The 144,179-nt window shown below is 41.4% G+C and overlaps 2 protein-coding genes across 3 annotated transcripts; one reads left to right on the top strand and one right to left on the bottom strand.

Annotated features, from left to right (window-relative positions):
• Positions 1 to 15,140: 15,140 nt before the first annotated feature.
• On the bottom strand, positions 15,141 to 19,352 carry LOC140714882 (fatty acid-binding protein 1, liver-like). The gene is made up of 4 exons (XM_073026558.1): positions 19,240 to 19,352; positions 18,275 to 18,447; positions 16,459 to 16,551; positions 15,141 to 15,212 (listed from the first exon to the last, which is right to left on the bottom strand). The coding sequence occupies exons 1-4, from the start codon at positions 19,304 to 19,306 to the stop codon at positions 15,162 to 15,164; spliced, it is 384 nt and encodes a 127-aa protein (XP_072882659.1). The 5' UTR covers positions 19,307 to 19,352; the 3' UTR covers positions 15,141 to 15,161.
• A 21,777-nt stretch (positions 19,353 to 41,129) lies between these two features.
• Positions 41,130 to 105,295, top strand: engase (endo-beta-N-acetylglucosaminidase). 2 transcript variants are annotated; one of them, XM_073026067.1, is made up of 14 exons: positions 41,130 to 41,259; positions 44,698 to 44,765; positions 47,098 to 47,302; positions 50,458 to 50,606; positions 51,394 to 51,548; positions 58,784 to 58,932; positions 61,383 to 61,548; positions 65,414 to 65,517; positions 65,976 to 66,084; positions 73,752 to 73,939; positions 80,225 to 80,373; positions 87,227 to 87,320; positions 93,243 to 93,357; positions 104,606 to 105,295. In XM_073026067.1, the coding sequence occupies exons 1-14, from the start codon at positions 41,144 to 41,146 to the stop codon at positions 104,999 to 105,001; spliced, it is 2,163 nt and encodes a 720-aa protein (XP_072882168.1). In that variant the 5' UTR covers positions 41,130 to 41,143; the 3' UTR covers positions 105,002 to 105,295. The 2 variants fall into 2 exon arrangements, with proteins under 2 accessions (XP_072882168.1, XP_072882169.1); XM_073026068.1 differs by lacking the exon at positions 41,130 to 41,259 and adding an exon at positions 42,867 to 42,988.
• The last annotated feature ends 38,884 nt before the right edge of the window (positions 105,296 to 144,179 follow it).

Raw genomic sequence — 144,179 nt, 5'->3', positions numbered from 1 at the left:
TGTGTTGTAATGGTAGTGACATCATCTAGTGGTCATCTTTAAGAACTACTTTACTTTATTGTCACCAAACAATTGATACTAGAGTGTACAACCATCACAGCGATATTTGATTCTGCGCTTTGCGCTCCCTGAAGTACAGATCGAAGTAAATATAATAAAAATTTAAGTTATAGATCATAATTAGAGGTTCCGGTGATGTCATCGTCCAGAATGGCAGCTTAAGTCAATAGCTCCTCTGGAAAAATGCATATTTTGCCCCGTTAACCCATCAAATATAGGATTTTTCAAAAGTATTTGAACTGATAAGAGGGGCAAGAATGGAAATAAAAAAGGCAACACTGTGGACGAGAGGGGTACAGCGAACGGCTCTCCTACCCGACCGCATGCTAGCGAGACTGACGATGGGCCTTGTTCAGGCTAAGTGACAAATATGATAAAAATTTTGAAAGAGATACAGGAGTTCCAAAAAGATATAAAACAGCAGCTACGTGATATTAAGTCAGAGCTTGCCAACGTCAATCAAAAAAATAGCGGTGGCAGAGACTTGAATTGAGAAGGTGGAAGATCGCATGCAGAACGTGGAACAGATGCTAAGTAAGATGATAAAAATATTAAATCAACAAGAAAATAAACTGCTTGACGTGGAGGGAAGATCACGGCGGAAAAATATTAGGATATACAATGTTCCCAAAGGAACGGAGGGTCTGTCTATGATGGAGTTTGTATGAAAGTTGCTGTGGGACGCGCTGGAGCTTCCCTCGACAATGGAGCTGGAAATTGAAAGGGCGCATCTTGCAATCGTTCCACGGCCTACCCGAGACAGAAACGTAAAGAATACTCTGAAGTAAAGCGAATACTAAAGCAAGAAAGGATTAGATTTCAAACTCCGTACCCTGCTAAACTTCCAGTGTTTTATCAAGATGGGATCCAACTGTATCAGACAGTGGAAGAGGCGACTACAGACATGAAGGCCAGAGGGTTGCCTGTCAGCATGATTAAACCGAGGGAAAGCCTGGCAGAGGAATTATCCCACTCTGCTTGGGAAATAATACGAGAATCAAGAAAGCAGGAGGCGGGAGGAGGGCGAGAGAAATACATCAGGATGAGACTGGGAGTTTTCCAAAGACAGCCCTCACCCCCTCCAGAAGAGCCATAATGTTTGGCTAACTTTAAAAATGTTGAGAAGCTAAACGGAAGCAAAAATAGACGGTGATATACCTATCTCGAGAAATACTTATTATAATGTGGATTTTATATGTGTGTGTGTGTGTGAGTGAGTGTATATATATGTACATGTGTACATATATATATGTGTACATATATATATATATATATATATATATATATGAGGAGTACACAGCAAAATCTTTTCTGTGTAATGGATTTGTTCACTGACTTTTATGGATACTGCAATGGGGGCCCTCAACTCACAGGTAGGAGGGGTTATCCCCCACAGGTAGACATTTCCTCTAGCTCAACGCAGGGTCATCTACTAGAGACCTCAGCCTTGGAATCACACGTTCATTGCCTTTTTTGTTATTATTTGCATTTCTTGGTTCTTACTTGTTCAGGGAGTAGATCGATTAAGTTTTATTCTAATTTCAATGATACATTGACAGATAAATACAGATGGCTAAGGACAAAGTAAAATTCATTTCTTTTAATGTCAATGGGCTATTAAATCCAATCAAACGTAATTGAATTCTCTCCAAAATGATAAAAGAACAAGCCCATGTAGAATATTTACAGGAAACTCACTTAAGTGATAATGAGCACAGAAAACTAAAGAGAATGGGCTTCACTAATCTGTTTTTCTCCTCATATAAATCAGGACATAGGAAAGGAATTGCTATTCTTATCTCAAGTAAACTAAATTTTGAAAAAGTGTTCGAAATGGGAGATAAGGAGGGCAGATATATTCTGGTAAGGGAGAATATAGATGGAAATTCAGTTACTGTATTGAAAATATATGTACCCCCGGGAAGTGATATTGGTTTCTTTCAGAAAATTACTGATATTATGGTAGTGCAGACAAAATGTCTCCTGATATGTGGGGGAGACTTAAATTTACAATTACAACCAAAGTTAGACTCTTCCAAAAGAAAAACCTATGAAACAAAATCCTTGCGTAAGAAAGTTAATACACTTTTTGAGGATGTTGGTTTAATTGATATATTCTCCCCGACAGAAGGGATTACACTCATTATTCTGCTTCCCATTTTGTAGATACAAGAATAGACTATTTCATAACATTTGGAAAAGATAAAGACAAAATAAACACCTGTGGAATTGGGACAAGATGTAAGTGACCATGCACCTATATATTTATCTGTTGATTTTGACCTACAACCAAAGAATACTATTTGGAAACTAAATTCAAGTCTACTCAATGATCCGTACTTTAAGGAACAAATTAAAAAAGAAATTGGTCTCTACTTAGAATTCAATGATAATGGAGAGGTTTCACCTCTCATTCTATGGGATACTCTGAAGGCTGTCTTAAGAGGGAAAATTATAGCGATATCTTCATATAAGAAAAAAATAAGGAATAAAACATTAGAGGAATTACAAAATAGGCTGAAGGAACTAGAGAAAAATGCAAATTGAATTTGGCACAGGATACATTACAGGAAATTTAAAAAATTAGGAATGAAATTAATAGTTTGGCTATGCAAGAAATCAAGAAAAATTTAATGTTTCTGAAACAGACATTATGAAAGTGGATCTAAGTCTATGAAAATATTGGTGTGGAAACTGAAAAAAAAAAGATAGCAGAAAATACAATTCATAGAATTAGGGATCCAAGAACAAAAATCATAAAAAATAAGCTAAGTGAAATTCAAGAAGCTTTTGAAGTGTTTTACAAAACTCTATATTCCAAAGTTCCAGGGGGAAGCATAACCCTAATTGACACCTTCCTGAATTCTCTAGAGTTACCCACTTTAAGCCAAGAACAAAATAGAAGGATGACTGCTGACATAACTGAAGTTGAATTAAAAGCTGCAATTAGTAGGCTTAAATTAAGCAAGTCACCAGGATCAGATGGGCATACAGCAGAGTGGTACAAAGAATTTAAAAATGAGTTAATTCCTCTTTTACTCCCCACACTGAACTGTGCTCTAAAAAAGGCACAAATGCCACCCAGTTGGAAGGAAGCGATAATCTCAGCTATATCGAAAGAAAGCAAGGATAAAATGGAATGCGGGTCATTTAGACCAATATCCGTTCTTAATGTAGATTATAGATTATTTACCTCCATCATGGCCAAACGATTAGAGGAGTTTCTACCCATACTGATATGTAACGATCAGACAGGTTTTATACGACAACGCCAAACACAAGACAATATACGAAGGACACTTCACATTATGGATCATATACAAAAAAATGAAATCGAAGCAATAGTGATAAGCATGGATGCTGAAAAAGCATTTCATTTGGTTAATTGGAATTTTCTTTACAGAGTTTTACATAGATTTGGTTTCCAAGACACAATTATTAAAACTATACAGACACTATATGACAACCCTACTGCTAGGATTAAAATCAATGGATATTTATCAAATAGTCTTACCCTGGAAAGGAGTTCGAGACAGGGTTGTGCATGGTCACTGCTACTCTTCACATTATATCTGGAACCATTAGCTCAATACATCAGACAAAATGAAGATATCAGGGGAATTACTATTAAAGGGACAGAGCATAAATTGGCTTATTACGCAGATGACATTTTGATCTATCTAGGGCAAACAACATACTCTTTACCTAAATTGATGCAATCCTTTGAACAATATGGTCAATTATCAGGATACAAGATCAACATAGATAAAACCCAATTACTTTCATATAACTATAGCCCACCAAGAGAAATTGGAAGTAGATATTCCTGGGCATGGCAAGCAGAGTCTTCAAATATTTGGGCATAACTATGCCAAAAGATTTGGCAAAGTTATCAGAATGCAATTATCAGCCTTTATATAAAAAATTAAGGAAGATATGGCAAGATGGAACCTGATTCCTTTTTTTAGTCTCAGTTCAAGGACTGAGTCTATTAAAATGAATATACTGCCCAGGCTGTTATATCTCTTTCAGACCCTACCAATAGAGATTAATCAAAATCAATTCAATGAATGGAACAAGATGTTATCAAGGTATATTTGGCAAGGTAAAAGGCCTAGAGTTCATCTCAAAACTTTGCAATTAGCAAAGGAAAAGGGGGGGGGGGGTCGGGGCCTACCTTCTCTTAGAGATTATTATTTTGCAGCGCAGTTGAGAGCTGTGATATGTTGGTGCAACCCATCATATGATGCTCAATGGAAAAACATTGAGGAGCGGGTACTTCTCATCCCCATACAAGCAATTTTGGCTGATAACAACCTGCAAAGGTACATGAATACTATTGATAACCCATGGGTGTAATTGACTCTTAAAATATGGAAAACTACTATAAAAGAATATAATCTAGAGGGAGATATTGCAATTCTTAAATGGTGTGCATATGACTCAGATTTTACACCGAACAAACTGGATGTTAGATTTAAGGACTGGACAGCTAAAGGAATAACAGTTCTTTGCAACATAATGAAAGAAGGAACACTGTTCAGTTTTGAAATGCTTAAAGAGAAAAACTTATTAGAAAAACAAGATTTTTATCGGTATTTAGAGATGTGACAATACGTTAATAAGATGCTTAAAAATGTAACCAAGGCAAGTACATGCTTGATAAAAAACACAAAATGCTGGCAGAACTCAGCGGGCCAGACAGCATCTATGGGAGGAGGTAATAACGATGTTTCCGGTCGAAACCCTTCATCAGGAGTCCCTTGTCCATTCATCCCCCCCATCCCTCCCCACGGACCTCCCTCCGGGCCCTCATCCCTGCAAACGGAAGAAGTGCTACACTTGCCCCCACACTTCTTCCCTCACCACCATCCCAGGCCCCAGACAGTCCTTTCAGGTGAGGCACCACTTCACCTGCGAGTCAACTGGGGTGATATACTGTATCCGGTGCTCCCGATGCCGCCATTTATACAATGGGGAGACCCGCTGCAGACTGGGAGACCATTTCACCGAACACCGGCGCTCGGCCACACGCAGGTCGATGGAGCAATATCTTATCTCCCGCCTAGGTAGCTTCCTTCCTGCCAGCATGAACATCCAACTCACTGACCTCCATTGATACCCCTGCCCCCTATCCTTACCCCCATCCCTATCTATTATTTTAGTCTGGTTCTCTTTCTCTCTCTTTTCCCCCCCTCACTATAATCTCTCCCCCCCGCCCTACCTTTCTTTCTCTTTTATTTCCCATAATTCTCCACCTTCCCCCTAGCCCATTTCCCTCCAGCCTATCACTTCCCAGCTCTCTACTTCATCCCTCCCCCCACTTCTTATCCCCCCTGAACCATCCCATGTTACTTCACTCCTGATGAAGGGTTTCAGCCTGAAACATCGTTATTACCTCCTCCCATAGATGCTGTCTGGCCTGCTGAGTTCTGCCAGCATTTTGTATTTTTTATTTATTTCCAGCATCTGCAGATTCACTCGTGTTACATGCTTGATAAAGCTATTTAGAAAAACATATAATTCAGATAACGGTAGTAGAATCATTTCAAGCATGTATAAGGGTTTGTCAAATTTTAAAACACATTCGACTCCATACGTTAAAACAAAATGGGAGAAGGAAGGAGGGATAATTATATCTGAGGAAGAATGGACAACAATATGGAGATATCAATGGAAGTGTACCAGTTCACAGAAATGGAGGGAGTTCGGATGGAAAAACATGATAAGATACTTTATTACACCCTCTCAGAAATCCCATTATGATAGTAACCTCCCTATTTGCTGGAGAAATTGTGGAAATCAAAATGCAAATTATTATCATATTTTTTGGGACTGCCCTGTTATCAAAGACTATTGGAGGGGGATACACAATGCCCTACAAGACATCTTTAAATGTGAAATACCCTTAGAGAGTAAGACCATATATTTTGGGTATATACCTCAAGAATGGTTGAAAAGAGATAAATATTTAATGAATATACTGTAGGTGGCTCGTAAAAAGACTCCTACTAGGAAGTGGTTATCACAGGCGAGCCCAACTTTAAATGCATGGATGGAAATTACAATGGACATTTACAAAATGGAGAAGATAACAGCATCTGTTAATCATAAGCTGGAACAATTTGATTCATACTGGGAAAAATGGTTTAACTACATAATGCCTCATAGGCCTGATTTTATTCTCACAAATCAATGAATATGTTGTAAAAAAAAGATCACTCCCTACTTTGTACGTAGTTTTTTCCTTTTGCTTCTTTTTTCTTTCCACTCTTTTCTACAAGTGTATACCTCAGATAAATACTAAGTGGAGATTTGTGACATATATGATTATATGATATATTTGTACAATGTCTGAAATACATCTTATGGAAATGTTTGTTTGATGATGAACTTCAATAAAAAATTACAAAAATAAATCATAATTAGAAAATAGAAAAGGAAAAGTAAGGTGGTGCAAGTCAGCTCCGGATATTTGGAAGGTATGGCCCAGATCTGGGTCAGGATCCATTCAGCAGTCTTCTCACAGTTGGAAAGAAGCTGTTCCCAAATCTGGCCGCAGGAATCTTCAAGCTCCTGCACCTTCTCCTGGAGGGAAGAGGGACAAAAGGTGTGTTGGCTGGGTGGGTCGTGTCCTTGATTATCCTGGCAGCACTGCTCTGACAGCGTGCGGTGTAAAGTGAGTCCAAGGATGGAAGATAGTTCCACTCAAGTCAAGTGCAGTGCAGAAACTTTAGGGATTGTAACGATCAGTCCTATTAGTCAAACAAAAAAATATTGATGCCTTGTTATGAGTTAACAACATTCTATTTATATCCAGATGCAGGTCTGAACTGTTGTAGTTAGGGCTCATAAACACAAGAGATCCTGCAGATGCTGGAAATTCAGAGCAACACGCATGAAATGATGGAGGAGCTCAGCAGGTCAGGCAGCATCTATGGAAAAGAATTAACAGCTGACATTTCAGGCCGAGACCTTTCACCAAGACTGAAAGGGATGAGAATAAGAGGGGAAGGGTGATAGGTGATGTTAGAAGGGTGACAGAGGAGGAACAAAGTAAAAATCTGGGAGGTGATAAGTGGAAAAGGCAAAGGGCTGGAGACGAATGAATCTGGTAGGAGAGGAGAGTGGTGAATCTGGGCGAGCACGTGGTTGAAGAGTCAGTGGGCAGCAGAGAACACGGGGCGAGCAATAGGGGAGAGTGTCGCTGAACTCCTGTGAAAGAGAAGATTAAACTTCTTCAGGGTAGGCATACCTCCAAGAGGTATCATGCAAGATATTACTGCAGGAATTACTGCATCTCCCTATTTCCACAAATGACAGCTTTGCTCCTAAAGGTACTTCGAGGAGAGCCTGTTACAGATGAAGCTCTATTCTGGCTCCGGGTGTATGAATCTTGTGCATGGTGTTGCTGGAAGAATGGAGTGAGTGTGCCCATGTCTACAAGCTGAGTCAGATGGAGACTATAACTGAGATGCTTTCATGACAAGATGGAGGAAGATAATTGTTTGTTCAAGTAAAATGAAAAGTTGACAGTTTTAAGAGCAGAAATCTAACGGAGGAACACAGAATACAGAACAAGAGCAGCTATGCACCATCAACACTTTGTTTTTGCCTCACATAAGTGACAGAATGTTTTCCAATGCAAATCGTGTCAATTAATCAATCTTTGGACAGTATTTTGTAATAAAAACAGAGATTCAGAATTACTTCCACACTTGAAATGCCTGGTGTGGTGAACTACATATACCTGTCTGGACACGCCCCCCCCCCCCCCCCCCCCGCTGACTGCTCCTGTGGCTCCTCCCACAGACCCCAGTATAAAGGCGATTGGAGGCACTGCTCCTCCCTCAGTCTCCCGGATGTTGTGCAGTGGTCACTCGCTGCTTGTGCTTTCTTCCAGCCAATAAAAGCCTATATCTTGCCTCACGTCTCCGAGAGTTATTGATGGTGCATCAAGTTTATTGGCTGGAAGTTTTAAAACATGAAGAGTATTTTACATCCGGAAAAATTAGACTTGGACCCTCAAGCTCCAGAAGCAGCTCTTGCCTTTGAACTCTGGCTTGCATGCTTCCAATCATACTTGGAAGTGATTCCCATGACTGAGCCTGCCACAATGCACAAAATCCTCCTTTCCAGAGTCAGTCCGAAAGTATTCTCCCTCATCAGGGACCTGCCGACCTACCAAGGGGCACTGGACGCCCTCAAAAGACAGTACCTGTGGCCGGTGAACACCGTCTACGCAAGATATCGCTTAGCGATGCGGCGGCAGCGAACCGGTGAGTTGAGCGCTGAGTTTCTCTGAGCCCTACAGACACTCGTGCGGGCCTGCGACTGCAGGGGACTGACGGCGGAACAGCATGCGGAGCTCCTGGTACGAGACGCCTTCGTTACGGGGATCAGGTCAGTGTACGTGCACCAGCGGCTGCTGGAAAACGCCGATCTTACCTTACGCTTGGCGATCGAGGTGGCCGACACGCTGGAGGCTGCTCTGCACAACGCTGACGAGGTCCAGCCGCGCAATCCTCCGCCGGTTCCGTGGACGCTGCAGACCCCGCCACCCGCGAGTGAATCGACCTTGGCTGCTGCCAGTCGCGAGTCCATGAACTCCCCGAAACCGACCACAGCTGCTGCCAGTCGCAAGTCCGCACAGTGTTACTTCTGTGGACTCGAAAAACACCCCCGAAAACGCTGCCTGGCCCGAGAAGCTACCTGCTCCAGCTGCGGGAAGAAGGGCCATTTCGCCAAGGCCTGTAAGTCTGAACCACGAGCGGGGTCGAGCAGCGCCGCGTGCGAGGCGTGGGGGCGGCCATCTTTGTTGGCGCCACCTTGCCCCGACCCCGACTCACGGGTGCTTACCGGGCACCAAGACGGCGATTCAACTCTGGCCTCCGTAACCCTCAACCAAAGCGCCCCACACCAGCTTGCGAGGTCAATGATGGACATCCTGGTGGAGGGGCACAGGACTAGCTGCCTGTTTGACACGGGCAGCACTGAGAATTTTATTCACCCGGACACGGTGCAACGCTGCGGACTCATGACATGGCCGGTAAGCCAGAGGGTCACCATGGCTTCTGGGTCGCATTCCATAGACATCCGGGGGGGGGGGGGGTGGTTGTGTAGCGACATTGGTGGTGCAGGGCACAGAATATCGGGACTTTGCGTTACTGGTCATGCCTCAACTGTGCGTGCCTGTGCTATTGGGGCTGGACTTCCAGAGCCACCTCAAAAGTGTGACTATGGCATATGACGGGCCCCTCCCACCACTCACTGTCAGGAATCCTCAGTTTTGTGGGACTTCGTCATATACCCCGCTACTGACCACACACACACACCGACCCGCACATCCCACCCAGCACCATGCCGACAGCTGCGCTACTGACACCACTTGCAGCCTCTCCACCCTCAAGATCCCTCCCCCACCGCTGTTCGCCAACCTGACCCCCGACTGTAAACCTGTGGCAACTAAAAGCAGGAGGTACAGCACGGGGGACAGGGCCTTCATTAAGTTGGAGGTTCAGCGGCTGCTCAGGGAGGGGATCATTGAGCCAAGCACAAGTCCTTGGAGGGCCCAGGTGGTTGTTGTTCGGACCGGGCAGAAAAATAGGATGGTCATGGACTATAGTCAAACCATCAATAGGTTCACGCAGCTTGACGCGTACCCCCCACCCCGCATCGCGGATATGGTCAACCAGATAGCTCAGTACAAGGTGTACTTGACCATAGATCTGAAATCTGCTAACCACCAGCTCCCCATCCGCCCGGAGGACTGCCCCTACACTGCCTTTGAGGCGGGCAGCAGGCTCTATCACTTCCTGCGCGTCCCCTTCGGTGTCACGAATGGTGTCTCTGTCTTCCAGAGGGAAATGGACTGGATGGTGGACCAGTGCCAACTGAAGGCCACATTTCCCTATCTGGATAACATCACCATCTGTGGTCACGACTGGCCGGATCACAACACCAACCTCCAACGATTTTTCCAAGTGGCCGAAGCTTTGAACCTCACTTATAACAAGGACAAGTGTGTGTTCAGAACCACCCGACTCGCTATCCTTGGGTATGTCGTGGAAAACGGGGTCATTGGTCCTGATCCCGACCGTATGCGCCCCCTGTTAGAACTCCCTTTTCCCACCACCCAAGGTTCACCTTGCTGACCGACCAGCGCTCGGTTGCATTCATGTTCAGCAACCAACAGCGGGGCAAAATCAAAAATGATAAAATTTTGCAGTGAAGAATGGAACTCTCCACCTACAACTATGATATCCTGTACCGGCCTGGAAGGCTCAATGAGCCCCCTGATGCCCCATCCCGGGGAGCGTGTGCCAGCGCGCAGCTCGACCAGCTATACCATGCAGATCTTTGCCACCCGGGGGTCACCCGATTTTACCATTTTGTGAAAGCCTGGAACCTGCCTTACTCCCTTGAGGACATCAGGACGATGACCAGGGACTGCCAAGTCTGCGCTGAGTGCAAACCGCACTTCTACCGTCCTGACAAGGCGCAGCTTATCAAGGCCACCCGCCCCTTTGAGCGACTGAGTGTTGACTTTAAGGGCTCCCTTCCCTCCACCGACCGCAATGTTTACTTTCTCAACATTATCGATGAGTACTCGCGGTTCCCCTTTGCCATCCCCTGCCCTGACACCACTGCCACGGCCGTCATAAAAGCCCTGCGCCAGCTCTTCACTCTGTTCGGATATCCCTGCTATATCCACAGTGATAGAGGGTCCTCCTTTATGAGTGATGAGCTGTGCCAATACCTGCTGGCTAGGAGCATTGCTACTAGTAGGACCACGAGCTATAAGTCCCGGGGAAATGGACAGGTGGAGAGGGAGAATGCCACAGTGTGGAAGGCCACACTTTTAGCCCTTAAGTCAAAGGGGTTGCCGGTCTCTCAATGGCAGGAGGTCCTCCCCGAGGCACTCCACTCTATCCGCTCTCTGTTATGTACGTCCACCAATGCCACCCCTCATGAGCGCCTCTTTTCTTTTCCTAGGAAGTCTGCCACTGGGACCACCCTACCAGCTTGGCTGACATCCCCAGGGCCAGTGCTGCTCTGGAAACATGCGAGGAGCAATAAATACTCCCCGCTGGTCGAGAGGGTTCACCTACTATATGCCAACCCCCAGTATGCCTACGTGGTCTTACCTGATGGGCGGGAGGACACGGTCTCCGTCCACGACCTGGTGCCCGCAGGAGGAGCAGACCACTACCCCGAACACTCCATGGTAACTATGAACCCTGTACCCGAGGCGACACCGCGCACACCAAGCCCTACACAGACTCCTCACGACACTCCCATACCAGACGCCTCGTACATGCATGAGGGATCACTGACACCTCCAGTTAGGCCAGAACTAGCACAACCACCATCTCCGGTGCAATCACCACCGGCACCTGTGCAATCACAGCCGGTGCTACGTAGATCGCAGCGACAGATTGGACCACCTGATAGACTTAACTTGTAAATATACTTGTAAGAAACTTCGCCCCATGGGGACTCTCTTTTAAAACAAAGGGTGGGGTGAATGTGGTGAACTACGTATACCTGTCTGGACACGCCCCCCCCCCCCCCCCCCCCCACCGCTGACTGCTCCTGTGGCTCCTCCCACAAACCCCGGTATAAAGGCGATCGGAGGCACTGCTCCTCCCTCAGTCTCCAGGATGTTGTGTAGTGGGCTCTTGCTGCTTGTGCTTTCTTCCAGCCAATAAAAGCCGATATCTCGCCTCACGTCTCCGAGAGTTATTGATGGTGCATCACCTGGTTAATGTGGCTTTGTATGGGATACCATATTGGTTTCATTCGCAGCTGAGCTGGGTCTTATTTACTCCAATGTAGGTCATCAGAGTGAAGGTGTGACATAACTTTAAGGTGTTGGGAAGAAAGTATAGTCAGAATCAGGTTTATTATCACTGGCATGTATTGTAAAATTTGTTAACAGCAGCAGCAGTTCAATGCAATGCATAATATAGAAGAAGGAAAAAAAAAGTAAATCAGTTACAGTATACATATATTGAACAGATTAAAAATGGTGCAAAAAATCAGAAATAATATATATTAAAAAAGTGAGGTAGTGTTCATGGGTTCAATGTGCATTTAGCAATTGGATGGCAGAGGGGAAGAAGCTGTTCCTGAATCGCTGAGTGTGTGCCTTCAAGCTTCTGTACCTCCTACCTGATGGTAACAGAGAGAAAAGGGCATGTCCTGGGTGCTGCTCTCGTCTCCATCTGAGATTCTACCATCAATGGTTGCATTGTCAGCAAATTTATAGATGGCATTTGAGCTATGCCTAGCCACACAGTCATGTGTATATGGAGAGTAGAGCAGTGGGCTAAGCATCCACCCCTGAGGTGCACCATTGTTGATTGTCAGCAAGGAGGATATGTTATCACCAATCCGCACAGACTGTGGTCTTCTGGTTAAGAAGTCGAGGATCCAATTGCAGAGGGAGGTACAGAGGCCCAGGTTCTGTAACTTTGCAATCAGGATTGTGGGAATGTCAGGATGTCAGAGATGGTTTTTTCACACAGAGAATGGCAGGCGCATGGAACGCACTGCCAAGGGTGGTGGTGCAGGCAGATGCATTAGGAATATTTAAGAGACTCTTAGATAGGCACAGGGATGATAGAAAAATGGAGGGTTACGAGAGAGGAAAGGATTATATTGATCTTGGAGTAGGTTAAAAGTTTGGCACAACATCGTGGGCTGAATGTCTTGTACTGTTGTATGTTCTGTGTTTTCAGCCCATTATTGAATAGCGGAGCAGACTCGATGGGCTAAATGGCCTGCTTCTGCTCCTATATCTTATGGTCTTATGTGTGGGAGATCCTGCTGAGCTAAAAATGTGTGTTGCTTACAAAGATGCACAATAAAAGTGAATACTAAAGTGCATATTCCAGCTAATTTCCAGGGAATCGTTAAAATATTGGCACCTTTGGGAATTGCTGCCTTCTATAATGAGGCTGAATTAGCTTAGTTTTGCACCCATGCAGAGGGGTGGGTGGTGCTGGTAGGCTAATGCACGCTGTGTCATTGAAGGTGAATGTAGAGGGGAATGATCAGGGATCATTGACAAGGACCAGCTCCTGTTTTTGTGATCCATGGCTGTACTGTAAAGGGTTAATCTTTGTGCTCGTCAAACGCCTCACCACCGTGGCCTTGAACGTACCAGAACTGGCTGCAGGAGCTTTGGTTACAACCGTGGGATATAATACAACCAGGAGAATGCATGACTATGGGAGCATAAGCACGGGAACGTGAATATTAGGTGCTTGCAGGGGTGAGAGTCGTGAAGAATGGCAACAAGTAATGATTGGCCGAGGTTCGGTGGTTTGAGCAGTGCATTGTTTCATATCAATGGAGAGGATATAAAATTAGAGTGGTTGGGGGCTTGGGATTAGTTCATCAAGGCCACACTGATGGGCTGATCGTGAACACCACAATGAATCAAATGGGAGGGGTGCTGCAGTGAGAGGGGCCCATGCACATGTAGATAAGTGTTTTAATACTTGTTATTCTGTCCTAATAAACAAAGTTCTGAAGTTCTAAGTAGGTAATTCAAGATTTTATCTTTCTGCCTAACTGAGCCAATTCCAAGAACCTATTATTGTAATGAAAGAACCTCTTTTCTGAAATATTTTGTGTGCTACAAATATTTTAGCATTGGCGTCAACAATGCTCAGCCCACTGTCTACCATGAAAGTTAAAAAAATGCAGATGCTGGCAATCTGGCAAAGATAAATTGAGCAGTTTAAGCAACATCTGAGGAAAGAAAAAAAAAGAATTAACACAAGGAAGAGGAAGAGGTAAAAGACAGGAGCTTTACCTCAAGTGACATCACTTCACCATCCCAGACCCAAACATTCCTTCCACTGGAAAACAATTCTTTCCATCTAATGTATTGCAACCAGTTCTCAGAACTGGTTCTCCTTTTCACTGGAAAGATGCCGATTAGGAGAATGCTCTGTGTACTACCTACGCTCAGTTTGTGAGGGCAACCCTGGGCTTCCTACTGCCTGTCACTTTAATTCTTTACCCCACTCTCACTCTGACTGATCTATCAGTAACCTTTGCAGTTTTACAACAGGACCCTAAGTAAGCCCAAGGGTTTAATTTAATCTTTCATTTGGGCATCTTGTAACCTGAAGGAAAGCATTTAATCTTTAAATTGGAGATCTTATAACCTTCTGGACTCAATATCAAATTCTGGTACTGACAACTCACTCTTTCTGTTTACCTCACAACAGGCCAGCTTTGCATTATTCTCTGAGGGTTTCTCTGTATACCTGCATGGTCTGATTGCCTGGCTGTTTTCTCCAGCTCAGAACTTTCAGATGTCCTTTAGTTGACATTCTCTCTCTAACAATCCATATAAACTTTTTAAGCAGATGTTTCCCTCAACATGTTATCACCAGAGCAATCCTCCATGACCTTGCTCAACACGTTGATGTCGTGCGGAGGCTTGCGTGCTTCAAGGACTCAATCAGCCGATGCCAGCTCACACTACCCATGTTGGAACGGCTGTGGATGAGCTACCAGATGAAGATTGATCCAACCCTGGCTCCTGAGCAAACAGACTCACGCCTGCTCCTCGCTGACCACACTTCATCATGACTCAAGCCAGCTTTCCACTTGTGTGCACCTGTGGCACTTGACAAAAGAACAATTAGAAGTGAGAAGAGAAAATCACCAACCATATGAAACCATAAAACCAGAGGAATGCTGGCTTCAACCTGATATATAGATTCCTTTGTCATTTCCATCGCTCTTCCACCACCCTCTTGCCCTGAATTGTTAATTCTGTTTCATTTCCCACAGCTGCTGTCTGACTGTTTACGGTATTTTTTTGCCCAGCTCTTCACTGTTTTCTTTCACACAAATCCAGAGATAAAAGCCGTCAATTATGAGTTCAAACCATTACATTTACATCCAGATGAAGATTTGAACAGTTATAGCTAGGAATCATTTCGTTATTACTGCAGCAAAATCAACATCTCCCTAGTTTCGACAAATGACAATATAAAACAACTTTCTCCAAACATTTGCATTTTATTTGAATTGACTCAGACAAGACAAGTATGTTAATTTCAAGACAATCCATTTTATATTCTTTTACTGATTCTTGTGTAGGTGATATTTCCAACCGTGATTTTCTGAAAGAACAAAATAGTGAAGTTTATCCAAATTTATTCAGATTTGTTTCAAAGTATTCTTTATGAAGACCTAATACAAGTTCAAGTCTTAATGATAAATATATTATAACTTCCATTAAAAGTAATTATATGCGATTAAGTTTCTCCATAAATATATTTTGACACATAATTTCCATTGTACTTTCCAATGTAGTCCTTTGGAAACTGGGCTCTCAACTTAATATTAGCCAGAGCTCAAACAGACAAGTGTTGGAGTCTGGAGCAACACACAATATGCTGGAGGGTCTCAATGGGCCAACCAGCATCTATGGAGAGAAATGGATGGTTGATATTTTGGGTTCAGACCCTTCATGTGGACCACAGATGCTGCCTGATTTACTGAGTTCCTCCAGCGAATTATGTGTTGAGACAGACCCTGAAGGATTATCTTGGCTTTTTGTAGATACTATAGGAGTAGCTTCTTCCCCCTGCCATGAGCCAATGAATACTACTTTGTCATTTTTTTGCACTATTTATTTATTTTGCAATTTATAGTAATTTTGTGTCTCTGCATTGAACCTCTGTCATCAAACAACAATTTTCATGACATAAATGTCAGTGATACTAAACCAAACTCTGATTCTGACTGTTGCAGCTTCATAGCTACACAGCATGGACAAAGACACTTTGGCCCATCTCATCCGTGTTGACTCAGACGCCAATCAATGCTTATCCCATCTACCTATGTTTGGCCTATAATCCTTTTAAATCTTTCCTGTCCAAAAGTTTTTTTAAATGTTGTAATAGTGCCTGCCTCCACTGCTCCTCTGGCAGTTCGTTCCCTATACCCATGTCATTCTTCATGAAAAAGTTTTCCCTCTGGTGCCTTCTAAATCTTTCCCCTCTTGCCTTAAATCCATGCCCTTTAATTTTAGACTTACTTCTCTGGAAAAAAGATTGTGATTACCTATGCCCCGTATGATCTTATAAACTGCTTTGCAGTAATTCTCAGCCTCCTCTCACTCCAGGGAATCTATTCAAATCCATCCTTATAACTCAGAAAGAAAGCACTTCAGCTTAATGTCTAAAACACAGGTATACAAAGCCTGGTGTATGAATGTATGAATTAAAACCACGCAGAAATGAATTCAGCTTTCTAAAGAACATGACAGCAACTCAGCAATTACTTAGTTGGCATTTGAAATTTCTACTCAGATTGCAGGGGCAGAAATCCACGTAAGTCAATAAAGAATAAAGAGGCACTTACATCAATTAGTTTGTCCTCATTCACTTCTGTAACCAATGTTACTGCATCTAATTTGACAACAATCTTGTTTGGACCATCAAAATTTGCTACGGACTGAAGAAAAATAATATTAGAGTTTAACAATTGCAAAAGACTTCCATTGTAATTTGAATTTATGGATAAATCATTTTAGCCCTTCTTAAGATCTGGCCAGTCAAGAGATATTGCGATTTTGTGATTGCATCAGCAGGTTGTCGATAGAACAAAAGGTCCTGAAGCAGGTCGGTACAGCTCAGCTGATAGAGATCTATGAATTGGCCCTGAGCGGAGGCCTGGTGAAAGCTCTTGGATGGATATCCAGTCATAGATGCCCACTAGTTGGCCTTGCTAGAAGTCCACACAAAGACCCAGAGGAGAAATCAATATATAGACCCTGAGTGAAGAGATTCAGGGTAGACTGGCAGCTATGCTTACTTGTACTTTAGATAGGCCTTGCTATGATAATTATTTTATTTTGAATCTATTCATGGGTTGGACTGAGCTGTTGAGGCATGAATTAAATGCAGACATCTGGCTGACTGACTCTAACTATCTCTAGAGAGGCTCACTGGCTCTTCAGGTCCACAGCTGACAACACAAAAGTTGCTTGTTTCTTATGATATAAAGACCTCAATCTTTCTAATCTACTGATGAGATTAATTGGTGTGAGATACTTTGGGGGCCATTTGTCACATTAATAGCTAGAAGATCTATCCTATTGAACTGGAAAGAAATTAATCCTCCAACTACATTTCAATGGTTTTCCCAAACTATTTCTTGTTTGAGTTTAGAAAAAATTAGAAGTGTCATTTTTGACCCCTCGGTCAAATTTGAAGAAACCTGGAGACCATTTATCCAATATTTTCATATGAGTTAAACTGACCTTTCCCAAACCTTTTTCTTATCATCTTTAATTATTTGGATAGTGGTGCGGAGTTATTGACACTACTGTGTATACTTGATATGATACAATAGCCCATGTTGGTTAGGTTAGTTTTTTTTGTTTTTTTGGGGTTTTTTTTTCTTATTTTTCCAGTTTTTGTAACCTACTATGAGCTTGGGAGGCTATTATATGTGGATTATTAATTGTTTGTATTTGTATTCTAGCCTATCAATTATGTACTCTCGAGCTCTCTGTACTTGATGTTTTTCTTCTTTTGCTTGTTTGAAAATTAATAAAAGGGTTTAAAAGAAGATACTTTGGGGCCCAGAGCTGTCATTCTATCAACACAAGAAATCATTATTGATGTTAAGAAGTAGAAAGTGGACCTACCAAGTTGAAGTTTGCAATGTTGGTGTCCTACAGAAAAATATCCTAAGGTGACTGAAAATCCAAACAACGATGCATAAGATGGGAAGACATCCTCATTAGCTTTCTCTCTTCTTCCCCATCGCCACAAACATAATTTTGTGTATTTATTCACAAAATTCTGTTGTGTTTTAAGATGGAATGTGTGCAAATGAAAATTAAGGAAAATAAACAAGATAAAGAGGCACTGTCTTGAGGCTACCTCTCAGCACCAACTGACAGATACGAATTAACTCAAGTTGTATGCAGAATACTGGAGTCGTATTGTCCTAAGGCAGAAAGTCATAGTTAAAAGATGCATAAAGAGATCACGAAAGCAGCAGGTTGATAAGAGGTTGATTTGATGCCCTAATGTGAAGTTGCTCTTTATGGATGGGTTTGCCATTTTGTATCATATTGTGCACTGAGAAATTCTTTGATCTGCCTAACTTTGGTGACCAGAAACAATTACTTCTAATCCTGCGTGAACAGCGAGGCTGCAAACCGTACCTTCACCTTATTGCCTGCGATTGTTACAAACTCAGATTCTTGTCCGATGGTAAATACATTGTTAACCACATCATCTCCAGTTGTGACTTTGCAATCAAAGTGATTTTCGTTTTGACTGATCTCAGTGATACTTTTCACGGCTTTGTATTTTTGAATCATTTGATCTGGGACTTCTGAGAAAAACATAAAACGAGAAAATTTGAGTATTTGGATCCAACCTTTTGTCATCTTTTTAACTAAACCATTAGATTCAGAGAAATATGAAGTAAATGCATTTTGTTCTCAGGAATGTCAGTGTGCCTTAGTGTTTGTTTCATAACATCGCAGTGGCTTCCTAATTCCTCCGGGTATAAAGTGTGAATGTGTTCAAAGGCAGCAGCGGTTTTCAATAAATACTATCTCTTCCGCTTATTCTTGAGTAAGGTGGTAATCCATTTTTAAAAGTGGCTCAGAGAAAAGAATTAATGGTACTAGTTGTAAACACTTGAAGTAAAGAGATTTATTTAAAAACTTACTGTTTAATTTAAAACAAGGTTGAATTAAACAATATTCATGCAGTTAGTTTATAGCACTGGCTTTTAAAATACTGTGTAGGTCAATAACCGTATTCAGTTCCTTCCTGTGAATACTTAACATTAGCAAATAGATTTTTACACAGTTCAGAGTGCTTCCTGCTCACTGATGAGGAGGAGAACTTTAGAATTACAAACACTTATATTTAAAAAGACAACATTTTATTCTCAATTATATAGAATCGATAAATTATTTATTATTATCTTAGATGAAGCAGTTGAAATGTTCTGTTTATGGCATGAATGATATTCTGAACAATATCTTCTAATTGATAAAATAATTCTCCTGTTAAGTTTTGGATCAAATAGCAGCTCAAATCAGTTTTGATTAAGAAAAGCACACTTTATTTTATTGAAATTCTGTTCAGCTTAGGAGCTGTATATTGAACTTACCGATGGCTTTCATGAATTGCTCAAAGTTCTCTCTGCTCTGAAGCTCATATTTTCCTGAGAAGGACATTTTGGCAGCTCCTTTTGCGGTGGATGTAAAATGTGATAGCTTTCTACTTTGCTTTATAGTCCTAACCATATCTAGAGATCTATTAATAAATGTTTGGGAAGTTTAATGTTTAACACTGATAATATGCAATATCACCAATATGTATTCCTTTTTAAACTTTGATTCTACACCATGCAATCTGGCTGGTAAGAGGAAAGGTTGTGAATATAATCTAAAACTCTGCCAGATTTTACATACCATATCGCAGTGGGGAAAAGTTGATTAGTTAAGAGATTACCATCCTTCTTCCTTGTCACCATCTTTCTACAACACAGCTTAGATCACAAAATCAATGAGTGTCCAACAGCATTCAAAATCCTCTACCTATTCCATGATACACACACTAAACTTCCAACAAACCACCAGCATCAATTTAAAAGTACCACATTGTCCCTGATGCATTCACGATTTCATTAAATCTGATTTATCACTGAATCATGGAAACGTTGAGCACAATAAAATGGATTGTTTGATCTAGTGTCTGTGTTAGGCAGAAAAGGAGGAAGTTCATTAATTTCAACATCGTGTTAGTGATTGTAAGGGCTGAAATGTAGGATAAATCTTAATGATTAAAGGGAAATTTGAATTTTATGTGCAACATGTATTTTTGTAACGTAATTGAGGCCTTTGATAGAGATAAGTGGTATGTTAGCCATTAATACAAGAAGATTTGAGTGCAGTGTAAAAACATCTTATGGCAATTATATGAAGCTTTGTTGAAACAGCACCTGGAGTATCTTATACAGTTTTAGTTTCCCTACCTAAAAAGAGAACGTGCTTGACATAGAGGATATGCTATGAAGATATGCAGTGTGAGCTGCCTTAACAAGTATTGTCCAGTAGCACTCACATCCACAGTGACGAAATGCTTTGAGGAGCTGGTCATGGCTAAAATCAACTCTTGCCTCATTGAAGACCTGGACCCACTGCAATTTGCCTATTGCCACAATAGGTCTACGGCAGACTTGATCTCATTGGCTCTCCATGTGGCCTTGGATCACTTGGACAATACAAAGATCTATGTCAGGATGCTGTTTATTGACTGTAGCTCAGCGCCTAACACCATTATTCCTATAGTCCTGATTGAAAAGCTGCAGATCCTGGGCTTCTGTACCACCCTCTGCAATTGGATCCTTCACTTCCTAACCAAAAGGCCACAATCTGTGCAGATCTCCACCTTGCTAACAATCAACACTGGTGCACCTCGGGGGCGTGTACTTAGCCCACTGCTCTACTCTCTGTATACACATGACTGCGTGGCCTAGCGCAGCTCAAATGCCATCTATAAATTTGCTTGCGATTCAACCACTGTTGCCAGGACCTCAGATGCTGACGAGAGGGCGTACAGAAGCGAGATATACCAGCTAGTTGAGTGGTGTTGCAGCAATAAACTTGCACTCAACGTCAGTAAGACCCAAGAGCTGATTGTGGACTTCAGAAGTGGTAACATGAGGGAACACATACCAATACTCAGAGGGATCAGAGGTGGAGAGAGTGAACAATTTCAAGTTCCTGGGTGTTAATATCTCTGATGTCCTAACCTAGTCCCAACATATCGGTGCAGCTATAAAGAAGGCAAGACAGCGGATATATTTCATTAGGGGTTTGAGGAAATTTGGTTTGTCACGTAAAACACTGGAACATTTCTATAGATGTACCACAGAGAGCATTCTGACTGGCTGCATCCCCATCTGGCATGGTGGGGCTCTTGAACAGGATCAAAGTAAGCTGCAGAGCGTTGTTAAATTAGTCGGCTCCATCATGGGTATTAGCCTCCATAGTATCCAATATATCTTCAAGCAGCAGTGCCTCAAAAAGGTAGCATGCTTCACTAAAGACCCCTATCATCCAGGACGTGCCCTCTTCTCATTGTTAACATCAGAAATGAGGTATCTGAAGACACATACTCAGCGATTCAGGAACAGCTTCTTCCCCTCTGCCAACCAATTTCTAAATGGACATTGAACCTATGAACACCACCTCACTACTGCTGTTTTATCATTACTTATTTAATTTAACTATTTAATACTGTTATGCCTGCAGCCCCCTCCTTTGTGAGAATCACAAGATCACTATTGGGTTGGGTCAGGGGACCCAGGAAATGAGAGAGAGACGTGCAAAATGCTGCATTCCCCGGCGATGTAAAACTACGAGACATGGCCATTGTCTCCTGGAGACAATGTTTGTGGATTGGGGACTATGCTACGTGCACGCCCTCGGGCAAAGGGGGGCTGGTTGAGAGAGAGATTGCATCACCCCCAACCTGATTGACATCTATGACCCTGCGAGTCAGGATAAAAGAGGGGCTGTAGGAACAGCCCCTCAGACGCACCAGAAGAAACGCTAGTGATCCCGTAATAGCGGGAAGCCATTTGAAGGAGGCCACGTGCGTTCAGTTCCATTGCCTGGGACTGGTGGCTGGTACCACGGAAAACGGCTTTTAACTAACAACGGGGAAACCAACTCCCCCGACTCAACGGATTGGCATCATAAAAGACCTGGGCAAGTTTAAAACCGTCTCTCTTAAACCCAAAGAACTGCAGCTTGAATGACAGTGACTTTTATATTTCCATCGGACAATACATTAATCCCTAGACAACGATAGAGCTATTTCTTATTGATCATTATTACATCCGCGCTTTTAGATTTAGTACTGACGACGTATATTATCTGTATGTTTGCATTAATCTTATTTTTGTGCCCCTTTATCAATAAATACTTTAAAAAATAGTACCATCAGACTTCAACGGACCTCTCTATCTTTGCTGGTAAGTGACCCAGTTATGGGGTACGTAACAATACCCACATAGATATTTTTTTCTATATTTATCACGTATTGCATTGTACTGCTACTGCATAGTTAACAAATTTCACGACATATGCTGGTGATATTAAACCTGAATCCGATTCTGATTTGCTACACTGGTTCCAGAGGTTTGTTATGAGAAGATATTGAGTAGAATGGTCCTGTATTCTCTGGATTTTGAAGGAGTGAGAGCAGATCTCTTTGAAATATACACAATTCTTACAAGGCTTGACAGGCTAGACCAAAGTAAGATGTTTCCCCTGGCTGAGCTGTCTAGACTAACACTTCAATCAGAGGTCAGAGTCTGAGAATAACGGGTAAGCCATTTAGAACTAAAGTGAGGAGAAATTGCTTCTTGTAGGCAGTATGGAACTTTGGAATTCTGTGTTGGAGTTGTCTGCGGAAACTCGATTATTAAGTGCAGTCCAAAGAGAGATTGATGGAGTTCTTGTCGTAAAGCTATCAAAGGATATGGGAATGGTGCAGGAAAGTGGTAATTAGGTAGAAATTGGCTTCAGTGTTGATGAATGGAGGAACAGGCTTGATGTTTCCAAATATTCTACTATTCCTATTTCCTATGTTCTGCCCAGTCCAACATTTGCTTTGTGTTTTGTTAAAGATCATGATTTTCCTCAGACAAGCAAAGACAACGATAATGAACTGAAGGAAATGTTCAATTTCATTACCGATGTCTGTTTATATTGATGGGTGGCTCCTGAGGTATGGAAAGTAGAACTGCAAAGATGAAAGTGTGCATCATCAGCATATTGCACTTTGATTGGTTTGGGAGTGGAGAAATTACTAAGCATGTTGGATTGATTAGCTTCATTCCAGCCTGAAGCTTGTTTGAGGTAAGGTGAGAAATCTTAGCTAGAAAGATTGAAAAAAATATTGTGATAACGGTACAGCCTTGCTTGACTGAGATATAGCCCACTGGTTTAGATCACAGAGAGCATATAGCAGCTGTGTTAATGAGGACAGTCAAATTTAAGAAGGATATTTTAAAACTCCTCTTATGAATGCTGAGCTGTAGTCAATAAAGACCATCCAGGTATATGCACCTTTGCTGTCCAGATGTTTCAGGATCGAGTGCAGAGCCAATGAGATGGCATTTACTGTGGACCTGTTGATTCGGTAGGCAAAAGGGAACAGATCTAAGTTGTCTCTCAGGCAGGAGCTGATATGATTCATCACCAACCTCTCAAAGCACTTCTTCACTGTGAATGTAAGTGCTACTTGGTGGTAGTCACTGAGGCAGGTCACCATGCTCTTCTTGGGCACCGGTGTAATTGAAGCCTGCTTGAAGCAGGTGGATACCGCACACAGCCAAAATGAAAGGTTCAAGATCTCAATGAACACACACGCCAGTTGGTCAGCACAGGTGTTTTAGTACGTGGCCAGGTATCCAGTCCAGTCTGGATGCTTTCCATGGATTCACGTTCCTGAAGGCAGCCCACATGTCACCTTCAGAGGCTGAGATCATAGGATCATTGGGGGATGTGGGGGTTCGAGATGGTTCCTCCATGCACTGACAGTCAAAGTAAGCATAGAAGGCATTGAGCTTATCTGGAGGCAAAGCCCTCCTGCCTCCCATGTCACTTGATTTAACTTGAAGATGACAATGTTCAAGCCCTGCCAGAGCACTTGAGCATCCCTCGTTGATTCAAGCTTGGATGGGAATTTCCACGGCGCTTGAAATGGTTTTCTGGAGATCATACCTGAACCTCTTGTAGTTTTCTTGGTCTTCAGACTTTGAATGCATCAGATCTGACCCTCTGCAGGCTTTGGATCTCATGGTACATCCAGGGCTTCTGATTGGGGTAGACTCTAAATGTCTTAGTGAGGACACACTCATCTGCAACTGTTTTAATAAAGCCTGTTACAATGTTGACTCCATATTTCTCTCCATAAATGCTGCCTGACCTGCTGAGTTCCTCCAGCATTATGGGTGTGTTACTTGAATTTTAATATTTGTAGCAAAAAGGCCTCAAATTTACAGCATGCATGTGTCTGAGCTCCATAGAGTTAAATTCTAAGTTGTGCTAAATTGAACTTGGAGTTCAGTCTTTTCACACATTTATTCCTTCAAATTTGCCTGTTTGATTTCCAGCAATTTGACTATCCCTGATATTTCTAGATTCCTTTCCAACATTTGGGAAATCAGCTTATGGCTTCCTTTGGAATTATGTCACTGTTTTCTCCAACAGCAGCTGCTGGAGACTGGATGGAAATCAGAAACAAGTAAAACCACAGAAATATGGCGATTACATGATCACAGCAGCAGAGTGATTCAATATGCATTGGACTTCATTTCAGATCAGTTTCAGACCATTGTTGGTGTTTAATATTGTAAGAGGTCTCTTCCCCATCAGTATCTTCATCCAACACAAACCGGGTTCAGACCTGTATGCGTAAGTAACTAATGCTAGCTGGCTATATTTTTTGGTATGGTGTGATTGAGTAAAAAATATCTGTCATGTTATGATCAGTGCAACTGGAAAGCAAAGGCTTCTCAATTCAAGACTGAAATCAATCAATAGTTGGCTTGACTTGAATGCATATTCCAATGCAGAAATATGCAGAAACACACTGTTAAAACAACAGGGTGCAGGAGGAAATATTTTTGCTTGGATTGAATTATTTCTAAAACTTGGCAACTCAGAATGCTTACAGGAGTTTGGTTCTGGAACAGGAAATTGGAGAATCAGTCAGAAGTCTCCACTTGATCAACAACATTTGCACCAGAAACTTTCTAAGATAAGGCATCCTGTTCAATTAACACCATAAACACTCACTCCTTTATCGCTCCAGTGTACAGTGGCTGAATGAACTAGCTACAAAATACACTGCAGCAACACTTCTTTGACCACCTTGAGAGCAATCCTGTTCAAAAATTCATGTTACAAATGGTTTCATGAAAGATATGATGGCTGAAGAAACATTTTACACAGGCGCCATCTTGACCAGAAGCATCATGGCGGAAGATCACTCAGAAGATGCCAATGGTGCGTGAACATAGAAACATAGAAAATAGGTGCAGGAGTAGGCCATTCAGCCCTTCGAGCCTACACCGCCATTCAGTATGATCTTGGCTGATCATTCAACTCAGAACCCTGTACCTGCTTTCTCTCCATACCCCCTGATCCCTTTAGCCACAAGGGCCATATCTAACTTCCTCTTAAATATAGCCAATAAACCGGCCTCAACTATTTCCTGTGGCAGAGAATTCCACAGATTCACCACTCTGTGTGTGAAGAAGTTTCTCCTCATCTCGGTCCTAAAAGGCTTCCCCTTTATCCTTAAACTGTGACCCCTCGTTCTGGACTTCCCCAACATCGGAAACAACCTTCCTGCATCTAGCCTGTCCAATCCCTTTAGAATTTTATATGTTTCAATAAGATCCCTGTTCAATCTTCTAAATTCCAGTGAGTATAAGCCTAGTCGATCCAGTCTTTCTTCAAATGAAAGTCCTGCCATCCCAGGAATCAATCTGGTGAACCTTCTCTGTACTCCCTCTATGGCAAGAATGTCTTTCCTCAGATTAGGGGACCAAAACTGCACACAATATTCTAGGTGTGGTCTCACCAAGGCCTTGTACAACTGCAGTAGAACTTCCCTGCTCCTGTACTCAAATCCTTTTGCTATGAATGCCAACATACCATTTGCCTTTTTCACCGCCTGCTGTACCTGCATGCCCACCTTCAGTGACTGGTGTGCAATGATACCCAGGTCTCGTTGCATCTCCCCTTTTCCTAATTGGCCACCGTTCAGATAATAATCTGTTTTCCTGTTCTTGCAACCAAAGTGAATAACCTCACATTTATCCACATTAAATTGCATCTGCCATGAATTTGCCCATTCACCTAAACTATCCAAGTCACCCTGCATTCTCTTAGCATCCTCCTCACAGTTAACACCGCCGCCCAGCTTCGTGTCATCCGCAAACATGGAGATGCTGCATTTAATTCCCTCATCTAAATCGTTAATATATATTGTAAACAACTGAGGGTCCCAGAACTGAGCCTTGCGGTACCCCACTAGTCACTGCCTGCCATTCTGAAAAGGTCCCGTTTACTCCCACTCTTTGCTTCCTGTCTGCCAACCAATTCTCTATCCACATCAATACCATACCCCCAATACCATGTGCTTTAAATTTGCACACTAATCTCCTGTGTGGGACCTTGTCAAAAGCCTTTTGAAAATATAAATATACCACATCCACTGGCTCTCCCCTATCCACTCTACTAGTTACATCTTCAAAAAATTCTATAAGATTCGTCAGACATGATTTTCCTTTCACAACTTTGTCCGATGATTTCACCTCTTTCCAAATGTGCTGTTATCACATCTTTGATAACCGACTCTAGCATTTCCCCCACCACCACATTACAGTTAATTTTTGCTTGCTGTCGCTCCACACAAGCTGTAGTCCAGTCACACACGTCCTTTCTGAGGACGGGCCAAACGAACTTCAGTGCAATCTGTTTCTGTGAGGCCTTCTGGCCCGGAGGTGAGAGGCCAAAAACAGTACGTCTCCAGTTTGAGGGCATGATGGGGTGAGGGCGAGCGGTTGAGACGTCGTACAGGGAAGAAACTCCAGCTTCCCCGAAATTAGTGTCAGCCAACTGCATGCCCGTTGAATATCCTTTGTGAACCCAGGTATGTAGGCCAGGTGGTGTTGCTGCCGTGCAGACCAGGAGTCTGGTTCTTTGGCCTTCGCATGCATGAGGGGGTTGTGGCCAATGAACGCTGCGAAATGTTGACCTTCTAGAAGAAAACAAAAATGACAGACAGCCAGATAGAGACTAAGGAGCACACAGTCAAAGGTGCTGTACTTCCTTTTTGGGAGGAAAGAGCTGCCGGCTGAAGAAGGCAAGCCTCCGACCAACTGATCCCTCTGCCATTGGCGGCCTCCAGTGAGCTTTCATCGCTCTTTGCCTTCTCATCAACAGGTGATGCTGGCAGGACACTCACTTGACCACCCGTGTCACACAGGAAGCATCACCCTGACAGGGGGTCTGTAATGAACAGTAGATGACCCTGACGGCTGGAACCCATGGTGTCACAGACCTCTGGTGACCTGACGTGCTGGCGAAGCTGCAAGGGTGTTGTCACTTCCTAGCATTTGTACCAAAACGAGCGAAGTTAAAAAAAAAATCCTGGCATAGTCTGTTTCGCAGATGTGAGTGGCCTTACATTCGGGGCCTTGCTGACTTGTGCTTATTGAGGCAGAGAAGGGAGGAGGAATGATCCACTGCTGCCCAGCTGTGTATTGACTATCAGCTATTTTAGCAGCTCCATATAGTCCCTTCACGGGTGTATTAGTGAGGGTTATGTGAACTTGATCATGCATATGCTGCACAAAGGGTTCTTTAAAAATAAAATAAGGGTGGTGATTTCCCAGGAGAGACAGCATGTGGTCCATTAGCTCCAATGCCCTAACATCGCTGAGACTGGGTAAGGAGAGCAACTGTTTGGCCCACTCAGACTCTGTTAGTCCTATAGACTGTAATAGGTGACCTTTCAGTGATTGGTATTTATTGTGTTCAGGAGGGTGTTCAAACAGACTCACCACTCTTGCAGCTGTGGAATTGCTGAGTGACTCTACCTCATAGTAGAATTTTGGCATGGTCGGTGGTGATTCCTTGCAGTGTGAATTAAGCCTTGGCTTGTACAAACCAAGTGACGGCATTTTGCTCCCAAAACTCTGGCAGTTTCAAAGCGATTGACTGCATTGGCTGACATACTCAATAACTGGATTCATCCTAGAGCATCCAGGTCACCAATGAAGGTTTTTGCAAATAAAATGAAGAGAGGCGTTTCATGTTTAATGAAACTAGTAACACGTTTTATAGAACTCCAAAACCTAAACACAAAAGTGCGTTAAGAACTCTTTATGTATTAACATCATCATGACAGACCGGCCTCTTTAAGTAAAGCCCCCACTCAGTGTTGGTGGTTGTGAATTATGTACATTTCTCCCCATTACTTTACCCTGCAATATCACTCCTGAATCTTCTAACCTCTGTGACTAATCTATTTAATCTCAGATTGGGCAATCCCCTTATTCAGAAATCAATCTTGTAAATAATTGTTACACCCCTCTGAGACAAATATATCTTTTATTAGGCAAAGATACCATAATTAAACATATGGAGATAGATAACGAAGGATAGAAAGCGATTACTCAGTCTATTAAAAATATATTAAGTTACAGCAAAGTAGAATGAAGTGGAGGGAGAAATATAGAAACAATTCTATATAAAAATAGAATTGTAATCGTGGGTGTTTTTAATTAACATTGAATAAGGTAACAAGGCAGGGTGTAAAAAAGTGATTTTTATACCATATGCAGAACTCCTTTCTGACCCATTACGTAAGAAGCCCAGAAAGAAAATAGTTGGAACAAGTATGAAAGAAATAGCATAGCAGGTAAAAGAATTGGAAGTGGGAGCCCATGTAAGGAGTAAGAACTGCAACATAATAGTCCATGTCTTGGGTCTGATCTCCCACTCCGGAATTGCGATGAACTGTCCACTCATGACCTCACTTAACCTGTCTGATTGTGTAGAGCTTTGCTCAGTGGGCCTTCATTTCCCATGGTCCACTTGTGTGCCATGGTGAGCCGCAGGGATTTAGGCAGTGCACCAAGGATGGCACTCTGCTAGGACATCCCTGATCACCAGGGTTTCCTGGCTATAAAAACTTTAAGTTTGTTGCAAACAAGTACAAACATTGAATGTGTTATTCTGGATTTTCAGCATCTGCAGAAACTCTCGTGTTTTTAAGTTAGTTGTACAGGGCTTTGAATGTCTGTGGCATTCAAAGAGAATTAGAACCTATTAAAATCAAAGTAAATAACAAAAATTTGACACTACCTAAACACTTATTAATAGCAACATCAAAGTACAGCAACTTACAGGAAGTAGCATATTTCCCCATTGCCTTAGAAATCTTGTTTTTGTGTTCCCATTGAGATCAATGGGGCTGGACAATAGGTTTTGCCCAGTCTTGAACATGGCAGGTATGAAAGTGAGTTGTTGATTAAATTAGTGCAGAGAAAGAAATAAGTATTCAAATTTGTGCCTGAATTAAGTGCCATGCTGATTCTTTCTTATGTATTTCATGTCAAAACTCCCATTAGTTGTTTAATGCTCAACTGCTCCTATCCTCACCACTGAGTGTCACCATCCTTTAGTCTTGCATCCTTTTACTCCAATTCCCAAAAAGATCATTGTCACCTCATCCCTTACACTCAACTCCTGATCTCCTCCATTTATCTGGGTGCCCCCACCAATCCGTTCATCCTCTGATCACTTTTGTTTTGCTGTTGTCTTTGTCCCATCTCCATCAGCATGCCTTTCCCAGTCACCCGTCCTCCTCCCTCACTTCCCTGATCGCGCTATCCACTTCCGATCTGATAACACATTTCTCCACTCATCCATGTTGAAACCACGTTTTTCTCTTGTTAACACCCAATCATCCTCCTTTTCAGAGTCGACTTTCCAACCACTCATTGGATCTAATTGGCATCCCTTTCCCAAATAATCCTTTTCAAGCACCACATGTCTCTGTCTCCCCTCTTGTGCTCACTTTTGGCATCCTCCATCCTTTTCTGGTTGATCTACCGCTTCGAGCACCCACAATGTCTTCATAACAGCCAAAGCAGTGGCTGGAATTTGAACTTTATCTTTGATGGTAATGAAATCTCATTGAGAAAATGAGGAGGAGAAAGGAACAATGAAATTAAGCTCAAGGAATTAAGTTAACAGCCTTGAAGACTCATTGATTCAACTAATTTCTTTTGATTGTGATGAGGACAGTTGCCTGAGAAGGAAGATGAAAACATTGTCTGCAGCGTTGGGGTTTACCTTGTTTGTGTTACGATCCGGACTCCTTGTTTCCCTTGAATTCCCTGTTTTCTCGTGTACCTCAGGCTTGGTAATCAAAGGCAATTTACTCTTGACCGAATTGGGCAGTTTTTAAGTCTCTGGCTTCAGCCGTTCGGGGCGAGAGCGTTATGCAGCGTTAACGAAGTCACTGAAGCTATTGCGAGCCAAAGTCATCTAGCCGGAGCCAACTAAATTTCTTGCCGGAGCGAGCCAAGTCTCCTCCCGAAGCAAGTGCCAGCAAGCCGCCTTCCCTTGCCTGAGCGGGTCTGGCAAGGTTAACCCGCCAGGGTGAGTCAGGAGCTCACCGCTGCTTGGAGAAAACTTGTGCCCAGTTATAGTACCGTCTATCACTGTGTGGTCTCTGTATCCATGTCCTGTGTTTAAAAGGGGTCCCAGCCCTATACCTTAGAAGGGTCCTGACCCTGCGTCAAGAAGAGTCGCGACTCCGTCCTGTGTCTAAGGAGGATTCCCAGCTCAGTGTTTTATGTCCTGTGTCTGAGTCTGTCCCGTGAATAAGAAGAGTCCCGGCTCCATGCCCTGCATCTAAGGAGGAGACCCGGCTCAGTGTTCTATGTCCTATGTTTGAGTATCAAGTCCAAGCTCCGAGGTCCGTGTTCCGAGTCCTGGCGCCGATCCTCGAGCTCCAAGTCCTAGCCCAGACCCTGAGTCCTGGCCTAGTCCAGGGCCTGAGTCCTTGTCCATTACGCCTATTTCCGTTTCCACTTTGCTTTCCTTGATTTCTCTCTGTTCTATCCTTGCGTCATGACTCTCCTTGTAACTAGTAATAAACTCTATTTAGTTGACCCCACAAAACAGTGTTTTGTGTCCTGCGTTTGGGTCCTCCCCCAGCACCCTTGCCCCCACATTGTGACATGAACATGAATAGTTTTCCATCATTACAACAGCAATATTGGGGCAAAGACGTCACTTATGGAACCGCCTGTTCATATAAAACAGCTATGAACTTGTAATTCATGTTTGATATGGGAAAAGGCAACTTAGACTATCAAAGGGTTTTGGAAATGCTTCTCTTACATTGGCACATTGATGGAAGAGAAATGGAGGGTTATGGGCTGTGTAGGAGGGAGGGATTAGATTAATTGTGGAGTAGGTTATTAAGGTCAGCACAACATTATAGGCTGCAGGGCCTGTACTGTGCTATTCTATGCTCTATGTTCAAAAATGAAAGTCAACGATGCATTAAGAGCTCCAAGTTCATTTTGACGGATACAGTAACAGGCGATCAAAGATCAATACTTATCTCCCATCAAAGAAACTGCAGATTGATCAGTGTTAAATTTAAAGCCACACCTTAATAAACTCTTGTGCCGATGATCTCAGATGAGGAAGTCACATCCCAAGTGCACTGTCCACGTTTGCTGTTCATTTAAAGGACTGTGATTAAAGACTCTGTAATGGGCATGTAAACTAAGTGAGCAAGAGGGTAGCAAATTTTGGGGCTGGGAGACGGTCACCAGCTCCAAAGCTTCCGTGCGAGCCATTCCCTCCCACATGCCCGTCGGCTCAACTCTACACCCCAGGAGTACTACACAGCAAATGGCAACCACCACACCTTTGGGATGTAGCAGGAAAACCCCAGCACACGGAGGATGCCCACATGGTTACAGGGAGAATGTATAAGGTCCGTGCAGGGAATTCAGGAGGCTAGGATTCAATCTGAGATGCTAGTGTCGTGTTTTGTAACTTCTAAACATTAAACTAATTCCAAGGAAGCCAGAACAGTCAGGGTATGTGGGTCTGGCTTTGGCTTTATTGTAAGCGAGGCATGTGCATATCACGTGGCAGTGTGATGACGTATGCTATTTATGTGTCTTGCATATAGCTCATAATAAATTATTTAAACAAACAATAATACTATATCTATACATATATATTTATTTATTCAAGGTTACTCAGATATTATTGAAATACCCAACAGATGGATCCATTAAGCTCTGAGGCTATCTGCTGTGTCACTATACCACCATTAAACATGCCTTAGAGGCAAAGGAAGTTAAAGCACAGAAGCAGGCCATTGAGCTCTTTGTGGCCAAAAACTGGAATTGCGTAGGCCATTCAACGCTCTGACTCTTGCTATCCTGAATCTTGGTTCCTGGGTATCAACATTTCTGAAGGTCCATCCTGGGCCCAGCATATTGATGGGATTATGGAGAAGGCACACCTGTGGCTACATTTCATTCGTAGTTTGAGGAGATTTACTGTGACACCGAAGACTCGAGCAAATTTCTACAGATGCACTGTTCTAGCTGGTCGCGTCACTGTCTAGTAGGGAGGTCGCAAAGCACAGGGTTAGTAAAGGCTGCAGAGAGTTGTAAAACTCAGCCAGCTCCATCAAGGGCGCATGTCTCCCCACCACATCGAGAAAATATTCAAAAGGCGATGCCTCCTCGAAAGGGCGGCATCCATCATTAATGACCCCCACCTTTCAGGACATGCCCTCTTCTCATTGCTACCATCAGGCAGGAGGTGCAGGAGTCTGAGGACACCCTCTCAACATTTTAGGAGTAGCTTCTTCTCCTCCACCATCAGATTTCTGAACGGCCCATGAACCAAAGAACAGTACTTCACTATTTTGTTCTTTTTGCACTACATTATTATTTTTAAAATATTTCTTACTGTAACGTATAGTAATTTTTATGTATTGTGTTGTTCTCCTGCTGCAAAACACCAAATTTCATGACATACAGTATGTCAGTGATAATAAACCTGATTCTGATTCTGACTCAGATTGGTAACCCTGTAGATTATGCATTTTCATCTACTCATCCAAACACCCTTCAAATATCTCTACCTCCTTCTGTGGGACCTGGATTGGCTGGGATCCCAAGAAATTGCTGCAGTAGAGGGTAAGATTTTAATTGGAAAGGCAGCCAATTCACTGTTAACAATTCAAGTTTATCTCAGATTAACATCAAAGAAAGGAGATCCTCTGTCCTCTCCATCGCAGGAGGAGATGATCATATCTTGAAACTAATCATCTACATTATGAAATGAACCAAAGGTCAAATTGATAGAGTTACTTGTCAGCTCATGACAAAATCATTTCATAATCATTACAAGGTTCACGAAAATGTTCAATTGAATTGAGTTCCTACATTGAACAGCTGACAGAGATTTAGATTGTTTCAGGATAGTATGTAGAATTTTAAAGTATAACTGTAAAATGACTAAAAATCACCATTTTGACCAAATTGAATACAGAATGAAGCCAATTGTAAATCCTGCAGAACATATCCTCATTCGAAGTGACTTCTCCACAGATGTTGACTGCTGTTTGTTTTTGGCAATTGATCTCCAATAGGACAGAAAAAGTGCAATTTATTGAATGTGCATCATATACTCATTGGCTACTTTATTAGGTAGCCCATCTACTTTGAGGTTCGACGTGTAGTGCATTCAGGGTGCCTCTTCGCACTTGTCTGTCGTAGCCTGTGGTTATTTGAGTTACTGTCACCTTCCTGTCAGCTTGAACCAGTCTGCCCATTCTCCTCTGACCTCTTTCATTAACAAAGCCTTTTTATTCACAGAACTGTTGATCACTGGATTTGTTTCTGTTTCTCGCCCCATCCTCTGTAAATCAGTTGTGCATGAAAATCACAGGAGATAGACAGTTTGTGAGATATTAAATCACCCCATCTGGCACCAACAATCACTTCACGGACAAAGTCATTTAGATCATATTTTTTCCCCATTATGATGTTTGGTCCGAACAAAAGGTGAACCTCTTGACCGTGTCTGCATGCTTTTATGAATTGAGTTGCTGCCACATGATTGGCTGATTAGTTATTTCCATTAACAAGCAGGTGTACAGCTGCACCTAATAAAGTGACCACTGAGTGTATTTCATAAATGTTATAAATTGTCATTCTTGTTAACACCTTTTTCCTGATGAGTTATTTCAGAGATGAGTCTTATTGACATTCAGTATCTTACTGGGTACAACAAGCATGATTTGCCCTTGTGTAAAACAAAAACAACAAATTGAAATAAAAAGTTAGAACATAACTTCAGCAATTGCAGAAGTAAATCAGTATTCCAGTATGTAGGGAAGGAACTAATTTATTCAGATGAAAATTAATTTCCCACAACAAAGCTTTATATTCAGCTGCATAAAACATAAATATTTTGCTTTCAGTATGCCAATCTAGAAAATTAAAATAGAAGTTTGCAGTTTAATGCTGTTGGATAGATTTATCGTTCTCCTGTTTTGTTGGATGGATTTATAGCTCTGCTGTGACATATTAAGGAACTAGAGTTGCAGCTCGATAACTGTCGGATCATACGGGAGACTGAGGAAGTCATAGATTGGAGCTACAGGGAGGGAGTCACTCCCCAGTTTGCAGGTGGCAGGTAACTGGGTGACTGTCAGGAGAAGGAAGGGAAATGGACATCCAGTCTGGAGCACCCCTGTGGCCATTCCCCTCAATAATAAATATAATGTTTTATATACTGTTGAGGGGCACGGCCCACCGGTGGGGAGCCACAGTGACTGCGTCTCTGGCACCGAGTATGGCACAGAAAAGAAGAGAGGTGAAGAGGGATTGCAGCTGTGAAAGGATGTGCCATAGTGAGAGGAAAAGAGACAAGATTCTGTGGACACAATCTGAAAGTATGTTGCTTCCCAGGTGCCACGGTCAGGCACGTCTTGGATCGGGTCCATGGCATTCTAAGTGGGAGAGCGGGCAGCCAGAAGTTTGGGTACATATTGGCATCAATGACACAGGTAGGAAAGGCAAAGAGGTCCTGAAGAGAGACTTAGGGAGTTAGGTAGGAAGCTGAAAAGCAGGACTGCCAGGGCAGTAATCTCTGGATTGCTGCCTGTGCCACGCGCCAGTGAGGGTAAGAATAGGAGTGTTTGGCAGATGTATGCATGGCTGAAGAACTGGTGCAGGGGGCAGGGGTTCAGATTTCTGGATCATTGGGATCTCTTCTGGGGAAGGTATGACCTGCACAAAAAGGATGGGGTACACATGAACCCGAAGGGATCCAATATTCTTGCGGGCTAATTTGGCAAGGAGATGGGAAACGGAGTGATAGGCTGAGGACGGGGCAGTTGGTTTAAAGGAGAGGCAGTGAGACTGCTGGCAACGGCAGGCTGATGATAGGTAACATTGCACACAACAGGTTGAGTTTCAGTGTAAAAGGAGGACAAAATCAAAAAGGTTGATGAATACTAGACTGAATGTGTTATACTTGAATGTGTGCAGTATATGAATAAGGTAGATATACTTGTAGCACAGTTACAGATGGGCAGGAATGACATTGTGGGCATCACTGAGTCATGGCTGACGGAAGATTATAGCTGGGAGTTTAACATCCAAGAATACACTTTGTATCAAAAGCACGGGCAGGTAGGCAGAGGGGATGGAGTGGCTCTGTTGGTAAAAAAAAAGACATAAATTCTTAAGAAGAGGTGACATGTGATTGGAAGATGCAGAATCCTTGTAGATAGAGCTAAGAAATTGCAAGGGTAAGAAGGCCCTGCTGGGCATTATATACAGGAAATAGAAAAAGCATGTCAAAAGGGCAATGTTATGATAATCATGGGGGATTTCAATATGTAGGTTGATTGGGAAAAATCAGGTTGGTGCTGGATCTCAAGGGCGGGAGGGATTTGTAGAATGCCTACAAGATGGCTTTTTAGAACAACTCGTGGCTGAATCCATTAGGGGATCGGCTATTCTGGATTGGGTATTGTACAATGAACTGGAGCCAGTTAGAGAGCTTAAGATAAAGGAACCCTTATGGGATAGTGATAATAACATGATAGAAGTCACCCTGCAGTTTGAGAGGGAGAAGCTAAAGTCAGACGTATCAGTATTATCGTGGAGTAATGGCAATTACAGCGGCATGAGAGAGCAGCTGGCCAAAATTGATTGGATGGGGATACTAGCAGGGATAACGGCAGAGCAGCAATGGTTGGAATTTCTGGAAAAAATTCGAGAGGCTCAGGATATCTACCTCATAAAGAAGAAGAAGTATTCTGAAGGCAGGGTGATGCAACCATGGTTGACAATAAGTCAAAGCAAATACTCGGTTTTTTTCCCCCGGGTGATCACATGGGTTTGGGCAGGATGAATAATAAAATAAAATGGGCAGCATGGTGCCCTGTTGGTTGGCACTGTTGCCTTGTGGGATTCGGTGAAAACTAGAGTTAAGATTGGATCAGCCATGATCTTGTTGAATGGCGGAGCAGGCTTGAGGGGCCGATTGGCCTACTCCTGCTCCTATCTCTTATGTTCTTATGTAAAGCCAACATAAAAGCCAAAGAGAGGGCATATAATGAAGCAAAAATCAGTGGAAACTAGAGGATTGGGATGCTTTTAAAAACCGATAGAAGGCAACTAAAAAGTCATAAAATGGGGACAGATGTAAGCTAGCCAATACTATTAAAGAAGGTACCAAAAGTTATATAAGGAGTAAAAGAGAGGTGAGAGTAGATATGGTATGCTGAAAAATGATGTTGGAGTACTGGGGGACAAGGAAATGGCAGATGAACTGAATAAATATTTTGCATTAGTCTTCACTGTGGAAGACACGAGCAGTATGGTGGAAGTTTGGAAGTGTCAGCCGTGCAGAAATGAGTGAAGCCACCATTATTAGGGAGAAGGTGCTTGGGAAACTGAAAGGTCTGAAGGTAGATATATCACCTGGACCACATGACCTACATCCCAGGGCTCTGAAAGAGATGGCTGAAGAAATTGAGGAGGCATTAGTAATGATCTTTCAAGAATCAATGGATTTTGGCATGGTTCCAAAGGACTGGAAAATTGCAAATGTCACTCCACTTTTCAAGAGGGGAGAAGCAGAAGAAAGGAAATTGTAGGCCAGTTCTCCAACCTCAATGCTTGGGAAGATGTTGAAGTTGATTATTAAGGACATGGTTTCAGGGTACTTGGAGGTGCATGATAAAATAGGGCTTAGTCAGCATGGTTTCCTTAAAGAAAAATCTTGCCTGACAAATCTATTGGAATTCTTTGAAGAAGTGACAAGCAGGATCGACAAAGGAGAATTGGTGCATGGTACATACTTGGATTTTCAGAAGGCCTTTGACAAGGATACATAAGGCTATTTAAGACTGAAAAGGTACTAGCATGGATAGAGCATTAGCTGATTGGCAGAAGCAAATAGTGGGAATAAATGGAGCCTTTTCTGCTTGGCTGCTGGTGACTAGTGGTATTCTGCAAGGGTCTGTGTTGGGACTGTATCTTTACATTAGATGTCAATAATTTTGGATTACAGAATAGATGGATTTATGCCCAAGTTTGCAGACAATACAAAGTTAGGTAGAGGGGCAGGTAGTGTTGACAAAGCAGGGAGACTGCAGAAGGACTTGCAGGGATTAGGAGAACGGGCAAAGAAGTGGCAGATGGAATACAATGTCAGAAAGTGTAGGTTCATGCACTTTGGTAGAAGAAATAAAAGCATAGACTATCTTCTAAACGGAGAGAAAGTTCAAAAACCTGAGGTGTAAAGGGACTTGGGAGCCCTCGCACAGGATTTCCTAAAGGTTAGTTTGCAGGTTGAGTCTGTGGTGAGGAAGGCAAATGCCATATTTGCTTTCATTCTGAGAGGACTAGAATATAAAAGCAAGGATGTAATGTTGAGGCTTTGTAAGGCATTCACTTGGAGTATTATGAACACTTTTGGGTCCCTTATCGAAGAAAAGATGTGCTGACATTTGGGAGGGTTCAGAGGAGCTTCACAAGACTGATTCTGGGAATGAAAGGGTTATCGTATGAGAACCGATTGATGGCTCTGGCCCTGTACTCATTGGAATTCAGAAGAATGAAAGAGGGATCTCATTGTAACCTATCGAATATTGAAAGGCCTCAACAGAGTGGATGTGGGAATATGTTTCCTATGGTGCAGCAATCTAGGACCAGAGGGCACAACCTCAGAATAGAGGGGAGTCTATTTAGAATGGAGACGAGGATGAATTTCTTTAGCCAGAGAGTGGTAAATCTGTGGAATTTGTTGCCGCAGCTGGCTGTGGAGGCCAAGTCCTTGGGTATATTTAAGGCAGCAATTGACAGGTTCTTGATTAGTCAGGGCATGAAGAGTTATGGGCAGAAGGCAGGAGATTGCGGATGACAGTGAAATGGATCAGCCATGATGAAATGGCGGAGCAGACTTGCAGGGCCAAATGGCCTAATTTTGCTCCTGTATGTTAGGGTCTTACGTTTTTTTGAGTTAGTCATTCGTAAGGGCCAAGGAGCTGCTTTAGATACTGTGACTGCAATACAGTTGACTTAACTTTCTCTAGCAAGAGAGTAAAACGTAAATCTGATACTATCTGTTAAACCGAATTGGGACTATGAAGATAAAGATGTTGGGTGAGGTTGATTGAGTTTAACGTTGATGTCATCTGAGTGTTTCAAAACAACACTCACCATTAGACCCACTCCTTCAACAACCCACGGAAACAGATTTCATGCAAGAGTTTGTCTTACAGATATGTATTTGCATTTTAAAAAATGTAAAAAAAATCAAGCCCTTTGTGCCATTTGCTGCATGCTCCATGGATTTTGAATTGTGATGCATGTCTAGATCAGTGTTTGATCTGCTCTACAGCAACACAAAGGCAAAAGCCCTGAATGGGGATGGAGGGAAGCAAGATAAGAGTGGAAGGATGCATTAACTGGATTGTGTTGAAACAGGACACAGCCTGTGCTCAGCACACTCCTGCCTCTCCAATCTGGATGTGGAATGCAAATATTACTGGGGCTCTCTGTTCCACTGAGTCCTTTGCGAAGATCTGGACAGAGACTAGCCTGGGGCTGGTGCAGTGCAAAGATCTTGTATGAAGTGCCCCAGACTGGTTTTGACAAAGGGTGAGGCAGAGCTTCGAATTCTCTCAATGTTATTTTATTATTCTTCAAAAATCTCTGATACTCTGGGACATTTTAAAAACATGCAATTAATTATTTCAAAAACTACCAGAGAAAGTTCAAAATACAAGTAAACAATCAATTAGAAAGATTGGGACAGACCTTCAATTAACTCTGAGAACACTCGCTGCCTGGCCTTGGATAACGCAATTTGTTCCTTCATGGTCATGGGCACAGCCTTCCACTGGGTGGCCAGCTGCCGTTGCATTGGCACGGCCCACGTGCAGTGTACCGTCCAACAATCCTGCCACTGTGAAAGACCACTTCATAGTTCGGCACACGTGACAGGTGGTGAAATCCTGTCCCTGTTGGACCTCTGCTTATTTTCTGATCCCTAGGGTCCTTCTGGGAGTCAGGAATGAAGAGCCTTAACTCCAAGATTTCAGTTTATTTTAGAGTGCAAACAAACATGCAAATACTAAGCAAACTAAATAATGAGCTGAGAAACGATGTTAAGAGTTGAATGAATGCGGAAACAATGGAATAAAGAAGAAGCCACGATGGCGCCTCTGAAAAATCCATCAGTTTTATAGATAAGTATCCTAGATAGGGAATAAACTAGCTAATAGTTAAACCAGTTACATCATGTGGGCTATGTGCTAATAATTAGCCAATGAAAAATCAGAAAGATGATAAGACATTAGTTTAGCTGCTATACTTCTTTCAGCCAGTGAGTGTGAAAAATACAAGTTTGTTAAAAAGCACAAACCTTATAAAAAGTATTATTAAAAGTGTTGGTTTCCTACACCCAAATCCTCTGGTTCACTGTCTCACACTACAATTGAATATTTGAAAGTGTTTTGACTTTGATGGGTACATAAAACTTTAAAAAAAAACACCTGGGAACTATTAAAAATAAAAGTAATATTTTAAAAATATATTAAATTTGGCACAAGCTCAGAGGGAAGACTCTCCTCGTCTGAGAGTTAAGTTGCGAAACTTGAGGAAGTCTGTGTTGATCTGAAAGACTCCACTGGCACTATGCATGACAACACAGTGGAAGATGTGTTTAAAAGTTGCTTTGCAGGTAAAGTCTCTTTGTTTTGAGTGTCAACCACCGTAGCAGCATAGGCATGGAACTAGAGCCATCTAAATGTTGCTTTGCAGGTATGGACTTGTTTAAAAGGAGTAGCCATTAAGGCAAGACCTAAGAATAACAAGACTTCCAGGTCTATCTGCTAGTTCTAGACTCAGTGAGTGGGCAATGTCCAGGACGGCTCGCCTTGGAACAGATGAATAGTGGGTCCACTCAGGACCATTGTCCCATCCAAGATGATTATACCGATGTCATAATGCTGATTTTGCAATGCATTGTATGCCTGTGGAAGGGCCTATGGGGAGAAATTGTTGCCCTGATTACCTGTATTGAATGAGTGTGAGGATATTGGCTGCTTATTATGTTCAGTCTATACATTCATTTCAGCCGGCTTCAGTAAAACAAAATCTGCGAGGTGAATGCAACCGGTGGGAGATACGAAGAACTACTGTCGGCTGGAGATAAATTTCTCTTGTTACATTTTACTTATGCGATATTTAGAACAACAGGCTGTAGTTGCAAACAAATTCAGTAAATATCTCTCTGCAGAACATTTTGATGGCTGAAATTAGAACCAAATGAAAAAGTTGTGGTAAATAACACTGATCCATTTCAAGGGAAGCATTTTGGCAAATGGCAATGACATTAAGGACAGATAGGTGAGGGTGGATTAAGATAAGAAGAGACTTAAATCCAATTCAAACATATACAGTAGACAGAGGTAGGTAGTGTGAATGGTCTGGTATATTCTATTCATAGAAGCAGGAGTCATATTTTCATTTATCATGAAATGTTAACTATGATTGTCTCTCCATAGATTCTGTCTGACAGAATTTCTATATTTTCTGTTTCTATTTCATTTTCATTAGCAGTTTGCATTGCTGTGAATTTGGGTAAATCTATGTACTTTGCATTAAAGCATGGCTTTCTACCTCTGTCAGCAACGCAATTTAGTGTTTTAACCATTTTATTAATTTTCCCAAGAGACTGTGTACTGCAGTATCAACGAGTTTGAAAATGAACTAAAAGTAAATGATCAGCAAAGTATTCTTAACTATCTTTGACAGTTTTTGAGCAACGCGTTTCGAGGTGGTTTGGTGCAGTTTGTCCCCAAAGAGCTCCGGTGAGATACCCGGAAGAGTTGCTGAGAAGATGGAAAGCGACCGTGGGGGAAAGGAGATAGCTTCTGCTAAGAGAGCCGCTGAACGCGAGGTGGCTGCTGGTGCCGTGACTGGGGACGGCAGCAGGAAGACCCTGAAGAGCAGCGAGTGAGTAAAGGACCAAAGCTGCAGGCACCGACTTGACGGTTGGCGCTTGAGTATGGGCGGTGCAGGAGGGGAGGAGTGGAAGGTGTGGTAAAGAGGTGGGTTTGTGATAGGGCGGTAGGTCTGGGAGGGGAGGGGAAGGGGATGGGCAGCGGTACAGTTACAGATGGGTATGGGTGATACGGAAGGAGGAATGGAGAAGGTGTAAGAGAAGGGTGCATGGTACCCGAAGAGGGAGGAGGGAGAAAGTGATGCGGGGGGGGGGGGGGGTGAAGGGTAAGGTAGAAAAGAGTGTTGTATGGCACCGATGGGGGTGGTACAGTGACAGAAAAAGTATGGGTGATATGGGGTGAAGGAATAGGGGGAGGAGAAGAGGGGTGGTTCACCTACAGGAGGGGTGGGAGAGAGCAGTGAGGGTAGGAGGGTGAGTGGTGCTGAAGGTGGGAAGGAGGAAGGGTGAAAGTGTAGGAGTGGGTAAAGCAGGGGTTGAGTAGTGTAGGAGACCCGGAGGGATGAATGATACAGTAAATGGTTCCTTTTGATGACTTACACTGTTTATCTTGAGTGTCTTAATAAAACATAAAACCTATAGCAATTGTGCCACAAGACTACTATTGGCTCCCAGTATGTTTCGCCAACCATGCAACCCTTTGAAACCTGTTTTTACTCAACGTTTTCATTCAGTGTCCATGAAGTTAATTTCCTGTCCAGTCAGTTGATTGGCACTAACCCTGAAGCCAGTCTAATTAAGATCGGTTAATTCAGCAGAGAACTGAATTTGAAATCTTGTCACCTTTTATTAATAAATCACTTAAGATTTAATTTAGTGTGAAATTTTGCGGCCCTGATGTTGTCATGTAACAAATGATTATTTTGCACCTCAGTGCATAACTTTGTGCAGCTTAAATTTTGAATAACCAGAATGATGATTGCTTGATATCACACCATTGATACAATTAAAAAGGGATAGCCACTGAGGAAAACATCTGGTCATGAAATTAAAGCATTTTGTTCAAAATTCACTTCTTTAAAAAAAGAAAGATGTAACATCTGAGTCCTCTCAGTGATTTTGTGTTTCTCTCATACATCTAAAATATAAGATGTAACGCTCCCCAACTCTTCCTGCGCTAAATCGATGACCGCATTCGTGCTGCTTCATGTACCCATGCTGAGCTGGTTAATTTTATCAACTTTGCCTTCAGCTTCCACCTTGTCCTTATGTTTACTTAGTCCATTTTTGATACATCTCTCCCCTTTCTCGATCTCTCAGACTCCATTTCTGGAGGCAAATTGTTTACCGATATCTTTTATAAACCTACTGACTCTCACAGCTATCCTGACTATTCTACTTCCCACCTTGTCACCTGTAAAAATGTCATTCCCTTTACTGATTTCCCCTGTCTCCACCTTATTTGTTCCCAGGGTGAGGCTTTCCTTTCCAAGCATCAGGGATCTCTTCCTTCTCCAAAGAACAGGGTTTGCCTTCCTCCGCTCCCTGGACATCCATGTTAACCCCACCTTTCATCCGCCTTAAGAGGGATAGAGTTCCTCTTGTTCTTGCCTAAAACCCTATGATCACTCCACAGGCGGGCTCTGTCGTGGGCAAAGTACTGGAGAGTTTAACATCGGTAGCTGAGCGAAGGGCGCTGAGTAGGCTACGGTCAATTATGGATAACTCTGAACATCCTCTACATAGCACCATCCAGAGACAGAGAAGCCGTTTCAGCAACAGGTTACTATCGATGCAATGCTCCTCAGACAGGATGAAGAGGTCAATACTCCCCAATGCCATTAGGCTTTACAATTCTACCGCCAGGACTTAAGAACTTTTTAAAAGCCATTATGCTTTTTGAGATAGTGATTTAGATGCATATCATATTTTTTTTTACTGAGTTAAGTATTGTATGTAAGTAGTTTTGCTACAACAAGTGTATGGGACATTGGAAAAAAAGTTGAATTTCCCCATGGGGATGAATAAAGTATCTATCTATCTATCTAGCACATCGCTCTCCAAAATTTCTGCCATTTTCGAAGGCGTCCTACCACTGAACACATCTTTACATCCCCCCCCCCCCCACACACACTCTCCGCTTTCCAGAGGGATTGCTCCTTCTGTGGTTCCCTTGTCCATTTTCCCCTCCCTACTAACATCCCTCCTGGCATTTATCCCTGAAATGTTCAGGCTCCAAACAGTTAACACCTCACCTGTCAGTCTGTCGGGGTCATCTGTTGTACTGAGTGCTTCTAATATGGCCCCTTCGACATCAGTGAGATTCATTGTAGATTGGGGGACCGCTTTGCTGAGCAGCTTCATTCCATCTGCCACAAGCTGGATTTCCTGAAGGTCACCAGTTTTAATTTCAATCCCCATTCCCATTTTAACGTGTTGGTCCATAGTCTCCTGTACGACCACGAAGAGGCCACTCTCAGGTTGGGGAAGCGGCAACTCATTCCGTCTGTGTGGCCGTAACTCGATTTCTTTAACTTCCAGTAATTTTTTTGCCCCATCCCCCCTTCCCCGTTCTTCCATTTCCCACTCTGGCTCCCCTCTTACCTCTCCTCTTCTCCTCACCTGTCTGTCACCTGCCCCCGGTGCCTCTGCTCCTTCCTATCTGCCAGGGTCCACTCTCCTCCTATCAGATATCTTCTCCTTCAGCCCTTCACCTTTTCCACCAATCACCTCCCAGCTTCTCACTTCACCTCTCCCCCACCTGCCACACTTCCCCCCTCACTAGGCTTCACGTCACCTTTTAGCTTCAGCGCTTTACTCTCTGGAGAGAAGGACGATGAGAGGAGTCATGATAGAGATAGACAAGATATTAAGAGGAATAAATAGAGTGGACAGCCAGCGCCTCTTCCCCAGGGCATGACTGCTCAATACAAGAGGATATGGCTTTAAGGTAAGGGGTGGGAAGTTCAAGGGGGATATTAGAGGAAGGTTTTTTACTCAGAGTGGTTGGTGCGTGGAATGCACTGCCTGAGTCAGTGGTGGAGGAAGATACACTAGTGAAATTTAAGAGACTACTAGACAGGTATATGGAGGAATTTAAGGTGGGGTGGGGGATATATGGGACGCAGGGTTTAAGGGTCGGCACAACATTGTGGGCCGAAGGGCCTGTACTGTGCTGTACTATTCTATGTTCTCCTCCGCCCACCTTTTTCTGGCTCCCTCCCTTCCTTTCCAGTCCTGATAAAGGGTCTTGGCCTGAAATGTAGACTGTTTATTCCTTTCCTTAGATGCTGTCTAATCTGCTGACTTCCTCCAGCATTTTGTATGTGTTACTCCAGTTAATTATGTTCCTGGTATAGTCAAATGGCATATCCAATAAATTAGCTTTTCTGTTTATTCACGTGCCACGTGTAACGCGTAAACACAGATTTTGGTATATTGTGAAAGATCATAGACTTGCAATTTGTCATGCCTGCATGTCTGTCTTGCAGAGTTGCTCTTAGTCCAGTGCAGCATCAAGTTGAACACGTGATTCAGTATGAAGCTCCTCCACTTCCCAGTGAGTATCTGTAACTTCAACAGAATGGCGGTAAAGCACAGTAATTTTGCATGAATGACATAATTGCACTAAAACATTGACAAGAGATTGTATTTGTAACCTGTTTTTGATCATATAAAATCCACTTGAGAAACAGTGCTTATTTAGAGTATTACCTGAAGTAAAGAAACCTTCATTCCTTTCCTGTTTGTTGCAACCATATTACCTGATAAACTGTTAAATATTCAGGTGCAGTGAACATACTGTCTGAATTGAACTGCTGTAAGAACATCTGTATGCTTCAGTTATATCGGTACTATCAAGTACCTTGTAAGAATTTTTGATCTTCTAAATAAACTATGGATTATGGATCCAATTATGGATAGCTCTGAACATCCTCTACATACCACCATCCAGAGACAGAGAAGCAGTTTCAGCGACAGGTTACTATCGATGCAATGCTCCTCAGACAGGATGAAGAGATCAATACTCCCCAATGCCATTAGGCTTTACAATTCTACCGCTAGGACTTAAGAACTTTTTAAAAGCTATTATTAATGCTTTTTGAGATAGTGATTTAGATGCATATCATATTTTTTACTGAGTTAAGTATTGTATGTAATTAGTTTTGCTACAACAAGTGTATGGGACATTGGAAAAAAAGTTGAATTTCCCCATGGGGATGAATAAAGTATCTATCTATCTATCTATCTATCTAAACGTATCTGATCTGTTGAATGTTTATGTACAGTATGTTTAGTGTTTGGAGTGAGCTCTTAAAATAGTGGCTAAAACGTAGGATCTGTATCTTTGTTTCCTTCTCCCTCTGTCAGTGACTCTGTCTCAAAGTCAAATTACAAATTGTGGACAACAGTGGAAATGTGACTCAAATCTCAGGCTCCACGCAGGAGTTATGTGCAAGGAAGAAATAACCTGCTAGCGATTTTAACATTAATGAAGTAATCTTATGATGAGGTTTAGTGAATTGTTTTGAATAATTATGATGCTAGGCATCAGAACCAATGATTTAGAATAGATAGCTTCTTTGAATTGTATCTTAATATTATGTAAGTAATAACTAGTTGTATCTGTTACTTGAGTGAAGAACCAGATTGAAATAGTTGAATAATTTGATTTGTAATGGGTGATAGTTTGAAATTCTCTTAAATTAGTTAAATATTTTCCTGATTATTAGATAATCTATACTTTGTCCCTTCTTTTTACCAATCTGAAGGGGCCTGGGTCCATTCTTCATATCACTCCCAATGCACGGCCTCTTGTCATCTTTTACCTTCATCTCCAAGTTCGTGAAGAGGTACGTCTAGCTGTAACGCATTACAGCTTTACTACCCCTCTGAAACGCAGAACAATCTGCGTTTCACCACGTCAGACCCACGTGACCACAGGAAGCACATGCAAACTCCACAAGGACAGTGGCCGAGCTCAGAATTGAACCTGCGTCTGTGGCGCTGTGTGACATCAGTACCAGCTATGCCTGCTCTGTGCAGTGGATGTGATTTGCTTAGAAAACTTGGCTGAAGGTAAGCAGGAGAGATGAGGACTAACCAATCAGGAGGGACAGATGACGGGGGTATAAATACCACTGGACTAGACGCCCAGGCATCATGCCTGGTGAAGATGGCAGAGTTTTGTCATTGAAACATTGATTTTAATCGGTACCTGTACCTGGCTGGATGCCCAAGAAGAATGTATTCATCATATATGCTGGGAAAGCACGAGATCCTTTTTCAGAAGAGATTCTGTATTTGGGGGAAATCCAGAGTAACACATACAAAATGCTGGAGGACCACCATTGGAGGAAATGCTGGAAGTCAGGCAGCATCTATGGAGAGGAATAAAGGGTTGATATTTTGGGCTGATACCCTTCATCAGGACTGGAATGTAACCCTTACACCAGCTGCTGTGTCCTGGTGGCATTTGGGACAAGTCTCTCCAATCAGAGGAGCAGAAACAGGAATATCTTGAAGAAATCTGACCTGTGATAGGAATCCACGTGTTGTGAATTTCTGAGCTACTTGCACCTGGAATATTGTTGTCTGATTTTGTTTAACTACAAGGGCTGGAAGGTTGAGAAAATACATTTTTTTTCTAGGCTGAATATATTCAGCTCGTTTCATGAAGTAAGATTGTATTCAATCAAGAAAAGAAACTTTAATATTGTATGGGCAATGCCTAAAGCCTGGTTCAAAGACATTGTGATTGCAGGTCACCTCATCCTGGTCTTGATGTATTGCTATGAATTTTAATAAATCATTCTAGTGTTTAAGGTGTACTGCCATGTTTAAATTAGAGATAAGGCTCCTAATTGTTTTGAATTCTTTGTTACGTGTAGGCTTTTGCTACGACCCTGACACCACTGCACCAGTCAGCTTTTACATTTCGTCCTTCGAGCAGCTGAAATTGTGGCAGCCCTCTGCTCAAGACGATGAATTCAACAGAGCCGTTATCCCCTTGGCTCCGCGACAGCCTCCCCTGCAGTGTAATCGGCCAAGGACGCTGGTCTGTCATGATATGGCTGGTGGATACCTGAGTGACAGGTGCGTCTGTAAACATACCATGTCCGGCCATTGGCCTGAGAGTGAGGCAAAACACTGTGTGTAATTCACTTTGCACTGTTTTATAGTGAACTCAAGTAATCTGTCCCTTAATACAAAAATGGATTGTTATGGTGGTGTTGATAAACATTGGTGATTTTATATTAATGTGCATGACTAGCATGTAGAGTCATAAAGCACTACAGCACAGGCCTTTCGGCCCATCTAATTAGTACCAAACTAGTTCCATCGACCACATCTGGACCATAATCCTTCATACCCCTCCCATCCAGGTACTTTTTCAAATTTCTCTTAACTGCTGCTATTGAACCCGCGTCTACCACTTCCGCTGGTAGCTCGTTCCACACTTTGTCCACAGCGTGAAGAAGTTCCCCCTCAGGTTCCCCTTAAATATTACACCTTTCACCCTTAACCTCTCCGTCTAACCTTACACAACCTCAGTTTAAAAAAAAGCCTGTTTGTATTTACCCCATCTACACCCCTCATTGTTTTGGTATACCCCTATCAAATTATTCTCCTACGCTCCAGGGAAAAAGTCCTACCTCATTCAACCTTTCTCTATAACTTGTGTCCTCAAGTCCCAGCCATGTTCTTGTAAATTTTCTCAGTACTCTTTCTACCTTATTAATATCTTTCATGTAGGTGATCAGAACTGCATACAATACTCAAGTTCAAGTTTATTTGTCGTTCAACCATACACGAATTCCCATGAATACAAATCAGCATTACTCCAGGGCCAAGGAGCAAAACACAGTATCAAAAATCATATACAGTATGAGTCATACACAGCAGATATAAGATGGCGATAAGATACAGAAATATAGTCCAAGTCCTTGAGTCTATGAATGCTGCAGCAGTCTGTAGTCGAACACAATACAGCGTATCTTCTGCTAAGCAAACTCTGTGTCACGCCGCTTTGTCTCCGGCACTCTGGTGGAGTGCTGGGCTCCGATGACTCCTTTGGGATGGCTGCAAACAGGCGATACTGTGGTTTGAGACGTAGTCCTCACGTTCGCCAATAAACCAATGAACTGGACTTGCAATTTTCCACACTACCTATCTCCAGCAGGGTCTTGCGATTTGGGGAAAAAAAACGTTTAAAAGAGTTAATAACACCTTTTGTTGATCCTGTAGAAGCCGCTGTGTCAGAGCGCGCTGCTATCTAACTGGAAGTCCTGATTAGGTAGATTCTCCAAATTTGCGTTACCAACGTCTTATACAGCTTCAGCATAACATCCCAACTCTTATTCTTAATGCCCCAATTTATGAAGGCCAATGTGCTAAAAGCTCTCTTTAGGACCCTATCAACCTATGATGCCACTTTAAAGATATTACAGATGTGTATTCCCAGATCCCTCTGTTCTATTGCAATCCTCAGTCCCCTACCATTCACTGTATCTTAGCTAAGATTTTTCCTTCTATTTAAATAGATATATGTTTGTGTCTAAGTATTATTTTTGATATGTTCCCCTTAGTAATTCATCCAGTGGAATGTTGGTACCTCTGGCAAGGCCAGGAGTTATTGCCAGTTTTTAATTTCCCTTGTACTGAATGGCTTCTGAGCCACTTCAGGAGACAGCAGGAGCCCTATCGAGGCCAAGCTGGGTAATGGTATAGTTTCAGTCCTAAAGGAAATTGTAAACCTGATGGATGTTTGTGGCAGTCCGGTAAGTTTCTAATCCTGATTATTAATATAGCTTTTCTCTATTTTTAAATTAATTAAATTTAAAGTTTCTAATTGTGGTGGTCTGATTCAAACTGCTGCTTTGTTGGTCCAGCCCTTGGGTTTGCTAGTCCAATTACATGCATATCGCGCAACAATTTGCAATGAAATAACTTTAATCTTGGAATTAGTGGAGAAAAGTAGGCAGTTAGTATAGACTTACTGCTCAATGGCTGAGAGGAGAATTTAGAGCGCACCTAAGTGATATTAATAATGAACATCGTTGAAGGGAAGAGTGCATGTGTTTTTCGCTTGGGATAGCAGAGGAGGTGGTTTCTATCAGGGCAGAGTTTTAAAAGGGCTGGAGCAAGCGGAAATAATTTATCAGTGTTTTTCCTTTTGAGGAGAAATATTGGATCTGTAGGTCCTTCAATGTAGGAATAAAGACAAAACTAACTGCTTGTGAGTTTCTTTTTCACCTGAGGAATATAAATTTTTCTCTATACTTTCAAGAACTGAGTAAAATAATCTCCTTTACAGAAGGTTCAGACTTTGCTGATTTACCTGTTGATTTTGTAAGGGACCTTTTTACACACACAGCATTTCTGTGACCTACTTTCTTACCTTGATGTGCAGCACACAGTGACCTCAGCAGATATCTTCCCTTGCCATTTCTGAGCTTCACTCACTAAACAGTTTTTTAAAAATCCAAACAATGTTTTGCCTAATGGCCCAGAATTTCAAAGGTACATTTCACCCAGAGCGTACTTCATTCTTGGAATACCTTTTTAAGAGCTGTTTTTAAAAAGTAATCTTCATTTGGATTCTTCAGGCAAGAAATACTAATAAATTATAACTAGAATTTTCCTTGATAGGCAATAGTTACAGTAGGCTGTCTTTAGTATCGAGTTTTGGCAATAGATGGAGAAAAATACCCATGTTGTCATAGAGTACCTTTGGCCCATCTGATTTATGCTTGCCTGGTCTTCAGCCCGATCCCGTCTACCTGCACCTGGATCGTAGTCCTCTATGCCCCCCCCCCACCGAATACTTCAGAGCCTTACCATAAGACACTTTGTTTTACTTTGTTTTTGTCCTTCCAAAGTGCAACATCTCACACTTGTATGAAGTAAATTCCATCTGCTATTTTTCAGCCCATTTTCCCAGCTGATTGAGATAACACTGCAAGCTTTGACAGCCTCCCTCATTGTCCACCACACCCCCAATCTCGGGGTCATCTGCAGATTTGCTGATCACATGTGCCCTCCCATTTGTGCTGCTGCCACTTACTTTGAAAAGGAAGACAATTCTACTTTGTTTTAATCCATGGTAGAAATAGTGTTACTTGCTACATACTGTAGCTCCATGTTATCAAGCAATGCAGTTATATGTTCACATGCAGCATCATATCCATCTCAGATTTTCTCTTTAAACTCCTGATAGTTTTGGTGCTAACACATTGCTTTGTTTTCAGGTATATACAAGGCACGTGTGATGAGAATCCTTTCATCTTTTACCATTGGATGTATATAGACATCTTTGTATACTTCAGTCACCGCATGGTGACCATCCCACCAGTCTGCTGGACCAATGCTGCACATAAACATGGTGTTGCTATTCTAGGTAAATACTGATACATTTCACAACTAAAATGCGGCTGTGCATCACTTCGCCATAAAAGAACGTGTTTCTCGATGTGAAGACAAAGGACCTACAATTAAATGACACCTTATTGAGCTGTATTGAGTACAAGTATAATCTATTCAAAATGTGAAGTTGAGAACAATGGGTTCCCATAGAAAGCCACTTCTAATTTTTGTTGATTGGTGGATAAGTAATAACCACAGGATACCAGGGAAAACTTCCTGATTCTTCAAAATATTTTTGTGGAATCGTTTCTGTCAAAGGAAGAACAATAAGGCAATTCCTCCTAATTGGGACATAGTCCCTGCGAGCTGAGTGTAGCATTAGCTTAGATTTTTGAGTTTAGAAGCTAGAGTGTTACTAAAGTTGGTCCAACTACCATTGAATTATGGCTGGAGTGGTTCAGAGGGATTTTTTTTCTCCTTTGATTTTTAACTTATTTTAATTGCTGTCTTCGTGGCCTGGAGTGCAATCTCTGAACCATTTTCAATGCAAACATTGGGTTGAAAGTTTTAATTTCTTTCTCAACTGACTGTAAATACCACTGAATGGTTCTAGTTATCTTCTCTAGATCTCCTGTGCGGTACTTATTCTGTTTTCTAACTTGAGAAAAAAAGCATTATTCTACTATTGCAGAAGTAATAATGCATCTCCATTTTAGTTAGTTATGCAGATTAATACAACTTTAAACATCTTTGCCCTGTGGCTAAGCAGGGAAAATTATTAATATTTCGAAAGGTGAAGTATCCTTGTGTTTTGGTTACAGGAACTTTCATCACAGAGTGGATAGATGGGGCTGCAGTCTGTGAGGCATTCTTGGAAAACGAGGAGTCTTTCTGCGCATTGGCGGAGAAGCTTGTGAAGATTGCACTGCACTTTCAGTTTGACGGATGGCTGATTAACATTGAAAATAAATTGAGTGTGAGTAAAGTGATTTATTCTGTACCAAGGTTGCAAATGGGCTGGTGCCACTTTAAGCTAGGCACCAAGGAAAGGGATTCAATCAGTGGCTGTTGACCAAAGATGACAACTTTGCTCTTACTAGTATTTAATTTATGGCATTTTCTGTTCATTTAGTGCCAGGCATCAGATAAATGATGTGGAAGGCTTGTGCAGGGTTGTGTGGAAGACGATATAGGTAGAGTGTGGTGATAATGGGTGCACACTTTAACTTTGTGAGCTTACAGTAAGCTGCCATCATAATATGCAGCTGTGCAGACTATCAGAAGTAGACATCCCTCCCAGGTTCATGCATAGAGATACAAGAAGACAAAAATGAATTGATAGCCAAGAGCTAATGTTTAGCCAGGATGAGCAATAGCTTGGTCAGTGACAACACAATTTCAGGAAGTTCTAAAGAAAGAAAAGAAATAAGAGGTTACTAGAGGGGAGTTCAGAGTGTGAAATCAACATGGCTGACACTGGGACAATGGAGGGAGGAAGATGTTCATGAGGCCAGAAGTGTAGGCTTTGGCTTAATGTACAAGGAGTTGAAGGGAATTACAAAACATTGGTGGGGGTGGGGGAGGTAATAAGAGACAAGATGATGGAAGGTAAATAAGGAGCTAACAATGAATGGCATTGGGAACTGAATAAGAGAGAGGCTGTGTGATTTGTGAGGAGTCGAAGCTTAGGAAGTCTGGCCCTTGAAGCAGAGTAAAGGTTTCCTGCAGTGAGGGGGATGGAGCTTATTTTTTGGCTGCTATGCTACGCCTTCCGGTAGTAGCACAGATTTCCAGGCAGATTGAGAGCAAGCTGCCTCAAAGCTTTATAGCCAAGGAATTACGTGCAGATGCCAAATGATAGGGTTTAAAAAAAACTTGATGCATAAATATTCTAGTTAACGATTTAGCTATAAATATCTGGCTTCTGTCAACAAATAGGATGTTTGTATTTCAACTTGAGCTGGTGTTCACTCAAGAGTCTGTTATGTACAGAAGGGTATGATGCTTTGTTCCTGTCTTGTTCCTGCCTGCTATAGTCAGCTGAATTTCTTCCAGGATATTTTGAGTCGCTCTCTGGGCTTTAGTCTCGTTGTTGCTCGTGGTTGTCAATTGAAAGCTTTGCGCTGCAGAGCAGATTTTTAAGAGGCAGTCAGTTTTATTGAAGGGGATGTTTATGATGCCATTAGTTTGGGAGGAATTGGTACTTTTATTTATAGTCTGTAGTTTAGTTCTCAAAATACGGTGTGATTTGAAAAAGTGACGGGAGGTATATTTTAAAAGAAATCAAGCGCTGGTTGAAATGCTAGACACGGCTGTTACTGCAGCTGTTGGATTCTGTTGTTTTGTTTGCTCTTGGTGTAAGCATTGTGCTTTATTTCGTGGGCTGGATGGAGGGATATTATGGAATCCTAGAAGATGTGTCATAAGGCCATACGACACAGGAGCACTGGGTCCTGGGGCTGTCGAGACTGCCCTGCCATTCCATCATGGCTGATTTATTACCCTCCTCAACCCCATTCTCCTGCCTTCTCCCTATAACCTTTGGCACATTATAGGAAGGTGATACAGGAGGCCATTTGGCTCGTTGCGCCTGTGCCATTTGCAAAAGAGCTTCCCACTGTTATCTCACTTTTCACCACTAGATTGAAAGCCGTGCAGGAATGCACATAAAGCTACTTGTTTAATATGATGAGGGTCTTTGGGGTCTGCTGCTCTGTTGGGTAGTGTGTTCCAGATCAACACAATGCTCTGGGTGGGGAAAGATGAACTATTCTATCCTCTCATTCTTAATAATGATCTTACATCTTGGCTTGTGACCATCGAAGGGAATGTGGTCCTTCTCTATTTACTCTATCCTGGCCCTGAATAATTTTATTCACCAATTACGGCTCCTGTCAGCTCTCTCTCTTCCTATACAAATAAATCCTATTTAATCCAGTCTTTTCGTGGAGTTTGATGTCAGATGCCTGACCAGAATTCATGCAACCACAGTGACGTCATTGATCCTCGTTGTTACCCCGAAAAATTCATTCTAGTTAGGCTGACAAGTCCACCCCTTTATAAATCAATGATGGCTGTCCATGATAAATCTGTGCTTTTCTAAATGAAAGTTTCTACTTCCGCTAATTTGCGATTAAAAAGCAAAGAACTGTAGATGCTTGTACCTGAATCGAAATAGGAAATGCTCAGTGGTATTGGCAGCATCAGTGGAAAGTGCACTTGTCCTTATCAGCAGAATCTTGGTCTCTTACTCAGAGTGTTTGCAGATCTGTAGTATGCTCCTAATAATGTGTGATTACTCCTTTTTTTTGTTCTTCAAGACAAGCCAAATATCACTTGATAATCCTTATAGGATATCATTTCTTTTTACAGCTGTAATTATTATTTAGACTAATTCTGCCAGTATCTTCTGCCTTGTCTGTAAACCAAGGTGGTAACCAGGTATGTCCTGCCCTCCTTTAAGCTAATTGTATTACAATGGGACTGGATGAAGTTCAAGTTTGCTGTCATTCAACGGTATGCATGCTTACTGCCAAATGAAGCAACGTTCCTCTAGACCAAGACGCACAAACCGTGCATATAACTCACACACAAGACTTGAGGTAATATTACCACAAATACTTCAACAGATAATAAAGTTAAAAAGCAACTAGTACAACACTACTGGCGCTTCATACATGGTGGTGCTGAGAGTCCAGTAGTCTTATGGCCTGGGGAGAGAAGCTGCTTCCCATCTTAACAGTCCTTGTCCTAATGCTGGAGTACCTCCAGATGGTAGATTATTGGACGGATGGAAGGGCTCATTGACAATGCTAAGGCCTCTGCATGTGCAGCATCCCTGTGAATATCTCTGGTGAATGGAGGAGAGATGCCAATGATCCTCTCAGCAGTCCTCACAATCTTTTGTAGGGACTTGATTTGTGGTCAAAAGCCTTGCAATTCCCATACCAGACGGTGATTCAGCTGGTCAGGGCACGCTCAATGGTTCTCCTGTAAAAATTGGTTAGAATGGGGAGAGGGGTGATGGAGCCTCACTCACCTCCATCTCCTCAGCAAGAGGAGAAACTGTTGTGCTTTCTTGTCTAAAGCGGTGGTGTTGAGGGACCAGTGAAATTGTCCATTATGAGCATTTCCAGTAACTTTGTGCTCCAAATGCTCTTCACGGAGGAGTCATTTATATGAAGTGAGGAGTGGTCAGTTTGCGCCTTACTAAAGTCCAATATCACCTCTTTGGTCGACCATATTGAGACTCAAATTGCTGTGCTCGCACCACTCAATCAGCCGCTTTGGCTCCTCTCTGTATGCCGCCTCCAGGTCGTCATCGATGAGGCCAACCACTGCCGTGTCATCAGCGGATTTGATGATTCGGTTTGAACTGGATCTAGCAGCGTGAACTGTAGGCTGAGCTCGCACCCCGTGGGGGGGGGGGGGGGTCGCTGGTGCTGAGCGTGATGCAGCTTGGGGATAGAGTGAAGTGTGAATGTTAATCGTGAAGGCTACAGTTCAGGAATTGGTGAAGAAGGCACAAATCAAAAGCATCTGCAGTCTCTGTTGTGTCGAAAGAACAGAAGCTACTTTCTCTTTTATTTTGGCGAAGGACCACTGGCATACCTTGCAGCACGGAGCTTATTGTACATGTCAGCCTTAGCTCAACTGGTAGAACTTGTGTTTTAAGTCAGCAGGCTATTTGTTTAAGTTCTACTCCGGAGACTGGAACTTAAAAACTCAGACTGTCACTCCAGCGGAGATCTGAAGGAATGCAGCATGCTTGGATATGTCGTCTTTTGGTTAAGATGTTACATTTTTCATTGCACGTTAAAAAAATGATCTAACCCTAATTGAAAGAGGTATAGAATAGTCATGCCCCATGCCATGGCAAGTTTTTAATCTCTCAACCGGCATTAGAGAATACATCGTCACTACACAGAAGCATGTTTTGTGCAAATCGGTTGCCACGTTTGTGACACTGAGAATATTAGCTGCATCTCAACAATACTTCCATGTTTGTTAGTTGCTCTTGTAACACTCTGTGAAGGACATGAAAGATACAATATAAATGTATTCCTTTGTTTCTACAGTGTCTTGTTATAAAAGGTTTGGCTCAGTAGTTTTCACTGTCACTACTGAGTCTGAAAGTTAGGGATTAAATTTCTTCTCCAGTACCAAGAACACATGATCCTTGCTGGCATGCAGTGCAGAGCGATTGGTGGGCCGGTCTTTTAGCTAAGATATGGAACTCCTGGAGAGGCAAAATTTTGAAGAAAAATTGCTGTCCAAATGTGCTGCTATAATTTATCTCCCAGTTAGTGAGATACATGTCTAAGTAATTTAAAATAACTTCTTTGGCCATGTATCTCACTGCTGGTTGCGTGAGCTAGCTGCTGCATTTCTTGCATTAAATTAGTTACTCTTCACTCTAAAAGATCGAAAGCTTTGATAGAGAAAGAAAGTACAAATTAACCCAAATTCTTTTCTGTGTTTATCTAGACATGAAACAATGGATGAGCGATTAATTACTATGCCTTTTGAATTGTGCCCAAGTTTGCCGTAAAGTTGTGTATAATCTAGTGGTCTCAAACTTGAACTTGCTGTACAATTTTAATCGACTTTCTGTCTATCAAAATCCTTGGTGAATAAGAATTAGAATTTTTAGAAAAGAGATTTAATGCACTGAACCTGAATATAGCAGGCAAATGGATTTAGTTAAGTTCATTCGTGATCTTTTGAATGATGGAGTGACCTTGTGATCCATTCCTTCTGTTCCTTGTGCTTTTTCAATGCTGGCATTTCAGGTTTGGATTCTAGCACTGCATTACCTGTTTGATGTTAATGAATATTTTTACTTGTGCTTTGAAAACTCATCCTGCTTTATGTTGTCTGTTAGCTCCTTCTGTGTGGCACTGGCAGAGGAAAAAATAACTAGTTGTTTCCTAGTTGACCCACTGAGATCCTCCAGCAGATTGTTTGTTGCTTCAGATTCCTGACCCTATGAGTTTTTCTCCCCCACAGCAGATTATTTATTGCTCCAGATCCCAGCATCTGCAGTGACTTGTGTGGCTCTTGTTGCTTCCTTATTTGGAATCTTTGCATCCCGATCTTTGATCTCCCCAAATTAATAGTCTGCAGGCAATCATGACCCAAATTGAGTCCTACAGCATTAGCAATTTCCATTAGAATGAATTGCATGTCCCAGAGTTCATGATTGCTATTCTTTCCCTTACTGAGCAGTGACTGGTATTATTATAATATAGTCCAATAAAATAAAAATACTGATTAAATGGATATCAAATAGTCTCCAATCACACTGACAGTCATAACAGCTCTGAGTAGAAATTTTACACATAGGGATACAGCAGACCCAATTACATTTTAATAACTGGAGTTTTGTTTTAATAACTGTGCCACTGTTAGCTCAGCTTGTGTTATTTACCAGAGATGTCATTTATTTTAAAAGTCTTGGCGTCCTTGTTTAATAGGAGTCCCACTTGGATGGCGAGGGTGGTGGGGTGGAGGTGCCGAAGGAGGTGCATGGTGCTCATTCCCTCCGCTAGCAAGTAGGTCATCCTTGGGCAAGGTGCAGTACCTGCTTAGCCACCCCCCCCCCCCCCCCCCCCAAGATCAGGGTCACATGAAGCCATGGGAGCAGGTGGTGGGTGGCCGTATGAGCAGCTGGTGCGGATCACAAGTCCTGGTTATGCGGCCACTGACGCCAGGCAGACAATCTCTGAAAAGTATTCATGATAGCTGAGGTCACCCGTCTTCTAAAGACACTGCCCAGAAGAAGGCCATGTCAAACCATTCTGTAGAAAAAAAATTGCCAAGAACAATTATGGTCATAGACCATGATCACCCATGTCATATGACACGGCACATAATGATGACAATGATCTGTACTTTTATTTTAAAAAGTTACTTGGTCATTACAAAGTTCAAAGTAAGTTTGTTATCAAAGTATATATATGTCACCATGTACTACCTCGAGACTCATTTGCTTGCAGAGATTCACAGTAAAACAAAGAAATATAGTAAATTCAGTGAAAACCTACATGGACAAATAACCAATGTACAAAAGAAGAAAGACTGCAAATATATGTAAATAGTACCGAGAGCCCGAGTTGTAGAGCCCTTGAAAGTGAGTCCATCGGTTGTGGAATCAGTTCAGAGTTGAGGTGAGTGAAGTTATCCATGCTGGTTCAGGAGCCTGATGATTGAACGGTAATAACTTTCCCTGAACCTGGTGGTGTGGGACCTGAGGCTCCTGTACCTCCTTCCCAATGGTAGCAGTGAGAAGAGAGCATGGTCTGGATGGTGGGCATTCTTGACGATGTGTGCTGCTTTCTTACGGCAGCAGCACGCCTTGTAGATGTGCTTGGTGACGAGGGCCTTGCCGGTGGACTATCCGCCACTTCGTGAAGGCTTTTCCAGTCTTAGGCATTGACGTTCTCGTACCAGGCCATGATACAACCAGGCAGGGTACTCTCCACAGTGCATATATAAAGAAGTTTGTCAAAGTTTTAAATGACATATTTAATCAGCCCAAACTTCTAATTAAGTTGAGGCTTTGGCATGCTTTCTTTCTAATGACACTTACATGCTGGTCCCAGGACAGATCCTCTAATGTGAAAACACTGAGGTATTTAAAGTTACTGGCCCTCTGCACTTCTAGTTCTCTGTATCTCCGGTTTCTTCCTCCTGTGATTGATAATCAGCTCTTTGGTCATTTTGACTAGAGAATCCAAAAGGTTAATTTAAAAAGTAATGCTGTGCTATGCGATACAGCAGTCAATGTTCTACAGCAGAGCTGTTAATGGAGAAACAATGTTCCATGCTGAGAGCCCCCCCCTTGCTTATCTCATTGCCTATTTGGAATGAGACAAGTCTGCAGTACACAGTAGGTGCATAAACTTGAATAACAAGAAACAGATGTGATGGCCCTAGTGATGCATCAGTTACAATACTTTCCCTTCTCAAAGCTTTCACTACTTTTAAATACCCAGAAGTATACTTGAAGTTCAAAAATGTAATAGGAAGTCTTGAAATCCATTCTTGGTTCAGGCAGATATAATCGTGCAGCAAGGGAGGTCCTAGAGAATTTATGGTACAAAGTTGCACACTTTCAATTCCAAAATATTTAGTATCCTTAAGAAACCAATGAAGTAAACTAAGAGATTAGCATGCATGTCTAATATGATTTTTTTCTACATATTTCAGTCCACTGCGGTAAAGAATATGCCCAAGTTTCTTCGCTATCTACGCACTAGGATGCAGCAAGCTGTTCCTTGGGGCCTGGTTATCTGGTACGATAGTGTGTTGGAGACTGGTGTTCTTCATTGGCAGAACGAGCTGAATGAGCATAACAGGTAAGTGACTGTTCTGGGAATCATCTGTATAAGTGTTAACTTGCTGCTGGACTAGCATTTGATCATTATCTTGTACAAGTGTTCCAATAGTTCTACGTCCTGTCTGACCTATCCCCACTTAGAAAAGTCAATTTTGATTTTGGCCTGAATCAAAATGCATCATGATCTGCACAGAGCATTGTACAAAATATAAGACCATGAGGCATTGGAGCAGAGTCAGGCCATTTGGCCTGTCAAATCTGCTCCACCATTTGATCGTGGTTGATCCACTTCCCTCTCAACCCCGTTCTCCTGCCTTCTCCCCGTAACCTTTCATGTCCTGATGTTCAAGAATCCATCAACCTCCACCCTAAATACTCTCAATGACTTGTCCTCCACAGCTTTCAGTGGCAACGAATTCCACAGATTCACGGCCCCGAGCTAAAGAAATTCCTCCTCGTCTCCATTCTCGAGGGACGCCCCTCTGTTCTGGTCCTAGACTCCCCCACTATAGGAAACAGTCTCTCCACATCCACTGTATCTAGGCCTTTCAATATTCAATAGGTTTCCATGAGATTTCCTCCCTCATTCTTCTAAATTCCAGCAAGTGCCGTGAATTAGGGGTTGATAAAATAAAATTTTTGGTTGCGTTATCCAAGATTTTGTATGCTGATTCAGTTTTGGTGGGGTAAACCAAGTGAAACCTCTGTAAAGTCTGAGTTGTGTGTTCTGGGAAATCCCTCTGCACTGAAAGAGTGAAGCATGGAACACCTCACAATGGCATCCATTGATATGCAGCTTACGCCTAGATGTACCTTCTGGGATTTTTATTTGTTTAGTGAATTTAATCAGCTACTTGCACAGAAATAGATTTTGAAAACATCTATGGAGTCTAAATCTGTATGCCATGAAGGGGACCTCCCTAGACAAGTTAAGGGAGGTTCTCTAAATATATTATTTACCTGAATTTCCCATTTGAACTAGATAGTGGATATAGAGAGGATGTTTCCTATCGTGGGAGAGGGCCCAGTCTCAGAATAGTTGGACGTTCATTTAGAACAGAGATGAGGAATTTCTTTAGCCTCAGGGTGGTGAATCTGTGGAATTCATTGCCATGGATGGCTGTAGAGGCCAATTCATTGGATATATTTAAAGCAGAGATTGATAAGTCCTTGATCAGTCAGGGCATCAAAGGTTAAGGGGAGAAGGCAGGGGAATGGAGACAAGAGGGATAATATATTAACCATGATGGAATGGCGGAGCCCATCCGATGGACTAACTGGCCTAATTCTGCTCCCATGTCTTACGGTCTTGAACAACTCTACAGTAACAGCTTTTACTACCCACACCTTTTCTCTAGCTTCTTAATCTCATCCAACAAATCTTCCCAGTGCACTGATTATAAACTCCCCATGCATGCACTCAACCTAACAACCATGCAGACCAAAAATCAGTTCAAACCCTTAATCTTTCTACTGCAGACCTTGGGAATGGCTCCAGGCCTGTTTGGTTTCTTTTGCCTACTCTGTATTGCACTATGCAGTGCACTCAACTCATACAGCAAATAACTGTTTTCTGTCCTGAGCTTTTAGCAAAATAAGCCTTTTGACAGCAGTGATTTAGGAGTGTAGCGGCAAAACTAATCGAAAATCAAAACAAAACAGTTGCTGTTCGCCTATGACCGTGTTATTCCTGTGTGACGCGTCCACAGCTCCAATAATTGCTCCAAAAGTCGAGCCCTGTATTTGATCCTTTATTAATAATTAGCGAACACACAGTTAAGCATTATTAAGTGCTTATCTCAGCAGTTATCAAAAGATATGACCTCCGCCAGTCCCAAGCTAGTAATGCCACAAAATAAGCAAGAGTACATAACCTATTCCCTTCACTTTTAGCAACCCCCCACTCATGTGACTAGTTACTATAATAAACGTGTAACGCAGAATGCCAAGCAGATAGCAACAGATACATGGCTCCAACAAAGAGCAATATTTTTGTTTGGCTTCTGGACCTTTTGTAAGAGGTGATTGCTTGTGGAAATAATTTATAGTACGTCGGGCATAAGTACAATAATTGAGGCAGAGAGTCTGTCACAACATCCCTGTGTTAATAGCTGTGATCGTCAGACTCTCTAAGAGATTGAACAGAATTATACAGTCACCGCTATGAAATTTACACTATATTCCTTCAGCTGCCTTGAAGAAACAATCTGTATGAGTATTAACAATTTAGATAGATGAGGCTCAATTCTTAATAGAACCAGATTACTGTTAAGGTTGAGCAGAGAAGTTTTTAAAAAAGACCAGAAGAATGCTTTACCATAGGTAGTTTGAAAAAAAGAATGGTTTTATCACACTAATCTTGTAGAATAGTACAGTGTGGGTTGTTTCAAAGGGGATTGCATTTCAAAAACTGATTCAACTTTGCACAATTGTACTTTTGGTGCTCCAGACATTTTATTTCTTGTTTAGAGTTTTCTTTGATTCCTGTGATGGTATTTTCCTGAACTATAATTGGACAGAGCAGCATCTCGAGCGAGTGACGGCACTGGTGGAGGGTCGTCATGCTGACGTCTATGTTGGAGTTGACGTGTTTGGCCGAGGAGAGGTTATAGGAGGAGGGTTTAAAACCAGTCGGGTAATGCTTATTTTAGAGTTCTATTCCAATGTCTTATTTAACTTTCACCCAGCATTTATATGCATTTGAAAATATGTTGCTATATTTAAATGAATTTGTAAACTAGGCATACAAATATCTGATTTGTATGATTTGCATGATTTGCTACACACATCAGAAAAAATATGCCAGTAGTCTTATACTATTTTTAAATTCAAAGATGCTTATTTCAACTTGACATTCTATATGACTTAATGGTGTGAACCTTGGCCTTTTTTTTGTGGCCGTGTGTAATTTATCTTGTGCTATCAATAATTTATATTAAAAGTTCAAAGTAAATGTTATTATCAAAGTACATATATGTCACCATATACAACCCTGGGACTGATTTTCCTGTGGGCATACTCAGCAAATTTATAGAATAGTAACCATAATAGGATCAATGAAAAATTGACCAGAGTGCAGAAGGCAACAAACTGTACAAATGCAAATATAAATAAATAGCAATAAATAACAAGAACATTAGATAATGAGATAAAGAGTCTTTAGAGTGAGATAATTGGTTGTAGGAACATTTCAGTGATGGGGCAAGTGAGTGTAATCATCCCCTTTTACTCAAGAGCCTGATGGTTGAGGGTAGTAAATGTTCCTGAACCTAGTGGTCTGAGTCCTGAGGCACGTGCACTTTCTACCTGATTGCAGAGAGCATAGTCAGGATGGTGGGGATCTCTGATGATGGACACTGATATCCCACAACAACATTTTGTGCAGATGTGCTCAATGTTTGAGAGGGCTTTGCCCATGATGTACTGGGCTGAATCCACTTCCTTTTGTGGGATTATTGTATTGCATTAATACTAATGTAATTTTATTGTTAAGTAATTTACAATTTATTGCAAGTCTTGGCATTGACCTTTGGACTGTGTTTTATTGAAGTTCTGTTAGACTATCTAAAAGGGACTTTAATCAAGAAGGTGGTGATGTGGCCTCTGATTTTAACAATTGTATAGAATATACAAACGTAATTGGGGTCATCATGAATTGATAGTTTTACAATCGTAGGTCCTTACTTAACTTTTGTGCCCAAATAAATAAGATGCTGGAGGTCCCTTTTGTTTTGAGAATATTGATGTTAGTTTTTTGCTGCCCTCTGCTGTTGTGCCACTGTATTGAGACGGACAGAAATCCATGCCTTTTTTCAGTCCAAAATTCACAGATGATCCTGCCTTTGTGCCTTTAATGAATGTAACAAGCTGTTGCTGAGCACAGCTGACATTTTTCATGTTCAGAGGTTGAAGCAAAGGTTTGTAACACAGGAATTTTTCTTTGCAGGTGTTATTTTGTAGTTAAATAATAGTACTAATTTATAGAGCACTCTTCATATAATCGATATAATTTAAAGTGCTTTACAATAGGATAAAATACAAACATAAAAATTAAAGTCAAAATGATGCAAGTTAAAAGCAAGGTTAAATAAATAGGTTTTGAGCTGGCATTTAGAAGTGTTATCTGAGTATGCCTCCCTTAAAAGTTTTGGAGGCTGAATTCACTATTTAGGAGTGTAGTTTTTTTTTAAAAGCTGACCTGCCTTTTTTCTTTTGAGGAAGATTATTGAAATTTCAGAGACTGGCAGAAGAAGACTTGAGAGCTTAAGCAGGATTATAAAACAAAAACGATTCCGTGATGTACAACATGTAAAGTATCATGTATGTGATGCCAAAGTATAAACAAAATCAGCTGGGGGTTTATGGGGCTGAATTCTGTCAGGTGAACTGTCCTGGAATAAGTTGTTTTTGTAAGTGGGTTTGTCTGTCCTAAGCCACATTGAGAAGGAATTAGTTAGAGGTAGATTTTATGCACTGCCAAAGCATTAAGTTATAAATCAAAAGTATCGCAGATGTTGGAAATCTGAAATAAAAACAAATCGCAGTAGGCACTCAGATCGGGCTGCATTTGTGGCAAGAGCATCATAGTTAACATTTCAGGGCAGAGATCCTTCACCAGAACCAGAAACATTAACTGGGGTTTTCTTGCTGCTGCCTGACATGTTGACTATGTCCATCGCTTTATATAAATATTGCATGATAGAAAGTTTGGAAGGATTTAATTCTTTTCTGCATTGAATATAACTTTTGATATAGTTTCATTATTTTACATTAAATTTATTTGACCATAAAGATCAGATTTGGGGAGCAAGGTCAGTCATAAGGAGAAACCGTTTGGCCAGTCACTTTCATGTTTAATTACCGTTTGTAATACTTTTTACTCAGCAAAGCATTCCCAAGATCCATTACAGTAAATTGGGTACTAGAAGACAATGGGATAATCAAAAGCTTGCTCAAAGAGGACCTTTAACTTGTCTTCAATGAGGAAAAAGTAGAGGCTTATGGTTGTAATTAGACTTTTGGAGCTTATTGTGGAGATGGGGGTGTTGCAGGGTATATACTGATTATAATTGAGCCAAGTATCAAACCAGGAGACAATAAAACATTTTCATTATGAATGTGAAAAGGCGCAATTAACCACAGTACTATGGTTGATAAATGTCTTTTTGATAATGTCTTGTTGAAGCAAATTAGTAATTGAGATGATTTGTGTCGACTTAAAAGTTGCATAAATATTCAGCTGTTGTCACGATGCCGCAATGAATGGAGGTTCTGCCTGCCTCTTCGTGTATTCAGGCTGTATGAAAATGAATGTCAAAGCACTGGTACAGTACTTGTTCCACCTTATTTCATCTATTAGCTTGAAACAAAAAGGGAACTGATTAACATCCTGTGTGTGAGGCACTGCAGTCTGATAGTGGCTGTATAATCATGTAAGAGTTTCAAACCATTATCTTGCATATCACTTGCTAATGTTCAGAGATATTTCAGAATTACCTGTTGGGCAAAGACTCTTTTAGAGAATATGCCGTAATTAATATTGACTAAACTTTGGGTCTACATTTGTGATGAATTTGCAAAGGTGGGCTGCCTGATCAAGATCCAGTTGTAACTGGCACAATAGTTCGCATCGCTCTGGGTATTGTACACTTTAGAGGATGTGTGAGGACCGGTCCTGCTCTCTCTATTTGCCTTTGGGGAGCTGGGCCTGTGCCCACTTTGGGCAGGTATAGGGACTGGTGTAGTCATTTGATAAGAGGTTCAGTCAGGAGAGAGAATGGCCCTTGGCCTTTGTGGTTGGAAGGAGAAATTGGAGAATGGGAGGGATTGGAGCATTGGAGGCCGGAAGATTGGGGAGTGTGGTCTGCAGGTATTATGGATCATTGTAATGGATGGGTAGGGTGGTGCATGGCTTTGAGGTAAGTAGATGTTAGGCAGGGGTAGATGTTTGGGTAAGTGACAGTCCCTAAGAAACCTCTAGGCATCCTAGTTCAGTGCAGTTTGAGTAAGACCAAACAGAAACTGGAAGTGAATGATGAAGGGTGCCACTAAGATTGAGTGGCTATGTTCCCTTAAGGAGCATCAGAAGGGAATGCTGTCTGGTGATTAATGACTCAGATTTGACCATGACACAGATAACATGTTGGCTTCACAAGGTTAATGTAGGGCAGTAAGTGCCTGGTCAGATTTTTGGACTGATATGAAATAACCTGGATATAGTTGAAAACCAAACTTTTCCTGAGTGAAATATGATTATGTAACATTTAAAATAGATTGTTATCCTGGCATTTTTATTCAAGCATTCATCGTGTGTATTGTTTTTCAACTTGTACAAACCCTGGCTTAATTTTGCTTTGAGGATATCTAGTGCTAAGGATAATTTATTTGACTTCAAAAAAATTTTTTGGAACTACCATTGAAAGCTTCTAATTCTCAGCTTTTCTTATTTGCAATATTTTTAACTTCAAAGTATTTTTAAGATAATTTGTACTATATTCCAGTCCTTTGAGCTGATTCGGAAGTACAATTTCTCAGGGGCTATATTTGCTCCTGGATGGGTTTATGAGACTCTGGATAAGGAACGCTTCCATCAAAACCAACTGAAGTAAGTTTTGAATTACAGAATCTATGACTAATATTACTGTATTTATAGATAAGTTCTTTTAAAACCTGCACATTTACGCAAATGGTATTTACTTCTCAACATCACTTGCAACTTTATGATAAGGTAACTTGGATTCAATAGTGGAGAGACTTGCGTAAGGCAGTGTTTGTTGTTTTGTGGTATCTGTAGAGGACAACTATATGTCCTCTTGAAAGAGTAGACATGCTGGGTTTACGAAGAGGGAGAAATCGATAGGACTGGTTGGTGGTTTTCCTATCAAATATCAACCAAACTCTCTCATTTATGAAACATCTTAAAAACGTAATTGATAGGTGTTGGATTTTTATAGTCTGGGAAACACCTTGGGCAGTTTATGATACTAGTATGTAAGTTGTCAAAGATCAACTGAATTGATCACGTTTTTTAATATTATGCTTTGGGATCTGTTGCCTCTCTAGGTTCTGGAGTTTGTTGATTGAGTACTTGCACAGTCACAGGATCTGCACGCTACCCCTTGTCACATCATTTTGTCAAGGCTTTGGGAAGAATATTTACAGGAATGGAGAGGTAGGATTTGAATGAACCACTTAATGGTGCGGATTTCACTCTTTCACCTTCTGTGTACAGTTTTCAGTATCGTCACAGTGAGAATATTAATCTCAGTTCCAATTCACCTACTCTCACTATTTTTCTTTAATGTGTTCATCTGAGCCATGGTGATAAAAGCTCTCTCTTGGTCTTCTGCTTTTTGAGCTCTGTCATCTATGAAGTGCTGCTAATTGTTACCTCTGCTGCACCTGAATGTGAAAGTGGGTAATGGGGGCAGAGACTTCTAAGTAGGTTGCTCTTGGTAGTGATCGTTGTTACGTGGAACCAGCAATAATAGATGTGGAATGGAGTCAGGATATTATTGGAAAACAACAGAATTTATCAACACTCAAGGAGAAACCTAGAAAATTAAACAAGCGACTAACTTAAAACAGAGTTAACAGCGCTATGCGTCTATAGCTCCCAAACAGTTAAACTTAGAAACAATTCTTAACAGAGTCTTACTGGAGCACAGTCTCAGAATGTCAGTTCAGAAAGTTTCAGGAATACACGGGGGGATGGAGAGGAGAGACTTTTAGATTCGAAGTGTAGCAAAGAGACGGAAATTCAAAATACAGCGATGAAGCGAGTCTCGCAGACAGACGCCAGAAATAACCACCGTACCTTTCTGAAGGCGATTCAGCAGACACACAGTACCCAAAAAGTGAGAATTTCACCATGTAACTGACAGGAGACGTCCCTTTTCCAGGACTGGTCACCACACACCCGAGACCTTGCAGGGGTTTACCAAAGTGGGTGCCAAAAATCCTCATTTAGAGGATCCAGTTCCACGACATATGAAGTAACTCCAACAGTGATTTGCCACAGGATGCCTTCTTCAGTGAACTACCACACCCAGACAAGGGTTAACACACATGGTAATCACAAAGGTTTTCCCTCGCCAGAGAACCCACTCCTGTGGATTAACTATGTGACAACTGCACTTTCATAGCTGAATGGAATCAAACTCACCATTACGGGCTACTTGGAGAGAGTCCAATTAGTGATCTCTTTGTCACTAGGTTTCTTCTGTTTCAAACCTTTTCTCTCCCCTCTTCTCTGAAACTGCAGCAACCATGAGAGTCATTTATCAATACTCTGGATCAATCTCAACTCACCGCTTTGGGCTACTTGGAGAGTTTAAACCAGCGACCGCACTCACTGGTGTCTTTCCATGACCGAAACTATACTCGACTCTCTGGAGCAATCTGTGCTGCTTCTGTTTTACTGTTGGGGTAGGTCATCGCGTGACACTCACAGAAACAAAGTCACAGATTTCCAGTACATCACGTACCGTCCCAAGAATAGATTCTAGGGTACATAACACACAGATTCCCAGTACATGACGTACCGTCCCAGGTGTTGAAACTGGGGTTCATAACACCATCATCAATGTGCTGTGCTTCACTCATCCTGATTGATTAAGAATAGTCTAATTAATATATTCCTAGCTTGAGTCATGTAAGTTTGAGGTGATTAGGAAGGATGTCTCCTTTAAATGTTTACAATCCATGTTTTTGTGTTCATTTGGCTGATCCTATTACTCTCTCACTGATGACACCGGCTCTCTCCAATATGTTGATGGTGGGAGATGTTGTTATTGGTGCTATTATGAGACTGATGCAGAGAAGATCTTTACCTGACTCTCGTGCAGCATGTTATCAGCAACTTGTCTGTCCGTACTCTGTCCTGAGCCGGCTGCAAGTTGCCGCGGGATGTTTAATTTTTGAAGGAATTTTGAATGGAGCTTTACGTGGTAGAATCATTAATGTTCTGAGGTGCAGAGGGATCTGGTGACCCAGTGCATAAATCACCAAAGGGCTGTATGTAGGTACTACAAATATTTAGTAAAGTTAGCGATATTGCTATTTATCGTTTGGGAAAATGGATTCAAAATAAGGGAGACACAAAGGACTGCAGACTGGAATCTGGAGAACAGACGACGCCATTGCCACCACCCTCCACCTGGCCCTAACCCACCTGGACAAAAAAGACACATGCGTTCGGATGCTGTTCATAGACTTCAGTTCAGCATTCAACACAATCATCCCTCAGAAACTGATTGGAAAGCTGAAACTGCTGGGCCTAAACACCTCCCTCTGCAACTGGATCCTAGACTTCCTGACTGGGAGAACTCAGTCAGTCTGGATCGGGAGCAGCATCTCCAACACATCACACTGAGCACGGGGGCTCCCCAGGGCTGTGTGCTCAGTCCACTGCTGCTCACTCTGCTGACCCACGACTGTGCAGCAATACACAGCTTGAATCAGGTCATCAAGTTCGCCGATGACACGACCGTGGTGAGTCTCATCAGCAAGAACGACGAGTCAGCTTACAGAGAGGAGGTGCAGCGGCTAACGGACTGGTGCAGAGCCAACAACCTGTCTCTGAATGTGAGCAAAACAAAAGAGATGGTCGTTGGCTTCAGGAGAGCATGGGGCGACCACTCCCCACTGAACATCGACGGCTCCTCCGTTGAGATCGTTAAGAGCACCAAATTTCTTGGTGTTCACCTGGCGGAGAATCTCACCTGGCCCCTCAACACCAGCTCCATAGCCAAGAAAGCCCAGCAACATCTCTACTTTCTGCGAAGGCTGAGAAAAGTCCATCTTCCAAACCCCCTTCCTCATCACATTCTACAGGGGTTGTATTGAGAGCATCCTGAGCAGCTGCATTACTGCCTGGTTCGGGAATTGCACCGTCTCAGATCGCAAGACCCTGTAGCGGATAGTGAGGTCAGCTGAGAAGATCATCCGGGTCTCTCTTCCCACTATTACAGACATTTACACCACACGCTGCACCCGCAAAGCTAACAGCATTGTGAAGGACCCCATGCACCCCTCACACAAACTCTTCTCCCTCCTGCCGTCTGGGAAAAGGTACCAAAACATTCGGGCTCTCACGACCAGACTGTGCAACAGTTTCTTCCCCCAAGCCATCAGACTCCTCAATACCCAGAGTCTAGACTGACATCTACATCATGTATTATTATATTGTGATTTGTCCTCTACTGTGTCTATTGTCTTGTTTATTAATTATCGTACTGCCCTGCACTGTCTTGTGCACTTTATGTAGTCCTGTGCAGGTCTGTAGTCTAGTGCAGTTTTTATGTTGTTTTACATAGTCTAGTGTAGCCTTGTGCTGTCTCACATTGTCTAGTGTAGTTTTGTGTTGTTTCATGTAGCACCAGGGTCCTGGAGGAACGTTGTTTTGTTTTTACTGTGTACTGTACCAGCAGTTCATGGTCGAAATGACAATAAACCTGACGACTTCTGCTGGAGGAACTTGGGTTGAGCAGCATCTACGGTGGTGGAGGGGTGGGTGAGGAGGGTGGAAACTCTGTATCAGTCTTGAAAATCTACCTGGAAAAGGCATGTAATTCTGAGAAAAGATTGGGTAAGGTTAGCTCGTAGGAGCTGGAGTTTAGAAGAGTGAGAGGATATTGTTTGAAACATGAGGGGTCTTGAGAGGGTAAATGCTTCCTCTTGGGTAGAACCCAAAACTTGGGATCACCCCTTCTTAAGATAAATGGTTCATCCAATTAAGATAAATTATTCTTTTCCTGAGAATCCCGAGAGTTTGAAAGTTCCTTAAAGTTCGAAGGAAATCTTTGAGTATTTTTGATATGGATAAATACTTAATAAGCAAGGGGTGAAAGGATACTGGGGTAGACAAGAATATGCTTGCAATTGGAGAAATCGACTAAGTGAGAGATAGGGTTGAGGGGCCAGGTGGCCTGTGTTTCTAATTTATATGTTCATCTGTAATATTTAGTGTCCGTGCAGCTTTGTTCATGACCTCATAATAGCGAAAGGTCATTTATAAAACATCTGGAGATAACTGATTATCAACTGTTCCCAGTGTCTCCACTGTAGAGTTCTCCGCAGCACGTCTCACAGCAGAGACTCGATGGTTAGTCTCTGAAAATCATGCCTATGCTTGTTAAACTCCGATATGGCTCAAGTTACTGAAAGGTGCTTTTCTTGACCCCTTCCGACCTATAATTGACAGACTGCTATCTTGATGTTAAGGGTAGTTTTTCTCATCGTACAATTTTAGATGCAGCAGAGACATTTGTTTGGTTTGAGAACAGATGCTGTACTTGTGCGCCAAACTAAAGTATGTTAGTTTTATCCGAGTAAGGCATAGTTTTAATGTTCTAACGATGCATGTAGCATGCACCATAGACATTAGATGCCTCTTACATTTATTTAAGAATTTATTTTCTTAAGATTACTTTCAAATTAACATTAAAGGCCATCTGCAAACACTATTTAACCTAATGGGGATCTAACACACTGGGGATCCATTGATACTCAGTTGTAAGTACTCCTCAATCATAACTATCTGTTTGACGATCGGGATTACACTCTTCTTTTATTTAGGACTATATGGGGCATCAGATTTATTCTTCTACTTACCTGAATATTTTATTGCCTTGTGAAAATAATTCTGCTCATTATAATTTTTCTCCTCCCATCATTACTCTGATTAGAATGGCTCAGGAATGATTATTGCTAAATGAATATCCAATAATGAGTGTAAATGAGCAGCATTCTTTTCAGTTTTCAAGTAACAGATCTCATCCTGTGACGTTAAAAGTGTTATATAAATTGCCATTAACTGTTTCAATAGAGAAAGTACCATCTGGGTTAAGTTTAAATATTGATGATAAGAAGAAAACTTTTGGCACCGCGACTCAGAATGAGGAAAGGATAGATACTCAAATAGCAAGTCACAGAAATAACAGCATTTGTTAAATATTTCTTTTATAAATATTCCATGTAGTATTTCTTCCTTGGGGAATATTTCTAAATTAAAAAAAAGTTTTGTTGAATGTGCAAAATACCAAATTTCAGAGCAAGCAGAGATCTCTGCAACCTGCAGGCTAAGCATAAATTAGTACATTGACTTACCAATGTAATTATCCAAGATCCCCTTATTGTATTGCTGCATATAATGTAGAGTGACTTCAAAGACATTATCTCATGTTTGAATTGGGATAACTTAACAAGGGATCAATCTAACGAACCCGATCCTTTGATGTGATAATAAATCTGTACTCTTTTCTTGCACTCTGTTATTTTTATGTCTCTATTGGACACTTGCACAAATTAGATTAGATTGGTTTATTATCGTATACACCAGGGTGCGATGAAATTCTTTATTCACATGAAACTCTCAGAGTAAACAGTAACCATGGTAATAATAAATAGTACCAATAAATGCAAAGTTAAGCACAAAACAGCAAGATGGTAATACTGTAGTACAAAAAGAAATGCTAGAGTGACAATATTGGAATAACTGGGAGACAATGAATTAAGAATCTGAGATCTTGGCAGCAACGTGTGAAGCTGGGGGCCAGAAGTCTGATAGCAGTGGGGAAGAAGCTGTTCTTATCTGGATGTCCAGGCTTTCACCCTCCTAGCACGTAGAAGAAAGAAAAAGAAAGGATAGGCCTCCTTGACAATACTGATCCCTTCCTAAACCAGCATACCGCAAAGAAGGACTGGATGGAAGGAAGTGACCAGATTGTGATGGACCAGGGTGCTTTTACCACTTTATAGTTCCAATGCTCAAGGGCAGTGCAGTTGCTACACTGGGCTGAGAGGCAACTTTTCAGGGTACGTTCTACAGCACACCTTAGAAGTTTGTGAGAATTCTTGTGGACAACCAAATATTCTCAGGCCCAAGAAAATATACACAGAATGCTGATATACTTTTTTGATGACTATTTCAGTGTGAAGGAGCCAGATGAAGATGTTGGTAATATGGAACTTGAAGCAGTTGACAATCTTCATAACAGCTCTGTTGATGATCTGTTTACCCACCCTACCCCATCCCTGTTGCAGATGTTAAGGGCTAGGGTGTTGTTCTTACACCATGGTACAAGGTTTGCAATTCCTTTCTTGATTCGGTCTCATTAATGTTGTTAATCCAGCAGATATGGTGGTGTACTGGCAAACTTTAAAGAGCAAATAGAACAGGGGATTGAGCACACATTGTCGAGGATCAGGGTGAAATTTTAAGCAAACCATACAAAATACTGGAGGAACTCAGCAGGTTGGGCAGCATCTATGGAAATGAATTAACTGTTGACGTTTCAGGCAGTGACCCTTCTTCGAGACTGAAAAGGAAGGGGGACGATGCCAGACTAAAGGGGGAAGGGGAATGAGGATAGCTAGAAGGTGACAGGTGAAGCTAGAGAGGTTAGATGAAATTCGAATCAATGGAGGCCTGTTAGTTAGGATGTTTAGAAGTTAGTTGAAGATGGGGGTCCAAGGCCAAGGACCAGAAGATTAGAGATGAACTTGTTTGTTATTTTGGTTAGTATTCAATGAATATCATATCATTCTGAAATGAGTATTTTGATTGTTGAGGTACAAGGGAGGTGATGTCCTCAGACTTCATTTCCCCCTACACAAAATGCAAGGAATCAAGATTGTCTAGACCAGGGGTGGGCAACCTTAAGCACAAATGATTTTCTAGCATGTGTTATTCATTAAGTTGAGGCAAAACTTAATTAGATGTACTTAAATGGATAATTCCCATATTTCAAGTTTTTTATGGAATTTATCTGGCCCACCGTCCACTCATTAATACAGTATGCGATCCGGCCCACAGAGGCAAAAAGGTTGCTGACCCCTGGTCTAGACGGCAAACTTTTGAAATACCTCTTTATACACTACTATAAATACTATTTTAGAATATCTGTGTGCTATTTAAAAGCAGCAAAATTTTTTTTAAAATTCATACTTTAAGACTGTATTCATATATTTGATGCTTGGTGAACTGAATTTTACTTGTTCTTACCTGTTTTGACCCAAACACAAGAGTGTGTCGCAGCACTTTCATGTGCAAGTAGTTACTCAGTGACAGAACTTATCCCCCTGACTTAATAGGTTGTGGACACAATGGTGACTGGGGACGCACAGACCTCTAGGCCAGGACTCCTATGCAGCAGTTAGATGAAATGTTAAGATAAGGCACTGTCTGTTCCTTCAAGCGAATGTTATAATATGTGACACACTCTTTCAGGAAAGAGCATGGGTTGGGGTGTAGTGGGGATGGGCTTTCCTGGAGCTCTGGCTAATTATCTTCAACAGTTACCACTAGCTGGACATGTAACCCATCTCTCTTATTCAAGTCCATGTTTATTTCTGAGAAATACCTAGTTAATGTGAGTTGTCCCAATGTCAACTCAGTACTATGAAATCTTTTTATACTGGGAAGTTATTCAGTCATAGTTGGACTAGTAGTTGACTCATTCAGTATTGCCTTAACTTCTCAGAACTTGAAAATTTCTCTTTCAGGGTTGCTGCTTTTCTTGCATTACAACTGTGTTTATGCTTTCTAAACTTAATTGGCCATAAAGCACCTTGGGACTGGCTTGAGGTTTTGAAAGACTCTTGAATAAATGCTGGCTTGTTCACTTTTGCAATGAAGGTATTCCTTATGCTCTGCTGTGGGTATGATTGAAAATGATCTGGAAAATGAACACATTGGCTGAGATTACAACAAAACAACGTAATGATTTAACACGTTTATGTTTTAAGTTTAGCCAGTATAAATTGGAGTTAAGTGCTTATTTTGCTCAAAAATTCCTGTCAACAGTCTGTGTTAATTACCACCATCATTTTCTGCAGGTGGAGACTACTGGAAATTGGCTTAATCTAAGCGCTCAGGAAATTCAACCTTTATTTGTTGATCAGCTGCCAGATCAAGTTGACAGTCTAGTGAAGACCTATGGGTGTTCAGAAGATGCCTGGAATGGAGGATGCAGTTTGGTAATTAAGGGGTTAATCCCTAGTACCAGGCTGGAAGTATCTGTAAGGTTAGCTCATGTACAAATATTTATAGATTTATTGGTTTCTTAACATCTCCTTTTTGTTGCCAAGGCCAGGTTTGTGTCTGATAAATCCCTGAGATAATGTGTTATTCTGGTGCTCTCTTAGCACTTCGTGCTCTTATACTGGGAAATGAATCAGTCAATAGCTGGAATGGCACTTAACTCTGTTGGTAATGCCTTAGCATCTCAGAATTTGGCAATTTTTCCAAATCTAGGTCGTGATGTAATTTTCTTTCAGTTCCATTTATAAAATATTTATACTGTTTTTGATAGCTAGAAGCAAATCATTGAGTTTACACCACTTTCATCAATGATTGTAGCAGATGTGCACCCTGTACTTATTATAAGACCTTCTAGTGTATCACTGTATTTTCTTTGGTAAAGGGGGAAGAATTTGTAGTTTGGCCAATATCATGCTTATAGCAATTTGCTAGACAAATTTTCCTGTAAATCTGGCTGGGTAAATTTTATTTTTAATTTCAGAGATACAGCACGGTAACAGGCCCTTCCGGCCTAATGAGCCCTTGCTGCCTGAGCACCAATGAACCTGTCTTTGTATTGTGGGAGGAAACGAGCATCCCAAGTAAACCACGTGGTCAGGGGGAGAATGTACAAACTCCTTACAGTGACAGTAGCAGGAATTGAACCCAAGTCACCAGCACTCTAAAGTTTTACTAGGCACGTGCCACCCCAATTGTGTATCTTCAGGTTGAGTCGCTCGCCAAGTTGGCTTTGAGCTCCTCTTCTTTTCGTTGCTGAATATGTTGAAGGCTCAGGTGAAAAAGAATATTCTTTTCTTCCCATTGTTCATCAAGTCGGGCTAAACGTCTTCTAATATTTATAGCCTACTTTATTTTCTCTTTTACTCGCTCTTGAAAGAGGCTGCAGCAGTAATATTGGTCACATTATAAGACTATGTTTACTTTGGAGTAGTTCTGCTTTTGCTCATTTACCAGGACACTTCTCAGTTTTTCAGAGGAAATATGATTTATCAAGTGTCCCCTCTCAAATAAAGCTTCATCTTACAGTTGTCTGGCCATAGTAATTTGGTTATTAAAATCTAGAATTGTTATTATTTTATTGATAAATTAACTTTTCTGCTCTTTCCCCTGATCAAAGTAAATTTATTATAAAAGTACATATATATCACCATATACAGCCCTGAGATCAATTTTCTTGAGGGTATACTCAATGAATCTACAGAATAATACCCATAACAGAATCAATGAAAGACCATTCTAACTTGGGCATTCAACCAGTGTGCAAAAGACAGCAAACTGTGCAAAGACAAAAAGAAACAAACAATAATAATAATAATAATAAAGTAAGCAATAAATATTGAGAACATGAGATGAAGAGTCCTTGAAAGTGAGTCCATTGGTTGTGGGAACATTTCAGTGATGGGGGCAAGTGAAGTTATCCCTTTTGATTCAAGAACCTGATGGCCGTGGGGCACTAACTATTCCTGAAGCTGGTGGTGTGGGTCCGAGGGCTCCTGGACCATCTTCCTGATGGCAGCAGTGAGAGGAGATCTGGGTGGTGGGGATCCCAGATGATGGAGATTGCTATTCCAACATTTTAAAGATCTTAACTTGTAACTTGGGTTCTTCTACAATTCCTTGTGTATGATGTAATATGGGTTTATACAGGAAAAGGTGTTTGCAGTGGAAGGTACCATTTACGTTGTAGGAAGAAGTTATTATGAGCAGTTTTATGTTTTTTTTTTGCCCTTAACTCTGAGTGGAGTCATCAGGTTGCCGTTGTGACGGCGTTTTTTAGCAGGCTTTCTTATTTTTACGAGGCCAAGTTCTAGCTTGACACTCAACCCAGCACGGATGGAAAGCGTGCAAGGGAGCCGGCTGGATTCGAACCCGGGAGCCTTCGCTCCGAAGTCCGGCGCTGATGCCACTATGCCACCAGCTGGCTAGTTTTTGATTTGGTAACCACTTATCATATTGAGGTCATTTGATTTGCTGTGTAGCATGAAATACTATGATGTTAAGGGCTCTCTGAATGAAAATGAACTTAATCCTCTGATATACGGTGATGTTACCTTTTAAAGTTTTGGATGTGCATTCAGTGTTGTGAAATTCTAATATTAACTGCTGTCATGCGACTTTCAAACAAAGACCATGAAAGCAATAGAACAGTGACACAATCTTTTTTTTGTATTATTTAAATTTTTATTTTAGAAGTACAGCTTGGTAACAGGCCCTTCCAGCCCCAACGAGCCCATGCTGCTCAATTACACCCTTGTGACTAATTAACCTACTAACTTGCACATCTTTGGAACGTGGGAGACAAATGGAGACAAACCCACGCTGGCACAGGTAGAACTAACAAACTCCTTAACGGTGGTGGTGGGAATTGAACCTGGATCTCTAGTGCTGTAATAGCATTGTGCTAGCAATTATGTTCAATTACCACAGTCGCTTTCTTTTAGCAAGCTGATTGCACCCTTTATTTTAAAAATATTTCTCCCAGCATTGTTTATCCTTTTTATCCAAATTCGATATGTAATGATGCCTTTTTAGACTCAAAGATCCTTTTCAGGAAATCTGTTTTCCTGACTTTAATAAAGAAAGGCAACTGCGTTTATCTTGAATTAGTTGGCCTAATCTGTTGGCAACTGAGTCTAGAAAGTCCTGTGTGTGACAGAAATTGAATTTATTAAATACTCCCCAGCATCCATTTTATTAAGTGCTAAACACCACCTATAGAAATATTTCAAACTGACTTGTCAAAACAAAACAAAACTCCAGTCTTGTGTTTTGGTCTCTGTGGTACTATTTGGAAACATGCCAGCTCATTCGAATTTTTGTTCCTTGGTATTGTTCAGTGATCTGGAGAAGATAGTTATATATCATCAGAAGTTAAGACATTGAAGTTAGCATCTTGGAGAAAGCTCTGTCACATAGCGGCAGGAATGGGAGTACTGCTGTATCCTCCAGCGAGGAAGCTCTTTTAAACTATCAATAAGCGAACCTGTGAGGGTTCAGTTGTAGCTAAGTCTGTTTCTTGCCTCATTTATATGTCTCTTTATTCATCTTCGATTATGCTCATTATAGATGTGTTTCTAGATTGAAATTTAAAATTAATCAATTACAAAGCATATTTTGAAGTAACACACAAAATGCTGGAGGAACTCAGCGGGTCAAGTAGCATCTATGGGGATGAATAAACAGTCGACATTTTGGGCTGAGACCGTTCTTCAAGACTTGGGGGACGGGGGAAGATGACAGAATAAATCGTAGGGGTGAGGGGAAGGGGGATAGCTAGAATGTGATAGGTGGCCAGGTGGGTAAAAAAAGTAAAGGGCTGGAGTGGAAGGAATCTGATGGGGGAAGAGAATGGACTATAGGAGAAAGGAAAGGAGGTGGGGACCCAGGGGGAAGTGACAGGCAGGTGAGAAGAGGTAAGGGGTCAGAGTGGGAAACAGAAGAAGAAGGGAGGAGGAGGGAATTTTTTTTGTACCAGAAGGAGAATTCAATATTTATGGCGTCAGGTTGGAGGCTACCCAGACAGAATAAAAGGTGTCGTTTCCCCACCTTGAGGAAGGCCTCATCGTGGCACAAAAGGAATCTTGGACCGACACACCAAAATGTGAATGGAAATGGGAATTAAAATGTTTGGCCACAGGGAAGTTCCACTTATAGCAGATGGAACAGAGGTGTGCGATGAAGCGGTTCCCCTGATTTATGACAGGACTCATTAATGTAGAGGAGGCTGCATCGGGAGCACTGGATACAATAGGTGGTCCCAGCAGATTCACAGGAGAAGTGTTGCCTCAGTTGAATGACTGTTTGGGCCCTTGAGTGGAGGTGAGGGAGGTGAATGGGCAGGTGTCGGCACTTTGGCCACTTGCAGGGAGTGAGATTAATGGGGAGGGATGAGTAGACAAAAGAATCATGAAGGAAGTGATCCTTGCGGAAAGTGGAAGGAGGTGGGGAAGTTAAGGTATGTTTGGTGGTAGGCTCCCTTTGGAGATGATTAAGGGAGTTGGAAGATAGGATGAATGCAGATATTTGGGAATTAGAGGCGATGTGGGTGAGGGCAGCATCAGTGGTGGAGGAAGGGAAACCTCGTTCTTTGAAGGAGAACATTTGTGATGTTCTGGAAGGGAAAGCTACATCCTGAGAATGGCAGAGACTGATAAAGTGTCACAGGAGTTGCCAGTCAGTGTGGTCCTCAACATCGGACTGCCTTCGGGACTCCAGCTCTGGATTTTTCCCTGGGGTTTTACTCCCAAAGACATCCCCATGAGTGGGTATCGCTGCAAGGCAGTGGAAGTTTGAGATCGGAGTTTTCCTTCTCTTAGATGAGCTTCCGACCACAGCTGACAAGCCCCATGTGCATGAAGTGACTGGTCTTAAAGCACCAGTAACCGTGCGTGCCCCTTCTCCTGTCAGTAGAAGTGGTTCTGCCAGGCTTAGTACCTAAGCCACACGTGAAGGTCAGGAGCTGAACTCTGTTGTCAAAGGCCGTTTGGGAGCATTTAATAGGTAGTGGGAGCTTGTACCCAAGACCAGCCCTGGCCATAATAACCTTAAGGTGGGAAGAGGTATAGTCATATTTTAAAGTGTAAACCAGCATGCAAATCAATGCTTATCATTCATAGGGAGCAGATTGTATGCCGGGGGGTGGGGGGAGGTGCACAAAAGAGCTTCTTATGAAAATTTTACACCTGTCTCTGGAATGGTCTTCAGATTCATTTTAAGCACCAACAAGTGGACTGGTCAGTTACTAAATGGGTTTGAGTTTAGCATGCTCTGCCCATTTCTGTGTAAAATTGCAGTTAAGCAGTCTCTTTCGGCTTTGGTTAGAAATTCTAACAAAATTGGTTCAGCCCTTGGTAGGTTGGATCAGTTGAGTTGTAGCTGCACAGGACAGTCTCTCATGTTGAATATTGCCTCTCTCTTCAGGAAAGGAATAGTAAATTCCTTCAGTAAGGAATTTCCAATAACACTTGGTGAGTGCATTTATAAGCCTGTAAGCTGAATCCTGAAAATAATTTGAATAAGCAGACTATATATTATTGCCCACTATTTTCCATTGAAGGTGTAAGTAAGCATGTCATATAGTCCCTCTCAACAAGTTTTCTGCGCTTTTTGACCACTGATTTGTCTAGAATATGCACAATGCCCAATTTTTCTGCTTGCCTTACCTTTTTAAGACGGGGAATGAGTAGGCAGGATTTTAGGCTTGACGTGTCATTGAGATGAAGTCTGCTTCTGTACTGCAATGTAATTATTTTATGAAGGTCATGAGGTATTAATGCATTTTACATATAACAGTTTGAAACAACAGGGAAAATGTTGATTAATTCAAACAGTTCCTGAAACATTAAAGGGAGATATTGTATTGCCTCCTTATTTGACCCAGAAGAGGTTTACTTCCACTGAAGTACCTTTGCAAGGAGTGGGTGGTCACTCTGTAGATATACCAGCTGATCACTCCCTGGACAGCGAGGACATTGGAGCATACAAAAACATGCGAAGACCCCTCCCCCTAAGCCTGCCTTACTATTTGATATGAGTCAGATTTAGTTTTTTGTCATATACACTAGGGTGCAATGAAATTGCATGCGTGAAGCTGGTAGAGTAAACACTACACGGTAATAATAGAAGCAACACAGAACAACTGTGATGCGAAGATAATAGTGGAACCTGAAGTAGTGCAGAAGAAGGCTAAATCACTAATAATGGAATAAACGAGAGAGAGAGAGAATGAAGAGTCTGAGAACATGGCAGCACCACTGGGAAGGGGATGTGTAAAAGTTGATTGGTTCAAAAGTCTGCTACCAGTGGGGAAGACAATGATTTTGAGCCTGGATATCTGGGCTTTCAAGCTCCTGTTTCTGCTCTAAGAAGGTCTGAGAGTGAAAAGGGAAAATTCAGTCTACGCAGGATTCCTTGATATTGAAATTCCCCAAAACCCTCCAATTCCTTGATCTTTCAGATATTTATCTTTATTTTAAAAAGATCTAAATGATCTGGCCTCCACCATCTACTGAAGCAGAGAATTCCAATGTTCACTTCCCTCTTCCAGGGTTTCAGAATTAGGTTTTTAGATCAGAAGCTCAGTCCTTTGTCGACTAGTCTGGTAACCAACCACTTTACTGCAGAGGCATTCTGTGAAGACTGATTTTAATAATGCACATGTAGTTAAAGATTTATGTTTTGCAGTATTATTTTTGTGAAATTGCTTCACATTATGTAAGTATTCTTCTGAATTACGTGGTGTTAAATTCAGTCAACCTTGCTCCAACAGGTTATTTGGTTTGCAGGTCCAGAGTCCTCCCAAACTTTTTGTTGCCTTTATTTACAAGCTACAAGATGGCAGTGGAGTCAGCGTGAGTCCAGAGCTAACGACGTGCCCACTGTCACAGTGTCCTTCTGACAAGGTTTCCTCAGTCAATGGTACGTGACATGGTTTTGAATATGCATGTTAGCTCTAAGTTGTTGGCAACAGTAGATACGTTTCACAAAGAAATCTGTAGTCATTATAAATATGTGTGTAGTTAGTCTGCAGCACAGAGCTGGGTCCTTCAAGCCCACTATAACCATCCTGACCCTGGAGTACTGATCAGTACTAATCACATTTCACTCTTGGATTGTAGCATACTGTCCCTTGGCAAGTTTGTTGGAAGGGAAATCAGGACTATGCAGATGACTGTCCATGCCTCTTGACTCCTTCACAATATAAAGGATCACGTAATAATCTGCAACCATGGCTGCTTTAATAGATGTTTGAAAGGCGGCCATAATGGACTTCCAAAGAACCTTCCTATTATAGAGTCATAGACAACACAGAACGGATACAAGATCTCTGGCCCAGTCAGTCCATGCCAACCACATTGTCCACCCAGCTCGTCCCAATTTCCTGCATTCACCCCATAATTCCTCTAGGCTGCACCTATCCATTTACCTATCCTAATGTTTTTTTAATTAATACTATTGTACTTTCCTCAACCACTTTCTCTGGAAGCTCATGCCATATACCCACTACCCTCTGCATGGAAAAATTGTCCTTCAGGCACCTTTTAAATCTTTCCTCTCTTCCCCCTCAACTTATGTCCTTGACTCCCTTACCCTATTGTCACCTTATCTATGCCTCTCAATTTTAGCTACTTCTAAATGCCTATTTTTCATAAGTTTCAGGGAGTAAAAACCTAGCCTGGTCAGCGTCTCTATAACTCAGGCCCTCTAGTCCTGGCAACATTCTCATAAATATTTTCTGCACGCTTTCCAGTTGAACCACTTACCTCCTGTAAGAGGTTGACCAAGTCAGTACGCAGTAATCCAGTGTGGCCTCAGCAGCAACTTATACAACTGCAACATAATGTCCCAACTCCTCCACTCAGTTCCCTGACTGATGGCCAGAGTGGCCTTCTTCACTACCCTATCCACCTGTGACACCGCTTTCAACAATCTATGCACTTGCACTCCCAGTTTTCTGTTCCAAGCATCTGAATTTTCCTTTCCGCAGAAGAAGCAGATTAAATGCTGGCTAAATCTGTACGACCACAATATTATTTCTTAATTCATCACCATTTAGCATTTGTTGTGCTTGAGCACCAATTTGGCAATGACAAAATCAGGCTGGGTTTACATTAGAATACTGTGGGAATAGTGAGATAATCTCCTGTCTGCTGAGCTGGTGTGTTTACTCTGCAAAATTTGTTCCAAAACAAACTGCTTTGCCTGTGTTTTTTGTTCCCACACATTTGGCAGTTCTGACATATTATATAATTTAAGTGTGCAATAGTCTGGCAAGTGTACCTTTGATCCAAGTATAAAGATTTTGTTCAGTGATTCTGTTCATTCCCTGTGCAGAAGTCTTTGTCCTTGCACACAGTTTCTTGGTAGTTCCAATTCCACTTTATTAGCTTCAAGTAGTCCATATCTCAATAAATAGTTGCTACGTGCAAGTTATTTTTAAATGAGAAGGAATTCTGGTATATGTTTGATCAGGCAGTCTAATCAACACCAACAAGGGTATTAGTTATAATTTTGCCCACAATAGTGAATGAACAACAAACTTTGCTTATTACTTCGTTGTCTCACCAGGATTTTGCAGAGCCAAAAGTGTGCTGAGCTCTTCATGGAATGCAAGCTCACAATTAGATAGAAGAATCCTCACTGAAATACACAATTAAACTAGACAGAATGATAGAATACTTAATTCAATGCCTACTTATGTTCAGAAAGGAGAAGAAAGAAAAATTGAATTGTGACAGTGGATAAACAAATTTTTTTTGACACGGCAATATTTGCAGAAAAGATTTACCCTTGTGAAGTTAATTTTCAGTATCAGACTGGTGGTTTAGCTTGAGAAAAATCACACTTGTATTTTAGTGGACTTGCTCTTAAAGGTAACTCCCACAGTACAGCTGTTTGGGTAATGGAAATATGCCCTTACATAATTCACCAATCACTACCAATTTTTAAAAAAAGCCTGAGATTCAAAATAATAACTGTTCTTATGGAATTTATGTGGGGAAAATGTAAATGCAGAATTTACTTCTGATTAACTTACATTGCTTGACATAGGTAAAGGTGTCTCATATTGTTATTTGGAGCATTTTCTGTGCATGGATTTATTGTACCTTTGCTATATTGAACATGTATTTAGAGAATAAGCACTGTCATGTTTTTTTTCTTGTGAATACATTGAGATACACTCAGCAATCCTATATTTGGTACACCTGTACACCTCGTTAATGCAAATATCTAATCAGCCAATCATGATTCAGCAGCTCGATACATAAAAGCATGCAGATGTGGTCAACAGCTTCAGTAGTTCAGGCCAAGCATCCGAACGGGGAAGAAATGTGATCTAAGTGATTTTGACCGTATAATGGCTGATGGTGCCAGATGGGGTGGTTTGAGTATCTCAGAAGCTGCTGATCTCTTGGGGTTTTCACGTACAACAGCCTCTAGAGTTTACAGACAATGGCGTGATAAACAAAAAAAAAACATCCAGTGAGTGTCAGGTCAGTGGTTGACAATAGTTTGTTACTGAGAGAGGTCAGAAAGGAATGGCCGGACTGGTTCAAACTGACAAGAAGGTGACAGTAACTCAAATAACCATGTGTTATAACAGTGGTGTGAAGAAGAGCACACAACACGTTCAGTTTAAGATGGCGCTTGTGAGACACAGTGACGTCCTGCTGGCAGCAAGCAGAACTATTAACTGCTCTGTTCGTCACACTTTTCTGGTGACGCTCACTGCAAAATCAATATCCTGTACCTTCTCTTTTGGAGTTCAGCTTTCAAACCGCCTGTATGACCCGCTGTTTTTGCGGTGTAAGCTGAAGTCTCGAAGGTGCAGGACAGTTACAGTGTGGTGTGTCTGGCCCGGATCGAGGCGGCAGAGCCCGAGCCCAAGAGCAAGAAATGAGTCAGTGTATGGGCATTGCTGGAGTGGACTTGGAGCCATTTCAAACCAGCAGCAATGAGGCGAAGCAGAATTGAGGTGGTGGGGCCTGGGCCTGAGAGCAAGAAACAAGCCAATGTCTGTCCAATTTATGCACTGGGCCAGATTGGAAAGGTAGGGCCAAATCGAGGCAGCGGGTCCCGGGCCTGACAGAGTATTGAAGTGGCAAGGCCCGGTTTGAGAGTAAGGAACAACCTGCTGTTTGGGCTAGATGCTGAGGCAGGAGGAGAGTGATGGGCCTGTGTTCAGCTCACTGCTTGATAAAGTTTCCTTATCTTTGCACTGAACTGCAGATGTGGCCTGCAACTAACAAGCTCCTGGATCGGCTGTAATTGGCTTTGTGGCTGTGGACTCATTTTTGTGAACTTTGGTTCTGAATGTTATTTGCCTACTTTTATAGTTTGCATGACTTACTCCTTTTCTGCACATCGGGTGTTTTGAGGGCCTTTCCCAATAGGTTCTATTGGGTTTCTTTGAATGGCAGTGTCTAGGTGAATGTTGAACATTTAGACCTTAGGTTAAGAGTACATAGTTCCTTAAGAGTGGAAACACGTGGATAGTGGTAAAGAAAGCACAAGGTACACTTGCCGTCATTGGCTGAGACACTTATCTTGAATTATGTCTTCTATCTAATCTCCAAAGCAATCTATTGACAAGCTTCAACTCATTTAGAATGCTCCTGCTAGACTTTTCACCAGAACCAGAATAAAGGAACATATTACACCCACTCTAGCATTAGCTTCCTGCATCTTTTAGAATTGATTTTGGATTTCTCTTGTTTTTAAGGCTCTTAATATTCTGGGATCGGAGTACATCAGAGAATCACTTTCATTTTATAATTGTGCTTCGGTTCTCATGTTTTCCTCTGCCATTCTCTTAAATTTAAAAAATCTCCCTCAAAAGATAGTTGGCAGGTCAGCTTTTTCGAACCACGCTCCTAAACTGTGGAATTCAGTATCTGAAGCTATTAGGGGTGAAGACTAAGTTGACTCTTTTAAATGCCAGCACAAAACCCATTTATTTAACCTTGCTTTTAACTAACATCTTTTAGTCTTTGATTCTCATATTTTTATTTATTTTCATAATTGTACTTTTAGCCCTTTGTAAATCACTTTGAACTACATCATCTGTTTGAAAAGTGCTCTATAAATAAAACTGTTGTTATCATTATTATTTGATAGCCGATACAAAGCTTATCAAAGATTACGGGGGGGGGAGGGGATTTTGATCAGTCGAGTAAATTGGCTGAGTAATGGCAAATGTAGTTTAATTCGGGTAAGTGTGAAGTGTTCTATTTTGGGTAGTCAAATCCAGTTAGGACTTTGGCAGTGAGCACCAAGGGCCTTGGGAGTGTTGTAGAACAGAGGGACCTCAGAATTCAAGTAAATGCTTCCCTGAAAGTGGAGTCACAGGACAGGATGATGAAGATGGCGTTTGGCTTGCTGTCTGGAATAAATCACGGCAAATTTGGGAATTCCTATTGTGGTTGTTTAGGATGCTGGTGAGGCTGCACTTGGAGCATTGTGCTCACTGTTTGTTGTCCTGCTATAGGAAAGATATTATTAAACCGGAGAAAGAGTGCAGGAAAGATTTACAAGAATGCTGCCAGTTAGTATGATGCTAATATAGCTCCAGCTGTCAGAGTTCAGTTGCAGTGCTGACTGTAAGGTGTTTGTACGTTCTCCTCTTGATGCTGTGGGTTTCCTCCCACAGTCCAAAGACATACCAGTTAGTAGGTTAATTGGTCACTGTAAATTGTCATGTAATTAGGCTAGGGTTAAGTAGGTGGATTACTGGATGGCTCGGTTTTGGCTGGAAGGACCTGTTCCGTGCTATATCTCTAAAAATAAATAAGTTGAAGAACTGAGAGATAGGGAGAAGTTGGGCAGGCTGGTACTTTATTCCTCTGTGTGTCAGAGACTGAGAGGCGATCTTACAGAAGTGTAAAAAATTATGAAGGGCCTAGATAGATTGCATGCACTCAATCTTTTCTCCCCAGAGATGGGGTATCAAGATCTAGAGGGCGTAAATTTAAGGAGAGAGGGCAAACTTTTAAATGGAGCTTCAAAAAGTGTGGCTGCCAGAGGAAGTGGTTGAAGCAGATACAATAAAAACATTTAAAAGACAGTTGTACAAATAAATGGAATGGAAATGTTTAGAAGGTGAAACACTGGCAAATGGGACTAGCATAGATGGGAATCTTGATCGGCATGGACCAGTTGGGTCGAAGGTCTGTATGATATTGAGTACAAAAATTGGGACATCATTTTAGTGTTGTACACAATGTTGGTGATAGCACATCTGGAAATATTGTGTGCATTTCTGGTTGCCGTACTACACCTGGGATTTGATTAAGTTAGAGAGGGCGTAGAAAAGATTCATGGGGCTGTTGCTGGGGCTGGAGGGCTTGAGTTTTAAGGAGAGACTGTTTAAGCTGGGGTTATTTCCCATGGAGCAGAAGAGGCTGAGGGCTAACCTTGTAAGAGGTTTATAAAATCATGAGGTGGATGTTCATAGTCTTTTCTCCCCCCAGGGTAGGTTAGATCTCAAACTAGTAGGCATAGGTTTCGGGTGCGGAGAAAATATTTAAGGAAGACCTGAGTGGCACATGTCTGCCCTCCATGTGAAAAGCTATAGGGAATGGGCTGCCAGTGGAAGGGATGAAGGTGGGAACAATTACAACATTTAAAAGGATTTGTGACGGGTACATGGAGAAGAAAGATTTAGGGGGTTGGCAGGTGGGGATAGCTCAGGAAGGCATCTTGATTAGCATGAATGAGTAGGGCTGGCAGACCGCTCTTAGTGCTGTATAACTCTGACTCTGCCAAGTTTCCGCAGGAGTAAGGCACCCTGAGTATTTGACTTTGAATATTTTTAAATCGATCCCCAATTCTTTACTTGGTAACAGTGAATACTGATGGTCCTAACATTCTTCCCATGCAGGCTCACGTTAATCTTGTTGGCCGCTCTCTGCCACTTTATAGTATTGGGTGGATTTTGAACAGGCTGAGAATTAATAACTATGATTGACTTCTCTGCAAGTTTACCAAATTAATGATTCCCCCACCCCCTCACTACCTCGCCTCTGTATTAATAGTCAGCCTTCATTATTATAGCCCAGACCATTTACCGAACAGTCCTCTTAGAATTTCTGCTCAGAGGAGTTAAATTACGTATGTGGACCACATATTTTGGATGCAAGTTCACGTGCAGCCAGTGTTGAAGCAATGAGAAGAGCAAAAATCTTCCCCTGCTAGTGTTGAAGGTTGCTACTGAATATTGAACACTTTGTGCCAAGCTATAGATGTCATTGAAATGCCCATTTGCTAGTACTAACTACCACTGTATCTTCTACCTTCATTGCACACTGGCTGACAACTTGCAGCTCATCGTGCTGCTTCTGTTAAATGCATTCAGTATGGTTGCATTAGATAATCAGTCTATTATAGCTAAATTTTCTCCAGAGTAATCAGCATACAGCATGACCCTTTAGCCATCCAGCAACGATTTGTACTCATCCTATACCAATCCCATTTTATTCTCCCAACATTTCCATCAACTCCAATTCTTCCCCTCCCCCTCCACTTTTCCCCCACAGATTCTATCACTTGCTGACATATTGAGGGGGATTTGCAGTGACCAGTGAACCTACCAGTATCTTTAGGATACGGGAGAAAACTGCAGTAACTGGAGGAAATCCAAACAATCACAGAAAATGTGTGAAGTCCAGATGGACACCATCAGAGGTCAGGACTAAATTAGAGTTGTGGTGTCTCCAAACATCTTACGAGTTTATGTAATATATTCACAAACTGCTGTTTCTTGTGCTTGCAGTATTGAAACCATTACCACTGCCCGAGGATAATGCCTTTGTTCAGAAGTTTATTCAGAATTATGCTCCTTGGAGCACTGAGGGATGGACTTATTGGTGAGTATATTTGGAAGCTTTTTTCAGGGTGAAATGTAGAGGGAATAAAGTAGAATATAATTTGTTGACCATAAGATGTGTTATCTCCTGTCACATGTCAAGTATGTTCAGGAAGTCTAGAAAATTGGCTCTTCAAGAAGGGAGATAGGCAGAAGAAAGAAAATGATAGGCCAGTTAGTCTCACCTCAGTGGATGGGAAGATGTTGGAGTTGATTGTTAAGGATGTGGTTTTGGGTACTTGGAGGCTCATGATAAAATTGGCCGTAGTCAGCATGTTTACTTCAAGGGAAAACCTTGCCTGAAAAATCTGTTGGGATTCTTTGAAGAAAAAACAAGTAGGATAGATAAAGGAGAATCGGTTGATGTTGTGTATTTGGATTTTAAGAAGGTCTTTGAGAAGGTGCCATACATGAAGCTGCTTAACAAGCTACGAGCCCATGGTATTACAGGAAGGAATCTAGTATGGATAAAGCAGTGGCAGATTGGCAAGAGACAAAGAGTGGGAATAATGGGAGCCTTTTCTGGCTGGTAGCTGGTGACTAGTTGTGTTCCACAGGGCTCTATATTGGAACCAATTCTTTTTATGTTATGTGCCAATAATTTGAATGATGGTATTGATGGCTTTGTTGCAAAGTTTGCACATGATGTAAAGATAGTTGGAGGGGCAGTTAATTTTGGGAAAGTAGCGAGGCTACAGGAGGACTTGGACAGATTAGGAGAATGGGCAAAGAAGTGGCAGATGGAATACAGTGTCAGTAAGTGTATGATCATGCACTTTGGTAGAAGAAATGAAAGGGTTGTCTATTTTCTAAGTGGAGAGAAAATACAAAAAAACTGAGACACAGAGGGACTTGAGAGTCCTTGTGCAGGATTCCCTAAAAGTTCATTTGCAGGTTGAGTCCGTAGTGAGGAAGGCAAATGGAATGTTAGCATTCATTTCAAGAGGACTAGAATATAAAAGCAAGGATGTAATATTGAAACTACTGGTGAGGCCCTACTTAAGAGTATTATGATCAGGTTTGGGCCCATTATCTTAGAAAGGATGTACTGAAACTGGAGAGAGTTCAAAGGAGGTTCACAAAAATGATTCCAAAAATGGCTTGTCATATGAAGAGTGTTTGATGGCTCTGGGCCTATATTCACTAGAATTCAGAAGAATGAGCAGTGACCTCATTGAAACCTATTGAATGGTGAAAGGCCTTGATAGAGTGGATGTGGAGAAGATGTTTCCAATGGTGGGAGAGTCTAAGACCGGAGGACACAGCCACAAAATAGAGAGGAGTCCATTTAGAATGGAGGTGAGGAGGAATTTCTTTAGTCAGAGATTGATGAATCTCTGGAATTCTTTGCCACAGGCAGCTGTGGAGGCCAAGTCTTTAAGACAGAGGTTGATAAATTTTTGATCGGTCAGGGCACAAAGGGATACGACAAGAAGGCAGGAGATTGGGATTGAGAGGAAAATTGGATCAGCCATGACAAAATGGTGGAGCAGGCTCGATGGGCCAAATGGCTTAATTCTGCTCTTATATCTTATGGTTTTATGGTCAAATGTTGCTTGTAGACATCATCCTTGTTAAACATTAAAACCACCTGACTGGAAAGTAATGGTTGGCATTTAAAAAAATCTCAATGGCCATTATAAAAGTTGATTTTTAAGTTGGAATTTTGGTCCAGGACAAATAGGAAAATTTATGAATTTTTATGTAGTTGTATTTCTTTAATGTATTCAAGGCTATTAGTTGACATCTTTTATAGAAAATTCAGTGATGTACTCTTATAGCAATCAATTGGTGTTTAAAGTATTAGCAAAAATCCTCCTTATTAACCATTGAATTTGATTTACTGGGGTCAGTGATAACATTAGTTTTTTGCATAATACTTGGAGGATAGGGGCCTTGCTGTGTGCCTGTTCATGTTGGGTAGTCTCTGAACATTTGTCCTACCTTGATCTGGAAGAATCTGCTGGAAGAGGTGCTGGAGCCTGATACAATTACAATACTTAAAACACATTTGGAATGTACTAGGATAAGGAATGTGAGGAGCAATATGGGGCTAATGTAGGCGAATTGGACTTCTGTATAGGCACCGTGATCAGCATGAGCAAGGTGGGCTGAAAGGTTTAACCTTATTCTATGTTGAACATATATTGAACATGACTTTTGCAAGCTTCTAACTACTGGTCAATCTCTTAACTCCACCCAATTCTTCAATTTAATTGCTGTTGGAAGCATCATCTATAACTAAAACAGTATTTTTAAAACTTTGATGACAACCAGAACTGCACAGAATATTCCAGTTGCACTCTCTTAGCTGTAACGTGATGTCCCAACTCCTGCGCTCAATGCGCTGTATGATGAAGGCATGTATGCTATATGCCTTTGTCATATTGTCTACCCATGTCACCATTTTCAGGGTACTCTGAACTTGTACTGCTCGGTCTCTCTATTCGGTGTGTATAAAATTCCAAAATACATCTCTTCACCCTCGTCCAAGATAAATTCCAAATGCCATTCCTTTGCCGACTGTCACAATTCATCTAGCTATCGTTGTAAATTTTAACAACCACCTTCACTGAATTATTAAAGACACCTGACTGAAAAGTAGTGGTAAGTATTTAAAGAACTCTCCATTGCCATAATCCTGTAGGAAAAGTCGCCAAAACTTGATCCTTAAGTTAATATTTTGGTTCAAGCAGTCTGGGAAAATTTGTGTATTTTAATGCACCCCATGCCACTAATTTTGGTATCATCCACAAATGGACCCAACACAACACCTGCATCTAAATCAATAATATACAAGATAAACAACAAGAAACCCGGAGGAGATCTCTGTGGTACACCGCTGATTATAGATCTCCTATATGGAAAAACAACCCCCTTTTTGTGTGTCTAATTGACTTGCTCACCCTGGATTCCACATAATCTCACCTTCCAGATCAGACTATCATGTCAGTCTTTGTCAAAAACCTTGCCTAAGTTCATTTAGACCATGTCTGCCGCTCTGCCCTGGACATTCCTCTTGGTCACCTATTGGGAATAAAAATACTCATGATTGCTCCTTCTGTACCAGTGGGAATCTCCTGGTGGCCAGCCAATTTAGTTTCACTTCCCTTTCTCACACTGACATCTCCATCTACGGTCTCCTCCACTGTCAAGTTAAGGGTAGAGGCAGATTAGGGGAACCCCACATCATATTCTGCCTGGGTAGTCTCGCCAGATGGCATGAACATGGATTTCTCTAACTTCTGGTAACTGCTTCCCTCAGTCCCAATTTTATTTCCCTTAATCCACTGGCTCTATCACTCCATCTCTTTCCCTTGTCCACCCTTGTGATCTGCCCATTACCCATACATTCCTCCCACTGCTTTCACTCTCCACCTCATTCCCTTTATTCTATGGTTTACTGTCTTCTCGAATTTGATTCCATCATCTTCATCCCTTTGTCATTTCCACCTATCATCTCCCTGCTTCTTACATCATTCTCACTCCACCACCCACATAGATTCACCTATCATCTGCCAGCTATTGCCCCACTCTCTCCCTCACCCTTTTGTACTGACCTCACCTCTTGTCCTTCCAGTCTAGATGAAGGGTCTTGAAAAACATCAACTTTCCATTTCCCTCCACTGATGCTATTTAATCTGACTTCCTTCAGTACTTTGTGTGTTGTCTCAGCTAAATGATCATTAGTTTGAAAGATGGAGAATCTTAATGGCATTTTAATTTTATAGAGCTGAGAATGCTTATACAGTGGTTTCTGCCTGAGTCTGAAAGTCATGGGCTCAAGACCCACTGCTGGAGTTGAGCATGACAACAGATCAAAAACTACTTAACTTCAAGCTGACAGTTCCGGGGAGAGCTGCCGGCAGCTTCCTTTGCCGAGATCAGTTCATTTCTGATTTCTGCACCTGAAATGCTGTAGATCTGAAGTCAGCATTACTGATCTCCTCCACCACTAAGGAATCCAGTGGTAGACACAGATGTATTAAACAGTGGGCCCTTTATCTTCAGATGAGTCATGGTCAGTAAAAGCTAATGCAGGTGAACAGTATTTGTTTTCATTTGTTTTACTTTCTTTATAATTGTAGTAGAAGAGATCTTTAATTACAATTTGGATGATTTTTACACTTTTGTTTTTAATCACTTAAATCTCTTGACACTGGGTGGCTCTGCCTTGTCAATTGTTAACGCTGAGCTGAAGGAAGTAATTGCAGCCGCTGTGTCGGCAGCAGACTGGTTTGAACATAATCTAGTACATCACCAGGGCAGTATGAAGGAATGCCACATTGACCAAGGTGAAATATTGACTGACTGTCCCATCTGTCTCTAGGTGGATGATATGTACTTGGTGGTATTATTTAAACCTGATCATGGAAATATTTATTCCTTGACTAACACAAAGTGAATCCCTCCCCAGATTAATTGAGAGCTTTAATGGGACTTTGCTGTTTGCATTGTATGCTTACTTCTGGTAATAATATTTTAGAGATTCACTGACAGAAGTTTGTTTTAGGATGTGTTGAGGATGTAGAAGGTGCTCTATGTGTGTACACCCATTATTATGTTAGGAAATGTGCAGCTACCTTTGAATTATTTCACTAAAACAACCATTAACCTGGATTTAAGCCTGTGAGACCTAGATATCACAAGATCATGACTTGTACAAAAAGAGAATTTATCAAATGTCACTGTTAATTAATAATCTAATCTGGGTTATCCCACGTGACATATTGAAATATTTTCTTAAATTGCTTTTGAACTTCCATATGTGTGCAGAACTACACTATAGTCTGATTCCCCAAGGATGGGTTTGCCTGAAGGATTTTCATCAAAGGTCATGTTATGGAGCTGGTTAAACCCTCTAACTTTGTAGCTAATTAAAGGCTCCGGTTATTTAATACAAGGATTTGCATAATGCATTGTCTCTTAACTTCTCTTAACCCTGTACTTTGAAATAAAAAGTTGGAGCAATGCAGTGTAAAATCACAATTGAAGTCAATGAAGGTTAATCATAGCTTATGGCATTGTTTCAGTAAGTGTTTGTATGAAATCCTGATTGGTGCCATATATCAAAGTCCAGCAGATGTCCTGGGTGTCCTTTACACTTTGATGGCCCGTTTTCACATGTGACTTCAGAACCACACATCATTCTTTTCCTCAACAGATATTTCATAACTCCAATACAAGTCAACTGGACTTGATCCTCATCTTGAGGATAAAATTGATCAGCATCACACATCACTGTTGACTATTTGGGCATTTTGTCCGTGCTGACCCTGAAATAAAATTAACATTTTCCATGAATGATGACTTGGGTAGAAGCCAGAGTGCTTCAGCAGAGCCAGATCTGATACCTGCTGCACAAATAAAAGTAAAACTCACAGGATGCTGGAGGAACGCATCAGGTCAGGCAGCATCTTAGGAAAGGAATGAAGAGTCGACGTTTTGGGACCCGCTGAAGGTTCTCAACCTGAAACATTAACTCGTATTCCTTTCCATAGGTGCTAACTGATCTGCTGAACTCCTCCAGTGTGTGTTACTCTGGATTTCCAGCATCTGCAGAATCCTTTGTGTTTCATGTGGACAAATAAAAGGTTTCTTTAAATTTGTTATTGCCATTTAGCCACCAATCTTTAGTTTTTCTCCTTACCTCTAGTATGCCATTATGCCTCCAGTGTGACTATTAATGACTTCAATTTTAAGGGCTGTGGTAATGTTCAGGTACAGCACCCCAGTGATTATGCTTTATTTGTGAACCCAAGCTGGAGGCCATTACAAATGCAGATGATCATCATCTCTGCCAGTGTACACACACAATTGAGGATGTTGCCTTAGTCAGGACTAGTTAATAGCAATATTTTAATCATTGTGCATGAGAAAACATTCTTTGGTGTAATTAGTAACTGGTTGTTCCATCACTCAGCTGCTTTCTCTTGGAGCTGACAGAATGCATTCTTCAGGATTTCTCTGTCAGCATTGCCCGTGAAGTGAAGGATGACAAGGACGTGCAATTTAAATGCAGAATTGGAGAAATCAAGGTAACTTAAGGACTTTTTTTTTTGCCAGGGTATAAAAGAAAGAAAACAATTGAAAGCTCATGTTCCAATTATAGAACTTCCATTGCGGTTTTGTTTGCCGCTGAGATGCTTGTACTCGAGCCATTGACTTCACAGATCTTGTTTATGCAGCGTCTATGGGTATTTAATCTTTGTAGCTGTTGTCACTTAAAAGGCACTGAATAAATATAGGAACAGTTCTATTTATTCTCTTTTACCCTCTGCAAAATCAAAGGATTTCAAATTATGGCCATGCCATTGGTCTGACTTAAGCCCTCATTTGTTTCTCTTTACACAATAAAATAAGGTATGTACACCAGGGTGTAATTTCATACTGTCTGACTTGTGTAGTGCTTGAGGGAAGGAAGGCATTTTTGCAAATGCTGAGAAAGATTGAAAGTGTTAAACATTCTATTGATCAGATGTGACACTTGGGGAAGGTATAAGGAATGGATCATTTGATTACATCATCATATGACAACCAGGCAATTTAACTCAATTTAAAAGGATACTGTGGGAATCGGTGCCCAGCAAATCATTTATTTCCAACTTGTTCTACTCTGTCTGTACAACTCCTATATACAAAATAAGTTTACTGCATTGGTCTAGGATTCTTCTTCTGAAAGTTCAAAGGCTAAAATGAGAACAAAATAATTTATGCAACAGGTCTGATGTAGATGGAAACCTGGCAACACAAAACAGAGAGAAACTCAAAAATTAAATAGAGTTTTACTTTCTTAAGCTTAGTGGACCACTGTACATTTTCTATACGTCGTTAATGGAAGGCAATTGATTCATTTTATTTCTTCACTAAAAGGTTCATTTTAACACCTATACAGTTTTATAGAAAAAGTGAGAAACTAAGAACAGTGTAGGTGAAGATTAGGACTTAAAACTTACATTTAATGAAAGCATAAAACTTACATTTAATGAAACAAAAACTGGCTCAGCATTTTGAAAAGGATTATGACACCAAGTAGCAACTTGAGTTTAAAAAAAAAATCTTTTCTAACTGTCCTTGCAGTGCATAAGATTATTAGGATGGCACAATGTTTTACAGTATCAGTGACCCAGGTTCATTTCCCACTGCTGTCTGTAAAGAGTTTGTATGTTCTCCCAGTGACTGCATGGGTTTCCCTCAGGTGCTCTGGTTTTCTCCCACAGTGCAAAGACGTACCGTTTGGTAGGTTAATTGGTTGTTGTAAATTGTCTCATGATTAGGCTAGGGTTAATTTCGGGATTGCTGGTTAACATGGCTCAAAAGGCCGGAAGGACTTAGTCCGCATCGAATCTCCATAAATGAATAAATAGAAGTTCAAGGTTGTTGGGTTGTATTAATACTAGCCATCTTGACTCTGACTTTCAGACTTGGTAAAAGGTTTCTACTTGAAACATTGGCTGTGCATATCTTTCCAGTAGATGCTGCCCGATCCTCTTGAGTTCCTTCAACACCTCTTGTGTTGATCCTGCTCATTTTTGACAATGGATACAGATTGGCTTACATCCTGGACCTTTACGGACAAAATGCTGGAACTCTCGTCAGGTTGCTGTACCTGCGGGAGGAGGAAAAGTGTTTACAGCTGAAGTTGTAGACCTTTCATTAGTTGTATTTTTTTCTCATTTACTCAAGGAACGTCATGAGCTGATTCATTAACTTTTTCTCCCTGCACAATTGTTGCCTGGTGCTGAAGGAGCACTTCTCGCATTTTCTGTTTTTGTTTCTGATTTCTGGCATCTGACGTTTTAACTCTGTCTTTCTAAGAGCAACTGATTATGATGCTAGTACCTCCCCTTAGAGCCCTCTAGTGCCTCTCTTTGGTGTGGTTTTGTTGTAAGTATTATTTAGTTGCAAGTATTAGCCAGTGTTCTGTACTCCATTGATTGTAGCAAACATGGCCGTAATGATTTGTGGTTCATTACAAGATGTATTCAATTTGAGGAAGTGATTGCAAATAGCTGAAAGTTGCATACACACATACACACACACCTTTCTAAAGCTGACTTTCATTGCTCATCCTGCTTTCTTTGAAAAAGCCACACTGACTGTAGTGGTGGAAAAAATAATCCCACGATGCCATTATAACCATGTAGTGAACTGAGCCCAGATGAACTGCTTCACATCTGAAGGACAGTGTCATGAGATCACCTGTTGCATTAAAGTTTCTATTGCAGATAAAGCGGGAAGTGTAACCTAGGTGAGGCTTTGCACCCAAGTTAATTAGGCCCTCTGTATTCTCTTCCTTGACCTTCTTACAGAGTGGTTGAAGTTCCAATCATCTTGGCTGAGAAGGATCGATAGAGTTGACATGGATAGGCTTTTTCCATTGAGAGTAGGGGAGATTCAAATAAGAGGACATGAGTTGAGAGTTAGGGGGCAAAAGTTTAGGGGTAACACGAGGGGGGAACTTCTTTACTCAGAGAGTGGTAGCTGTGTGGAACGAGCTTCCAGTAGAAGTGGTAGAGGCAGGTTTGATATTGTCATTTTAAAGTAAAATTGGATAGGTATATGGACAGGAAAGGAATGGAGGGTTATGGGCTGAGTGCAGGTTGGTGGGACTAGGTGAGAATAAGTGTTCGTCACAGACTGTAAGGGCCGAGATGGCCTGTTTCTGTGCTGTAATGGTTATATAGCTGATAGGTACATCACAGTCCAATAATATACATTGTTAATTGACCTAAAATGCCAAATGAAAGCCAAAGTCATCACTGTACAGGCTCTACCTAGGATTAGCTCACAGTCCAGTTGAACAGAAGCCTAAGATCTTGGTGGGGCTTGAAGGAGCACAATAGAAGTAGTGTTTTTTGGACTGGAAGCTAGCCTGATGCAACATCACCCAAAGCCAGGGAACATTATCCAGATGACTGAATGCTAATGAGGTTCCACCTCGGGATGGATGCTGACTGCTCACTCTAATTTCCAACCGAGTGAATTTCTAAAGTAAGAGCTTTATTTGTCACGTGTATCAAAACGTAACAGTGAAACACATCATTTGCGACAACACCCAGCACAGTCTGAGGATGTACCGGGGCAACTTACTTCTATCACCGTGCTGCGGCTGCCAACATAGCATGCGTACAATTTACTAACCCTAATCCATTCATATTTGGAATGTGGGAGGAAACCGGAGCATCTGGAGGAGGCTCTTGTGGTCATGAGAAGGATGTACCAACTCCTTACAGACAGTGTTGTGAAATAAACTCCGATCACTGGACTTTAAAATGCCACGCTGACCCCTAACCACTCTGCTATCACGCAGCCTTATCCTTTTCTAACGCTGGAGAGCTATGGAAAGGACATGGCTCCTTTACTGGATTAGAAAAATCAGCTTGCAGTCTCTCTTTTAATCAAATCTGAGGTGGCTTTTGAGTTTGAGTTTTGATAATACTCAAAGAGTCTTTGGCATAGAAGTCAAAGAGACGGCTTATAGCAGAGCAAAAAATTAGTGGGAAGTTGGAGGATTGGAAGACCTACAGAAGACAACTAAAATGGTCATTAAGAAAGTAAAGATGGAGTACAAAAGTAAGCTAGCCAATAATATTAAAGAGGATACCAAAAGTTTCTTTGGATACATAAAGTGTAAAAGAGAGGCGAGAGTGGATATCAGATTCCTGGAAAATGATGACGTAGAGGTAATAATGGGGGACAATGAAATGGCAGACAGACTGATTAAGTATTTTGCATCAGTCTTCACTGTGGAAGATACTAGCAGTATGGTGGAAGTTCCAGCTGTCAGGGGTCATGAAGTATGTGAAGTTACCATAACTAGAGAGAAGCTTCTTGAGAAACTGAAAGGTCAGAAGGTAGATGGACCTGGACCAGATGGTGTACACCCAAGTTCTGAAAGAGCTGGCTGAAGAGATCGTGGAGGCATTAGTAATGATCTTTCAAGAATCACTAGATGCTGGAATGGTTCTGGAAGACTGGAAAATTGCAAATGTCACTCCACTCTTCAAGAAGCAATACAGGAAGAAGAAAGGAAACTATAGGGCAGTTAGTCTGACATCAATGGCTGAGAAGATGCTGGAGTCGATTATTAAGGATGAGGTCTCAGAGTACTTGGAGGCACAAGATAAAGTAGGCATAGTTACTCAAGGGAAAATCTTTCCTGACAGATCTGTTGGAATTCTTTGAAGAAATAACAGGCAGGGTAGAAAGGAGAATTGGTTGATGTTGTGTACTTAGATTTTCAGATGGTCTTTGACAAGGTGCCACGCATGAGGCTGCTTAATAAGCTACGAATCCACGATATTACAGGAAAGATTCTAGCATGGATAGAGCAGTGGTTGATTGGCAGGAGGCAAAAAGTGGGAATAAAGGAGACTTTTCTGACTGGCTGCCGGTGACGTGGTATTCCACAGGGGTTTGTGTTGGAACCATTTCTTTTTACATTTTCTGTTAATGATTTGGATGATGGAGTTGATGGCTTTGTTGCTAAGTTTGCAGATGATATGAAGATAGCTGGAGGGTCAGGTAGTTTTGAGGAAGTGGAGAGGCTACAGAAGGACTTAGATTAGGAGAATGGGCAAAGAAATGGCAGATGGAATACGATGTTGCGAAGTGTATGGTCATGCACTTGCGTAGAAAAAAATGAAAGGGTAGAGTATTTTCTAAATGGAAAGAAAATACAAAAACTGAGGTTCAAAGGACTTGGAAGTCCTTGTGCAGGATTCCCTAAAGGTTAATTTGCAGGCTTGAGTCTGTGGTGAGGAAGGCAAATGCAATGTTAGCATTCATTTCATGAGGACTAGAATATAAAAGCAAGGATGTAATGTTGAGACTCTATAAAGCACTGGCAAGTCTCAGCAGGTTTGGACCCCCTTATCTTAGAAAGGATGTGCTGAAACTGGAGAGGGTTCAAGAGGTTCACAAAAATGATCCTAGGATTGAATGGCTTGTCACATGAAGAATGTCTGATGGATCTGGACCTGTATACCCTAGAATTCCGAAGAATGAGGGGTGACCTCATTGAAACCTATTGAATGGTGATAGAGTGGATTTTGAGAGGATATTTCCTATGGAGGGAGAGTCTAAGACCAGAGAACATAGCCTCAGAATGGTGGGGCATCCTTTCAGAATAGAGATGAGGAGGAATTTCTTTAGCCAGAGAGTGGTGAGTCTGTGGAATTCTTTGCTACAGAGAGCGATGGAGGCCAAGGCTTTGTGTTTTTAAGGCAGAAATTGATGGATTCTTGATTGGTCACGGTATGAGGGGATACGGGGAGAAGGCAGGAAGTGGGGGCTGAGAGGAAAATTGGATCAGCCATGATAAAATGGTGGACTGGATGGGCCAAATGGCCTAATTCTGCTCCCATATCTGATGTCTTATAGTCTGGATACTTGAAGACCAATTGAATTATCTTTTCACCCAATATCATCAGCAGTTAGGTGAAGCTGGCATCAGAGAAAACATTATGTAAAGATGGGCATTGATGAAGCAGGAGGTAGTGCTTGCTACTTTTAGAAGCAATGATGTAGGAGATCCTCATATTTATGCAAAAGATTAATATTGCATCACATGGTTGATACGTAAAAATGTAATCTTTTTCAAAAGTACAAAATTTGGAGAAAGAAGCCCTAATTCCAACTTATAGAGAATGTCCACTATCATGAGAAATAAAATCACAATGATTTACTGATTTACATATACTGAACTTTATCTGTAGACCAGTCTATTTTACCTTGCATGATACAGTTGACTGCCATGTTACAGCTATTTGATTAACTGAAATTCACCCCTGCTGAAATAATAAAAATTTCGGAAGTGAAATAGAATTCACTTGCTGCACGGAATGAGTAGGTGAATAGACAGTTTTTTTTTTGCAACTTACTTTTCTAGATGCATGAACAACTGATATGACATTGTTACGGAAAGTCATGATTGGGTTTCTTAGAGCGCATCCCACTGAAATGTGGGGGTTGCCTGTGCAACTCACACAGAGCGCTTGAGGAATTCAGCAGATCAGGCAGTATCCATAGAGGGAAATGAACAGCCGAGACCCTTCATCTGAACTGGAAAGTGTGTGTGTGGTGGGGTGGGGTGGGGAGAAGTGTGAGGACACAGGCTGGCAGGTGATAGGTGAATCCTGGTGAGAGGGATTGTAGGTGAGTGGGGGAGAGGTGGGATGAAAAGTGGAAGAGATAAAGGGCTGAAGAAGAAATGGCTGCCTATATTGTTCCACCAGATGTAGTATCCTTTGACTTGCTCTGGTCAGAGAAGAAAAATGTATGCATCTTTAGAATGCAGCACACTACTACAGAAAGTGTGGTACTTTTTTTTCTCTCTGATATGTGGCAAAGCAGCTTATTGCGTACAAACAAATAGCTCTATGATTTGGTGCAGATAATCTGTTTTAGATATATTGTTGTGAAATAAGATGCACAACACCTCTCCTAAGTGCATCAAATGATGTACTCAGTGATTTTTGCACATCATAAGAACATAAGAAATAGGAGCAGGAGTTGGCCATCTGGCTTGTTGAGCCTGATGTGCCATACAATAAGATCATGGCTGATTTAGCTGTGGAATCGGCTCCACCTACCTCCCTTTTCCTCATAATCATTAATTCTCCTGCTGTGCAAAAATTTATCTAACAGTGTCTTAAATATATTTAATGAGGTAGACTTTACATGAGAGAGCAGGCTGTGCCTTTCTTTAAAGTCTAATCTGTAAGGTTACACTCTCTCTATACTCTAATTGAACTTGGTGTACAAAAAAGTTCTTTGAAATTATAAATTAACCAAATCTAACTGTCATAATTAAGCAGCACGTCCACTGCCTTTTAGCCAGCTTCAGACAATTGCATATTTTATTAAAATAGACTCCATAATCCTTTGTGTGTTTTGGATCTTAATGAGCTTCTGGAGAAGGACAATTTTATTGCTCTACCTGCTGTTCCACAAGTTGTATCCAATAATCTCTTTTGTCAGAAGAGACAATTCCTCTATTTATTCTAAGTCCCTCATGAATCTGACACCTGTTATTGCATCTCCTGTCGCCCTTCTCTCTTTTCTGCAGATCACAGGTTCTTTAATCTTGGCTCATGACTTTCCCTTTCTTGGTATTATCCTAGTACACACAATTCTCTCTTCAAGACTACGACAGACGTGTCAAATTGTGGAACTTAGATAAGACGGGACACCACATCAGGACGTCTTAACCAGTAATTTGTTAAGGTTTGGATTGTAAATAGAGAAGAGAAGGGAGTAAAGAACTTTGAGGCTGATTCAAAGTTCAAAGCAAGTTTATTATGAAAGTACATATATGTCATGATATACTTCCCTGAGATTCATTTTATTGCAGGCATTCACAGTAGAACAATGAATTGCAATAGAATCAATGAAAAACTACACGCAAAGAATGACAAGCAACCGATGTGCAAAAAGAAGACAAACTGTGCAAATACAAAAAGAAACAGATGATAATATAAATAAATATTACTGAGAATACTGTTTGGATCTGTTCAAGATTGAACTGGTGAACCTTGCAAACATGTTACAGGCAGCTTACAAAGCTTCTAAAGTATTTCTGAATTGCTCTCACTGCAAACTGCAGTCTGTAATTTCCCTTCAAGCAACATGCTTTTAAACTGTCTTAATGAATTCTTGATTCCACGGTCTTCTGAAGGACTTGGCAGATTCAACTCTCAAGCACGCAGGTACAGCATCTTTAACCGGACGAGGTACACTGCCACGGCCAAAAGAGGGGGAGGAGGGAAGGACTCAACGCTAGGCCGAAATGCCAAGGAATTAAACTCCCTCTACCTGGCATCTTGTTGCCAAATGTAGAGGATTGCTTTGAGTAAGCCCAAAAGGCCATAAGACATAGGAGTAGAATTAGGCCATTTGGCTCATCAAGTCTGCTCTGCCATTTAATAATCATGGTTGATCCTCTTTTTCTTAAAGGTAGACTGGGCTGGTTCAGGAACTTATCAGAGGATCTGAATGAATACACCATAGTTGTCAGAGACTCAAAAAAAGTCAAGATGAGTGTGTCCTCACAAAATCATTCAAAGTCTTCCCTAACCAGATGCCCTGGATGAACCTTGAGATCTGCAAACTGCTGAGAGTCAGATCAGTGCAACTGAGGTCTGGTGACCAAGTTAAATACAGGAGGTCTAGGTATGATCACTGGAAAGCCATCTTGCATGCTCAACAGCTGTGTCAGGGCTTTAATGTTACCACCTCCTACAAAGTGAAACCAACTGACATAGGTGACAAGGATTTGATCCCAGATGAGCTCAATGACTTTTATGAATCTGAATCTGGTTTAATGCCACTGGCACATAGCGCAAAAAAAGTAGTGAGGTAGTGCTCCTGTTCAATGTCCATTCAGAAATCGGATGGCAGAGGGAAATAAGCTGTTCCTGAGTTATTGAGTGTGTGGCTTCAGGCTCCTGTACCTCCTCCCCTGATGAGAGCAATGAGAAGAGAGTATGTCCTGGTTGACGAGGATCTTTAATGATGGATGCCGCCTTTTTGAGTCATCACTCCTTGAACGTATCCTGGATGCATGGAGGCTAGTGCCCATGATGGAGCTGACTGAGTTTCACAATTTTCTGTAGCTTCTTTTGATCCTGTACCATAGCCCCCTCCCCACTATCCCAGACGGTGATGCACCCAGTTAGCATGCTCTCCACAGTACATCTGTATAAAATAATTTGTGAATGCCTTTGGTGACATACTGATTTTCCTCAAACTCCTAATGAAATATAGCTGCTGGCATGCCACCTTGGCAACTGCATTGATATGTTGGGTGCAGGATAGATCCTCAGAAATGTTGACACCCAGGAACTTGAAATTGTTCACTCTTCCGACTTCTGACCCTCCATAAGGACTGGTGTGTGTTCCCTCATCTTGCCTTTCCTGAAGTCCATGATCATTTCTTTGGTGCTACTGACATTGAGTGCAAGGTTGTTGCTGCAGTGCCACTCAACCAGCTGATATATCTGGCTCCTGTACGCCTTCTCGTCACCATCTGGAATTCTGCCAGCAATAGTTGTGTTGTTAGCAAATTTATAGATGGCATTTGAGCTCTGCCTAGCCACAATCATGAGTGTAGAGAGAGTAGAGCAGTGTACTAAGCGCACATCCCTGAGGTGCACCAGTGTTGATTGTCAGCAAGGCGGAGATGTTGTTTCCAATCCTCACAGACTGTGGTCTTCCAGTGAGGAAGTCAAGCATCCAGTTGCAGAGGGAGGTACAAAGGCCCGGATTTTGAATCTTTTCGATAACGACTGTAGGAATGATTCTGTTAAATGTGGAGCTGTAGTCAATAAACAGCATCTTGACTTAAGTATTAGTGTTGCCCAGGTTATCCAAGGCCACGTGAAGAGCCAGTGACATTGCATCTGCTGTATGTAGACCTATTGTCGTATTAGGCAAATTTCAGTGGGTCTAGATCCTTGCTGAGACAGGAATTAATTCTAGCTTTGACCATTAAAACACGTAGGCGCCTTGACAAACTCCCACAGCCCTCGATACCCCATGATTTCAGTCTCTGAGGCTGACATGAGAGCATCCTTCAGGAGGGAAAACTCACAGAAGGTATCCAGCCCAGGTGGGGTACCTGGCCAAGTATTAAAGGTCTGTGCTGATCAAATGGCTGGAGTGTTCACTGACATACTTAAACTCTCACTTCAACAGTCTGGTATACCCACCTGCTTCAAGAAGGCTTCAATTATACAGCTGCCTAAGAAGAAGCTGGTAATCTGCCTCATATACTATCATCTAGTAGTACTTATATCCACTGTGATGAAGTGCTTTGAGAGGTTGGTGATGAAACATAACAACTCCTGCCTGAGAAATGACTTGGATCCTCTTTAATTTGCCTACTGTCACAACAGGTCAACAGCTGATGCAATTTCATTGGCTGTTCACTTGATCCTAGATCATCTGGACAGTGAAGATGCATACATTGGGATACTCTTCATTGACTACAACTTGGCATTCAGTGCTGCTGTCCCTTCGAAGCTAATCAATAAGCTTCAAGTCCTAGGCCTCAATACCCCCTTGGGGAACTGAATCCTTGATTTCCCACTTGTAGACCCTAGTCAGTTTAGATTGGCAGCAACATCTCCTCCACAATCACCATCAGCACAGGTGCACCACAAAGATGTGCACTTTGCCCCCTGCCCAACTCGCTTTATTCTTTTGATTGTGAGGTTAAGCACAGCTCCAGTATCATATTTAAATTTGCTGACAACACCACTGTCAGTGACTGAATCAGAGGTGGTGATGTATAAGAGGGAGTTTGAAAATCTGAGCAGCAACATCTCACTCAATGCCAACAAGACCAAGGAGATGATTACTAACTTCAGGAGGAGGAAACTGGAGCTTCATGAGCCTGTCCTCATAGGGGAATCGGAGGTGGAGAGTGTCAGCAACTTTAAACTTCTCAGTGTTATCATTTCAGAGGATCTATCCTGGGTCCAGCATGTAAGTGCCATTACAAAGAAAGCAGAACAGAGCCTCTACTTACTTTTGAAGTCTGTGAAGATTTGGCAGGACATATAAAACTTTGACCAACTTCTATAGATGCGTAGTGGGAAGTATATTGACTGGTTGATCAAGGCCTGGAATGGCAACACCATGTCCTTGAATGGAAAATCCTACAAAAAGTGGTGGATCTAGACGAGTCCATCTTGGGTAAAGCCCTCTCCACATTGAGCACATCTACAAGGAATACTGTCACAGGAAAGCAGCATCCATCATCAAAGACCCCCACCATCCAGGCCATGCTCTCTTCTTGCTGCTGCCATAAGAAAGAAGGTACAGAAGCTTCCAGATCTGCACCACCAGGTTCAGGAACAATGATTACCCCTCAACCATCAGACTCCTGAACCAGAAGGGATAACTTTACTCAGCTTCACTTGTCCCATCACTGAACTGTTCCCCCAACCTATGGACTCACTTTCAAGGACACCTCATCCCATGTTCTTGATAATTCTTGCTTATTTATTTATTTATTGTTATTACTTTTATTATTCTCTGTCTTCGTATTTGCTCAGTTTGTGTTGTTTTGCACATTGGTTGTTGTCCATCTTGTTGGTGTGGTTGTTCATTGATTCTCTTCTATTTCTTGTATTTACTGTGATGGCCATCAAGAAAATGAATTTCAGGGTTGTATGTGGTGACATATGTACTTAGATAATAAATTTACTTTATATCTTCTGTGCAGAATACATATCGAGTAATTCAAGGTGTGTGATTAAATTATGTGCTTTTTTTAAGATTCTGGATGCTGCCGAATTAAGTGTGGAACACGTTCCAGTTGAGAAGCTCAGCATTGTCGACATTTTATGGAGAAAGGTACCTGAAACTGAAGACCAACTGTCTCTGAGTGTCACACTGCAGTGGACTTACCCTCCAAACACAGCAAGTTACTTCAAGATATATTGTCAAGGAATAAGCCAATATCAAGACCAAAAGGTTGCTAAGTCTAAAATGATTTATGTTGGCCGGACATGTGCAAACTCTTACCGTGTGGTGGGCCTGCAAGTTCATAATGCTCCAATGGGTAAGGCCTGTCAGGTAGAGTTTCTAATCCAGCCAGTGAGTCGGGCAGGCTTTTTGGTGAATCAATCAGCTTGGGGAAAGTTAACACTGAACTACAACCATCCACACTGAAAAAATGGTGTGTAGCATCTGTCTTTTGGTGGTTGAAACACCATAAGCTCAGACTTGTGTTGCTTTGTATTTGCATCTGGGGCTTTTCAGCAGCCTGTCAGCCTTTATTGACGATTGTGACTAATGAAACAACTGTGTCACTTCCATGCAATTGTTACACACAAACAGAAAGTTTGAAGTTTATCATGTGCATTGAGACAGATGTTTCTTGCTCCTGGCTCTTCTGTGTTTCTGAATACCCTTTCTATTAAAATTAAGAATTCTTTCCTGAGAAAGAATGCCTTGAACAAAGTATCTTCAGAATTTCTTGAATGTTACTGTTAACTTATTAAGTATGAGATTTAGTCTTTTTGTTACATCTCTGTGGGCAACATTTTCAAGCATCAGTTCCTGAAGCAGAGTGTACCTCAGTTTGTTATGGTGTTGATTATAAACTCAATGCTGCACTTCCTTGGGTCTTTCAAATTGCAATCATATAATTGTGCTCCTTACATTGTAGAGAAACACCTCAAGTCACATTTCCAGCAGAAATATTATTTGAGATCACAAGTGAGAGGTTTTTGGGTCTATAAATTCTACAAGTTTCAAAGCTCACTGACTGAGATTTCTGAGTTGCTGGATTCTTTCAGTAAAGGCAGTTCCACCAAGCAGTGACTGAAAAGATTTTCTTGGCAGCAGCTTCCTCTTTGTGGCCACTCCCATTTTATCCATTGAAAACAATCAGTTAGCAAGGATTGATGCCATGGAAACACATAGAAACACATTTCCTTTAACATGCAGTAGCTTTCCCAAGGACAAAAATTGTGGTATTACTGAAATTCAGTTCCTCAATAGTCAGATCTTTTTGAATGTAGAATTCGAAAAGTTGCAGCTCAGCAGTCAGTGACTTTCATTTGTGTTTCTGAAATTTTAGACCCTTGGCTGAAGTCTCTGCAATGTGGAAGCCAGTCCACACTCAATTCTCCATTATCTTTTGGGAGTGAAAAATGGCTTGTGGATGCATTCCTCTGACTTGCCAGCCTTCCATGCCATTTCATAGGGCTTATCCTGTGGGATCAGATGTTGGCTGACTACATATGACTCGTCTATCCAAAATTCTCTAAATTTACTGGATGGATAAGTGACCTATGTCAGGGTTCTCTCCCAGACAACACAGAGCCACTAGATACTCTCAATTGTCTCTGTTGGATTGGGCAGGCTTCACTATTCACAAGCTTGACATTAGGCTCTCAATATACTCTTTCCTGAGTTCTGTAATGAAAAAAAAATTGTGAATTTGCTCAAAACATCCTTTTTGAAACTCTAGTCAAGTCTACTGGCTTTGAATCCCTGATCCATGATCAAAGCAGAAGAGTATTTGAGATGGTACTGAGAGCAGAGTCTATGCATCAGAGCCACACAGAATCTTTCGAAGGGGTGCACCACCTCAGAACCTATCCACCTGCCTGCCCGGAGACATGTAATCAATAACCTTGAAAAACTTCTATAGCTGTCTGGTGGAAAGTGTATTGACTATTGGCATTATGGCCTGGTATGGGAACACCAGGGCTGGTGGTGTAGTGGAATCAGCACTGGACTTCAAGGCAGATAGTCCTGAGTTCAAACCCAGCCTGTATCTTGCCGTGAAAACCCTATGGACCCTATGGTCCATGAGATCATGAAGAGTTGGACTTGACCTAAGGACTGAACAACAACAAATGGGAACACCAATACCTTTGAGTGGAAAATCCTATGAAAGGCAATATATTCGTCCCAGTATGTCTCGGGTAAAGCCCTCTAAACAAAGCTACATGAAACATTGCCATACAAAAGCAGCATCCATCATCAAAGATCCTCACCGCCCTGGCCATGCTCTTTTCTCACTTGCTGCCATCAGGTAGAAGGTACAGGTGCCTCAGGACTCACACCATCAAGTTCAAGAACAGTTACTACCCCTCAACCATCAGGCTTTTCAACAAAAGTGGATCGCTGCACTCATTCTGCTTCTGGTGTTCCCACAACCAATGATCTCACTTTAAGGACTGTTTAACTTGTTGTTTCATGCTCTCATTATTTATTTCTATCTGTTTATATTTGTATTTGTGCAATTTGTCATCTTCTATGCTCTGCTCTTTCACTAATCCTGTTTTTGGTTACTGTTCAATAGATTTGCTGGCTATGCCCACAGGAAAATTAATCTCTCAGTGTTGTATGTAGTGACATGCATGTACTCTGATAATGAACTTACTTTGAACTTTGGAAGGATAACGTCCTTGTTCCTGACCAAACGGCTGCATTAGGAAGACTGTTTCCTGTTATTTCCTGACAGCTGGGCTCACACAGATTACCTGCTGGCTCCCAGGGTAAAATGATGGAATTGTGGTCGTAGGGGGACAAATGGTAAAATTCAAAAGACAGCTCTGTGCAACACAATCAACAAATCCAGCTGAGGAGTGAGCGGCAGGAGAGCCTCATCCACAAAGTGTGTGAGGAAAGAAGTATTCAACCTTACTCCCTAAGAGAACAGTAGATCCATGGAAGAAGTTAACAGTCTGTTTGAAAAGCTCAAACAAATAAATAGAGGGTTACCTCAAGCGGAGCGGCCTGTGGAAAGTGGCCAGTGAGTGAGTGGGCCAGTGAAGGAGTGGAGATTTGAGGCTTTGACTCGAGAGATTCTGGCAGTTGGACTGTGCAATCAAGTCAATCAAGATGTGAATAGCTCAGCAGAAAGCCGTTGATTAGACAATCAAGATTTGAATAGCTCAGACTCAGCAGAAAGCAGCTGATTGGGCAATCAAGGTCAGGTGACCAAGCAGTTTGAAAAGCTCAAACAAATAAATAGAGGGGTTACCTCAAGTGGAGCGGCCTGTGGAAAGCGGCCAGTGAGTGAGTGGGCCAGTGGAGGAGTGGAGATTTGAGGCTTTGACTCGAGAGATTCTGGCAGTTGGACTGTGCAATCAAGATTTGAATAGCTCAGCAGAAAGCCGTTGATTAGACAATCAAGATTCGAATAGCTCAGTTAGCAATCTTGTCGTGCGAGGCCCCTTGGGTAAGAGTGACCATAATATGGTGGAATTCTTCATTAAGATGGAGAGTGACATAGTTAATTCAGAAACAAAGGTTCTGAGCTTAAAGAAGGGTAACTTTGAAGGTATGAGACGCGAATTAGCTAAGATAGACTGGCAAATGATACTTAAAGGGTTGACGGTGGACATGCAATGGCAAGCATTTAAAGATTGCATGGATGAACTACAACAATTGTTCATCCCAATTTGGCAAAAGAATAAACCAAGGAAGGTAGTGCACCCGTGGCTGACAAGGGAAATTAGGGATAGTATCAAGTCCAAAGAAGAAACATATAAATTAGCAAAAAAAAGCGGCACACCTGAGGACTGGGAGAAATTCAGAGTCCAGCAGAGGAGGACAAAGGGCTTAATTAGGAAAGGGAAAAAAGATTATGAGAGAAAGCTGGCAGGGAACATAAAAATTGACTGTAAATTTTATAGATACGTGAAAAGAAAAAGATTGGTCAAGACAAATGTAGGTCCTTTACAGTCAGAAACAGGTGAATTGATCATAGGGAACAAAGACATGGCAGACCAACTGAATAACTACTTTGGTTCTGTCTTCACTGAGGAGGACATAAATAATCTTCCGGAAATAGTAAGGGACCGAGGGTCTAGTGAGATGGAGGAACTGAGAGAAATACATGTTAGTAGGGAAGTGGTGTTAAGTAAATTGAAGGGATTAAAGGCAGATAAATCCCCAGGGCCAGATGGTCTGCATCCCAGAGTGCTTAAGGAAGTAGCCCAAGAAATAGTGGATGCATTAGTGATAATTTTTCAAAACTCCTTAGATTCTGGATTAGTTCCTGAGGATTGGAGGGTGGCTAATGTAACCCCACTTTTTGAAAAAGGAGGGAGAGAGAAACCAGGAATTGTAGACCGGTTAGCCTGACATTGGTGGAGGGGAAAATGCTAGAGTCGGTTATCAAAGATGTGATAACAGCACATTTGGAAAGAGGTGAAATCATCGGACAAAGTCAGCATGGATTTGTGAAAGGAAAATCATGTCTGACGAATCGTATAGAATTTTTTGAAAATGTAACTAGTAGAGTGGATAGGGGAGAGCCAGTGGATGTGGTATATTTAGATTTTCAAAAGGCTTTTGACAAGGTCCCACACAGGAGATTAGTGTGCAAACTTAAAGCACACGGTGTTGGGGGTATGGTATTGATGTGGATAGAGAATTGGTTGTCAGACAGGAAGCAAAGAGTGGGAGTAAACTGGACCTTTTCAGAATGGCAAGCAGTGACTAGTGGGGTACCGCAAGGCTCAGTGCTGGGACCCTAGTTGTTTACAATATATATTAATGATTTAGATGAGGGAATTAAATGCAGCATCTCCAAGTTTGCAGATGACACGAAGCTGGGTGGCAGTGTTAGCTGTGAGGTGGATGCTAAGAGGATGCAGGGTGACTTGGATAGGTTAGGTGAGTGAGCAAATTCATGGCAGATGCAATTTAATGTGGATAAATGTGAGGTTATCCACTTTGGTTGCAAGAACAGGAAAACATTATTATCTGAATGGGGACCGATTAGGGAAAAGGGAGATGCAACGAGACCTGGGTGTCATTGTACACCAGTCATTGAAGGTGGGCATGCAGGTACAGCAGGCGGTGAAAAAGGCAAATGGTATGTTGGCATTCATAGCAAGAGGATTTGAGTACAGGAGCAGGGAGGTTCTACTGCAGTTGTACAAGGCCTTGGTGAGATCGCACCTCGAGTATTGTGTGCAGTTTTGGTCCCCTAATCTGAGGAAAGACATTCTTGCCATAGAGGGAGTACAAAGAAGGTTCACCAGATTGATTCCTGGGATGGCAGGACTTTCATATGAAGAAAGACTAGATCGACTAGGCTTATACTCACTGGAATTTAGAAGATTGAGGGGGGATCTTATTGAAATGTATAAAATTCTAAAGGGATTGGACAGGCTAGATGCAGGAAGATTGTTTCCGATGTTGGGGAAGTCCAGAACGAGGGGTCACAGTTTAAGGATAAAGGGGAAGTTGTTTAGGACCGAGATGAGGAAAAGCTTCTTCACACATAGAGTGGTGAATCTGTGGAACTCTCTGCCACAGAAAACAGTTGAGGCCGGTTCATTGGCTATATTTAAGAGGAAGTTAGATATGGCCCTTGTGGCTAAAGGGATCAGGGGGTATGGAGAGAAAGCAGGTACAGGGTTTCGAGTTGGATGATCAGCCATGATCATACTGAATGGCGGTGCAGGCTCGAAGGGCCGAATGGCCTACTTCTGCACCTATTTTTTATGTTTCTATGTAGAGTGAGGGCTGGTTCAATTTGTCTGTTGCTATGCTTCCTGTTTAGGGTTTGCATTGAACCAGAAGGAAGTACCAAATAATGTGTGAGGTACAGTTCCCAGAAAGGACTGAAGAAAAACTTTCCGATTTGCAAGAAGTCATTAGTATATGTTATTGTTCCTTTTCGCACCTTGAGCTTTTTTTTGCCATTGAGTGCTTAACACTCAACCAGCACAGATGGAAAGGGGCCGACTGGATTTGAACCAGGGACCATTCGCCTTGAAGTGTGGTGCTGATGCCACTACACCACCAGCCAGCTATTAGTTTATGAGCAGTAGCGTTAGAGAAGCTACTTTTATCCTGGTCAACATGTTTCTATGCCTGTGTGAAGTAGCAGGTTACTTGGGGAAGAAACGAAGCCAATTTCGCAGAGGTCACATTCCGATAACTTTTTGGCCATTTTCTTGATGGTTTGTCTCAGCACTTCTCCAGCTCCAGGATAAAGTGGAACACGGAGAAAGACATCTTCATGGGGTCTGAAATAGAAATGGTGGTCAGAGACTGGACAGAAATCCCAGCCAGACTTAAATGCCACTGAATTTGTAGATTAACTGAAGCTAATACCGTTTAGCAACTTGCCAGATGATGCACACTTAACCCTTTCTTACTGATGTCCACTTCAGTTAGGGCAGCTGCTAATTGCTAATTGAATTCTCTGGGATGTTGCCTGGTTATTTTTGTCACTGAGTAATTATCCCGATGCTATATATTTATTTTCTCTGTTCTTTTTCTCCTTTTCAGTTAAATGCACTGACTCTTCCCAGCTGAAGTTTCAAGATCTATATTTTCATGTTTCAAGTTTCATGTGCTATATTTAGGAGTTAATTTTTGCTTCATTAGAGCGAATATTGCAGACAGCAATACATCAGGGTTGCATGTTCATCCATCTTCCATACATGCAGAGCAGGAGGTCAAAACTTAGACGCAAGTCCCAACAGATCTGCTTCTCCCTCTTTCATTTTCCGTCCCTGGAATCAGTCTTACTGTTGACTCAACATATTCCAAAGACGTGTGCTTCGGACCTCTTGAGTTTTGCTCCAACTGAAGATGATGGTAAAAACTTTTTTTCCTTTCAAACTTTCAAGCTATCAAGTTGCACTCCCATAGGCTGGCATTTGTTAGCCTGGCGTAAGCAGCTGGCAGGGATAGCACATCTTGTTCAGCTGGTCTGTGCAATAGATTAATTTTTTTTTGGTGATAGTTAAAGGTTGCGGCACGTTAATACACCCAATTCTGGCTAAAATGGGGGCAAGTTGAATTAGGTTTAAACCTCTTTAGACTGTGCAAACAAGGAGGTCATGCATATAGGAAGGGAAAGTGAAGGGGGAAGTGTGATTGTCAGATGAAAACATTGTTCCTGCTATTTATAAATGTGATTACTATCTCCAACTTCCAGAAAAAACACCACATAATTCCACTGGATTCAATGCTCCTTCCTCCTGACTTGACCAGAACAATTACAGACAACACCAGTGTTATAAGCCAGCAGTCTGTAGTCCATAGTCTGGTTAATAACGAGCAGCTAATTTTACCTTGGCGTCACTACATTGTGTAATCTTAAAATTTCTGCATCTTAAAGTAGTATTTCTGCGGGCAATTTTATTCTGTAAAATGTCTGTTTTATAAAGCAGCAGGTGTGGCAATCTATTAAAAAGATCACTTTAAAAATACAATATTTATTCCTCTGTTCCGCACTTCCTATTCCGAGCCTGGCAGATGCAGTGCTATTCCATCCATCTGTGAAACAGCTCCCTCTCCTGGATTGCTCCCTAATTGCAGCATTGATTTACCCTTGTTTGGCAGAACTACTCGTCTGCAGTTGTGGTGAGGTCAGGAACGCAAGGGCACTCGACAGAGGAAAGCTGTTTTAATTTTGGAGGGTTTTGAATTTCATTCTGCAACGAGCTTGTATTAACTGTATTTTGACACATTCAGTTGTCTAAAATCAGTCTCCATACAAAATTCAAATGTTGAGGTAAAAGCTTTTTTCTTTTCTCTTCAAATACCAGCAAATACCAGAATCCTGACAAATGATTAAACAACAATCAGATTACTCATAAAATAATGCGCTGTACATTCATTTTGCCCACCAAATACACAGTTTGTTGAATGAAATGCGTTTTTATTTGAAATAAATGATGACTGGTAATTGGATTAGATTGGGCATCTTTGCAGAATTGAATTGACTTTATTTCCTAACATCCTTCACATACACGAGGAGTAAAAATCTTAATGTTACGTCTCTGTCTAAATGTGTAATTGTAGTAATTTATAATAAATAGAACAGTCAATGTAATATAGAGTACACTCATATCAGCGTGAGTTAATCAGTCTGATGCCCTGGTGGAAGAAGCTGTCCCGGAGCCTGTTGGTCCTGGCTTTTATGCTGCAGTACTGTTTCCTGGATGGTAGCAGTTGGAATAGATTGTGGGTTGGGGTGACTTGGGTCCTTAATAATCCTACGGGCCTTTTTTTACACACCTGTCCTTTAAATGTCCTGAATCATGGGAAGTTCACAACTACAGATGCACTGGACTGTCCGTACCACTCTCTGCAGAGTCCTGTGATTGAGGGAAGTACAGTTCCCATACCAGGCAGTGATGCAGCCAGTTGGGATGCTTTCAATTGTGCCCCTGTAGAAAGTTCTTGGGATTCGGGGACTCATACCAAACTTCCTCAACCGTCTGAGGTGAAAGAGGCACTGTTGTGCCTTTTTCACCACACAGCTGGTGTGTACAGACCACGTGAGGTCCTTGGTGATGTGGATGCCAAGGAATTTAAAGCTGTTTACCCTTTCAACCCCAGATCTATTGATATCATCTCCGTTCTTCCTGTAATCCACAAACGGCTCCTTTGTTTTGCGACATTGAGGGAGAGGTTGTTTTCTTGACACCACCGTGTCAGAGAGATGACTTCTTCCCTGCAGGCCACCTCGTTATTGTTTGAGATTAGGCCAATCAATGTAGTGTCGTTGGCAAATTTAATTATATTAGAGTTATGGGTGGCGACACAGTCATGGGTATACAGGAAGTAAAGGAGGGGACGTAGTACACAGCCCTGAGGGGCTCCTGTATTGAGAGTCAGAGGGGTGGAGGTAAGGGAGCCCACTCTTACCACCTGTCAGCAATCTGACATGAAGTCCAGGATCCAGCTACTTAGGCATGATCAAGGCCGAGCTCTCTGAGCTTTTTGTCAAGCCTGGATGGAACTGAGGTGTTGAATGCTGAACTGTAGTCCAAGAACAGCATTCTCACATTAGCATCCTCCTTCTCCAGATGTGCAAGGACGGTATGTAGAGCAGTGGCTGTTGCTTCGTCTGTCGTTTGCGTCGGTAGGCGAATTGCGGCAATAATGAAGGCATATAACTGCTGATTGCCTGAGATTTACAGCTTAACATATACAAACATGAAGTTATGTAACTTCTGTTGCAGAAACAAGTACATCTACATGTGGTATGATGCCGAAGAGACTGGTGTTTTCATCTGTTCAACTCAAAGAATTAAACAGTGACTTCAGACAGAAACAGGCTCTTTGGCTTCAGTGCTTCACTGGATTTTGTGATATTACATATTGCCTCCTTTCTCTGTTCATTTAACCTGCATTTCCATCTGTTAACTGCCTTATGTTAACCTGACTTACGCTACCCATGCCCTCCAAACTCCCTGGGGTCATCTGTAGCAGGGGTTCCCAACCTTTTTTATGCTATGGACCAATGCCATTAAGCAAGGCGTTCATAGTTCCCTAATTGAGAATCTCTGATCTATGGTAACTATAGAATGTAGAACAGGAACCGGTTTGTCCACTGGCCATGTATGTCCCGACCATGATGTCAGCCAGGGGTTCAGAACTTTTCTTACACCATGGACCAGTATCATTAGGCAAGGGGTTGGGAACCCCCGGTAAACTAATCAATTTTGCCAGCACATCGTCTATATCCCTCAATTCCAACCTGTTCAGGTCTTTCAAATATTGTTTTCATATCTGTTTCAACCACTTTCACTGACTGCATATTCCTGGCATTTACCAGCTAGCACATTCTACCTCTTCTCGCCTAAGTCCCTGCCACAAAGGGAGTCCCAGTCAATGTAACATAGGACAGGATTGAACAAGCCTATGATGTCCAATTTGACCAGGATGCCAAATTCAACTAATCCCTTCTGCATGCTTGTGGTTTATGTCCCCGTAATAGTCATGTGTGCACATGGCTGTCCAAAATCCTCTTAAATGCTATTCTCTTATTGTTTCCAGCATTTTCCCTGTAGCCCATTCCAGACGCCCACCATGCTCTGTGTAAAATAAAATAAACCTACCCCACACATCTCCTATGAATTTACCCCTTTTTCACCTTAAATGCATGCTCTTTAGTATTAGATGTTTCAAATTAAATTTCAAGTTAAAACTTATTCAACTCTTGGGGGGAGGGGGGTAAACAAGCCAGCTATCCTATCTATGCCTCTCAGAATCTTATAAATTTTTATCAAATCTTCTCTCAGCATCCCAAGTTTTTCCAACTTCTCCTTATAGCACATTCCCTCTAATTAGGTAACTTCCTCTTCTGCACTTACTTCAAAGTCTCCATATCCTTTCTGTAAAAGGGCAACCAGGATAATAGTTTGATGAATCAAATGTTGAATTCGCAATGAATCTTGTGGTCTGTGGAAGTAGGGGATGATTGGGGCACTTAAAATCTCCTTGTTTTTACATCTTTCCATGATCTGCTTGCTAGTCTTTTCCTCGAGCTCCAGATGGCTGTTGGAAAGGCTGTAAGTCTGTAGAATAATTTCAAAGTGTTGCATCTTTCCAGTTCCTGAGTTCTACCATCTGGCCTTGCTGGGTGAGCTGTCCAGGGTGTCCTCATTTTGTGCAGATGTAACATTTTCCCGAATCAGTGGTGCAACCCCCACTCCTCTTTGATATTTCTCTCATTCATATTTGAGATGTCTATACCCAGGAATATTCAGGTGAGAGTTCAGTGCTTCCTTCAACCAAGTTTCTGTATTGGTTCCATGTATGAATCCCAGCCCCAAACTCACCTGCTTTCCCCCTGATTCTCCTTGCACTGCAATAAGTACATTTCAGACCATCACTAGTCTTCATTGTCCCGCCCTTGCCTGTAGTTCCTGAGACACCACTCAATTTGACTTCTCAATCACTTCACCTCCTGATCTCCTAGGCTAATTCCCATCTCCCTGTCACACCAGTATTAACCCTCCCCAGCCGCACTAGCAAGCTTCCCTGCAAGTTTATCAGTGCCCCTCCAGTTTGGGTGCAAATTGTTCTTCTTGTATACCCTTGGGAAGAGATTCCAATATCCAGGTATATGAAGCCCTCCATCTTGCACTATTTCAACTGTGGCAAAAACAAATTGCTGGAGCAGCTTCAGATGAAAGGCCTCTACCTGAAATGGTTAATCTTCCTCCATAGATGTTGCCTGACCTGCGGAGTTCCTCCAGCAGTTTTTTTGTTCCAGAGTCCGGTACCTGTAGTCTCTTGTGCCTCCAGTTGCTATCTTCCTATCTGTGGTCTCCCTAGCATGTGGCACAGGGAGATCATAACTCTAGAGGTCCACTTTTTCACTTTTTACACACACACAATTGTGTAACGTGTCTTTTGCACATTGGTTGTTTGGCAGTCTTAGTAATTTAAAGTTTTTCATAAATTCTATTGTGTTCCTTTATTTTCCTGTAAATGCCCGCAAGAAAATGCGGGTCAGGGATATCTTGGATCGGGTCCATGGCATTCTTAAGGGTCTGGGTGAACAGTCAGACGGTGTGGTACATAGGTAGGAAAAAGGAGGAGGTCCTGAAGAGAGAAAATAAGGAGTTAGGTAGAAGGTTGAAAAGCAGGACCTCCAGGGTAGTAATCTCCGGATTGCTGCCTGTGCCACACGCCAGTGAGGGTAAGAATAGGATGATCTGGCAGATGAATGTGTGGCTGAAGAATTGGTGCAGGGGCTAGGGTTTCAAATTTGTGGATCAGTGGGATCTCCACTGAGAAAAGGTATGACCTGTACAAAAAGGATGGGTTACACCTGAACCCGAGGGGGACCAACATCCTTGTGGGCAGATTTGCTTGAGCTGTTGGGGAGAGTTGACAGTAGATTGGAAAGTGGAGAGGAAACAGAGCGATGAGGTTAAGGATGGGGCAGTTGGTATCTAAGTGGATGTCGTGTGACTGAGGAGGGACAGGCAAGATGGAAGGACAGGATGGGACAAAATTGCAGTCAGTAGAATGAGTTAAAGTGTAACCGGGAGCTAAAATCAAAAAGGTGATGAATACAGGACAGAAGGCGTTATATTTGAATACACACAGTGTCCAGAATAAGGTAGATCTAGTAGCACCGTTAGAGATTGGCAAGTATGATGTCATGGGCATCTCTGAGTTATGGCTGAAGAAAGATCATGGTTGGGAGCTTAATATCCAAGGAAACACATTGTATCGAAAGGATAGGCAGGTAGCAGATGGGGTGGGTTGGCTCTGTTGAGACAGGATGAGAGAATGTAGAATCCATTTGGGTAGGTTTTATAAGATATTTTACAAGCTACACGGAGTATTGTGAGCAGTTTTGGGCCCCTTATCTAAGAAAGGATGTGCTGGCATTGGAGAGAATCATGAGAATGATCTCAGAAATGAAAGGGTTAACATATCAGGAGCGTTTGATGGCTCTGAGCCTGTCCTCATTGGAGTTTAGAAGAATGAGGGGGGTATCTTACTGAAATATTTTGAATATTGAAAGGTTTTAATAGAGTGGATGTGGAGATGATGCTTCCTATAGTGGGGGAGTCTAGGACCAGAACTAGAACAGAGATGAAGAAAATTTTCTTTAGCCGGAGGCCCATGAATCTGTGGTTGGTAGATGCTTCATTAATCAAGGCATAAAAAGTTATGGGGAGAAGGCAGAAGAATGAGGCTGTGAGGGATAATAAATCAGCCATGTTGGAATAGCGGACAGCCTTGATGGATTGAATGGCCTAATTCTGCTCCTCGGTCTTATGGCCCTATGGTTATGGTCAATATAGAATCTCAAGGTGTATATGGTTGCGTATACATACTTTGATAAGGAATTTAATTTGAAGTTTGAAATTATTTAACTCACTGAACTCTCTGTGCAGGACACCATCTCTTCTGCCTATGTTGTTATTATCAGTATAGACCATGCCTTCTGGCTGCTCACACTCCCCTTTTATAATGCCCTGTACATTCAGAAAACATCCTTGCTGCTGGTAGTAGGAAAGCAACAAATTATCTTGAGGTCTTGTTAATAAGAAAGTAAACCAAGTTATGATGGATAGAAATCATGCAAGACTTGCAAAGGTGCTTTGCGTCATAAGCTGGCTGGTATGGTATTGCTGCACAATCCAATATCATAGGCAGAGCCTGTGATATTGTTGTAGACTAGGTACAATACTTGCACCCTTCTTCTATAAACAGGGTTGGAATTTATAGAAAAAGAGTGCAATAAATTGATTTGTAGAATAAGTTTTGGATTTTCTAATTCCTTATTTACTAGAACACAGGAAAGAAAACAATTAATTTTCAATTGCTTTGAAATTTTTCCACTTTAATCTATGTAACATGCAAAAAGGAAGAGAAAATTAAAGATTAGCTTTATTTGTCAGATGTATATGAAACATACAGTGAAGTGTATCAATTGCATCAGATCACATCGGCGAGGGTTGTGTTGGGCAGCTCGGAAGTGTCACATCTCATCTGGCATTAACGTGGCATGCTGCAACTCACTTACCCTAACCATACGTCTGTGGAATATGGGAGGAAACCAGAGCAGCAGGAGGAAACCCACACAGTCATGGGGAAAGTGTACAGACTTACCTGCAGTGGCAGGGATTGAACCCGGACTTTAGATTGCTGGAGCTGTGAAGCGAAGTGCTAGCCACTATGTCTTAATAGACAATAGACAGTAGGTGCAGGAGTAGGCCATTCGGCCCTTTTAGCCAGCACCACCATTCACTGTGATCATGGCTGATCATACACAATCAGTACCCTGTTCCTGCCCTCTCCCCATATCCCTTGACCCCGCTATCTATAAGAGCTCTATCTAACTCTCTCTTGAATGCATCCAGAGACTTGGCCTCCACTGCCTTCTGGGGCAGAGCATTCCACATATACACCACTCTCTGGGTGAAGAAGTTTTTCCGCATCTCTGTTCTAAATGGCCTACCCCTTATTCTTAAAATGTGGCCTGTAGTTCTGGACTCACCCATCAGCGGGAACATGCTTCCTGCCTCCAGTGTGTTCAATCCCTTAATAATCTTTTATATTTCATATATGTTTAATGATAAATGATCTCCCATACAAGTTAAACGAGTTAGATCTTTATTCTTTGGAGCGTAGAAGGTTGAAGGGGGACTTGATAGAGGTATTTAAAATTATGAGGGGGATAGATAGCGTTGACGTGGATAGGCTTTTTCCATTGAGAGTAGGGGAGATTCAAACAAGAGGACATGAGTTGAGAGTTAGGGGGCAAAAGTTTAAGGGTAACATGAGGGGGAATTTCTTTACTCTAGAGAGTGGTAGCTGTGTGGAACGAGCTTCCAGTAGAAGTGGTAGAGGCAGGTTTGGTATTGTCATTTAAATTAAAATTTGTTAGGTATATGGACAGGAAAGGAATGGAGGGTTATGGGCTGAGTGCAGGTAGGTGGGACTAGGTGAGAGTAAGCGTTTGGCACGGACTAGAAGGGCCGAGATGGCCTGTTTCCATGCTGTAATTGTTATATGGTTATACACCTCTGATGCCAGCAGCATTTTCCCCAGGCTCTATGTTCTGCAGCACCCTGCTTAAAGCAGCATTCACTCTAGTCCACAGGGACTTGTTTTTAAAAAAATAGTTGACAAGGGATAACATAAGAGTTAGTAATTATTAAAGAAAGTTCCAACTATACTTGGTGCTAGGCCAAGCATTTGAGTGAAAATCTTTGCAAGAGTCTCTTAAGATCTGAAGTCTAAAGAGCAGTGTGCCCTTTAGTACACCATAATTCCACGTGTAGTATAAAACTCCTGCAGTCTTGTAGTATCACATATGTAACTGCTGTAAATACACAGATAATGATAAAATGTATATTATACTTGTATGGATTAAGAGTATAGCTTGCACTATTCTCATTTTTTTAAAGGTCACTCATGTTATCCAGCTTTGATGAATTTTAGATTGGATCGAGGATGAGAATTTGTTTTTAATTTCCCTTTCGGGATCTTGAGCTATCTCTGAGTTCAATCAGTGGCGGGTTTCACGTTCTTGGCAGCTCTGCGTTTGGCCTTGTGTTTGCTACTGGTGAAGATTGGCTGGAATCTCGTGGCTCTGGCAAGACGTGGGTCACTGCAGAAGGGTTTGGGCTGTCCACTGCCGCAGGCCTGCACCTAATTGATGCCGAAGGTCGGTGATACCTAAGTTCCAGGGTAGGCCCCAGCCAACAGCAGCACCTCCTGCCACACGAGAACATAGAACAGTACAGCACAGTACAGGCTCTTTGGCTCACACTTGTGCTGGAATTTTATTTGTTTATTTAGAGATACAGTGTGGAATAGGCCCAATGAGATACACCGCCCAGCAACCTGCCTACTTAACCCTAGCCTAATCACAAGACAATTTACAATGACCAATTAACCCCCTTACCAGTATGCCTTTGGTCTGTGGGAGGAAGCTGGAACACCCGGTGGAAACCCACATGCTCAAGGGTAGAGCATACAAGCTTTCTTACAGGGGACGCAGGAATTGAACTCCAACCTTTGACTCCCCGCACTCTAATTCCGTCGCGCTAGCAGATATGTACCCTGGGTTTTAACATGCTCTAAAATTAGTAAGACCTCCTCGCTCACATGCCCCTCCAGTTTTCTTTCATCCATGTGTCTCTAACAGTATCTTAAATGTCCCTAAAATATCTGCCTCTATCACCACCCCTGTGTTTAAAAACTTACCTCTGACATCTCCCCCTAAACGTTCCTCCAATCACCTTAAAATTATGCCCCTCATTTTAGCCATTTCCATCCAGAAAAAGGTCTCTGGCTGCCCACTTGATGTATGCACATAATCACCTTGCACATCTCTATCAAATACCTCTTGTCTTCTCTTCACTTCGGTGTGTTACAGAGCGGCAACTTTACCTAACATCACCTGACCTCAATCCTCAACTACTGAAGTCTAACACACCGTGCACCTTCTTAACCTCCGTATCAACTTGTATGGCAATTTCGCTAAATAGCAGTGTTCATTCTAAATCAGATTTTACTGGAGGCCCTACCCGTTTTTCGGCTGGGGAAGAAGGAGTCTCGCAAGCCCTGGAGTTAAAGAAAGCCGCATTGGAATACACTCGGACAGGGTGAGCTGCCCACTCCCCTTTTGCTCAGCTTCCAGCAACAGAGTTGTGAGATGACTCAAGCCAGCTGCATGATGTGTGTCCGTAACAGCTGGGAGCTTGAACCGGCGCAATAAGGTGTAAACCGTGGGTGGTGAATTTGTCGTGCAGAATCCTGGTCTCAGTTCTGCAGGAAAGATATCTGTGTCTGAGAGATGCTGCACAAAGAAACTGATTTTGGGCTTAGGTACCAAACAAAAATGGCCGTGAGGAGAGGCAGCAAATGTTTAACATAGTTGAGGACGTGCTTTGGGGATAATATTATTAAACATAAATTATTATGGAGAATAAAAGATCATAAGCATTGCCTTCTACAAAAGGACTTGATTTCAAATTTGAAAGATGGGATGTGAAAGCTCAATTTAGTGACATCTCGTCACAAATGCGGTTAGTCTGGGTTAACAAGAGGGGATGGTTGTGTTAGTAAATTCAAGAGAGCGCTGGATAGTGAAAGAGAGTAAGAGAAGCAATGTGAGATATAAACACTGCAGTGGCCAGATGCATTGCAGTAGTTTCTGATTCACTAACTTTGAACGTTTCTATAATGTGTCTGATTAATTGCCTGTGATGCTGGATCAAGAACTCACTCACACACTTATTAAAAAAGAACTGTGTTTAGTTGTGTAGAGGATGGAGAAATCTGCATGCCTTGCTTAATCCTTCAGATCTGGTTTGCAAATTGCAGCGGCTATTAAACTCATTTCAGCCTGTTCTGTAAATAAACATCTGCACCATCTTCGCAAGAGTTTCACGTCACACCCCAACCCCATCAAAAAATTTCAGGGGATATTAAAACTGACAGCAAGAATAATTAATATGCAGCTGGAAATGATTTTACAGTTATTTGATCATGGGTCTCACACTCAGTTTAATTTGTATATCTTAATTTCAGGATCTGCTTTGCAGCTGTGACTGGCTATTGCAGATACAGCAAACAGGAGAAGCTCTTGTTAATGACTGCTGTAAGTGATAACCAATGTGGGGAACTTCACTCACCTCAACACTGAATTGATTCCACTACGTATTTACTCACTTTTCAGAACTCTACAACTCACGTTGTCAGCATTATTTGCTTATTTGTTTTTGGTGCAGTTTACCTATTTTGCACATCAGTTGTTTGTCAGTCTTTGTGTATAGCTTTCCATTGATTTATTGTATTGTTCTACTGTGAATGCCTTCAAGAAAATGAATCTCAGGGTAGTAAACTGTATGGTGGCATATACGTACTTTGATAATAAATTTATTTTGAAGTAAAGAAGTTCTGATGGGAATTGATGGAATCACTTGGCAAAGGAATTGGGAAGCGTAGACACATTCTTCTTCACTAAAATACTAGGCAATGTTGTTGAGTTGAAAGAGAGACATGAATCTATTATTGATATTTCCAAGTAGCAGCACTGCACTGGGCAGCCAAAGTGCAGCTGAATAAATGCCCTGTCATCAAGTTTGAAGTCCACACTGGTAAAGTGAATATCCTCCATTCATTGTATTTTCCTGGAGAAATTATCCTTGCTTTTATTGAGAAAATTGTAGTTGTTAGTGCATCCACCACACAAACACAAAGTACACTGCAGGTGCTGTGGTCACTTTACATTCTCTCTGCTGTCTGAGTTAAGCTGTTTGGCATTCACTTTGGTTCGTGCATGTTACCCACTGCCCCCAATGTACCCCAAGTGCTCAATAATCATATTACTGATGCCATCTAAAGCAAATGAATATAAATAATAATATATTGCATACACATAGTACTTACACTGTACAGAGAACACTCTTCTGGGGGTGAGCAGATTACACAGTAAAGGTTTTGGCTAAATATGCTGAGAAGGTTGGGAAACTTTGTGGACTGACCCCCATAGTTTTTCACCAATTTCCAGATTTCTGGAGATGAATATTAATTACAATTATAAATTTATACTAAAATTGAATGTGCTAATTGACAAATTAATAGAAGATTAATTATTGGACTGAAATGACTGCCTGTCGGATGTTGTGCTGGAAGCTATATGGGATATTTGGTCCTTCAGGAAGGATGAGCTCAAGACTCAAGAGACCAGCTAACTCCACTGTGTGTCTTTCAAACATACGATGAAGTAAAACAGCTGAGTCATTGAGGTTGGTGAAGGGACCACCCCATAAAAAGATGGATAGAAGGTGGCAGCCTTTGACCTTAATAGAGGGAGGTTGGACAGGCTAAGTTTTCCTTGGAACAGTATGCAAAATTATGAGGAAACTTTTCCCCATAACAAAGGTGTCAAAGACTGGAGAATACACATTATGGTAAATTGTAAAAGGGATGAGGTTTAGAGGAAGAACTTTTTCACCCAGAGGGAGCTCTCATATGTATAATTGATGGCTGGATTAGCCATGAAGTCGCAGTGTCATAGTCATACAGTACAGAAGCTGGCCTGTTGACCTATTATGTCCACGATGGATGTCAAGTGGCCTAACCAATGTTTTATAAGGTTATACCAAGATCTCCTTTCTCTTGTACTCAATGTCCCAGCTAATGAAAGCAAGAATCCTTTATGTCTTCTTCACCACCCTGTTTCGCTGTGCTGGCATCTTCAAGAATCTTTAGACTTGTTAACAAGGTGTCTTTGTTCAATACTCCTTAATGCCCGACAGTTCATTATCTATATCCTATCTTAACTAGTTCTCTCAAATTGCATCACTTCACACTAATCAGGACTAAATTCCACCTGCCATTGTTGTGTCAGTCTATTAACAGATCAATATCATCCTGAAGCCTGAAATTTCATTTCTTTTCTCAATGTCATCATCAATCTAACTAATAATACTTCCTGCATTCATATCCAAGTAATTAATGTATATAAAAAGCAATAAAGGGTTCAGCACTATTCCTATGATACACCATTCGTCATAGGCTTCCAATCATAAAGACAACCTTCCACCAACACCCTGGATATGGAGCAGGCGAGAGGAGTTGAGCTGGAAGTCAGGAGCAGATGGACAGTGACTTGGCCACCACTGCTGACCCACCATCTGGAGACTGTAGTGGTTAAGGTTTGAAATATTCTATGAAGGTTGGGCACCACCTGACAACATCTGCTCCTGGCCGAAGGCTACTGTTACCTCATCAGGTGACTGTAGAGAGCACCCTGGTGTATAAAGTAAGTGTTTCCTATTACAAAGCCACACTTGGATAGAATCATAATCAGCTCCAGGTTTTTTGGATGAACCTACCATGTGAGACCATATCAAAGATCATGCTGAGGTCTATGTAATCCACAACATTTGTACCAGTCTCATCAACATATATGGTTACCTCTTCAAAAAAGTTCAATTAAATCAGCACTGATTTGCTATTGACAAATCAGTGCTGACTACCCTTGATCAATCCATGGTGTTAAGTATTCCTGTCCTTCAGTTTTTTCAGTAACTATTTATCACTGCCCTTTAACTAACTTGCCTATAATTATATGTTTTTTCCCTACTGTACTTCTTGTGTATATATAACAGATTTGCTATTTTCCAGTCACCCGTGGCTAGTGCAGATTTAAATAACAATCAGGGATCTAACAATCTTTTCCTTTACCTCCTCTAGCAACCTGGCTGACATTGGAAAGGGTCCAAGGGCAGTTCATGAGAATGGTCCCGGGAATGAATGGGTTAATGAACGAGGTAGTGCTCTGGACCGTGTACTCAATGGAGTTTAGAAGACTGGTGGGGGTTTTGCAATGAAACCTTTTGAATATTGAGAAGCCTAGGCAGAATGGATGTGGAGAAGATATTTGCTACAGTGGGGGAGTCTAGGACCAGGGGTCAGACTAGAATTTCTTTAGCTGGAGACTGGTGAATCTGTGGAATGCAATGCCATAGATGGCTGTGCAGGCCAAATTACTGGGTATATTTAGAGTGGAGGTTGATAGGTTTTTGAATAGTAAGGGCGTCAAAGGTTACAGGGTGAAGGCAGAAAAATAGGGTTGAGAGGATATTAAATCAGCCATGATGGAATGGTGGAACAGACTCGATGGGCTGAATGGCCTAATTCTGTTCCTATGTCTTATGGTTTTACAGTTTTATGGCTACATCTCATCAGTCCCAGGGTATTTATTCACCTTTCTCCCACTAAAATATCTAATACCTTCTCACTTTTAATGGTGGGCCAAATGCCTATATCTATGTTGTATAACTTATGCAGTAAGTCTATGATGTCATCACTGCATTGAACTCTCAGTCATATAGCAACGACTGAAGTCCTCAATTAAACGTAGCATTAATGGAGGAATCTTTAATAAGTGGAACAAGGCTAAACAGGAAAGGACACCACAGACCGAATAATCTAACAAAGGACGTGAAAATGCTCAGTAGGTCAGGTGGCATCTGTCAAGAGAGAGCAAAGTGAACACACGTGGCCAATGGCTTTTCATCAGGACATGAAAGAAAAGGGACTAAAATGGGTTACAGAAAAGCAGAGCAATTGGATGTTGAGAGATGAAATGGGAGAATTTGTGGTTAAAAATGAATTAAACTCTACAGCAAAGCTCAGAATAATTCCGCAGAAATGGAAGGAATGATTAAGGTAAGAAGCCAAATATAGTCAGGATTACAGAGATATGACTAGAGAAAATCTTAAAAATCTTTGCGGGATATAACCTATTTATAAAAGATGGAGAGGGAATAAGGGAAAATAGAATAGCTGTAGTATATAATGTAAGGACCATGGAAGGAAATGGATGATTCTGTCGGTAAGACAGAAATAGAATCCCTGCATGTGGAGATAAAAGATAATTGCCTGATCTTCTGATTAAAATGCAGCAATTCCACTTGGAGTTACACAGTACTGCACAGGTTTGGGATCTCCCAGTGATGGCTCGAGAGCTTAATGTCTCTACAACTGACCACCATTAATGGGATGAACATGTTCTCCCCTAGAACTCCTCCTGGAGTCCAGCAAATCCCATGTGGACAGCTGCCCAGTGATAATCTGATACCTTCAACAAGCCCATTCTGTTTTATGGAGAAAGGGCAAGCAACACTAAATTTCTGTTCTCCCTCCTCTTAAACATAGTTAATGGTGTTTGAATCATTTGCTGGTATTTTGAGTATTTTACTTCAATTTTTAAGTGACTTTTTACACTATTTAAAGTTTGTATTGTTTCTGAATGTTTGCTTGCCAGAGGTGTTCACAGACATTTCATGGCTTTGACAAGCTGGTAAGCCTAAGGGTGGGGCATCACTCGCTCTCAAAGCAGTTCTGGGAACGGTGCCTGTCACTTTTGGCAAGTAGAGTGCTCACCTTTCATCTGGGAGAACTGTGCCTGGGGACACAGTCCAGGAAGAAGCAGGCTTCATGTACAGGAGACAGGTAAATTCAAATGGCCCACAGAAGATCTGGGCCAGCAGAGGATCAATTTCACAATAGGCAGTATCTACAGATCAATTAATCACTGAAGGCTCAGGGAAATATATGAAAACAAGCTAGGAACTTGAAAATTCATCATGGGGTATGTCAATTATCTTGAAATTAGTTGTGTAGCAGAGGTAGGCAAAGTGAACTTGGAATGGAGTTCTCACTGTGTAGCCCAGTATGTAAGAAGCCTAATGAGACAGGTTTCACTGCTGGATTCAGTAAAAACCAGAGTGAGTCAGAGACGAGGAAGCCAGAGAACGTGCTGGCATTAGTAACGATAATATAATACACTTCAAGATAAAACTGAAATGAGCAAGAAACTTGGTAATAGATCGGAGGAAAGCCAGTTTGAGGGGCTGAAATTAGAATTTAGCAAAAATTAAATGCATAACATTGCTGGCAAACAGCGATGTAGAGCAGCAATGTGAAACATTTAAAACAGTAATCTGCCTCTAAGAAACAATATATTCTGCTAAAAGACAAAATAAGCAAAACATTTATGAGAATCTATTGATTAATAAAGGCACAAGGGTAAATTGCTGGTGCAGTAGGAGGACTGCTAACTTTGTAGATAGCAGGCTTGATAACGAAGAGGATGGAGAGATTAGAAGAGTACAAAAAATAGGAAGGCAGCAGTAATTATGGAACTAAATTATCAAGAAGGCAAAACAGTAAAATATTCTATAGGCACATTAAGATAAGGGCCACTAAGCAGCTGTGAACAATAAGCAATGGTAGCAAAATTAAATCATTACTTGGCTCTAAAAGCTACCAAATTGACCTGACATCAGATGAAAGTGCAGATGAAATAATTGTGTTTATTAACTGGCGCTCTTCCTTTTATTTTAATGTAGTCATATTCAAGGAAGATAAATCTTGATGGATTGTATCCATACATTTGAGAAAATAGCAGAAGCCCCGGAAGACACAGTTAATAATTCATTATTGAAAAGTTTTAATGGTGGGGAATTATTGGCTAACTAATGTTATATTTACACTCAGTGGCCACTTTATTAGGTATCTCCTGTACCTAATAAAGTGGCCACTGAGTGTATGATCATTGATAAACAAGAGAAAATCTGCAGATGCTGGAAATCCAAGCAATACACATAAAATGCCGGAGGAACTCAGCAGGCCAGGCAGCATCTCGGAAAAAAGTACAGTTGATGTTTCGGGCCTATGATTGCGGTTTTCTGCTGCTATAGCCTATCTACTACAGGTTTTGATGTATTGTACATTCAGAGATGCTCTTCTGCATACCACTGTTGTAACTTGCATTTATTTATGAGTTCTGTCATCTTCCTGTCAGCTTGAATCAGTCTGGCCATTCTCCGCTGACCTCTCTTGTTAACAAGATGGTTTTGCCCACAGAATTGCCACTCACTGGATTTAATTTTTGGTTTTTGCACTATTCTCTGTAAATTCTAGAGACTGAAGTGTGTGAAAATCCCAGGAGATCAGCAGTTTCGGAGATACTCAAACCACCTTGCCTGGCACCAAAAATCATTACTTGTTCAAAGTCACTTAGATCACATTTCTCCACCATTCTGATGTTTGGTCTGAACAACAACTGAACCTCTTGACCAGGTCAGCGTTCTTTTATGCTTTGAGTTGCTGTCACATGATTGGCTGATTAGATGATTGCATTAATGTGCAGGTGTACAGATGTACGAAACAGAGTAGCCTCTGAGTGTATTTCTAATAACGTCTATTAATAGTTACAGTGACAGCAAAAATAATGGAAATCCTATTTCAGGAGAAAATACAAACATGTGGTCAAAGTGGGTTCTTTTAGTGCCCTCCTGTCTCAGCAGCAATCCCAATTTAGATGAATCTTATACTAATGGCAAGCATCCCATGACCAGCTACAGGCTCACCTTGTGTGGTCGCAGTTTGAATGCTTCCTTTGTGCACCACATGTATATACTGCTATACAGTATCTCATATTAAATAACTTATTGTATGGGGGAGGGCTGGAAGGTTTAATATTACAGGGGTAATGCATGATGGTCAATAACTTCTTGATTTTATTCTTAGCCTTTTCTTGAAAAGAAATGCCAAGTTTCCCGTTTATTCCGTTGACTAACTGGATAATCTCAGGACTTAATATTCAGAAAGGGAGTGCAATCTGCTGGAAGCACATAATGGAAATTTGGCATTTGTTGACAACTTACAATACAGGAGGGCATTTTGACCAGTAATGAGCCACCCAACCTAATTCTCCCTTCCAGCACGAGGTCCCTTGACCTTCACGTTACGGCTTTGCAGGCACATATTTAAAAGTGATGAATGTTTCAGCCTCGGCCATCCTTCCAGTCAATGAATTCCAGACCACTATTTAAACTTTTGCCCCTGGTTTGGACCCTTTGAGCAGATAAGCATATCCTTCCAATGTACTCCATCTAGGATTTTATACCGCGTAATTAAATATTCCCTCAACTTCCCAAAAAAAGACAAGCCTAACGCATGCATTTGTTACCCTGACCACAATTTTCCAAACTTAGTAACATTCTTTAAAGTCTCCTGTACTGTCTGTCCTGTTCCATCCGAAGTATGGTGAGCAGAATTGTATTCCAGCTTCTGACATTCATAATCTCCTCACTTTTATATAAAGTATATTCCTTTATAACTGTCGTTTCCTTAAGTGTTATGCATACAATGAATATTCCCAAAATTGCTGTTCATTCTCTTGCCTTTCTGCGCCTTCCCAATATGTTTTCACACTTGTCCAGGATAAATTCCATTTGCCACTTATCTGCCCAGCAGACCCAACAGACAATGATGTCTTTCTGTAGAACTAAAACTTCTCTTCTCACTTGCAACCACAGCTAGCTTTTGTATAATTTACAATTTTATTTACTATGCCCCCTGCGCTTAACCCAAATTCATAATATGCAGTATATTATAAAAGAGAAAAGGACAGGTAAATAGTGTAAACTCCCCAGTTCCAGTTTGCTAGGTAACTTGCTTAGGAACACAGAATTGATTATGTGTAGAATAAATGTTATCTCTATAAATATTGATGTAACCATTGCTATAAAGCTTTCACTTCCATCCATGCTATTGATTTACCCAATCTGATGTGCAGTGCAAAAAATTTCAAAATGATTTGTAAATAAAATTATTAATTACAAAAGCATAAATTCAAACATTATAAGTGGGAAAGCGTGTGTTATCCTATTCTTAGAAGTAGTTGAAGCATGTATTTCAGAAGGATTGGATAGCAAGGGAGTCCTAATCTGCCACTTCATGTTACTGCATGATGGCTTTATTTTTTATTTTTTTTATTAGTTTTTTAATACATTTTCTACATAGCTACAGATAAAAAACCCCAGATCAAAATGAAGAACATTGATACAGTGCAAAAATAAACATACAATAATAATATGATACAAAGAAAGATAATTGAAAAAGCACCCAAATTGAAGACATGTAAAATTAGTATCCTCCCCAAGCCCCGCAACAAAAAAAAACTCCAGACCAACCACAACACAATATAGAGAATGTAAATCAGGACAATCAAACCCCCAAAACTTTAAATACACTTAGCAACAGAAGATATTGATGCCTACTACCAAAAAAAAAAAGAAAAAGGAGCTGAAAGCAAGGGACCGAAAAAAACCCCTAGTCAAGAGGAAGGTTATGAAAGTACTCAATAAAAGGTCCCCAGACCTTATGGAACTTTAAATCCGAATAAAGAACTGAATAATGAATTTTTTCAAGGTCTAAGCAGGCCATAATATCGTTAAGTTATTGAGTATGCGTGGGTGGGGCAACATCTCTCCATCTAAGGAGGATTAAACGTCTAGCCAGGAGAGAGGCAAAAGATAATATTCAACACTTAGTCGAATTCAGACGTAAATCTGTCTGATCCCAGAAACCGAACAAAGCAATTAAAGGGTTAGGTTCTAGGTGGTGATTCAGAATATGCGATAACGTTATGAAGACATCTTTCCAAAATTTCTCCAAGCTAGGACAAAGCCAGTACATATGAATGAGAGAGGCCTCGCCCCTTTTGCATTTATCACAAAGCGGACTGATGTTAGGGTAAAACTGAGATAATTTAGATTTAGACATATGGGCTCTATGAACAATCTTAAACTGTAAAAGGCAATGGCAAGCACAAAGAGAGGTTGAATTAACCGATTTGAGAATCGAGTCCCAAGTCTCATTAGATAAGGAGGTATTTAAATCAAGCCCCCATGCCATTTTAATTTTATCCACAGGGGCACGTCGTAAGGCTGCTAATTTTTCACAAATAAATGATATTACACCTTTACCTAATGGATTAATGGAAAGAAATAAGTCCACAACATTTTTCTCAGGCATTTCAGGGAAGTTAGGAATTAAAGGAGTAATAAAGTGTCTAATTTGGAGATATCTAAAAAAATGAGCATTGGGTAGCTTGAACTTAGCAGAGAGCTGTTGAAAAGAAGCGAAGCGATTATCAATAAAAAGATCTTCAAAATGTCTAATGCCCTTCCTATACCAATCATGGAATGCTGAGTATGATGGCTTTATTTATTAGGGCAATAGAGCAACATTGAAATATTATAATAAGCTACGCCTGGAAAACTCAGGATTAAACTTTCCTGGAAAACAAAATTATAGAAAAAATTAAATCTTCCAATATATAAAACTTTAAATTGAAACTACATTACTTTCTCTATTAGACACAACTGACCTGAAGAACATGCAGAAGTGTTAAGTCTCCTTTCCTATTTGTAAAACATTCCCCTACACTATAGTCAGATGTCAAAGAATATATGAAGCATTTTTACGTGTACTACCCAGTTCTAATTGTTGAAGCAATTTCCTTAACTATCAGGTGAAATGAAACCCACAAGCATGAGTTAACCGAAGTTTTCTTTTCAGAACCAGAGAACAAAAGAATTAGGAGTGGAAGTAGGCCATCTGTCCCTTCTATGTTTCTCTTCAATTCATTGCAAGAAAGCTGCATCCCCTCCCACGTGAGCAGCCACTGTCTGTAACATCAGCGGACATGACGAACACTCCGCAAAGAGTTAACCCCTGCAAGGCAGCTGGGACAGACACCATCCCAGGCTGAGGATTCAGGGAGTGTGCACACCAGCTTTTACATGGACATCTTCAACACTTCACTCATCCAGACTGCAATCCCCACGTGCTTCGCATCAGCCACCGTCATCACTGTACCAAAGACCTCGACACCTTCAGAACTAAACAACCACTGCCCAGTGGCACTAACGCCAATCATCATGAAGTGCTTTGAACAGATGATAATGGCATATATCAATGTGGCATATTTCTGCCACATTGGACACTCACTGATAGGCTTACCAATAGAATCGCTCAGTAACAGATGCCATAGCATCTGAAATGTACGTGCCCTTGATACACCTGGAAAATAAGAACTCTTATGTCAGAATACTGTTTCTGGATTTCATTTCAGCATTTGACACATTGTCCCACAGACCTTGGTGAATAAACTCCTACTCCTTGGTCCAAAAACCACTGTGCAGCTCGGTGTTGTTCTTCCTAACGACCAGACCCCAGATAATCAGGATGCAAAACTGCTCCTCCCTCCCCATCACCCTCAACACGGATGCCACTCAGGGCTGTGTGCTGCGCCCATTGCTGGACACTCTGCTCACATGTGACTGCATGGACAAACACTGAGCAATCACATTGTCAAGTTCACCAATGACACGGCAACTGTAGGGCTCATCACCAACCTGGCCTACAGAGAGGAGATGGAAGAGATTGAGGCCTGGCACCAGGCAAGTAACCTCTTCCTCAATGGCAACAAGACAAAGGAGATGGTTAACGACTTCAGGGGAACTCTCGCCACTCAGACCCCTCTTTACATTGGCGCCACGGCAGTGGAATCTAAAGCTGTTTCAAACTTCTGGGAGTGCACATCACACACAACCTCTCATGGTCCCAGAACACATCCTACACAGTCAAGAAAGCTCATCAATGCCCCTACTTTCTGAGGAGGCTGAAGAGAGCTGAACTTTACACATCACTCGCACCAGCCTACCCGCCATAACTATATAGCGTGGTGCCAGAAAAGGGCCAGTAGTATCATGAAGGCTCATGGACTGTTTGTCCCATTCCCATCAGGGATGAGGCCATGCAGTATCCACGCCAGGACTATCAGACTCAAACACAGTTACTTTCCTCAAGCAGTAAGGCTGATCAACATCCCCACTCACTAACTCCACCACTACTTTATTATTTCCTGTCAGTCACCTTATGTACAACCTAATGTCAGTTTATGGCACACAATTAATCTATATATATATATATATATATAAGCTACCTTATGTATTTATTTATTTTGTGTTGATTATTATTATTGTGTTCTTTTTATTTTGTGTTTTTGATGCTGTATTGTGTCTGTAGTGACAATTCTTTCATTACATTTATGTACATAAAATGAAACTAAACAATCTTGAAAGAATGTCAAAATAAAGGCACATCTTCTGCTTCAGCGGCCTATTCAAGTTCAAGTCCAGGTTTAATTATCGTTTAAGTATACATGAACACACACGAATACAGCCAAATGAAACAGCATTTCTCTGGGCCCAAGGTGCAAAACACAGTACCAATAGTCATACACAGCACAAGTCACATATAGTACATATAAGTTAGCAAGTAAACATACAGTCACACAAAAATATATATAGCCCAAGTCCCTGAGAGAACTGTCCTCTAAATTGTTGGTGCATGGACGTTTATGGTAAGAACGATCAGTTCTCAGCAGTCCGCAGATGAACACACACATACAATCCAGCTTGCATTTCACCAATCAAACACTGGGTGGCAGCACTGATGGGAGGAGCCAGCCCCCAACCTAGCATGGATGGTATGGTACACTGCTCCCTGCATCTCCACTCCTGAACTGCTGCAGCAGGCAAACCCGCGGCTTGAGCCCTACTCCTCACTACAGCTGAGGCCACGCAGCTCCCCTGCCTTCTGTCTCACCAATAAATAGGGAAGTAGACTTGCAGCAGTTTACATTACCAATGTCCAAAAGGATTTTGTGTTTGCAAAGGGAATATCCAAGACAATCACTCGCTGTCAGACTGCGCACTGCCTTCGCACACTAGCTGTGCGGTTCCTGTGTTATCTCCATGTCCTTCAATTCCCTTAATATCCAGAAGTCTATCAGTATCTATTTATTCAGTGACTGAACCTCCAGAGCCCTGTCAGATCATGAATTCCGCAGGTTCATCACTCTCTGAGAACAAATTTCTTCTCATCTCAATCCCAAATGGCCTATCCCTGGTTCAGAAACTGTGATCTCTGTTTCTGAATGATTCGGCCAGGGCACAGCCTCAAAATGGAAGGGCGTCCCTTTAGAACAGAGATAAGAAGGAATTTCTTTACCCAGAAGATGATGAATCTGTAAAATTCATTGCTACATGCAGCTATAGAGGCCAAGTCATTGGGTATATTTAAATTGGACATTAAAAGGTTCCTGATTGATATAGGTGTCAAAGGTTACGGGGAGAAGGCAGGAGAATGGGGTAGAGAGGAACAACATATCAGCCATGATTGAATGGTGGAGCAGGCTCGATAGGCCAAATTGACTATGTCTCTGGTCCTATGTCTTCTAGTCTTGTAGTCTTATGGGAGGCATTCTCTCTGCTTCCACCCTGTCAAGTTGTGTAAGAATAATGTATGTTTTGATGAAATTCCCCCCCATTCTTTGTTGTGCTCCCTCTATGGCGAATATATCCTCTGTTTATTATGCTGTAGTATGGGCCCATCAAAGCCTACATAACTGCAAGAAGACTTCTTTATATTTGTACTCAAAACATCTTGCAACGAAAGCCAATGTGCAATTTACCCACTTAATATATTCCTTTGTCAGCATGTTAACTTACAGTGATGTGTGCAAGGATATCCAAATTCATTTGAACATCAGCATTTTCCAACTTGTTACCATTTTAAACATACTCTGTTTGTGGTCCAGAGTGGATGTCTTTGCATACTTCCACTTTACATTTCATTGGCCTCATCTTGCCTATTCTTCTATGAAAAGCAAATCTGAAATTACCTCATTTGATCCTTTCAGACAAATTGTTGATAAAGAATGTGAGTGGCTGAGGTCCAAGTTATTGACATTCTGCCAAATTAAGAATGGCTTATTTATTCCCACTCCTGTCTTTCTACATGTTTACCCATCCCAGTACATTACACCACTCTTATGTGCTCTAACCTTTTGACCAATTTCCTGTGAGATGATACTTTTGGCTTGCTGTCTATAGTCATTTGACCTTTTCACCGTGAACTCCAAACCACAATTGCAGAGTTAGCTACATTTCCTGTCTTCATCGAGGTCTGGGCAAAATCTGCTCAATGAAGAATAATATTATTCTACATAGTACACCTGGAAGGCTGTACTGATTCTGTAATGGCTGAAGTTTTGAAGCCAGAATCGAGATAGAATTTTCCCCATTGGATGGAGACACTGTCCACAAACTAAATACAACTTTTGACCAGTTATGTATGTATCTATATAACTGGCTTAACACACTAGTGTTGTAACAAATACTTGCCATCAGTTAATTCACTAAACTAGGTGCTACCTTATTCCACCCACTACTGAACTAATAACTACTCATTCTCATTACTTACCCAATACTTTATTTAAAACATTGGATCATGATGTTGATTAAGCTATTAAAACTAGATTAAGCTAACTTTGGAATCATATGGGATGGGAGTTAAACTGCTACAGGAAAACTATTTTTATTTGTTTGTATTTATTGGTAGCCATAGTAACTGTATGTATCATTAATCTCCCTCTCTCACTGAAATGTCATTTGAATTTCAATCTTTACATTTACCTCCCTCCAGGGAAATGTAAATTGGAGAGGCTCTTTTTGTCCTTAAGTGGGTAGAAACAATTCATTACTGCCTTTAAGTGCCTTGGAGCATGTTTGAGGAAATGCTAATTTTATATATTTTATATCTTGTGCTCCTCCTCACTGCAAATCTTATCCGAAGGCAGTTAAAAATTTGTATAGTAAAAAAATTCATACATTTTCTGAGAAGGTACTCTTTATTGTTGGTTCAGCAGAAAAAAAAAGATTATATTAAAGTTAAACAATAATTTGAAATTCAGGAGGACATTTAATGATAATAAGGAACTATTTCTCTCTCATCAATATGAATGGATGCAGGATCCGATGGGTGGGAAGCATTCGTTTTATTTCTTTTAGTGGCTTAATAGAAAGTAAGTGACCATTTGAAGTAAGTGCTTTTGTGATTTTGGTTAGGCTCATTTATATGGACCTTTATTGTTCAACTGCTCCGGCGCTCCAGGGGCAAAAATACAAGCTAAACATTTTAAATATCTGCAGGCTGGTCCATTAATAGAGACATAATGAGGTTTTTTTTCCCTTACTGTGTTTTTTTTTGCTTATTTGTAGTACTCTTTTTAACTGAAGCTCTTAAGAAAAAGAAATTGGACTTGTTAGTTTGCAGTGGACCATAGTGAGGTATACTGAGAACTCTTGGTGTCACCATACACCACTGGTAAGTTAACATAATTGGTTTTCTGTTTTCCGTTTCAACGGTGATGAATCCGAAGATAAGCCCACGAGGAAAAGGCAACAAATTTTCTCTGGAATAATAAAACAAATTTCCCTCATTCAATTAATGGCGGAAAAATTCTGGGACCTAAGCCAGAAGGAGATATTATATCTCCCACTCACTGGAAGTTTGTGAATTGTTCATTTTTAAGTAAATTCAAGCTGATAATTTAAAATGTATGAAGCAATTACCCTTTCAGACTTGTGGTTTTATGTTCAGTGCATGGAACAGTTCTTGATTTGTGGCACCCACAGCACACTCTCCAAAACTGGCCCTTCGACTTTCTAACTTTTATTTCCTTCAGATTTTTCTTCCTTTTACTGTATGGAAAGTGTACTTTAGGATTATAAAAACATGACACAATACAAAGCTTTCTCACTGATTTATAAATCCCTTTGTAAGGAACGTGCATTTCTAAATCAATTTTTACTGGATTTACTTCACCTAACTCTTACCTATTTATAAAGATCTATTTTAAAATCTGAAAGTATTTAAACTTTACATCCAACTGTGTAAAGCAAATACTGTAAAATCCAGTCTTAATAAGATATCTTTCCCATAAGAATTCTGTGTCACTGTTTAAAAACTTAATCCCATTCAATGCTAATTATTGAAATCTCGATGGGGAAGATATATATAACCACTTTTATAATTAAATCCTTGTTTTAAATTTTACAGGAAAGTAAAGATATATATTAAGTTAGTTAATACTGACTCCAAAGGTTTCACAAAATCTTAGTGCAAAATTTAGTAAATCACACACAGTAAATTACACTAAATTCCAAATTTAATATTTAGATAAACCAAATCTGAATTTTAATAGTCATATTTTGAAAGTAAAACATGAATAAATCTGGAAATCGTAAATAATGTAACAAATGAAAATGTAAACCATGGAAACCTTATACCTTATCTCAGTGACTGCCTGATTCTTACAATACGCAGTAAATATTGTAACTCTGGATTGTATCTGAGACTGTATAATCCCTATCAATTAATTAATTTTAAGGAACAAAATGCCAGTCTTTCAGGAAACTTGAAGACATTTGGTAATATAAGTTACCTCCTTTGGAAAATTTACACCTCTTATATTACATTATAATGCAATTATTTGATAGGACTCTGCAAATGGAAACGAATAGTAATCCTTGGGACAAAACGTTAGCAAAAGCAAAGTATCAACAAGATTCTGTAGTTATGGCAAGTGCACAATTACGTACTCCCATCTCACGGCCAGTGGCAAAGTTAATTAAATGAAAAATATTATATTTAATAAAAACAAAATCAATTTGGGCTTTGGAAATGATGATCGACGAGGTAAAGTTGCTCAATCAGCAAAGTTGCCCTTTTGCTCTTAATCAATATCTGAAATATTCTGACTTAGTAATGCCGACGCTTTGGCAGTATTCAAAAAGCAGTGCTGGTTTAAAGGTGAAAAACAATCATTTTCAGGTTTTATTCTGATGAATTGGCAAGTCTGAGACACCAGCCAATTGTGCTATTTGATTCCAATGAAGTCATTAAAGTGAGAAGTTGATTAAAATTTCGCATGACAAAATGAAACTATTCAGCACAACCAGGAATGTACCTCTCTGTCAGTGCCAACTTTCCCATTTACTAAACTAGAATCTATCACTAGGGGACAAAAGAAGGATCTGAGCTCATTCAGCGGCATGAAATATTCAGCATTCTGGCACACTTGGAATTACAGCCATTTGTTCCTTTCACACTGCTGCCCCTCCCCCCTCTCTTTCTCATGTAAGTATAAACTTCAAAAAAAAAGAAAAGGACTTTTATTTAATTGCAGGGCAATCAAATCACTTTCTCCTCCTCATTCATGCACAGACAGTGTGAACTTTGGTAGTCTGCTCATCAACGCTGGGGCACTAAAGCCATGTGTTGGTGAGGAAGCCAAATGTGGTTTCCCTCATGAGTTAGTCTTAGAATTAAAAGCTTACTTAGGATGTAGGTGGCTTCTCTCATTGCTGTTACGTAAGCTTGCATTTCTACTTTGATTGTAAGCAGGGATAAGAAATAAGTCTATAGCAATTCTCGACAGTACATTTAATAATAGTTATTACTATATTTCCCAAGATAACATGCAACTCATAAGGTAAGTCTTCTATGCTGTATTTCCTAAACTTTGCATTATTATAGTACTTCAAACACATAGATTTAAGGGTGTAGATACAATAACTAACCAAAGGTTAGTTGTCTGTGGGAATGTCTCTTTATTGTAATATGCACTCATTACAAACACACAAAATGCTGGAGGAACTCAGCAGGCCAGGCAGCGTCTATGGAAAAGAGTAAGCAGTCAACGTTTCAGGCCGAGACCCTTCATCAGGACTGGGGGAAAAAACAATGAGACGTCCGAATAAGAAAGTGGGGGGAGCAGAGGAAGAAGTCCAAGGTAGCAGGTGATAGTTGAAACCAGGAGAGGGGGGAGGGGTCAAGTAAAGAGCTGGGAAGTCAATTGATGAAAGCGATAAAGGGTTGGAGAAGGGGGAATCTGATAGGAGAGGACAGAAGACCATGCAAGAAAGGGAAGGGGAGGAGCACCGGAGGGAGGTGATGGGCAGGTAAGGAGATAAAGTGAGAGAGGGAAATGGGAATGGGGGAGGTGGGGGGGCACATTTACTGGAAGTGTGAGTAATTGATGTTCATGCCATCAGTATGGAGGCTACCCAGTCGGAATATAAGGTGTTGCACCTCCAAAAGGCCATGGACTAATGTGTCAGAATGGGAATGGGAAGTAGAATTGAAATGGGTGGCCACCGGGAGATCCCACATTTTCTGGCAGATGGAGGATAGGCGTGTGGCAAAGCAGTTTCCCAATATACATCGGGTCTCACTGATATACAGGAGGCCACACTAGGAGCACTAGATACAGTAGATGACCCCAACAGACTCACAGGTAAAGTGTCACCTTACCTGGGAGGACTGTTTGGGGCCCTGAGTGGTAGAGAGGGATGAGGGGTAGGGGCAGGTGTGGCACTTGTTCCACTTGCAAGGATAAGCGCCAGGAGGGAGATCAGTGGTGAGGGATGAATGGACAAGCGAGTTGCATAGAGAGTGATCCCTGTGGAAATGGAAAGCCGGGGGTGGGGGGAATGTTCTTGGCGGTGGGATCCCATTGGAGATGGCAGAAGTTACAGAGAATTGTGTGCTGGGTGGAGGCTGGTGGGGTGGTAGGTGAGGACAAGAGGAACTCTATCCTTGGTGGGGTGGCGGGTAGATGGGGTGAAGGCAGACATACACGAAATGGAAGAGATGCTGGTGAATACAGCATTGGTAGGGGAGGACAAAAGCCCCTTTCTGTGAAGAAGGAGGACATCTCATTAGTTCCGGAATTCTCTGAAGAAAGAGGACAGGTATACCTACTTATTAATGCAAATATATCGAATCAGCCACTCATGTGACAGCCACTCAATGCATAAAAGCATGCAGACATGGTCAAGAGGTTCAGTTGTTGTTCAGACTAAGCATTAGAATGGGGAAGAAATGTGATTTAAGTGACCTTGATCGTGGAGTGACTGTTGGTGCCAGACAGGGTAGTTTCAACATCTCAAAATTTGCTGATTTCCTGGGATTTCCACGCATGACAGCCTCTGGTGTTTACTGAGAATAGAGCAAAAAAAATAATAAAATCCAGTGAGTGTCAGTTCTGTTGATGAAATGCCTTGTTAATGAGAGAAGTCAGAGGAGAGTGGCCGGACTGGTTCAAGTTGACAGTAACTCAAATCACCACATGTAACAACAGTGGTGTGCAGAAGAGCTTCTCTCAATGCACAAAATGTTGAACCTTGAAGTGGATGAGCTACAGCAGCAGAAGAACACACCGGGTTCCATCCCTGTGGCTACTTTATTCTCGACACTCCCGTACCTTATAAAATGGGCCACTGAGCGTACCTTATTCAATATTTTTAGACTAGATGTTCATGGATTTTCAATATGACAAGAAAACAGCAGCACAGAGTATAAAATGGTTTGCAGATTTTCTTTCACTGGAGATTTAAAAATATTTGTTGGCAAGAAGCATTCCAACAACCAATGGAAATGACTGTCCAACATAGTGCAGGTTTATCCTCCATGGATCTAGCCTCTACTAGACATGTGGATGAGCATGGGGATTTAAGTGTTCAGGTTTGGTAGGACATGAAATTGGAAAAGCTAATCAATGCTCATGTCAGCACATAAAGTACCAAAGTCTAGAACTTGTGCTGCAGTTGTACAGAAGTCTTATTAAACTGCACAGTATTCAGACCTTGGGAAGAATGTATTAGTTTTTGACAGCTGATCTCTGAATGATAACTGTTTGAAAGGGCATAATTATAAGGAAGATTTATTTTACCCTGGGCTAGTATTCTGCTTGCCTAGGATGTTCTAACAGAGTGGACAAAGATGATTTAAAGTACGTTACGAGGTAGGTAGAGAGATAACAGTTCCACTCAAAATTAACGCTGGACTATTCAGGGATAATGCCTTAAAGTATTTCTTCATTCAAAAGATGGTGGAGATTGGGAACTCTCTCTAAAGGCTGCTAGTCCTGGATCAGTAAAAACTATTGAAATAGATGTTGATAAATGTTTGCAAATGTGCAAAGTGATACAAATCCAAGAGATTATGTAGAGTTGTGATTAAATGGTGGGACAGATCAAGAGACTGTATGGTTTTCTCCTGTTCCAACATCTCAGATCTTAGAGGTTTTTCACCACTGTATTAATTAATTGAAATACAGTATACTAATTTAAATAATAACTGGTTCTGCCTTTTACATTTCCCAGTCTCCTTGGTAGAATTTATAGCTGCTTCAGATGATAAAGTCTCTTTGTCTTTTCATCACTCCTACATCAATAGTCTCCTTTAAACTAACCTCTTTGAGAAGGCCTTATCGTCAACAACCCATGGTCTTCCTTAGTTCAGCATCAACATTCACCTGATTCCACTTCGCAGAGATACTTCGAAATGCTTTCCCAGCTCATTGACACTTATAAATTGAAGTTATCTTTAGTTACTGTGACCAAGATCACAAGAAAGGAAATCATAATGAGCAGTCCTGGAAACGTTTCTGTAAATGTTTCTTCGTACTCATTTAGTATTGTCTCCTGTTCCTTAGACCAACCTAATCTAATGTCTTATTGCGTGGATTGGTGGCAATTTACTAATTGAGGAACAAGAACAAACTTCTTGAACCTTTTCCACCATTTAATAAATTCATGGCTGGTCTGACTTTGGCCTCAAAGTCATTTTCCTGACAGATCCATAGGTTGACTGATTAGCCTTAATTCCTCCATATCCAAAAATATGGTTTAGTTCACTGGAGTCAAAATTCCAAGGATTCACAAGTATCAGAGAGAGAGAGAGAGAGGGAGAGCGAGAGAAAAACGTTACTAATGTCCATCTAACATGGCAATCCATTTATCCCAAGACTGCTCCCAATGCTAGGTTCCCTCACTAAATAAACAATCTCTTGTGATCAACCTTGTCAAGCTTTCCTATATTTCAAAAAGATTAGCTGACTTCTGCTAACTTTTTCTCATGCTACTCATTATTCAGAAACCAAACAGCAATGATCATATCATCTGAAGCTGCTAATCAGGCTGTTGTTAGTTTTTGGGCTATATCAGTATTAAAGATACTGTATATTAGTGTTTCACACACAAAATGCTGGTGGAACGCAGCAGGCCAGGCAGCATATATAGGGACAAACACTGTTGACGTTTCGGGCTGAGACCCTTTCTCAGGACATGACGAAGGGTCTCGGCCCGAAACGTCGACTGTACTTCTTGCTATAGATGCTGCCTGGCCTGCTGCGTTCCACCAGCATTTTGTGTGTGTTGCTTGAATTTCCAGCATCTGCAGATTTCCTCATGTATAATAGTGTTTATTGTGATCATATTTTCTTAGCATCAATGAAGTATATAAGACAATAAGACCACAAGACATAGAAGTAGAATAGGCAATATGGCCCATCAAGTCTGCTCCACTATTCCATTTTGGCTGATTTATTATGACTCTCAACCCCAGCCTCCTGCCTTTTCCCCATAATTTTAGACATCCTTACTAATCAAAAACTTAACAACCTCCACTTTAAATACACCCATTAATACAGCCATCTGTGTTAATGAATTCCACAGATTTACCTCCCTCTGGCTAAAGAAATTCCTTCTCATCTCTTTTCTAAAGGGATGACCTTGTAATCTTTATGGACCTGATGCCATCTTTGCTTTGTTGCCCTCATGTGGAGAATAGTGCACTCCTAGTCTATAATTTAAAGTTTGGTTTTGAATGCCAAATTTAAAAAAAATGCTTTGATACAGCATTGACTGTATCCATCCAGTCTTGAATGAATAAGCTACCTAAAGTGCAAGATAATAGAGTGAGATGCAGCATATGCATCATCTATTTCTTCAACGAACGGAAAATTAGTAGAATTCTTTGAAGATTTTCAAGTGGCAGTATGTTAATGATACTCAGCAAGACCAATCATTAATCAGTGAATACAGATTAATTAGCTATCTGTTCTACAGGTAAAGGGTAATTATCACATTTTATTCAACACTGGGTGATGCAATCAGTATTCAAAAGAACATTCAACTGTTAAGCAACAGCATATGTCTCTTCACAAATGTTTATGCTCAAAATATTGTTACCTATGACTAATCATCTTGTGAAGGAATATAAATTAATTAATTAGTATAAGTGGCTGTAAATTGACTAGGACGGTTTTCTTTCACTTCCCACACAGAAGCCATTTTTATCTCGTATTGAGTCAGAATATCTTAAATGCAGCCTATCAGCAAGAAATCTTTGCAACCATGTTATGGCATGAAGATGATTCCTATCACATCCCTTTTTTTTCAGGTTGAACATGAATATACTGCAGATTTTGCATTAAACACTAACTTAGAGGGATATTCGAATTTTTTTCATCCTGGTCTAATTTACATGAGTTTTGATTTCGAAAGTGCTGCCTGTAGTTTTTGTAGGTATGGTAAATAGCACTAGAGTGAATCTAATTGGGGAGCATACCTTCCTGAAGATGAACTCTTTGGCAATTCTGGATCATTGTTATATTGCTTATCATTGGTTCTCCGGGCTTGGTCCTCAACTTAGGGCTAACAACTCTGACTGGTAAAACAAAATTGTTATGGAAACAGCAATGAAGAAACCTTCTACATCTGCGTGTGACGGTATTCCTGAGTCTCCACCTGGGACTTGTATGACTGACAATAGTGAAAACTACTGACACGACGATCACCACCAGAGATGGAGGATCTTCATTGCTGCCCTAAATGCCAGTGGCATAACGGGCAGTAAGCAACTCTTTCACCATGATCATTTCTTTTATCTTCTCTTGCTTTTAATGTACGTATCTCTTCTGAAGTAAAACTGAAAGTGCTGGTGATATTCAAAATGTCGGGCAGCATCTGTCGGGAGAAATATTGAGCAGTGAATACAGTTAATTAGCAAACTGTTCTACAACTAAAGAATAATTATTCAATAGAAATTATTCAATCAGCATTCAAAAGAACATTCAACTATTCTGATGAAGAGTTATCAATCTGGAACATTAACTACTTCATTCTCTACTGATACTGATCAGATTCAGAATTATTTATCACGTGTACCTGGAAGCACAGAGTGGAATACGTTGTTAACGATAACAACAGCATGCCTAAGGATTCATTTATTCATTTAGCGATATAGCTTGGAATAGGCCCTTCCAGCTCTTTGATCACTGCCACCTCAACAACTGACGACTTCGATTGAACCCTAACCTAATCATGGAGCAATTTATGATGACCAATTAACCTACCCGGTACTCGGACTTTTGGAGGAAACTGGAGGGCCTGGGGAAAACCTGTGCATTTCAGGGGCTCTCTGGTTTCCGTTAACAGGGCTTCAAACCTGCAGTCCACAGACCCCTCAGTTAATGGTAGGAGTCCAGGTTGGGGACCACAGGTCTATAAGAATGTACAGACTCTTTACTGAGGATACCGGAATTGAACTCCGATGTGCTAGGGGCAGCTCACAAGTGTCACCACACATTCTGCTGTCAAAATGGCATGCTTGGCAGAACAATGCGGAACAAGCAATGAAACAATAACAGCATAACAAGCTCCTTTCCTACCTCCCACTCACCCCCATACATGGACAGGCCTCCAACTCTAGCACAGGCTTCCAGCCTCCAGGTTTCCTGATTCGCTGACTATTTTCTGCATGCCTTTTTAAAATTGAGAATAAAATATGAATTGGGTCACCTAGGGTGAATTCAGAAATGGCTCATAAGTCTGGTTATACAGACTCCATGGCTGCTGCTGCCTTCCAAAGAGAACTCAGTATTTGGTTAATAGAGGGTTTCCTTATTTCAGGCCACAGATTCCATTTAAATTGGTGCTGGCAGGATTTTATGACTTATATGAGACAAATTTACAGTTTAAGACCAAAGTTAGCAGTAAGTTTTCTGTTCAGAAACAGAGAA

The sequence above is a fragment of the Hemitrygon akajei genome, chromosome 22, assembly GCF_048418815.1.
Source record: "Hemitrygon akajei chromosome 22, sHemAka1.3, whole genome shotgun sequence".
Taxonomy (NCBI): Eukaryota; Metazoa; Chordata; class Chondrichthyes; order Myliobatiformes; family Dasyatidae; genus Hemitrygon; species Hemitrygon akajei.
This window is presented reverse-complemented; position numbering and strand designations above follow the sequence as displayed.

Coding starts and splice junctions, on each gene's coding strand:
- LOC140714882 (XM_073026558.1), bottom strand. CDS start 19,306: ATGTCCTTCTCAGGAAAATATGAGCTTCAGAGCAGAGAGAACTTTGAG. Junction 18,448..19,239: donor GCAATTCATGAAAGCCATCG/GTAAGTTCAATA, acceptor TGTTTTTCTCAG/AAGTCCCAGATCAAATGATT. Junction 16,552..18,274: donor TCGCAGGCAATAAGGTGAAG/GTACGGTTTGCA, acceptor ATTTTTCTTCAG/TCCGTAGCAAATTTTGATGG.
- engase (XM_073026067.1), top strand. CDS start 41,144: ATGGAAAGCGACCGTGGGGGAAAGGAGATAGCTTCTGCTAAGAGAGCC. Junction 66,085..73,751: donor ATATTTACAGGAATGGAGAG/GTAGGATTTGAA, acceptor CATTTTCTGCAG/GTGGAGACTACTGGAAATTG. Junction 87,321..93,242: donor ACTGAGGGATGGACTTATTG/GTGAGTATATTT, acceptor TCCATCACTCAG/CTGCTTTCTCTTGGAGCTGA.